At 31.5% G+C, this 130349-nt stretch overlaps 1 protein-coding gene across 5 annotated transcripts; it reads left to right on the top strand.

The window, feature by feature from the left end:
- The first annotated feature begins 51692 nt into the window (after positions 1-51692).
- LOC111003070 (collagen alpha-1(XVIII) chain) lies at positions 51693-116416 on the top strand. Of its 5 annotated transcripts, XM_045627936.1 has the most exons (28): positions 51693-51822; positions 83076-83125; positions 83455-83981; positions 99770-99832; positions 99908-99922; positions 100319-100351; positions 100964-100993; positions 101783-101816; positions 102108-102139; positions 103416-103478; positions 103575-103709; positions 103824-103988; positions 104093-104263; positions 104592-104709; positions 104957-105046; positions 106377-106438; positions 106517-106714; positions 106785-106919; positions 107252-107335; positions 107664-107874; positions 108412-108485; positions 108632-108724; positions 109035-109136; positions 110417-110565; positions 112390-112569; positions 113269-113412; positions 113697-113774; positions 115159-116416. In XM_045627936.1, the coding sequence occupies exons 1-28, from the start codon at positions 51809-51811 to the stop codon at positions 115211-115213; spliced, it is 3105 nt and encodes a 1034-aa protein (XP_045483892.1). In that variant the 5' UTR covers positions 51693-51808; the 3' UTR covers positions 115214-116416. The 5 variants fall into 5 exon arrangements, with proteins under 5 accessions (XP_045483892.1, XP_045483894.1, XP_045483893.1 ...); XM_045627938.1 differs by lacking the exon at positions 100964-100993; XM_045627937.1 differs by lacking the exon at positions 99908-99922.
- Positions 116417-130349: the final 13933 nt, after the last annotated feature.

A 130349-nucleotide genomic window follows, 5' to 3' on the forward strand; every position in this document is an offset into this window, starting at 1 on the left:
TTTAAAATATTTACGTGAATCAGGCCACTGAAATAGGATTTCCACGACGGTTTTTTCATAAGATGGTGTCAGATGGTGGGACTTTAGTTTTATTCTTGGTGAGCAGCTCTCCGATTACGTCAGGGATTAAGTTGAATAAAGAAGTGGGAATTGAAATGTTTTCTCATTCTTTTCATTTAATAAAGTAAAGTACGAGAGTTCTTTTACATTAAAAATATTAATGATAGTTCTATTTAAACTAAGCCGTGAAAATCCGATAAGGTTAAAAAATTAAAAAAAACATCATACAAGTTTTTATTTTAGTACTGTTTTGTAATTGTCGCAATATTTTTTAGATAAATCGATATCAGAACAGTTACTGAATGTATCGATTCGAAAACATTGACTTTAGGAATGTTATATTTCCTATTCTTCCTGAATCAAACTTAGACCTGAGTTACTATCAGGAGTATATTTAATCCAAATCTTTTAGATGTAGGCAGAATACAATTCTTACCTAAACCATCTAACAAATGCAGAAATGAGTCTGTACTATGTCTTGCATGTGTTAGTTAATATTATACTATTTAGGGGATATGCACACGAGCTTTTTTCATCTGACTTTGGAATGATAGAGATTATATAAAATCATGTACTAATGACACAACATGTAGAAAATTAGATTTTTTTTTGATCTATCTAAACATATGTAATACGACATATATTCACATAACCTAACTTGAAATTCTCCTAAACACAGTTATCTCGCAAATCTTCAAACTTCTAAGACGTCCCTCGAGAGTAGTTCACAAAAATATTCCCTGGATTCATAAACAGTTCTCAAACATTCCTCCTGTCTTCATAACTTACAACTGACAGGTATTCCATTCATCCGTTGCTGTACAAAGCCTCGAAAGTGTCAGGTGTTTCTTTCGACCTTTTATCATTTGGTGACATCGCGCTGTATAGATTACAATTTGGAAAATTTACAGTATGAAGGTAGATTCTTTGATTAGATTTAGGTTTAAAATCCTGACTAGAATTAGCTATGATGAATTTTAATTTTCAGTTTATTGAAATGAAGATTAACATAATATAGAAACTTATCTATATATATATATATAAATATATGCGTCTAAATTTACCAGTTCTCTTATCTTAATTCGCCCTTATACACAACGAGAAAAATTGGTAATAAACTTATCAGTTCATATTTTAAGACCAGTTAATTATGAAAACGAAAGATTAGTTGAAAAAATTACCATAAATAATACATCAGAACTCAATTGGCACGGTGAATCAGTATCATGCATTTACATGTGAATTTATACTTATATAATCATAAATACATGTAGATATCATATGGCATAGGTACGCCACATGCCCCACCAAAAAAAAAATTAAAGGTATACCCGTTTATCACAAATTCAACAAACCAGTTACCACAAATAGCAGCCGTTCATACGATGCAGCACCTCGCGACGTTTAAGCCGAGGTTCGAGTCTTAAGGGCTGGTACTAGTCGTGGGAAAAACGCCCATTCAGGCTGAGCTACGCTCGTCATAACAACTCAAGCTGAGCTGTAAAGGCCCTTAAAACCAACAGCGAGATTCCCTACAAAAATACTACGATACAGGGCCAGCCATTGGCGAGTTGGCCATATTGTAGGGTAAAAATAACCCATAAAAATTACTGAAATTATGAAGTAAAATTATTTCTATTTGGTGACCCCATCTGTATTTCACTTTGGCGTCTCACAATGTTTTTCTACTTTGTTATCTTCAAAGAGCACAATAAAGCTCGTGACGTTATTAACAGACCTTTCTGTCAAACACAAGAATATGGAGCAATCGTAGCTGAATGCCCTTTCCGCGCCTCTTTCTTTGAACTCACAATATTTGTGACGCGTTTTCTTAGCGTGATATTATTCACAAACGTATTGTATGGCTTTGCATTTTGGTAAGAGTTATACGTTTAATGGTTGGTTTTTTATGAAAAATATTATTTGAAGATGAAACGAGCGCATATAATACGTGTCTGTTATTGACGTGGTTTCCAAAGCTTGAGCGCCATTTTTAAGCTTACGTATTACATTCGTACTTGTGAATTGTTCAATGATAATAGTCACTTCATATTGTATCTTATTCCTATATTGAGTGGAATTAAAACTTCTTGAAGTTTAAGTACGAAATGTCACGGCAATAATTTTCCTCGAGTATTCACTTGTTGTAAATGTAACCTTTTAATTAAAAAAATATTGCTGCAAAGGGACGTACTCCATCCGTCAACCCCAAAAGTGTGTCCTACAAAAAAAGAGCAAGCATTTAGAATGAGGCCTTGCTGTGCCAAGATGCATCCCATATCATAAATGGCCGATGATAGCCTTAGCTGATCGCGTTGCGGGCTGCGGACAAGGCTACCTTGTCTCGTTTCGGGTGATTGCTGGCATTGCCTTAGTAGGTATGCACACTAACCATATAACCTCATCCATACAGTCGCTCCGCAGGAGGGTATGCCTAACGCATTTCCCCAATGGAAAAATAACCTTTAAGAAGATTTCACTGTTTACGAGTACCAATCAGTCTATCTATCAGTTTCATTGGACTCTTTTTTTAGTAAAGCACTGTTTCGTTCCATTATGTCAAATTGTGTTTGATCTGATTAAAGAGAGGCAGATCTTTAGTCAAATGGTGTGATTAGATTTAGATTAGATTTAGTTTTTTTTTAATAAAGGCTAATTAAATGTGTAGTGTTACCGTGTTTGATAATTCAATATATACCACATAAAGCTTGATACACTTAAGTTATTAGTATATATTTAAATTATTGCCCTTAACATATAGGGATGAAAAATAGATGATGTCCGATGATGTCCGAATGTCACGAAAACCAGTCGAGCCATTTCGTAGGAGATTATAACAAAATTAGGAATTACTAATACCGCAGTATGTTCATATAGACAATTAACATATGTAAATCTAGTATGTACTAGATAGTGATCCTATCAATTTATTTAATTATGAATTTTTCTCCCATGAGTGAACGATAAAGTGGTGAGCCTATAATGTTTTTTGCAATCTAGCTATGTACTAAATTTATAAAACACATCACCTTTACACATTATTATTAAGTGATATCGTGTAGTGTGTTAAGCCAAAAAAACCCGAGAAATTGATTTTTATACGGTTTTCAAAACTTAACGAAATTAATTAAAGCATAATTGTATGTATATAGCTTGAAAATAACGCCCAAACTGCAGGTGGTAGCTAAAAAATTTAGTACGTGATTGATACTCTGATGGGATATTGATATTCAAATTGCTCTCAGAAGTAGGTTGTTTAAAATTTATGCCACGTATACAAGGAGCATCGGAGTCCATTTCCACAAATATTGGCCTCCATTACTCTTGAGACTTCAATATCAAGTATTTTATACAAGAATCTGATAAAATGAATACAGACAAGAGTCATGGAATGGTTTATTTGTTAGGTGAGGGTCATTTTAATATGATGATATAAAAATATTTATCACTTACCGTTCTTGTGATTTAACCAACTGTTGCCCACGTGATTAATATAATGAAAAAGCTAATATTAATGCGAATGAGTATGTATAAACAATTTAGGCGAACGACGCAGAAATAAATATTTTATATAAAATAGAGATTATTATTGACCCTTTCAACCTATGTAAGACGGTACTATATACACGTAGATCTACTATGCGGTAAAATTTTTAACGATGTAGTTTTAGAGACTAGGAAGACAGAGTTTTTGAATTTAAACTTCTTTATCGGCGTTGGAAAAAAAATGATCACATTTTTACGTTACGCTTCTCATTTTTCTTGTCTACGGTTGATATCCATTAATACCAAAAATATATAATAACGATAACAATGATAGTAATAATTCTGTTACAATTAGTGAAATTCTGTAATAATCTTAGTAGTTATAAGATAAGATAAAATGAAATAATTGTATTATTTGTATTCATGTCTATGATAATAAAAGACTTTTGTTAAACTCTATCTAATTTTATTTTATTTAACTAATTTCTGAAAAGCAGCTTTAATTAGATTATTTTTCGAAAAACAAGGTCATAAAGGAGTTTCACTTCTTATGTGTGTACACAAGTACACGCATACAATTTTTTTTGATCACACCTGCAACGCCTGGGGCTAGCGAGTCTAAATAAGAATTTAATTTAATTTTTGTCAATTTTCGCGGTTATATATGATTTGATATAACCAAAGGTTACAAAAGGACGTATTCTCTGACCACAACTACTGTAAAACACTTGAAACGTCGAGTAGAAATAATGGAATTGACGTTTTTAATCCTTTGAAAGAGTCTCTATGAAGAAAAGTTTTAATTAATAAGACTACAAGTTCATAGTCGCAGCAACAATATTGATTTAAAGACGTTTTAGTAATGTTTCAGTGTTTTAAACGTTACACGATCAGCGACGTTGAAACGCACCAATGGGAGCGATTCATTGAACTGTCACTGATACCACCGTGTATTCAATTTTATACTTGATAATCATGCGATTGAATGAAAAATAAATTAAATTTATCACGTCTTTGACCAATTGTTTTGAATTATAAATAAAACCTTCCTCCTATTCCTTATTATTCGATTTTTAATTCAGCTCGCGCGAAACATCAAATAAACGTAATTCATTTGGACGAGGGAAAAATCAGCATTTGTAAATTCTTATACACAATTGAGCTAAATTGCATGACTCTCCTGTTAAAATTGTTGATGAGGGAAGTGAATGAGACAGAACAATAATAATTTTAATCAAAAACAATGAGATTGGGTCCGTCGCAAATTGGTATTCCGGCGTTAACATCATGACGAAGCGTTGAAGCCTAACTGGAAGCTCTTTATGCTGACACCCAGGAGAATATTTTGTTACAAACGAGAAAAATTGATTGTTTCAACATTTTGTTAGAGCATATCTATTTATGTAGTAATTTAGAGAATTTACTATTTTCGCTTCGAGCCAGTTTTAATTGTAAATAATTAATATATAAAATAATATAGAATGCTTTTCATCTCCTAGATGTACCCAATGTCAGTTTTCGTTGCAATAAAAACGCGATTAGCAACATTACATGATGTCAATAATTTTCTTTTATAATATAGTATTAAAGAACCAATTAACATCACAACTTTATTGAATGATGTATGTAAACATTCTGTCTAGTTTTAATAAATTATTAATCAAACAATGAAGAGATGACCTTATTAACAAAGGTTTACTAACTTTAAGGTAGTGAAGTATATTGTCAAACCCAAAAGGTACAAGAGATCTATTAAAAACTGCAAACTCATCAATCCAGTTCACCACTTAGTAGCCGAGGACACTTGAAGTTATAGAAGATTTTCAAAGAATTTTTGCTGATTCATAAAACTGAAAATTAAATCATGTTTTTGCATGAGAAATATTTCCTAATGTAGCATCCTAATTTTTAAGTAAAGACTGCTATTATTTGCCAAATGCATTTGATTTGTGAATCTCTATAAATTCGCAATAGAATAACGAAATATTTCAGTATGAACTAAATGAACGTACACGATGAAGCAGAAAAGTCGTTTCTATTTTAGGTTGAGACCAACATAAAGTGGAAATAACTCCCAACTAATTTTGTTCCTAACGTTATATTTCACTTACGTTCACGTCAGAAAATGTGACAGCGCGAAAAGTTTGCAAAAGAAAATCTGGGAAACCTTTTTTTTTCATTATACTCAAGAAACTTGACGTTTTAGAGTGTTGAAAGCGATTCATCGAACTGTGAAGTTAAGCCACAAAAGGATATTGAAATAGAAATTTAGCTTGATACCAGTATTTTATACTTTGTGAAACATATAATTATACATATATATTATAATAACAATTACAAGGAGTACATAACAAACCTCTTTGAATATAAATATAATAACATCCTCTTCATCGAACTAAGTGCAAGAAAGCTTGGATATCTTCTGTCGGTAATACCCGCTTTTACTGCTAATAACTTAAAAAATATAACTCAGCCCCCACTACCAAGCAAGCGAGAGACCGGCAATGTGCTATTTGCTACTACTATATTCCTTGGACTCTTACAAGTCGAGCGAGCCAGATGGCATCCCCCAAATAACCCCGCGTGCTTATGTTCTAAACGCGCCTTTTCAGTACCTCTACTGGCTTGACATTGTCCCGTTAATCCTTCAGTAACATTTGTTTGAATGGTCAAGGTAAAAATATTGAGTTAATATTTTTTTCTCGACCGTGAATAAAAAAAATGTATTCTGTTCATGCATAATTTGATATGATTGACGGAAACAGAATAAAACCGTTGAAATATTAAACAAAGGATAATGGAAAAAAACTGTGTTAACATTTTATCATTTATAAAGGTTAACACAGATTTTTTCCATTATTAGTTAGTCAGTCAATTATTAAATCAATTACCATCTACAATTCGCAATATTGGTGTGTCTCATGTAAATATTTTTTTTTTGTAATGAGAAATAAAGTTCTTTAAACATAGATAGCAAACGAATTTTAGTATATTGGGCAACAATTGTCACAATACATTGAACAGTAAATAAATTACTTTCCAGACATTGCTATAAAGGACGTGCCAGAAAGTTAATTCAAAAGACAGAAACACTTAAAGAAATAATTCTGAATTCATTTAAGATATTTGTACTTAAATTAAATGACTGTAAATAACTGGTGAGTTCTTCTTAACAGATGAACTGATACATTTTCATTCCTAGGTGTAAGATTTGGAAACCCTTGTAAAAAAATAAATACCTGTGTCAGGGTTCCCAGCTTTTCCATAAACAAACTTAATTCTAAAATCCTTAAAATAATTGCATTATTTACCCTTATTTTGTTTATTTTTTCAACTGTTATAAACCCGCCTGAGTGCATGAGTAAGTGTGTGGGTGCAAATGTGTGAGTGAGTGTATGAGTGAGTCAGTGAGTATATAAATAAAGTGTGTAATTTTAGTTAACTTGAAACTTTACGATTGGTTTGATAAGAATCAATGATACAAACATAAATCTCCAACGGTGTTTTGTGTTTTTTCATCAGTTCGCATGTTACTTCGATCATTTTGTTTTATAGGCCAATTATATTTTATACCTAAGACGTGTAAGTACGTGTAACATTAAGAAAAATTCATCGTTGCAAATGATTAACGCCACTCAGAGTTTGAGAATTACACAATAAAACCACTGGGCGTAAAGAAGTTGCTATAATTATACAATACAATATCGACTATATAATTCCACTAACATAATAACATGTTTTTATGCTCAAATATAACATAAAATCACGCTGGTTTATCATTAAAGAGTAAAATAATTGTAATTCAACATTTAATTTTGTCGTTTAAAGCAAACAATGAATTTATATCAAAAAATTATGTCCGTATTTTCTATTCAAGTCATTTTTGTTGACGCACCAAACGCTAGGTAGGCAGACAATTTATGAAAACGGAACGTGACGGGCATGTCCTTAGACAATACGCTTTTGGGAAATTAAAAATAATAATGTCCCACAATTTTTGTAAGGACATTTTTGCAGGATAAGCTAAATTAGCTTACTATCTTTTGGCGTTCAAGTTTTGTTTTCATCACAATTTATATAATATTATATATCTTGTATTTAGGTATTTTTTGCTACCTTATAGGGTTATCAGTTTTTATTAAGAACAGAATTATTAGTTTATCAGACTTCCTTGAAATTATATTAAAGAAGCAAGGTTTAATACATATAATTGTACTTACATATTTGTGTGGTAAAAACGAATGTATATATTGATGATATATATGCATTTGGTCCTCTTATTTTGACTTTCTTGTCACCCCTGTGATTTATAACACGAGAATTCTTGGGTTCCAAAGAAATTGTACATGCCTCTGTTACTGTGGCATCTTATACCATGCATTAGAGTAAAACAAGATTATTTGAAAATTCGGACTTAATTTCAATTAAAGTAATTGTCAACTTAAAAGTTGATAAGAGCAGTGTTGGCCTAGTGGCTTCAGCGTGTGACTCTCATACCTGAGGTCGTAAGTTCGATCCCCGGCTGTGCACCAATAGACTTTATTTCTATGTGCGCATTCAACATTTGCTCGAACGGTGAAGTAAAATTATCGTGAGGAAACCGACATGTCTTAGACTCAAAAAAAAAACAAAAAGTCGAAGACGTGTGTCAGGCACTGGAGGCTGATCATGAAACAGATTCAAAAATCTGAGACCAAGACCTGAAGAGGTTGTAGCGCCACTGATTTATTTTTTATTTGAAAGTTGATAAAAAAGAATTAAAGTGTGTGATTATTATTCTAATATATCGCGGTTATCATACTAAAACACGACCAAAAAAACTAAAAATTCCAATATCTACGAACATTCAATTTCGGAAAACGAACAAAAGAGAACTCCAATTATTTGGGTCGGGTTACAATTTAAAGCCGATTGTAGGTATATTTTTTCAGCGGAAGAGAAATTAGAGAATTCTGCCGCGGAGCAAAGTTTAAATGGTCTTAATGCTATTGGATTTCGACAAGAATTTTGCTAATGTTTAGCGGAATCTGCACAATCTGATTGCTTCAATAAGTTCCGGACAGTTTCCTTCCGTGCTTTAAATCTTTTGAAATTCCTCTCGGGAAGTGTTTATAAATTTTTATGCCACGAAAGTATTTTAGGCATTTAAATTTAAGTTTAAAATTGTATATGCTCCATAACGTTCTTGGCGGCGTTAAAAGACTTAGTATCAAGTCGGAATCTATATACTTAAATATTATATTATGTACGTCACTGGTTAATTTTTTAAGCATAATTTGAAACTTTATAGGGCAAGATAGACGATGTTATGGTATCTTTCGTATCTTCCAATTCTACAAGAATCAGGAATTGAACCAGTCCCTCAATTCCTGGAGGCGGCTCCAACTACTTTGTTTCTTTTTTTTACACGTATTCACTTTTACTAACTTCATATTAAGTAACCTTTTCCAACTGTATATTGATGTCAACAGTAGTTTAAATATGAAAGGCTTCCTAGTAGGAATAAAATCTTTATACTATCCTAAAAGTATTGAAGGTGAGGTCAGAGTGAATTCGCTTTAAAATGTAGACTAGAGGCAAACGTTCTGCATTTTCGTAAAATATTTTAAAACCAATGTTTTCTTTTAAATTTCACTGTTTCCGTTGAAACATATTTCTGTTGAATTTGTGGATTTTTATTATTTATACATATAATACTTTTAAATAATGATAGATATATAAAGATTTACTAACGATTAATTGTATTATTTAAATTTTACAGTATAATATCTTCTATATATTTCTCATTGATTATAACTGTAATAATTGACTCAAAAAGTGAAGTTTTTAGTGCAAATGTGACAACGTCAAATAATACATTGTCACATATGTTAATCTAGACTATACTTTTTATAAAGGTCGTAAGCGCCGCGACAGCAGTTATCAGCTAGCTACCAACACCTCTCTTTTCTACAATATAAAGTTTCCTGTAAAATACTTTATCAGCGGCTAAGTTAATATTCTAGAGTTTTAAAAACACATATTCGTTCATTAGCAGTTTCGTGCATTGGAAGCAAAAAATGTATTTACTTCAATGTATCTAAATCATTTCATCATTTTTACGGCAACGCACTCGCGAGCCCTCTGGCATCGAGTATCCATGGGAAACGGTATCACTTAACATCAGGTTAGCCTCCTTGCCGTTTGCCCCCTGTTCTATAAAAAAATCATACATTCAGACATATTTCGTAGATGCGATATATAGACCGACTTTTAGATATTACTTGTAATTTATGAATGTACTATATGTGTAGTTAGCTTGAATACAAACCAATAGGGATCATAGAAAGTTTCTATTTTTTTAAAAGGCTATGTAGTTCGATTTGTAGTTTAATCTCACAGACCCTTGCTGTTCTGGTCTACCTTTAATCTGTACTGTATTTGGAGAAAGTTTAGTTTTATTTTCGTTTTAAATAACTGTGATAGTCATCTAAAATTATAATAAATAATTCAAAACACATTGTTTCTTTTAATTATTGATTGATTGATTTGGCTTTAGTTAGGGTTTTATTGCCTGACACAAATTAGGAGAATTAAATTTATTGATTTTTGGTTTGGACATGTATGTATTCATTTCCTCACCGTTTCATCCTTCATATGTATGCGCATATAGAGAAACTTTCTATACTTGGGTTCAAATGTTCAAACCACCACAGAATTGAGAATTAGAGCAAAATAATCTAACGTTCTATCTCCAGATCTTTATTGTAATAGGCTATATATTATGTAGCCATATTTAAATACCCAGTTATATATTGTAAATGGGAATGTTATGATTATCAGAAAATGTTATCATCTATTGACTTTTATAGTTGATTTCGTTAATCATTAAGATTTCTCCTATTACTTTTACGAGTCATGTTTTTTTATTTAATTGATTTGATTTGCATTGATATTATTTAAACTTATTCATAGTTTGGAATTATAAGACATTAAGGATATTTCTCCGACATATATATTAAAAACCCTCAAGGAAAAAGTCTCTCTATGGGCCACCAAACCACCCACAAAACAAGGGGAATTTATCAATTTATTTGCTAAGAATACAGAAGATCGCTTATATTACTTTTTATTCGGAGTAAGCGAACCGTACAGAGTATCTTTTTATTACGTTCCCGATAATATAGGAAAATTGTTTATGATGAAATCAGGGCCCAGCCGCGGGCCAAACCACAGTACATGATAGCAGACTTGGTTCACTTGTTAACTAAACTGTGGTTGTATAATAATGTTTAACAGCTTTTTAAAGAGCTGTTTAGTTTTTGTTTATATTGTTTCCCTCTTCATCTCTTACCGCATTTATCATGCAGAAAAATTCTGAAGAATCGGGATTACTGAATTCTATAATCGCGACGCATGGCGTTCTACAACACATCGCTTTCTGCCATGAACAATTTCCTTGTGGAAAAAACTGCCAGGTTCTTGCGAACCGTTACGACTTCACGAAGAGCGTGACACTACCTGAAAGGTCGGTAACACACCCGCATAGGGCGTTATTGGTGTTTTATGCGGTGGTTAGCACTTAATTCAAAGTTACGCTTCGTTTGTGTCCCATAACCCGTTATTGGCTTATCAAAAACAAATATAATTTCTGATTATTTTCAGTCAACTTATATGGCGAAGCCCCGAAAGAACCCTAATTATTTTAGGGACACAGAATACCCTTACAATTTGATTACGGCATGTATTTTAATTTGAAATAAAACGACTTTGTGAATTGTTAAATAAATTGTGATTGGATTGTTTTTAATACTTCTTTAACGCGGAGCACATCTGCTAAAGAAGTTCTTTAAAGTGTGATATTTTACAATAATCAAAGACAATATAGATTATTGTATATCAAATAACCAAATATAAAAGCCTATTATAATTAAAAATACTAATATTTCGATGCTTATATTTGAAATATATTATAATGAAATCTTTTACCTGCTACAATTTTAGTTAGGAGCCCTTCTCAGAATGTATTGACTGTATTTTTTTAATAGTGTTTCCAAGCATAAGTCCCATTACACAATTAGTTTATTTATGTTTCAGCAATAAAAATAACATACATTAACTGTATAGCTTAGAATTTAAAAAAGTGGATACACTATTGACATGATTGTTTAAGATTTATAATACACTAATGATAATTATATTTGCAGTCTAGCAATACCAAGTTGCAATTTATTTGTAATATGAAAAGCGATTACCCCAGAGAAATGTCAAACCGCTCATACATTCAGACATAAATCAGATCGCTTTGACGAGGCAGCACATGATGTGCTGACTCTGAAACTGACATATCAGCAGAAACACGGTGTTAGTTTAAGCTAAGTCGGCTTGTAGGCATCAATGTGGCTCTTACATGTCGAATAGGCGAATCGCTTATACATGACTTAACACCTACAGCCAATTATAATATGAAATACTTTAGTACTTAATATTACACTATTAAATTGTTTATAAAGAAAAGGCACACGTAAATAGATTCTCTTTGACAATAAGTGCTATATTCTCGGATCCGAGTAGAGCGGCTCATAGTAGCGGTGCCGCCCACTCGTATCCTCCAATCCTCCAAACTTTGAATTGATACGGCTTGTAATGTGTTGAAACAAGGCAGGAGAGATAAAGCTAAACAACTCTTCAGAACACATACCAAAGTACCTACACTTTTAATGCGCATAGAGTCGCTAAATTTCTTTGTGTAGGGAGAGATAATAAATCTGACAGACAAGTACATCAGCCTTCTGGGCCTTACGCTATTGACGACTAAAGTTTGGATCTAAAGCCATCTGGTTTCCTCAGTATTAAGCGCGCACATACACAGAATATTCCTTGGTGAAGTCGATTTGATTCCACTTCATTATCTATAATTACAATCAAGTAAATAAACACCTAAGAACCGACTCAAATAAGCGTTTAGATAATTAATGAATACGAAATAGTATTAACAAAATTTTCCTTCTTAAACGTTATTAACAAAATTTGATCTTAATTTTAGACAGAATTATATTTAGAAAGGTAAATCTGATTTTGATTTCAGTCACAAAAGATAGCCAAAAGTCTATTAATTGGCAAGAACAATTTAGATATTATGAGAAGGTTATTCTTTATTAGGTTAGTATGGTAAATTAATTATTAATCGCAATATTTCAGACACGCACATGTTGAAATCTTTGTATAGCACAGTTATTCTGCATTAGAGGCATTTCTTATCATATATTCATTGATAACACGAGTATCCTGTCATATTAAGCCTAAAAATCTACGAAGCAAAGATTATCAAATTATAAAACCTTAGAAATACTGATTAAAGAAAATGTATCCTATACCCTGGGCAATTCTTCGTACAATAAATGTCCATTGAAAGCTGGTATATTGTGTATACGGTAAAAGGGAGTAAAACCTAGGCACAGCGAAACAAAGTAGATGAAGCGGTTGAGAGTCAGATAACGCGGCAATTATTTCAGCCGTCGCACTAATTACATTAACATTTGACTTTACAAGCAACGAACAGGGAACGTTAATTGCCGAGAGAATTTTCTAGAAGACTTCAATTCGCATCACGTCCCTCAATAAACTACTGAAAGCATTTAGTGGGACGCGGGCGGCCTCCTAACGGCACGATGTAAGATGCTACCACTTAGATTTATTTCAAATAATTGTACCCACCAACAATCGCTCCCTTTGCCTCGGTCGTACGCTTTTTGCTTTGTACATGGCAGCGTTTTACTTTTCCAGCGCAATTTCGTTTAGCTAAAGGAACGTATACCAAAGTGATACTTTTAATTTATTTTGTTGTAACATTTTGCAGAATTGAAATAAAATATTATATTTCACAGAGGATATTTTTTATTTAACGGCAGAGATGCTCTGTATTACTTTCGCTACTAACCCGTTGTTTTAATCAACATTAGTTGACTTATCTATATATAAGTAAACGGTTTTGGCAGATTAAAATCAATCCCAGATTTCCTACACATTTTACTATAAAGAGTAGGTAGATTTTTGGGTCCTAAACATTCGGATTTCCTCACAATTCCTTTGTGCTATGAGTAAGTATTGATTACGAGCTGGGCCACACTGCTCTTGGACTATACTAATTATACAGAATATCGTATTACCTCCATAAGGTTCTTAAGGACGGTGAAGCCTTTATTTGCTTTTCGCTATGGCTCAGAAGTTAATGCAATTTCATGTTATTACTGTTACTGAAATCAATTTAATTACACTTCTAACTATCACGGCGTGCACACCACCAAAAGACTACTCAAATTGTTATCTTAAAATTCAACATTATTTATTTATTTGGTTCACACAATGTACACTTATACTCAATAGAGAAATACAAAGTAAATGCTTCTAATTTTACATTTATTGTCAGTTGATAATGATGATGATAATGATAATATTTATTTGCAAGAATACAATAATGTTTTGGTGGTGCAATCTAATGTTCGCACATTCATATACACATACAATGGCGTGCAAATTTGTCTTAAATTGAATTTTACATAGATATTACATATGAGTCATAATATAGTCAATCTTTATACTATTTTATCACTTCATCATAAATTATTGAAATATATGCTTACGTTATCAAATTAATATTAATTATAATAATTCACAAGTCAATTTTTAAAAATTAATTCATTTTTTCTCAAAGAACTGGCAATAAATTATTATCAATTTGTTTTACATAATGTTTGTAGCTGCAACCTTTGCACCATGTATAAACGTATAATCGTTCGTAACATAAGGCATGAGTTTTATGCTATTGCATATATACCGTTATAAAACGAGGAAGATAACCTAACCTCCCAGGTACCGGGTTGAAGTAGGGGCCGTGACGTAATTACTCGAATGTAACCACAGAGGGCCGTAACCGTACACACAATTAACTCCACTTGGCCTACGAAAATGAAACGCTTATTTCACATGTATGTATGGGATTCGCATATATTGATTATAATCGCCTGTCGTTTAAAAGAGGCGATTACGACCAAAATTTATTAATATTTTTATCAGTTTTTAATTTACTGCTTTTGTAGACAGTTCTTTAATATTGCAGATTCACAAAAATATTTTATTAACAATTTTTAAATCAGGTAATGTATCGTTTATTAAAATCTTAGGCACCATAGCTTAGTGTTATGCATATGATCTGTCTTGTTCGTTCTTGTTCTTGTGAATTTATTCAGGGTTTTGAGAAGTCATTGATTGACGTCTCTATGAGACAAATGATGAAAAAGATCGCCGCATGTGTCTGTTGATATTTCTTTTGGTGGTTTGTTTCACACTTACTGCTTACACTAAGGTCAAAATATACTACTATATAGCTTTATACGGGTATTATAATAAATAATTTAGTACCTTTTTAGGATACCACATCAGAAAGCAGACACCTTCTGACATATATGGTGATTGGTTCAATAAAGACAAATACATTTTATATTTTATTAACATTTATTTATTTAATAAAAATTATAAATAAACTAAAAGTACACCGTGGTGCTTGAAGGCCTAAATCATAGTACAAATTCTAAATTCCACATAAACTAAGGTAAGGTAAGGTAATACAAACAAAACACATTTATTAATATTTTAATTACAACAGAGAGACTGAGAAACACATTTTTACGTTATACCTACCATCTTAAATTTAATGTATACCATTGTAATACTAATTAAAAAGCGGTATATTTTTAAACCATTAAATAAATAAGCCATATAGATCAGAATGATAAAACCATTTAATAATTCTCCCGAGTTTAACGTATTACCGAAAGCTTAAAATCGAAATCCGCAGAACTTCACAAGATCCGTGCACTAACGATACACGCCACTGAACTTGTACTAGGAATTAAGACCGACCTTCAGTTCTGCAAACAATGCACCCAACGTTATATTGTGAAAATACACCGAGTTTTACAACTATAAATAAATTGCTATACGAAATAAATGAGGCTGGAAGACATATTTTAATATATTTCTTATTATTTTTATTTATTTATAAAAACATCTCTGCCTTAACAGGAGACCCTAAATTGACACGAGTGAACAATAATAATACACTTTACAGATGAAACACAAAAAATAAAATCATATAAACTGAGATAATGTTTTATAGTGTTTTATAAAATCAAACTGTTTCACGCCCACATATATAACGTCACCTTCGTCTCCAGCTATCTTCTGGTAAGTGGTAAGTCATACAACCAAATTCTACCTTTTTTCTCGCCATAGATCATCCATTTAATACAAACTAGATTTAATATTCGGTTTCTCTAAACTATTTTAAAGACTAACCGCGTCGTTATTTATGTTAATACCTGAAAATTCAAAATTATTAATTAAGTTCAACATTTAACTGAATAAATTGACAATGTTTACATCCTGCGGTCAATTTGTTTATTCAAGTGTACCGTTAATGAGAGGTTGCCCAAAAGTTTTAGTATTCATACTACGTTGCGAATTTCCCTTGGACCTTATGAAAAACATCTGTGTATTTAATTTAATATATTCATGTTGGCATTTTTTATTAAACTCTATTTATTAAAGGGAAAACTCATATACATTGGTATAATTTTTACGTAAGCAATACTTCTGCAATATAATAATTAATAATCTAACTAAGCTTCATTAATTCTATATTATATTGTATAGCCCGCCCATGGCCACTTAAGTTTCTTGCAATGGGATAGAGAAAGACGAAGACAGGTTTTACACTACCAATAAGTTAGTGCATCAATAACTTATTGGTAGTGTAAAGCCTGATTAAGAAGGTTTCAGTCATTTTATCAAAACAATATTATTTGTAATATATTTTGCAATAAACATTTGAATTTTTATGTTACATTATTATTTAAAATTAAATTATGGGTCTCAGAGACATTCTATAGATGTAGGTATATAATTTGCTTTTAAGAACTATTCTTAATATTAATAATATATGCAACTTAATTATTAACACGAATGAGAATAATTAAGTTGCATATATATTGATATACTTTACAATAGATTTCCGATTTACATTAATCTTTTTTGTGCTCTTAATGATAATTTGGATTAAGTTTTAATATTGCGTTTTATACAGTTGTTACTATTATTTAATGTGTTCCTAGAATTTATTCATTTGCCCATAATTATATTTTAACGGCTTTTAATTCGGCTTTTTTTGGGATAGAACAATACGATAAAACCTACACCGATAATTATACAATTAAAATTGAATGAAAAAAATATTTACCTAGATCTTATGACTAATAATATATAAAGCAACTTTTGTGATGTCTTATTCATATAAGATATCTTCAATTTCTCTATTTCTTCAACTCAGTTTTTCATGTAATATGTAACTAGTGTGAATGTGTTTTATTTAAAATTATTAAATTTTACACCATGCAAATTATATCGTGACACAGTCTATCTACTAACTAACTTTCAGAGTTACCATTCTTTTTAACAAATTCGCGTTATATCCTATTTTGTATCTCCGTATGTACACTTGACCGATTTACACAACAATGACGACCCGGTGAATTAATTGTTTTACGTTATCTAATTATTCAAAGAGTTACGTAATTCGAAACTGCGGAAGGGAACGGACCAGAGTTCGTCGAAAACGGTGAAAATTTTAAGATCACAATCGATGAATATTAATGCCTCCAGAATTTATTTAAAGCGGTCCATGAAGTTTGAAACATAAACAGTTTTAAAGTGTTTCAATGAATAGTTTATGAGTTTGAGCGAGTGAGCCGCTTCTAGGAACGTGCAATTAACAAAGTATGACTTCTTAACATTGTTTCATGATAAGTCCTTTCACATGAATGGCTATTAGGTTTTATTTTTCATTAAATATTTACAGGAAATGGAGAGTATATAATTCAGTATTTTTTCGCTCAAATCTGTCAGTATTTCAAGGGCCTGGGTCTTCGGGACTCTAATCCTTCGGATTGATTTGCTCCAGTTCAAACAATTTCTATTAAAAACTTGGCGATTGAAAAGAGTGGCGGAAAGTTTCTTGCCAGTTCTTCTTGCCCGCTCTGCGCCCTTAACTTGCGAACTGGTAGTAAATGTAAGTTTACAATAAATTTATTATTTTTGACGTTCATAATGGTATTAGTTTACCTAGATGAATAAAGATATTTTGTTTGTTTGTTTGTTTCATAATTGGACATTTCCTAGGCGCTGTACGTATATGCTTTAAGCTGTGTCCTCAGGCCTAGCATCTATTCTGGTGCCTGATTAAATACCAAACCATTAGCAGTATCTAATTGCAGTATGTGATCCTATACCACAGTTGCCCATCTCGTACCAAACACCTGGAATACACATGAAAAAAATCAGCAGGCTCCTCCCTCCGACTTCTGAAATGAAATGATAGAAATATTTTTATAAATGGAATCTGCCACATAATCTATAATCTGCATATTTAGAAAAAAGAAGCTATTGAATACTCCCAAGCGCTAATGCATAATAATTATTTATTGTTAGCCCTAGTTCATATGTTTGTATTTTTTTGACCTCTACGATTAAGGATAATTTACTGTTTTTTTTTTGTCATAAAATTGCTGAGTTTAAATAATCTTAATAGATATTTTTTTAGCTGAATATGAATATTTTTCTGAAGTCTTAAATATAAACTATAAAAATAAATTGATCTAAAAATATTTTTTTGAAAACTACATAGAAAAGCAATTTGCATGCTAAAAACACAAATACTAAAATGTTTAACATAGTTCAGAGCTATATTCATAGTCACACTTTTAAAATTTAAATTCAAAACATATTTTGCAATCCTAGCGCCTAGCAAGATAAAAATAATTATGAAAGTTTTTTTTAGTTTCATAATGAGACCTTATGAATGGAGATGTTTTAACACCAAGACTTCTTTTGCTCCTATAATCGTATATTTGTCTAAGGATTTTATTTATTTGGTTATATCGTATGTTGTGTAATACAAAGACAAACTATTACTATTACTTTTTTGACTATAATATTCATACTAATTAAAAGAAACTGGTAATTAATCAACACATGAGCATGATAATCTATACCATTAACAGGTCCTTTTCTGTTATACCTGAACCTTACTAAAGTAATGAGAAGGATTACAATATATTATTATACAAAATATCTACAATTATAGGCTTCATTAAAATGAATAAAACGTCGAATATATATTGGAAAAATATCGTCACTCCATCGACATCATTATTAGCGGCTTTAGTAGGCGTCATATGGGTAAAGTGCGAGCACAAAGATTGGAATAATTATCGCAAAATATTTCATTTAGAGAGATTTCTTTTAACACTACAAATAACTTAATTTATAATGGTTGAAGGCACCGATCCCACTTTTTTTCTCTGCTCTGTACGTCGTAATATTATTCGTGGCTTTATTCCTTAAGTAATGAGCTGAAACAATTAAATAATATGTTAACAAATGGAATTAAATTATGCTTCTTTAAAGTAATATAAATCTCAATGAAAATCGAAGCGATAATAACAAGTGACGGTCAAATGTCTTGATAATAACATCATATAAATCTTAAAAGCACCGAAAATATTTTTTCTGAATACATAAATTCAAAAGAACAAATAACGTTGACAATATACCTAGATGTTACATTTAAAGAGCCACTTACGAATCGTCTCATGTACCAAGAATACATTGAAATAATTAGACTGAGAATGGAAAGCAGCTTTGTATAGTGAATTCATGGAACAAAAACACTTCAAGTTGGTTGCTGTGATACGCTTACTGCGTCTCAGATTTACAACATAGTACTCAAGGATTTACCAGGCAAGTACAATGTATATATAATAGATTCTAGGGAACGCTAAGGGAAATTGTAGTTTTCTTATGAGTATTCAAGAAATAAGTATCTGTATATTAAACATAGTCTTTTGTTTAAAACAAATATATCATTTTCTTTATTTTTTTTATAGAACAGGGGGCAGACGGGCAGGACGATCAACCTGATATTAAGTGATACCGCCGCCCATGGACACTCTCGATGCCAGAGGGCTCGCGAGTGCGTTGCCGGCCTAAATATTTATATTATAAATATATTTGTATCTTTATTATTAATATTAATTATCTTCTAATCCTAATCTCATATTAAAAAAACAAAAAATCTAAAACTACAGGAATAATTTAAAAATGCCTTCATCGTTAGAATGCTACATGAAATTTCTTACGAAAATCGTCATCGTATTATTAATAACTATTATTTAGTAATCAAATGATAAACAAGATTTTTTTCTATTATTAAGCTTATATAACATATGTAATCTAAATGTTTTATGGTACCCACACATTCGTGTTTTCACGTTAGCTAAAAACATTTTTTTAACCATTCATTTTGATTTTGGCTGGCGTTTATAAGATTTATATCGTTGCGGTGTTACGCGTTTGTGACTTTACAAATAATGGATTTTCAGGTCTGAAAGCCAATTTTATTCATGCCCAAATTGTATATAAAATTTTGATTGGGGTTTCAAACAGAATTGTTATTTTATTTTCATTAGATAGTACCTTCATGGACGTGATTCAATACTTTGTATTACTCATAAAATACGTTTTTGCATAAAAAGTTTTCTAGCTTATTACTGTGACTTGCTCAGATTAAAGAACTGTTAGATTCGTTATCTAACGTTTGACTCTTAACAAAAACTATGTATTCAGTAAAATTACTATGTTAGAGGTTTTTTATCAGTTCTAAAGATATACTCAGCAAAATAACAGAACATATTTGATTCACATGTAATCGACGCCATTTTATGTAAGTCCAACGATTTGATGTGTTTGACCAGAAAATTAGAACATTCCTTTGTTAAAGAAGAACAATTTTAGGCTAGGCAGCCTAAAATTGTGTTTAAATCCAGTAATGTGTAAGCAAACGCCTTTATATGTACAGGTAAAACTTGCATCAAAAGTTTTTAGGAATAGGGCTACTAGAAGAGAGCTAGTTCTTAAAGCATCAACTTTACAATATTTTAGTACCTAACCTACTGAAAGGCATGTCATCTCCTAAAACCTCAACACATCTATTTCTAAATTGAAACTGACATGGAGTGAAACTTTCAGACTCAGATCAATACGTTGGAGTGTTATCTTTTATCGTAACTTTGAGATTGAATACGCAAAACTCACACGCTGTAGGTTCTAATAGCATTGGTAATTTTGTTAATGTGTTTAGTTTTACGTATGATTTTCATTTACTTAGGTAATGAGTTTTTATATATTTTGCGATTAAATGCAAATTTTATGTTTATTCCCATAAATTAGTACCTATCTACTATTCATACGTACACCATTTTGCTAACCAAAAAAGTTGTTTAGCAACAAGCAGTCCTTCAGTGATTCCGTTACAAAGCTTCAAGGTATTTTTGCCACGGACCATTCATGTAACTGGTTGGCGACGTATTAACGAATCACCAAGAAGACTTTTGACAGTAATCTTCTAACCATGACTCAAATATGGTGACTTTTAACTTCTTATATTTAAGACATTTATAATACAGTGATAGGTTTAACAAAAAAAATTCGTATTTGAATAAAAAGCGCTTTTTATGTTTCTATAAAGATATTTTATAGAAAATAGATACAAATAAATAACGAAGCTACTATCTTGATTGTGGTCCAAGGATTTTAGGTGATATAAATTTATTCAAATCAAGAAACATTATTGTTTTAAGATTTTTTTAATTTTATTACTTAAAAAATTCAATAGACACAAAAGACCTATTTAGAAACGTGTCCTTAGAAAGAAAAGACTGTGTTTTTTCTTTCTTTTCGTTTGCAGCATGAAAATTTCATAGATTAAAAAGATACTGATAGAAATAAAAAAAATTACATAGGTAGAAATCCTTTTCAAGTGAAACAAACAAATTTGAAATGTTTACGGATGAAACGTCACGAAGATGTGCAGCGTTTTTGTAAAAGAAAAGAGAGAGAATGATTGTGACCGATTGAGAGAGAGTGAGAAAGGGAGAACGAGAAAAATTACACGCTATTGGTTGATGTATTCGGTTAGTAGTTACATTTTAGAGTCTCAAATGCCTTTTGTATAATTTAAAAAGTTTGTTCTAAGAGAATACGTAAAATCAATTATTTATCTCTTTTCATAATATTGAATGCAAATAGCGGCTTAATTATGATTACTTGCTTTAATAAAGAACTTTCTGAACGGACATTTAAAATGAAATCGTTGTTTAATTTTCATAAAACCTTACTCGTTATTCTCAATAAAAAACAATGGTTTTTCATTAAAATTTTCTTAACTGAAACGGATTTAGCGCGGATAAACTTATAGCGATGTAGTCCAAGCTTTTAACTGGGACGAGGCGGGCGGACGATATTGCGAAAATTTATGAAACTTTCCAAAGTTCCTAGCACTTTCATTGTTGTGTAGGTAATAATCATACAACAATGCGCATTCCAGTTTTTAATCGAACAATTTTTTAATTTGACCTAAAACCTTCATGTTCACTCTCGCATTTTAAAGTCATTGTGTATACAATGGATTTGTGCCGAAGCCATGAACTCCGATCAGGAATCGGGGCAGACGTGTTTCAGTTATCTTGTTTAACTGATAATGTTTTTTGCCAAGTAGGTAAATGAAAAACGGCTTAATGTAGAAAGTTGCCAATACATTTTTGTTATTCGATGTAATCTCCGTTTCTCTCTACACAGTTGCATTCGATGGAACACTGATAAAAGCAGTGGGTCCATGCTTCCTTTACGGTCTCATCTATGGCATGTTCGTACGCTTTCAGCACATTTTCAGGGCTCGTAAAGCTTATCTTTTTTCATTAGTTCTTGGGAATAAATTAAAGTCACAACAACCACAAGATGGAAAAAATAAAAGACGAAGACAGAGAAGAGATGGACAGACAATTTGGACAGGAAGAGCTTACATTAGAAAAAAGTGGAAGCAGCAGGAAGAGTCCTATACGTCACAGGACACGATGATCACCAAAACCGGCACATCTTCTGTATTGGATTATGTTAAATGTGTAAAAGACAAGTTTCAAAATATTATACTGGGTGACAGCAATAAAAGCTTATTACTACTATAATAATAATAATAAGGTTAAGGATTGGACTTATTACTAGATGTGGCATCCTAAACCTATGTTTTTGTTTCGAGTCTGTTGTGTCTACCTGCATTTTTGTTACTGTATTTGTTTTTGAATTTTTGTATAGGTACCTTCTGTGCGTTCTAGTAATAATTATTTAGTCTCTTGTAATGTTTTTTTCTCAGTAAGCGAATTTCTTTTTTAATTCCTATGAGAAATAAAGTTATTCGAACCGTAACCGTATAATAATAATAATGTCATAATTCCATGGATAACAGATTTTTGGTTTAATATGGTTTTCTTACAATTTTTTGCTAGTAGATAAGTTTCAAATTGTCTTCAAATGGAGTTGGGCTCCCCAGATCCCCAAATAAGCACTAAACTGCACTCCCCAAGATTGGGAAAATAATAAAGTATATTCATATCAAACAAATTACTTACAGTAATGGTGCTATAATTTTATTAATTTAAAGAAACTGTACATGTTCTTCTAATATACCTAATAACTAACCTTAAATTGTACTATTTTTGATGGCAGCTACCTCGCACAAAGAATTAGTCTAGCTATTCAAAGGGGGAACGCTGCCAGTATCTTCGGAACCTTGTCTAAAGGGCCTCCTTTCAATAATATATTTTAATTATCAAACAAATTTAAAACCATGAAGGTATAATATTTATTTATCGAAACCCTAAATGTGCTGTTACGCCTGAAGCAGGTGAAATTAAATTAGACACTAAGTTATTACAGTTCGATTTTATTGCTAACAAACTAGTAAATCAAGCTTAAATCTGACTGAACATCTCCAAAGACACGTATCGCACAATTTATGGCACAAATTAGCTAAGCGACGACTGCAATAAATTTACATATGAAACTCATAAGTTTCAACCCTTGGACCCTGTTTGTTACTAGAAATTGTGAATTTCTTACTCTAAGTTTGAAATTTACATTGAAATTTTATTCATAACTTAGAATTATTTCACTTAAGTCTTTAGTACCTGGATGACCGGCTTTGCTCGGTATTATTTTTTATAAATTGTTTATTTTTGGAAATTATATTTAAGTACGAATTACATACTAATAAAATGATGAAATATGAATATAATTATCAAATAAAGATAATTACATTCATATTTAAGTTTTTATTAGACTGACATCTTTAAACAAGAAATTCTATGTTTAAGTTGATAAAACACGAAAAAATGACATTTTCTAGGAATGATTCCTAGCTAGATCGATTATTCGACCCCGAAACGCCCCGTATACTAAATTTCATGAAAATCTTTGAAGTCGATTCCGAGATTCCAATTATATATATACTAGAATTGCTCGTTTAAAGATATAAGATATGTTTTTGCAAATTGTATGTTCACCGTTATTGTCATATATTTTCGAACAATAGATGACTTGATTTAATTGCACTATATGTGATCTGGTATTTAATAACAAAGGAATTAACAAAAATAAATTAATCGTAATACATATAAAGCAGTATGACAAAGAGAGAGTGCAAAGAATGTATAGCTATCCGTTCTACGCCCTTAATTGAAGAATAGCAGCGATTTAAATTTAGAATCTTTTAAATGTTTGACGTTAATAAAGGAACTTTGCGCTATCTGTATGAATAAGCGATTTCTTTCTTATAAATAAAGGAATCAACTGGAGCCTTTGTACATCATTTTGTATCGGGTGAATGTATTATATAACTATAGGTACTAACGGGCTGTTAGAATGCGTTTAAAATATTTTTCAACCGGCTATTTGAGTGTTGACGTTATATATTATCTGGGACTCAACTCTCACCTATGTGCTTTTTAGTTTGGGTTAACACAATTTCGAGCAGATATGGTGAGCCATCTCTGAAAGTATATAGAAGCCTTTGTTTCTTTTTTTCGGACAACATTATTATTTTATTTTTTCGTAGATTGTGTTTTTCTGCCACTTTTGCGTGTCCGTTTACCAGGTGGCAAAGGCCTCCTCCAATCTTCCCTCTCTCATCTCTGAAAGTACTGGATCGATACTGGACGTGGCGTCTTGGATTTTAGTGACTATAAGAGACTCACCCGTCCATTCGCGCCGCGATAACGTACAGTAAATGCAATGCATTACCCCCAGAAAAAAACAACTTGTACTCAATAATATTAAACTAAACACAAAAGTAATTGTCTATTAGAGTTTATTGCAACTAAGTCCTAAGCTTTACAGACACTTCTTAGTACCTATAATGAATCCACATTACTTCCAGTTCTCTTAATCTCTACGACGGAAGCAATGAGGTGCTTAGTGCGAGGTATATTGCAAATATAACCTATCTTATACGTGACGTATGGTAGTTGGACGACATATATACAATACAGATATACTTGTATACTTTTCTTTGTATCATTAAACTCAAGCTCAAATTATATATTCATACAGGTAAACAAGTAACAGTCAAATTAAATCAATTGTAAATTTACATTTACTACCAGTTCGCAAGTCAAGGGCGTTGAGCGGGCAAGTAGAACTGGCAAGAAACTTTCCGCCACTCTTTTTAATCGCTAAGTTTTGAGTCATACAAATTGTTTGAAATGGAGCAAATCAATCCCAATGATTAGGATTATTTAAGTATTCGTCTAATTTATAAAAAGCTATTGATTTTCTTTTAAGAAGGGCTTTGAATTTATTTAGTTATAATTTTTAATTTTTTTAACTACTACTAATGTTATAAAAAATGTGTCCGATACATTAAAAAAGTATAGCACTAATTTGAAAAATACTTTCAGCATAAAACTATTTCTATAGGAACATTCCCTGAACATTAATTCTCCTAACCTAAGACATCTGCTTTTATATATGTTTCAAGGTACTAAAGTATAATACGAAATACAAATTGTTCCACAATAAAAATAAACTTAACAAGAATGGCTTTGGGGATTTAAGTTGTAAAATTTTTGGGTCTTCAAGGTTGTATGAAAACAAGACTTCCCTCTTAAGTTCCGACCTCCTTCGAAAGTAAATGTGTAAACGTTTCACATTGTTTAGAGGAAATGCTTTAACAGCTCATAAAATTGTTGAGATAATGCTTTATTTGTATAGTAGAATGTGTACATAGTAAACACAAACTAAGTTTAATTGGTAATGTGTTTCCAATCAAAAGACAATTTAAAACCACATTTCAAAATTCAATCAAATAAAAGTAAAAATGTTTATTTGATCCAACTGTTTTAGCTGTTTTAAAATTATATTGTTCTCACAATATTTTAGTATCTAAAACTGGCAGATGCCGAAACTTCGCTAATAACCAATACGTCATGTATAAGTATCTGTATGTATCTCGCTTCAGTTGGTATTATTGCTCATGTCTGAACATCGTGGTCAGGAGAAAAACATCTGGAGCGACAAATTCTTTCCAGTGTAGTTTTTTTTACCCAAGTAGTTAGTTGATGACAAAATAATTGTAGAGTAAGTGAGGGCTAAAAATTCCAAACAAAAAAGTAACGTATACGTTTTGACATCTGTCATAAGTAGCAGTAGTAGTAGTAGTAGTATAGTAGTATGAATGTCTTTGAATCTTACACTAGATTAAGACATCAGGGCGATGTTGGCCTACTTGGTAGACTCAACTCTATCGCCGTAGCAAGGTTGTCACCAGTTGTATTTTTCTTTCCACGCAATTAAGACTTGCGCGTACATCTTAAAGCCAAAAATCAACAACACGTTTGTATAGAAGTCTATTTAGACGTGTTGCAATCGCACTATACAAATTTAGACAGCAAAAACTCAAAAAGGCACGTAAAAAAGTCTACGACGAACTGGCTCGATAGCACTGCGTTTCCTCACGCACTGTCACCCACTATTAATACTTAAGTACGATGGTGTTGTAAGGGGAGTCTTGTACTGAATGTATAATTTATTCCTTGCATATGTGAAAATTTATGCAGAAGTCGTTTCAAAAAATAATTAATTATAATATACTAAAAGATTTAAATATTATTCTGTATGTTTATTAAGATTATTAAAAACAAACAAAACCTACCAAACATTTTAAAACTATAAAGTATGGGTAATTATAATAATATACATAAACTAGCGGATCCGACAGACGTTGTCCTGTCTATACGTCTTTAATTTGAAAATTTCAAACTTTTTTTAATAAGCTTAAACATTCTGGACCATTTTGATGAAAATTATTATTCAAATGTTATGACAATATCTAACGATCCAGCACATGGTCTACAATAACACAATGATAACAAAACTTTCTTTTAATTTGATCGCAGCGCTAACTGTCGGGACAGACTAAAATTAAAATTCGAATATTATTTAAAATTTGACAGTGCGATGGTAGCGCCGTCTGTCGGATCCAATGTAAAACATTCCAAAATCAACAACTACTAATTAATTAAAAATAACATTGTCCAACGGACAAAATTGTGAATCTAAACCATTCTCGAATCTCTACGAACACACACAAAAAATTTCATCAAAATTGGTCCAGTCGTTTAGGAGGAGTTCAGTCACATACACACGCACACAAGAAATATATATATTAAGATGTATCCAGTATATAATCAAAGCTTCTACACGCTCTTTCTCTAAAATTGAGTAACAAAACTTATTTATAAATAAACAATTTCTTTTGTGCAAAAATAATTCTTAATAAACAAGTTTGAACAAAGATCCCATTCACTCATTGCAGCTCTGTTCTTGGTAGCCGGACTATTTAAACTTCAATTTATGTTGCCAACCGTAAATTAACTGTAAAAAGAAAATGCAGCGTAATGAAATTTATTAAGCGTACTTATTTTGCTCCATATAAGTGGCCTGTTTTTCTATGAATAGTTGACCAGCAACGTTTTTAATTACTGCAGTTGTATTTACTAAAATTATTTCATCTGCGATGTATTTGGAGTTTACCCAAGGCTTGTTTTAAGAGCAATACATATAATTTTTGTAGATCACCAGTGTACATAATATTGTAAAGGTTTTGAAAATTTGTTATAAGTGCTATTTGGTACACCACTATTAAAATGATATCACCTTAATGTCATATATTAAATTAATTCTAGTATAGAATATTTAATAATTATTATTTAATAATTAGTGACTAAAATGTTTTCTCCCTTCTTATTGTATTTGTAATATGTATTTTGCACTTCTTGCATACCTTATGTAATTTAATACATGTTTTTTTTCCTTTACTCACAGTGGTTGCCTGGAAGAAATCGCTCGAAAGGCCTCGTTAAGGCCGCCAGTTGCTTTTCATTAGATTATGTTCATTTTTTTTTCTCGTATGTAATGCAACGAAGTGTTAATAAATAAATAAAGAAAAAAAATATGCTAAACTGTATTTTTTATTATTTGAAATCTTTTACTTCCTAGATACATAAAGTATATCTACAGACTTTTGTAGAAACTACTTTACGTTCAAATGCAACGTTCCATTTTTAAATTATACTTTAAACATTTTCTAGACTTTCATGTCAACAAGACATGATGTACGCACATTGCTTTTTGCGCCAGTTAACTTCTATACATTTTAAAATGCAAGTGACTTATACTGCAAATATACATATGAAACATAAACCGATTAATATTAAATTATTCCAAACATCACACGGCTTTGGTATCCGTTAAATTATTTTGACAGGTCACGTAAAGTTATGTGGAATATGTAATTGAATTAACTCTTGTAGAGTGCAAAATGTAATTTTGATTTCACTTAAGTAAATTATACTAAATAATCTATGAAGTTTGAAATAATGTATTCAGTTTTAGCAGATTCTTAGCGAAAATATTGTCTGTATAGTATAACTATCGCCATTCGACATTAAGAATTATTTAGAAAGATTTTTTTAAATTATTTAGAAGAATTTATAAAAAAAATGAGTAGGTATTTTACATCCGGCTTAGGCGCCAATCAGAGACCGACTGAACTCAACGATCGATTTAATGCAAACTGACAAATTGACTTTCACACATTGACAATTTACAACCTGTCAGATGTCCATGATATTACGTGGTACTGCCATTCTAATAAAAAATAACATCGTGCTCTCTTATAAAATAATCTCTAGTAGTAAATATAAGATTTATTTGGGAAAACATATCGTTCAAAACTTACCTTTTCAATTTCAAATTAGAAATACTTATCAAAATCCACTAAAGCGTGAATAAAGTTTTAATTTTAAAAATATTGAATATTTATGACTTAGTTATTTACAAAAATGAATTTTTATTTATCTCTAAATAAGAACAAAATTGTTAAGGAGGTTTCATAGAATTCTTTAGAACTTTAAAGATAACGAAAGATCAAAGGAATATTTAACTGCCCACGCCCAGTATGGCAGTGTGAGTGTCCAAGTTAACATCATACGCCTTTCCAACTAAGGAGTCACAAAATTCTCTCATTTTAAAATACTATGGCTGATATATATTCCATGTACGAAAACTATTTTTTTTTTTAATACAATCATTAGCGTGACATTGCTTATTCGTAAATTATTGATATATAAATTGAAAATGCTTAAATAACAAAGTAATAAATATATGACTTTACTAGTGAACAGCAGTGCTATATATAAATCACAAAACTAATAATTTTAAGCCTTCATACAAGCGGTCTCGCTTAGTCTGGGGAAGATTAAGTGGACTATTGTGGTCTAGTTTAGGCGAGAAAATTAATAATTACAGGATTTCTTGTTTGTGAACTATTTTACGCAAAATGCAGTAAATTTGCGACTCTTATAAAGGATTTTATTAAATTTTCCAATAAATTTGAGCGTATTTTTTCGATAAAATTAATATAATAGCAAGGCACTGTTTTAGGAACAATCAATGTTTTTTTGTTTACAAATTAGAACACAATATACATATAATTAATTGTAAGTGCAGAAAATAAACAGGAATTACATTATTATTAAGGTTTTTGCTTTGAAAATATTTTACTTATTGTTTTGCGGTTTACGGGATATGGAACTACATTTAGCATTATCTGTCTTCCAGACAGTTGAAGGCGTATTATTCGTTTCTTATTTGTTGAAATTGTCTTGTATCTTTCATAATTAAGTTAGACCTAGATCGCTCGGGGCTCGTATGGAATTCAAATTAAACAGCTCGAATACAATATATAAATGCCTATAAAAATAACTATGTCTCGTTTGGGGACCACGATGCTGCGTTAAGCATGGATGCTCTTCAGCATCACCAAAACAGGTCTGATAAGGATAACCGCTAAAGAAGGATGCGAATAGGCATCCGATGATACCTTTTCCGGTTACAGTACCCAGCGGTGCCACCGCTTGTTGTCGATATTCTCACATAAATGTGCCGTACAAAGATGGTTTACTGTTCCGCCAGCCTATTGTGGAGGATCCTCGACCGATCCACTAACTGGCCGGCCTCAGTGGCTAAGATAGAGAAGTTCTACGTATCTTTTACGGCCAGTATAACTTCCTTAGCGCGTTTCAGGGTATGACGTCATCCAATTGTTTTGTAATCGCAGATTGTAGATGTCGCTACAACATTATTAGTTTGAATTATTTTTGTATCTGACTGAATACAAAATATCAAATGCGGACATTTGAAATACTGAATTCAGAATATTCTTATGAACAAAGCAGTATAGAGAAATTAAACAATACAGAGTACATTCGATCCTAATCTCTAATTACGTAATAAAGCTCGCGAAGTTCAAGCGACGCCTTTGTTCAAGGCACGTGGAAGTTTCAGCTCTCTACCCCGCGAGTGTGTGGTCAGTGTTAGACTTTCAACTTTGTTCCTACAAATGTATAAAAACAGTTCTTACTTGAATTTCCACTCCATCTGACGTATTGAAGTAAATTTTCCAACGAAAGCTAGTTAATGAAAAAAATTCCGAAGTTGAGACGATTTTCTTAAATAGGTTTTACATGGAATTGGGATCACAAATTATATGAAATTTGGTTAAAATTAGGCAATTCTAAGATACTAAATGGTTGATGAAATTTTTTTTGATGAATAAAAACTAGGAATATATACCTATGTAAATATCACTTAATTTCGTATTTGATCTATACTTTCTTGTATGTGAGGTAAACCGTAGTTAAGTGGTTGAGTCAAGGGCGTAGAGCGAGTAAGAAGAACTGGCAAGAAACTTTCCGGCACTCTTTTCAATCGCCAAGTTTTTAATACAAATTGTTTGAACTGGAGCAAAACAATCCCAAGGATTAGGATCATTTAAGTATTTGTCACATTTATAAAAGGCTTTATTAATTAATTTACTTTTAACAAGGGCTTTGAATTTATTTACTGATAGTTCTGTAATTTAGCTTGGCAGTTTGTTGTAAAAACGAATACATCATTGTTAGGAGACGTAGATTGTATACAGTTTTTATTATTCACAATTAACTGTTTTTTTGTAAATGAAAGTTAAATGAATGTAACTAGTTTCGATCAATCAATCAACATAACACTCCACCAATTTTCCAGAGCTGCCTGTCATGAAAGATACTGCCTATAATTAAATAGAGATATAAACATCTATTGATTACACCAATAGCTTGTTATCGTTTATAACTCGATTTCGTTTACTAAAATTATTCGCAATTTGTCTCGCAACAAGATAATTGAGCCAATTAAATAATTTGTCCAAATCAAGATTTTGTTTCTAATTGATGGTGTGTTTTATATATCAATTAAAAGTTATTTCGTTGATTCGAGGTTATAAATTTGTTTCGATATGTAGGGTAAAGATTATTGCATAATTGCAATAAGAATCCTTTGGGCCTCGTGCTTTCTCTTTAATCTTTTTTTTGATATTTTATATAAGTTTATGTATGGAATTATGTATTTTTTTAAATCTTGCTATATAATTAAACGTGTTTATGTGTAATTGTGATAAAATAAATAAAATATCAAGCTATAAATTGCAAAAAAGTACAAATAAAAATAATTACTAACAGTCGGATTATCTAACAGGTAAAAATTCAATTATTCACCTAAAATTAATGTTGTTAATTTGTCAAATATATACATATGTACTAAACACACTGGGTGCAGTACTTTGATTATAAGAAAACAAGGAGTCGTTTTGTGTAACATAATATGACATATAAGAATTGGCCTGAGCTGTAATTATTTTGACAACACCACGTAGGCTTATAAATAATCGGTGACTGTCGACTTTGGTGACGCGTGAAAGTTTTTTGAGACACAACATTGATTTTATAATACACGCTGACCTTCGATAGAAAGACGAGATTTAAATTAGAAAATTATCTGTGCCACTTAAACTAAATAATTAGTTATTGGATATTGATATTACTTACTTGTTGTGTATAAGCAGGAAATACAAGGATTGTGGGGAATTTTTGTACCCAAATATCAAAGATATGGTCCCATAAAGGGCTGCAACACTGGTTTCATATTATTCTCAAAGTGATTATTACAATAGCTAACATACACAGCTTCTTAAATTCATCTCGATAAGAGGAATTTATTAATAGTGCTCTAATTGTAACCTTGAACTCGACCTGATATAAATATCGCATTTTATTGAAATATATTTTTGTCCACAGTTGCTACGTTGCTATTTAAAACTATTGAGATGTTTAAAAAAGAACTGATTCACAATAAAGCGATTCTATTTGAGTTTCATTAAATTTACTTTTGTGATAAACCTAACCTAGACCAGCCATAATTACCTACTGTTACAAATGAAATGCATTTTTTAATGGAGTACTGTATTATTATTATAATGTATACCGACATATTTATTATACTCAAAAGATAAAAAAGGCTTATATTCGAGATGGCCACCTCTGGCTTATATACTTTAATCTGTTTGGCCACGAAACTATGTATTTTTTTCTAGTTTTCACAACGCTGTAGAATTTCGTCTGAAGTCTTCTTACATTTATTAAAACTAAGCAGTATTTGCATTTTTGATGCGACAACGTCTTATAATCCGATGAAGCCAGGTGTACGCATGAAAGAACATGCCGCATGCGGCGTTACCTCGCTCTGAGGAGTTCCATTAAAGGCTTGAAGTGCAAGCAAGAGCGCGGAAGGAGTAATAAATAGGCACAATCGGCATTTGTGTTAAGCAGCATTCGTTCGTTAAAAAAATTAAAATAGTTGTATTTATGCGTACAAATAAATGTAACTTGATCAATTCAATGGTGATTTCCATTTACCTTCTCTATATCCATACAAAATATCTAACAAACAAATCAAATTAAAATTTTCTTTTAAAAAATGCAACCATTCCATCAGTATTTTCTTATGACGTTGTGACGATCAACTATCGTCAGCAAACCGACTTTACAGACAACCGATTTTTTTACAGAAACATCAGACACTAAAAATTGATTGTCAACCCATGTATGTGTGTACCCCAGATTGTGCATAGTCGAGGCTTTATACATAATTATTCAGTCCAGCTCAAAGTAAATAACGTTTTAATGGGACCATGAGGCGTCTATGCGACTAATTTTAGTCAGTTAAATTCTCGGAAACCGGAACTGTGCGCTGCGGAAATGATAAAGCATTAATGGCGTCCGCTATTAGCGCCCAGCTGAGAAAATGATGCATCGCTTTGTATACAAAATTGAGGTTCTGCATATTCTGCAGAAATCAGCTGACGACACTAAATGCTTACGCCATAAACTATATAAGTCAGCCATCATTGATTTAAGAGATATATAAGAAGTATTTCTCCGAAATAAAAAAAAACTTTTTAATTCTGTGTACGCTATGCTAATAAGAGATCAATTGGAACCGTTCACTAGTATTGTCAAGACTGAATACATACCTCAAAAGTATCAATCAATAATGACAAAACTGAACGAGTAGGAGTTCCAAGAGCAGCATTAGCCATGGCATTTAAGCTTCTAACATTGACCATCTCTTTTTAACTTCTTCCGTTCGCACTCTTTATTCCTGAAGGTAGTTTAGTGGCGCGACACAACATCTTCCCTGTCTTTTGTAAGCCTCCGCGCCTGTGTGAGTACTTGAATTCAGCGAGTAGGTGATCGGCCTCATCCGGTGCCCTCTGCCCGTCACAATGACCTGTTCTAGACTTTCTGGATCTCTGCGTGTTACATCTCCAAAGTAATGTTATTTAATTGTAGTAAAGTATTTTATCCTTTTTTTTTTTTTCAGATTGTCATTTTTGAGTCACTATTTCTGTTTTTTTTTTATTGAATATGAATAAGCTTTGGCACTGTGAACCAGCGCTAAAAAGCGAAGCTGAGCAGATTTCCCTCTCCAAGGGTCAGATAAACTCTCGTGTGTGTATCTTTTATTGAAGTATACTTATATATACCGTAGATTAAAAGTTTTGTTTTATATATGACAATTTATATTAAACAAGTCAAAGGCTTTTCGATGAGGGCTATTGTCTAGAACGTTTTTCATGTAGAGCATACCAGCAGTATATTAAAGACATTCTATTAGAATTTTTCAATTAGAACAACGCACCTGAAATAATTTTGGTTTGTAAATATTTTGAAATTTGTTAGTTGTAAACTTACTTATGTTAATAGCATAATATTTATAAAAAAAATACTTTTAAAATTGTAAAAAATATACATAATTTCGTTCAATGCTGAAAGCGCAACAAAAAAATTTAAATGTTTATTTTATATTTAGATATAACTGCCCTGTCTTGATAATCTGCCAAGCCAATGTATATAGAAACTTATCTTTCACAGTTTTTGTTGGAAGTAATGAGAGATTTAAATTTTATAAGTTAATAATAATGAATGTGTTTAGAGTTCTTTTAAAGTCACAAACGTCTCATTATAATGGGTCAAAAATATATCGTATTGATAAATTTTTTGCTACAAATTGGCTCATTTTTGCTATAATCTATATATTATGAACTAACTGACCCTGCGATAAGCCTTTCCTAGGAATTCCTAGTTAATATGTCTTAATTAAAGTTAATAATTTGTTTGAATTTATTTCGACCGACTTAATTAAGTATATATTGGCAAAAGTTGATATCTAATCAATACATGTCTAGATTAAAATTTGAACAAATAAAGGTGGATATATACAATATTAGTTTTATTTACTCCGTTATTATTGGATTGTCTCATTTATAATTTATAACTTATTAAAAAAATATTTTCAAACATCTAAGTGCAGGTTCTCTACCTATATCTACTATCTTACAAGTAACCAGTACATATCATTATTAAATATAGAAACATATATTATAGTTATGTCAATTGTTATACCTACTTATTATTATTTTTTTCATATTCATGAAATGCAGAATCTCCATGGACTTATTTATTTTATTTTAAAAAGATTCATTTATTTCTTTATCGTATTTAAATCACTGACTCTGACTAATATATATTGATCAATTGATTCATATTTATTATACATCATCGTCTTCCTAATTTGTAAGTATAGAAACACTTTGGAAAATATTTTCTGCCCCAACCGTCAATGTCAGAACCCTTCCGATCTGCAGTCGAACATGAACAAGCATGCCGCATGTAAAGCACATAAGAAATTCCAAAGCAAATTAAAGGAAAAAGTCAATTTACATAAACGAACTACAATTTCCATCAGCCAGAACTATCTGTATGCACGAATGGCTTCGGAAAAAATAGGTGCAAGCAGAATTCCATTACCGGAAGCTGGGTCGCGTCGAACATTGTATAACTCTACTACGTGAGGCGTGACCAACTCGACAAGTTTTACGAAATATTTGGGAAATTCCAAACCAAACATTGTTACGGTAGTGGCTGATTGATAAATCATTTTAGATGTATCATATATGACTATTTGATTGCGCCTGAGATGACGTATATGCAGGGTGTATACCCGGAGATCCTGGGTTCAATTTCCTAGGTTTCAGGATTTTTAAAATAATAAAGGGTCATATGTCTGAAACATTTAAATTGTGGGACTTCAATCAATATATGATACATAACAGGAGATAAATAATTATTAAGCCTGCCTAAAATTTTTATGTCTTATGTCAATCTACAAAAGAAAATATTTATTCCATTTTCTTAACAGTTACTACTAATGCGATAGAACGACACAATTATCCACAATTAAAAATATAAAAAAATATATATTTACTAACTTTAATATATTTACTACTTTAATAATACGTTTAGAAATGGTCAACTCTTTTTATCATTTACGTGTTTAATTAACTATACTGTAAAAAAACTGATCACAATTGTAATAGCATATTTCAAAAATATAATTTTTCTTTTGTTGTGTTGCTAACCTGTAAACTTATATTACTTTTTAAATTATTTTTATATATTGCATAGTGTCTGTCAACGGACAGTCAACGGGACCGCTAGAAGTATTGATAGTCTACAGTTATATATAGTTATATTAAATTAAATAAAATTACATAATTAAAATTAATAAATAAAAATACATAGGAATAAGACGCAGAAAAAGACACGCGGGCTATATCAAATGCTTAAATTTCAACGTCAAAAATTATTAATTTTACTTACTAATAAATATCCATATCATAAATGTATTTACGACCTTGCCGCATACAATCAAAGTGTAGGTAGACTCGTTTAACCAGGAGTTTAAGCTGAGTTTAAAAGACAGGATCTAGAATCTAGATTGTCAATTATAATAGTTACATTTACATTCTCACCGCCTTGGCGGCTTAGTTGGCTAAGCAAGTCTCTAATCCACCTACGCGATGTTATCTTTAATAGTCTCAGAGTATTTTTAGTATAAACCCCGGGGACCTCGTTACAGAGATCAAACCCTATACCCCATTTGGAGGTAACGAGGTAACATTTCTGAGTCTGCTTTTAAGTCATCGATTTATGGGTCTAAATGGAGCCGGGCCAGATAAAACCGAATTTTTCACTTTTATTTATTAAACTAAAGAAATATACAGTCAAAACCGTTCACGACGACATCGTTTACGACATACTGGTTATATTGACTAAAATCAAAGGTCCCGGCGCGGGCGGGTAAAAGTATTAGGTACTTATTTATTTATTTATATATTTTATAAGTAATCTTAGAGCTTATACTTATAGATTTTATAAGACAATACAGAAAGCGACAACAGATTACATAGATTAACAATATATGTATATGAAAACAGACAGAAAACAAGCAAGTAGATTAATAGATAACGATACATTTAAAAAAAACTAAAGTAAACTGAAATTTAACATTTGAAATAACAAATAATTGTACTTAGAATTTAAAATTACTATTTACTTAAACAAAATCAGTCTTCCCGCTTCTTTAAGTATTCCTTGATATCTTTTTTTTGAGGTGGAAAAGATCAATGTTCTGATAATGGATGCAATAGTTCGATAAAACCCGAGTTGTACTTAATCACAACCTAATCGGCTGTAACGACTATCGGTTATTACGACCTAATATGAGTAGTCTCTTCAATATTCCTATTTTGACTGTATTTCAATTTTTTTAAAGAATAAACATGTGTATTAATTAATAGCAGGTTAGCTTCGGCCTAATGGCGGGCGACTCTCATCCGTGAGGTCGTAAGTTCGATCCCCGACTGTGCACCAATGGATTTTCTGTTTAATATTCGCTCGAACGGTGAAGGAAAACATCGTGAGGAAGCCTTGGACCCAAAAAGTCGAAGGTATGTGTCAGGCACAGGAGGCTGATCACCTACTTTATACTAAATTTACAAATGGTCAGAAATCTGCAGCCTAGACCTAAAAAGGTTGTAGTCGTCAATAGCGATGAATGCCGTTTTTTACTCTTTTTAAGTTTATGAAAATTAAACTTTTTGCAAAAGGTATACCGTCTCAAAAGCATAACAAAAGATTTCGGCATATTTGCATTAAACTGGAGATGTCTAGACTTTGATGCTTAAGATAACAAGTAAAGCTATTACGAACTTCTATAGTACTTTGATAACTTTCGTGAAGATATTTTTATAAAAAATTGCCGAAAATTAGTCCGAAAGTTGAAAATCTAAATACTTTTACGTTTACTATTGAAATAATATTCACTAATATTTTATGAAATTTCAGATTAATTATTTTGAAACTTTGGATCTGTTTCACAATGTCCGGATAAGCTATTTATTTCTTATTGGTAGGATAAAAACTATTGTTGCCTTTTACGACTGTTAGGTAGGGCGAAATTTCTTCGGAACTTTTATCTTCCGAATAATTTATGTGTTGCATAGCTATTTGCTACTTTATCCATACATTGTGAATAGGGATTGCAATCCGGAAAAACGGATCCGGTAATCCGGCGGATCCGGCATCATTTAACGGTTACCGGATCCGTTACCAATATACCGGATCCGAAGACCGGATCCGGTGCTAGCAGTTTGTGGGAAAATAATATAGCTGATAATTATTTATCGTAAGTTGATTAAACTAAAGAGTTCTAAACTCATTATTGTGATAATTTTTGCCATTCATTTGTTCGACAGATTCATCAAATCATGATGGTATCTGTCATAAACATAAATTCCTATAAGACTTGTTTGTTACTTAGCATTCTCAAATACTTTAATAATGATTTTGATCTCATTTCAGTTAATTACGTAAGGTTAATTGTATCTATTAGATATTATAGTTACTTGATAATAATTATTGTTACTTATAAATTGATCTATCCGTGAAAGTGAAATTTAGAAAGACTAAGCTACTCGTTACGTCGTAAAATTATTACTAGTTACCTACACTACTAAATTTTAATTGTTTTCTTGTTGTCTATTTGTCTTAACATTGGTTAAGAAATCAAGTCGATTTTATATATTTGTGATTTAATTTTTATTAACTACCAACATATAAGTGCAGTGACACTTGATTGACTCACTTATTTTTTTAGTAAAAAAGCGAAAATCATCTTGATTTAATCAATCCGGTCGGATCCGGCCGGACTGAAAATGACGCCGGATTGCAATAACTAATTGTGAAACAGACCCTTAATGTGATTGGGTTTAACGAATATAACAAAATAATACCTAAAAATTTTTTAAGTCGAATAAGGATAACGCTAATACAAAATAAATATTCAATATCGTAATGTATAATTGATAAATTAAATACAAGTACATTATATATCCAATTTGAGGCATTGGTAACTGAAACACAAGAAATATTCAAGTCAGGAATTATGTATTACAAAAAAAAATTTCATTGTGGTGATTAATTCAGGATATTTTAAGTTTTATTTTCTTATGTTGAAAATTTGTTTTAATTTTGTCTTTAATTAATTTTTAATTATTTTAATTATTAATATGGCTAAGTAAAATAATGTAAAGTAAAAAATAATTATACCATACAAAAAAAAATGTGTAAAAATATTTTGTATCAAAATCTCTAGGCTTTTTGTTCTACAATTAAAATAAAACACAGTAACAATACATGCTCTTAAGTATTTTTTCGCATTCAAATCCGTTTCTTTCGAAGGTAAAACGGAATACGCGCTGTGAAGTAGAGATTTTAGAGAGCCATTTAAATTGGTCTCATCACCTTCCAGAGTCATCAAACAACGTAGGGACGTGTTTCATTACTGTTGTTACATTGTCATATCCAAGTTTCAAGTTATTTGCAGTTGCAACGTTCTTGTATCTAAGAATTTTAAATAAGAAATAATAGAACCATTAAAATAATCATTTGTTATATCCAGCTGTAGCCCGCAGACCAGCCGACGCAAGTGGAATTCCAAAGATATTCCATTCATATCCCCAAGCCGGCGCTTGATTGGAACCCACAAAGAAAGTGGAAGCGTGGCCGTCCCAGGCAAACTGAGCGTCGTACAGATGAGGCAAAGAGAGCCGGAAAGACTTGGAGCGAAGTGAAATACGATTCTCAAGATCGAACCGATGGAGACTAACTGTGGACGCCTTCTGCCCCATCTAGGGGGCATTAAGTCAAGTAAGTCAATATGTAGCTATATTCTCTGCGGCATTGTTGTAAGCAAATATTATGACATATAAAACGGTTTATAATATTTCGAAATAAAAGGTCAATGAAGCAGTCGCGTATCTGTGTCAGCCTTATGCCTGTGGCTTTACAGGAGTTCATATTATTATAAAAAGAATACGTTTCGTACTAAACTTAAAACCTTACCTACTAAATAGGAAACTTTGAAGTTTTTTGGGGTATAGGGCGAAATATTTTTGCATCTATTTCATTGATAAATTTTCTTCTAGTAAAGATAAAACATTTACAATTTATCGAAAATTCTGTAATGTTTTCTAATGAGTAATAAATATGTAAATGACCTACATACAAACAGATTTTATATAAAATTTATCCTCATACATTATATTCTGTGATTCACCGGCCGTGGCGCCAGAGTTCAAGCCACAGATAATTTATCTAGTCTTACGTAATACGCTTATTAAAATACTTTTATAGTATATGACAATTTTTAAACATTATATGAAATTGTATAAATGTGTCAATCACAATATGTGCTGTAACGTGGGAAAAAATCTGTTACTTAGTCTGAACCAAAGCATTTTATATTTTTGAATATTTTTCGATATTAGTATAAAATCAAGAAAAAATCCGTAAGTCTGCCTATTAAGTGCATACATAATACATACACAAGTAATGTTTATTATAATTAAGTAAACGTTCAAACCTTTTTTGACACTGCAATATTTCTAAAATATGTTCTACAGTTGTACAAGAGATAAAAACGAAAACTAGTCATCCAAACCTTTATTTTGTTTTCCTGACATTTGCAGTCAAAACCAACATGTTAATCGCATTAAACTTGCGAAGTCAGAAGTATATAAATATGTAAATTTACATTTAACTGTTGAAATAACGTTGTTCTGCCATAATAAAACCTAAAATGGCTATTAAAACCATTTTATATCTCTATTTTGATTGGTACCAATTAACGAAACTATCATAAAGCCCTCGAAACTTCTGTATAATGTAAATAATATATTATTATATATATATAACTTGTAGCACTAGTTTGACGTAAGCGATAATTACCCGTTCCGTCCAAATATATCTAAAATCAATGGAGTCAAAATTCGGTATCAAATTCTTTAAATTTATTTATTTAATTAGTAGTAATCTAACAGCCTATACTTATACTATATATTATAAGACAAAACACTAAGACAAACCAGAAAGGCAAAACAGATTACATAGATAAACAATATATGTATGTAAAACAAAAAACCAGCAAGTACATTAATAGACAAAGATACATAAAAAACTAAACTAAATTGAAATTTAACATTTAAAACAACAAATAATACTTAGATTTAAAACTACTACTTAAACAAAAGTCAGTCTTCCCGCTTCTTCAAGTACTTGTAAAAGTACTTCAAAAACTACAACTTAGTGAACACCCTGTCTGTAGCTGACATATGCCATTGAATGGTGTAGTATTAGATTTTTCAATATATACTCACTTATATGCACGATTAATAGAATAATATCATACAAACGGTGTTGGATTAGAACGTACGAACACTGGGTTGAGAGAGCGCGCCTAAATGCTAGGTTGAACACAGCTTTTACAATTACACTTGGTTGAGATACAGACCTTTGAATTGAGATACGAAACATCTGTTAGTATCGTATAGATAGATAGAAATTGTATTTAGACCTCAGCTCAATCGAGGGAATCACTTTACTAATGGAACACAATTTGCTCTAGATACTGCAATGTATTGAACAATACTTTTGTTCTAACATATAACTTTAACCTATATAATTTGTTGTGTTTGATTGTTGTGGTGAATTTGATAATAAATTTATAAGATAGTGAAAATATATTAATTTTTGAATAGTAATATATAAAATTTGAATGAAAATTGTGATATCTTTTAAATCACATTTGATTTCTATATTAATATATTTTATAGAAAACCAACATTCGTCAGCCCTAATGTCAAGACTGAATCCCAGCTGGCTCCCATATGTATTTTTCCTATGGCCACAAAAGGGTAATTTACTCTTTGCCTTTAAAGAACAATTATCATAAAACAGAAGCAATGTGTTTTAAACAACTAAAATTGTTTTTGAATTTTGAAACGATTATACGAACTTTGTAATATTAACAGATTAAGTTTATATAATATGTTTCGATATAATCAAATATTAATCTATCTATCTATCTATCAAAGCAATGTTACGATCTCATCATAAAAATGTAACCTCAAACGTCCTTATTATTTAGAGTCTGATATATTGATAGAGAGTATGATGAAATTAAAATAATTACAGTCACATTTCACATCCGGATATTGGTTTTGACCTATTTTAAAAATCGAAGTAATCAGAGCGCAGCGGAAGTACTGCATCTACTTTATCCGTCAGCTTAGTATGCCTCATATCCGGTAAATAATCATCGTGATACATATTTTATAGCTACCATTAAACTTATTCTAGAATATAATATACATTTCCGTCATTTGATCTTAGCCAATAAATAGCGAAGAAGCGAATATAAATATATCGCGAATAAAAGCATATCGCAAAGGTTTACTTTTCTATTAACCACACAGTCAATTTTTAAAATATAATTAATTTAACTGTATCTCACGACGATTAACTACATAGAAGGAAGTATCTAGTCGTTCGTCGCTTATTATGATAAATATGTTAATCATAATTAATTTTGGATTTCAGAGTTTCCGTATAGTCAAGGATAACTATTATGATACGCAATCGCATCAACTGACCTAGTATATGAAATAGAAAATGATTTTTTACCAATATTTCATAATATTAATTATTTTCATTTTAGTTTTAGAATTCTTAAAACGTATGACATACGGACCGGCAATGCGCTCGTGAGCCCTCTGGCATTAAGAGTGTCCATGGGCAGATACTCATTTATCATGAGGTCCCTTTGCCCCTTATCTATATATAAAAAAATGATAAAAAGTTTCTGTGGCATCATATCATACATAAAAAAAATGTGTTGCTCACCTCATAATAATGTAAAATAATAAAAATAGCATTTATTTCGGAGTTGATTTTCTAACCTAAATGTAAGAAACAACTTAAGTCCGTTTGCCGATACCGACAAAGTCCTCCTGTAGAGCATTCCAATCTGCCCTTACTCGCCCCGCTCTTGAACAAAGTTTGCCTGCAACCAATTAAATTTTATCTTCCCATCTCCTATATCCTGTCAACTAGTCAACTTTTTGGGTACCCATTAAAGTTTTACTCCACTTCTCACCTCCATAAGGTGTGTCCTATCCAACTCCACTTTACGAATACTCTTTTTAATGCCCTTTAACCTTGCTCCTAAAAAGTATTTCTAACTCTCTTTCTATTGTTGCTCCCGCCCAGAAGTGAGATCAGTACTCAATATAGAGCTGTTTTTGCGCTTCGTAGAATTGCAAGCCGTGAAATACCATCTCGCCTTGCTGACCACACCTAGCTTCTTGAAGGCAAATTTAGCCTTCCCTTTTAAAGAAAAACACTTTTTAACGGATTATAGTTATGTATTATTGTATTTAAACTTATAATTATTTGTACATAATTTTAAATTTAAACCGACGTTTCGCGTGCTTTACAGCGTGCGTGGTCACGGTGACCACGCACGCTGTAAAGCACGTGTGTAAAAGTTGAAAAAATGAACATACCCTTCAAAATGAACGCTAAATTGAAAGTCATTTGACATGCCAACGTCCGGTATTCCAATGCTAGCTGAGATATTAAGAGTATCTCCTATTTCTAATAATATTCAACACTAATTCATATTATTTATTGCCAGAAAATAGATTATGTACATAATTTCTACCAACTACCATAATAACATACAAAGATGACATACTAACATATTTATTTTAGTCTTTAATACTCTCAGTATAAATTGTAAAGTTTATTAACGTTTTCTTGGAATCGTTCGGAATCGCTCAAAAGATTACATCATCAAATATCTCCAGTTGACACAAAAATAAGCACTGACATCATTTGCGAAATAACGCTATAGGTTTTACAAAATATTACTTACAGTAGGTATCATTTAAAAAAATATATGTATATTATTTTATTGGATATCGATTTTATTATAATGATTATTATTAAATGTATACAAAAGTAAAATTAAACTAGTTATAAGTCACTGTCAAAATAAAATTTTCGAAGAAAACTATATATTTTTATTCCCTATTCTCTTGCCACCCAACGCTTAAAAATCTTTCGAACTGTTTTTGAGAGACTGAGATAACGAAGTTGTTAAGTAAATAAATTCTCAAAATTGTTAATAAATCTCAAATTGTATTATAATAGTTAATAAATACTTTATTATTATAGTAAGCAATGTTTAATATTTATAAATGGAATTAGCGTGCTAACATCCGCCTAAATATGTATTTATTTTAATAATAGATATTGTGTTTACAGTTGACGTAATGGGAATCCCTAATATAATTTATAATATAGCATTTAATCAAAAGTTAACCACAAAGTTTCAATATTTAGTTACAATTATTTTCGATAAATTTAAGGAAATCTGGTAAATTCTGAACCTTGAAAACCCATCGAATTTTGATGCAGATAGGAGTATATAAACTAGTTTTCGTATTAGACAATAATTTAAATAAAATATCTTGTATTTCGTGTACGCAACTTCTACTAGTTAAATTAAAACTTCTCTTATATTTTATGAATTTAAAAAGTAGGAATACGTTTGTTGTTCTTTATGTTTACATATACTACAAAACTGAGTGCCATTAATTGTTGTTTCTTTATTATCTAACTGGAAAATAGTCCGTTCGAATCATTAATGTATACATTTTTCTGTGTATTCTTTTGTAGTTTATGAACTTGAAGTCCCAGCAGCAATAGCCGTTAGCACAAGCTCTCTCGAAAGCTGCTTTGACAAATAATTATTAATTTTTTCTAAAATATAGATAATACTTTATAGAATGTTTATTTAATTTATATTTTTGATAATATATAGATCGAGAGAACCACTAGACTGTGATACAGTAATTCGATAATTATACTATTGTCTGCTTTGAATCATTGTATTGGTATCAGTGATTCGCTGACGCGGTAAACATGATAATGACAGGGCGGAAATACGCATCATTACAGTTAGTACTTGAAATTAAAACCCCTTTGTGCCTATCATTAAATTAGGGATCGCATTCCGTTCATACATATTACTAATAGACCGATCTTGTTTTCAATTTAAATAATGCAAATGAGTCAGCACGTTTTTCCATACTTAGTTTTCGTTGGTCCCGGTTATTTCTTGCTTATACATGTACATGTACATTTTATTACATCATGTATAAACTTCGTTACATTAAAATATATATGAAACACAAATTATTAAGGATGCAATGGACGGCCTTAATGCTAACGAGCGATCTTTTCCAAGTTCCAGGTCATATAAGAAAAAATCCTAAGGGTAACATATACCTATAAACAAATCAAGAAAACCAAAAAAATAATAAAAAAAAACCTCATGGTTTATTAATTAGAATGAAATACGTAAATTAGATAGTAAAGAAGTGTTTGCTCAAAATTGTTCAGTGTGCTTCGTACGAATTACCTGCATAATTCGCCAATGTCGGGTTTTATCGGACTATGACATTTATTATCAGGACATTGATCTTTTCCACCTCAAAAAGAGAGATGTCAAGAAGTACTTGAAGAAGCGGGAAGACTCTGATTTTGTTTAAGTAGTATTTTTAAATTCTAAGTATTGTTTGTTGTTTTAGATGTTAAATTTCAGTTTACTTTAGTTTTGTTCTTTTGTTTTTTTAAATGTATCTTTATCTATTAATGCACTTGCATGTTTTCTATTTTTTATACATAAATTGTCTGTATCTATGTAATCAGTTTTGGCTTTCTATATTGTCTTAGTGTTTTGTATTATAATGTGTATAAGTATAAGTTGTTAGATTACTTATAATTAAATTAATAAATCATTATCATCTGCATAATAAAATGCGTTACTAATAGTATACTTTAAGATCTCATCAGACACCGATTCATGAAATCGATTTTATTTGCATCGTTCACCTCACCACAAGTTTGAACCCCGACGTCTGTCCGTATTTTTCTGTTGGTAGAACTAATATTTACTTATACAGTAAAGGAATACATTGCGAGGATACCAGCTGAAGGCTGGTACGAGAGAAAAATATATAGATATATGACGCAAGATCAAGAGTTGTAGCGCCACTGAATGTTTATTACATAAAACTCAACAATTTCCTTTACTGTTAGTTTTGCACCTAAATATGTCAAACTTTAATATTTTTTTATGAAATTCCATCGTGGAACGTGTCCAATGAATTATTTAAGATGTTAGTCGAGTGGCTTTGCGTGAACTTCGAGGGATCATGCATATTTAATGTAAGTATACAATCGCTACACAGTTATTGAAGCAATCGATATTTTAGTATTCACGTTTAAATATTAAAGGATTTTCCAAAGTTAATAATAAACATTTTTAAATTTTTAACAATTTAATTATGATATATTTTATATGAATATATCAGAATATATATAATATATTCTGTTTGGTTTCCCAATAAATAAATAAATAAATACTTGTGTAAAAAATACTATTTAATCATAGTTCGATACCTAGGCCTTTATTCTGTAGCAATGTTGAGTTTTTCTACCCAATTTCGGTGTAGTTCTTACGAAATCTGTAGCTATTATTTTGTAAAGTTCTGTCACGAAAATAAAATATTAGAGATCTCGAGTTACCGTGATTAGAAATTACTGATTACCGGCGCTGGTCGCGCAAACCACTAGCTGATACATTCCTTGTCTTTCCTGGGATGTGATGTCACCAACAAATGCTCATAGCGAGAGTATTCTTCATAGAGTACTTAAATGACGCGTCAGAGAAAAACGATGATACCTAAATTAACTACACGTCCCGTTCTGGATGCGACTGTCCCTTTTTCCAATTACGAGTCCTGGTGTCCCCGAAATGAACTGTCCCGTTTTCAGAAATCACGTGAATTTGAGCAGCGGAATCTAAAAAAACAAGAGTATCATTCTTATCTGAAATCGTCACCATATTAAAACATGTTTTTCTTCTAACTAAACATTTTTGGTTTAACAAAATTTTTAAATAAATAACAAATAAAAAAAGTGGTTTTTTTTTCATTGACTACTACTTAATTTAGGTCAAACAGACCTAAACTAAACCAATGTCCCGCTTTGAGTCAAAGAATAAATAGTCTTATAAATACTTACACCCGTATGCTTCTAAGATAGTTCGTGTTTATATCTATGTAACTTTCCACATACACTAACAGTACCTGCTTTGGACTCCTAGGGCACTGAAAATATTTTTAATATATATTTGTCTACAATTAGAAGTGAAACTATAAATAGAAACGAGACTCAAACCAATCTAATCTTATTAATGTAAGCTCGCAACTAAACTAAATATCAGATGACCTTCAAACAAAATAAGATAAATTAATCGAATACACAGCGTAAACTTAAACCCTCTACAGACAATTGTTTACTAAACATGACAGCTAAAAATAAATATAGGTCAAATGTCTGACTTGCATTGAGAGCAGTGATTAGTGTCATAGCAGTGTCAGCTCGTCAAGCTTTTGGACAGAAGTCAATTCGTCTAGGTTACTATCAAAGGCGCCGCAATCTTTTGATTTTTAGCGATCCTTATAATTTAAAATGTTAATATTATTAAGTATAAATGTTTCTTTCTATGTCATCTATTCTTAACACTTATTAAGATTAGATTTGAGTATTAAAATACGCAAAATTTTGTGTAAGCTCGGCTTAAATCCATATTTTTTACAAATACCTAATTTATTACTTTTTTCTGTTTATAATCCAGTTGGGCTAGAACCCTGTATTTGCACTGCTCCCTGCACTATGGTCTCACATTGCATCCGTTTCTTTGATCATTTTTATTTCATAGAAATTCGGTTGAGCCTTCTGTCAGATCACATATCGTCGATTTTTGGATTTGAGACTGCATATTTCTCTCGCGATGTTTTTGTACCGAACGAGACATAGATAATTGTGACATAGATAGGAAGCCCATTGGTGCACAGCCGGTAATGGAGCCTGTAATCTGTTTCCCAGGGATAACAGTCACACTCTAAAGATCGATCATGCTTTCTATACAGAAACAAAAATTATTTTCCGTTTTAAGTCAAAATTTGTGGTATATTAATATTTACCGACACCAAAAAAAATAAAATAAAAAATAAAAGTAAATAAATTAAAGAATAAAGCATAGAATCCTCAATTCTCTATACCAATAATTACTATTCGAAAAAAAAATAGCATTTTAATAAAAATTACGTTCATATATTTGATCGGAACCCAAACGCCCGCTTGACTAAAATTATTATTTTTTTGACATTCAACACGTTTGAAACAGATGTTGATTTAGCATTTCTTATAAATCGTAAGACGATAGCGACCCAGATTCATATTTATTAGACAGATACATCCTTTCATAATCCAAGCATAGACGAATTTGTTGGTTCAATAACAAAATTCGTCCAATAAAATGTATCGATGAAATGTAATGCGCATACCGTCTTAGCAGCAAATTCAATTCATTACGTGTGTGTTTTTAGGGCCCTATATATCTAACATAATATTTACTAATACACTAGCGGATCCAACAGACGTTGTCCTGTCTACACGTCTTTAATTTCAAAATTTAAATTTTTAATAAGCCATTTTGATGAAAATTATTATTCAAATGTTATGACAATATCTAACAATCCAGCACATGGTCACACACGATATAACACAATGATAACAAAACTTTTTTTAAATATCGGGACAGACTAAAATTAAAATTCGAATATTATTTAAAATTTGACACTGCGATGGTAGCGCCGTCTGTCGGATCCAATGTAAAACATTCCAAAATCAACAACAACTAATAAATTGAAAATTAATTAAAAAAACATTGTCCATCGGACAAAATTGTGAATCTAAACCATTCCCAGATCCCCTTGAACACACACAAAAAATTTCGTCTCAATCGGTCCAGTCGTTTAGGAGGAGTTCAGTCACATACACACGCACACAAGAAATATATATATTAAGATATTTACAGGCGAGTTAGAGCTCGCTGGCCTGCGGGACCCGCGTCATCACTTTGTGTTAGGGATTCGAGTTAGGTTGTTTTTATGAAACACACACATTTCTTATACATATTTTCAATCTTGTGTTAAATGAAACACAAGAGATCTATGTCAAAATAATTAACAAAATGTTGACGAATTGATTCAATTATCGAGTTCGTATTGAAAATGTTTTATTGTGTTCAATAATTAGTCGATTTGATTTATAATGAAATGAAAGTGAAATAAAAGAGATAGAAAAGGTGAGAGACAAATGGAAGAATTTGGAGGAGGCCTTCACTCCGTCGCGTTGGAGGCTGTGTACAAATATTAAATATAATTAACAAAAACTGGATGTAGTTGTGAGAAATAAGCGACTGTCTCGATTTGAATCTCTCTTCGTTAATTACGATTAAGTAACTAGGGCTAGTATTGGGGAGAACACGCTCAGAGGTGAGAAAAGTACTATATGGGGCTTAGTTGCCTGAAGTGATGTCCCTAAATGAATAACAGTCTCGCCTCTTATTTGTTTCTTCACAGCATAATTACAATAAAAGTATATTAGTCAAGTGGTGATTTTGCCTTGAGGTCAAAGGATTTTCTATCATAATATGCTCGTCGTCTCTAGCGGTGAAGGTTCTAGACCTTGGTGCTAAAATCGAAGAAGGGCAGGCATCAAGGTCTACTTGCGATTTTTTAATTACGTAAAATATTAGAAACTATACACCCAAAATTACTGACTGAATTTTATTATAAAATTTAAAAGATAAAATTCGCAGTTTAAACACGGATATGCAAGTCAATGCTCTATGATAAGCTGATAAGACACAAATATTTACTTGGTCCTAATTCTATACTATCAAGACTGGGTACTTTTTGATGTATACGTCTGCAAAACAGTTTAATTTTTACCTATAGACATATATCCATAACTTTATTTATAAGTACACTTATGAACATCAACACAAAAGATGTTAAAATTGATTCTAAATTTACATTTACTAGCAGTTCGTATGTCAACGGCTTCTATACCCGAAATTCATATGTTAATTATATAAAACTAAAAATCGAATGCCGAATTATAAATACCGAAGTAGTATTTTCTATACTTTATAAATATAAATTTTATTTATAGTGAGAACTATAAAAATCAAACCAAATTTCAATTCTATTATTTCGAAATAATAGCATTGTTTGTTTGTTGATGAAATGCTTGCATCAGATTCATATTTGAACTTCGTAAATTTGATCATAACTCGGTGTTCAGAAGCAAGCTTAATTGGCTACCCATTCGATTGCAGCGTAAGTTGCACATTTTAATACTTCTCTATAATGTTCTTTGAAATCCTAAAAACACTAGTTACTTAGAGCAAAATTTTATGTTCCTCTCTGGCAGTAGTTTTATTTGTTCGTTCGATTGATTTGACTCCTATTCATAAAACTGAATTCTATCACTCCTCCTTCACCATGCAAATTATCCTGATATGTAATTCCTTAGCAATTTATGACAGACATGCTCACTGCACAGTCTCTAAATTTATTTAAAAATTTGCTTTTTGATCATTTTTCTTCTGCCTAGTGATTAGCTACTACTCATATTAATTGGGAGTCAATTAACCTTTGGCAGAGCATTTACATGTCTGTTTATTTTAGATTAGATTTTATTTTATCTAATTTTAGTTATTATAGTATCCTTTTGTTAATTAATTATGCATTTCTTGTACTTTACCCTAACAATAAAAAAATAAACACCTCTGTAGGTGTATCTTTTTTTTATTGTTCCATATTAGGGTTGCCTGGAAGAAATTGCTCGTTAACGACAATGCCGCCAATTGCCTTATATTATGTTACCTACTTACTTTTTGTTTTTTTTATATATATGTATAATTATGTATATTATGTCAATGAAGTATAAATAAATAAAGAAAAATATTTTTATAAATTACGATGTGTTGTATATTCGAAAAATGATTTGTTTTAATAAACGTAAAGGATTCTTTCCTTAATAAAAATAAAATAATAAATTAGTTTAGTTATATTATTAGCATTAGTTTTGGCAGAGATAACTGAACAATATGGTAATACTAAAATATCAAACTGGTCTGCGGAATGTTGTTTCCATTTCTCATACAAATAATAATAACTAACTATATACTTATATGTCGAGTCTTGGCAGAAAATTTGATACTTTGTTTGTTATGTGACTAAAGATCCTCAGTTAAGCGATAGAGCACGAACATCGTACTTTATATGGCAAGAATATCATATGAAATTTTGGTAACAAATTTTAATAAACTGTATCAAAAGGCCAGCATAGTATCAAATATAATATTAAACCTGATACATAAATTGATGTTCTTACATATTTTATAGATAAACCTGTTTTGAAATATCCGCTTAGCGAAAAAGCCCTTTGATGATCAATACGCGAAATACTTAATACACATGAATATATGCGTCAAAATATACGGGAAAAATACGAGGCTTCTGTATGGGATTTTTTGGAAGTTTTTTGGAAGAATGGAAGATTTTGGAAGTCAATATTATATATATATATATAATAAAGAAACTTAACTTAATATAATAATAAAGAAACTTAACTTATCAAACAAAAAAAAGGGGGGAGAAACTTGAGAGTACTTACACGCGTTAGAAGTTATACTTCTTTGGTAACAAAAAAAAAATCTTTTCACACATGTTATTTTATGTTTGTAGAAACCGACCGAAAACGACACTATCAATAGTATTTTAATTATTTACGTTTCATATAATTACAATATGAAATTTTTTTTTTCAATTATTTGTTATTATTTGGCTTTCGTACAGTGCAACAATGTTTATAGTGCAAATCTCTTCTTTTTGCATAAATATTTTTTATATTCTTTTATTATTTACTGTTCAGAACATATTTTTTTTCTGATGAGCATTTGTCTTTTTGGCGGAAAATGTCCAAAGCCACGTCATTCGCAAGTATTAACAACCTCGTTCTGCGTGTGTATTTTATGTTCAGTCAAAAGTTTGCCGGTGAACCGACCGCGTGTGCGTGCGCAGTTTCACATGTGATAATCGATCTACAATGGAGGTGTGAATTGAAAATTCGTGAAATTTCTATTGTGTTGTGATTAGTGTGTGTATTTCAAGATGAAATTTTTTTTGTGAGTATTTTCAATTTTTTTATATTTTAACTTTAATTAAAACTGACGGCAAACTAGTTATTATTAAGTTATTTTTTAAATTATTAACACATAAGAAAGAGAGAAGAATTGAAAATACATAATAAATCATTATTGAAATATAAACATTAAAAATCCCGCTGCTTACAAAATTGAATATTAAGGGTCTGTTTCACAATGTCCGGATAAGTTCCAAATAAGCTATTATTTACTTATTGGTAGGATAAACAGTATTTTTGCGTTTCATGACTGTCAGATAGCGCTATTTGTCATGAAATGCGAAGTATCTTATTCGGATTTTTTATCTTTCGAATAATTTGTGTTGCATAGCTATTTGGTACTTTATCCGTACATTGTGAAACAGGCCCTAAATGATAATTATTTACATTTTAATTATTACAATGATTGTTTGTTGTCAGTTTAAAAAAAACTACGAAGAGTATATTGAAAGGAACATGGTATATGGCACAGTTTTTGAGTCCCATCTACATAATGCAAAGCAAGCTATGAAAGAAACAACACAGAAAAGATTTATGGCCTTTTAGCGCTTATGAGACTTTATTCATATCGCGTGTTTAAAAATCTTAAAATATATATAGAGAATCTTTGAACCGGTCTTAAACATAATTATATAATTTTAAGTAGAAAATTATTTATATGAATGCCCGGCGTCAGGAATGCACACGCAACTGCATTATTAAATTAACCGCCGTGTAAAAGGTGCGACGTTAAATAAATGCATATACTTGTACAATTTTAACTTTTCAACTTGCTTGTTTGTATGGACATAATAATTGGCTGTGAAATAAAGAAATCAAAAGTACTCTAAATGTCGATTTAGTATTGCAAAAACCTTGATGGTGATGCTTATAAAATATACATAATATTCATAAAATTTGTTTCCCGGCGCTATCTTACTAATGTCTGCGATAACCTTTCTAATAAAAATGTCATTTGATTCAAAAATTATGTAAACAAGATTGGTTTCATTAACACTTTTAGATAAATTTGAATTAGTAACTACTAAACTTACATTTCTCAAGTGTACCTATACAAAGTAAAATATTATTATTTAGTATAATGTGCAATAAGGAACAGTGTTGGCCCAGTGGCTTCAGAGTGCGATTCTTATCCCTGAGATCGTAGGTTCGATCCCCGGCTGTCCACCAATGGACTTTCTTTCTTTAACAGTCACTCGAATGGTGAAGGAAAACATCGTAAGGAAGCATGTCCCAAAAAGTCGAGGTCGTGCGTCAGGCACAGAAGGCTTATAACCTACTTGCCCATTAGATTAAAAAATGATCATGAAACAGATATAGAAATCTGAAGCTCAGACCTAAAAAGGTTGGAGCGCCATTGATTTTTTTATTTTTTTTATATAAATCATAGATAATACGGTCTGTAAGTCTATGTGCGGATTTTTATAACAATTGTATCTAATCGTACCGCTATCATAGCAAATAAATGATTTCATTCATTCATTTCATTTATATCTTTTAAAATTTACTTATTTTATAAAGATTGGAATTCGTCAAGATATTTGACAAAATTTGGATTATCAAAGTTTGATTTATTCACAAAAACTTGCAATCGCTTGGCACGAATACATTGGTATAAAGAAAAATATACTACTTTTAAAGAAACATATTATTAATGAAGTATAAAAAAACATTAAATACAAAATAATTATAACATCCAAAGGAATTCAGATGTGGAATCTGCTCTCAAAACTGTGGAATTTTAAATAATTGTATGACTCATACGTTTTTCGGATTAGGCCGAGTTTTTATTCATAGTTTTAATATTTCTTATATTTAACTCATTTATATATATTATTTTATTTATGTAATAATTCTGGGCTTCAAAATATGTTTAGCAAAACAGAACACACAAGATACCAGCTTCATATGGTGCCTGTTGTAAAGAACTTTTGAAGTGTTGGGCTTAGCTGAGAATAATCCTATATAGATTCTAAACCACTTACACAGAACCTCAAAATACTAATATCTTCATCTTTCATTCCTCTCACATGAAATTCGTTCCATAGGTTTTGTATATGCAAACATATACACACAGATTTATGCGGACTTTGTTTTATATGTAAGTAGTGGTTAATAGATAATTGACACTAAAACTAAAATCTGACTTCGCGATCAGATTTCAGTTTAAGTGCGTTTAGTAAGGTTAACCAATATTCATAATATAATTACGATTAAACTGTAGGTGTTTATGTAGGCAGTGTTGTACACATATAATAAATGCAATTGAGTGAATAATTAACATTATTATAGAGGTAGAGTGATATATGAAGCTTTGGCTTAGTGTCTTTATAAAAACACCGCCTTTGTAGTTCAGATTAATTAATGTCATAATATCTTAAGCAATTGGTAAAGTCAGTCACTCTTTCGCCTCTTTAATTAAAATTGTGTTTATGGTAAGATGGAAAAACACTGACGACGTATAGTTCAAATAGTGTAATTAGAATGAAATTAATGAACTAATTTTACATATGACTGATATTAAAGGGGTTATAAATTTTGCATTCATAAGCATAAATTATATAGGAACATAGACATCTTCGTTAACTATGACTCGGATTAAAGTATATACGTAGATATGATTGCGACAAACCTCAAATTTTGGATGTCTATTTGGAATACTATCGAGGAATATGGAATTAAACCTTCATCATAAATATAATAATCAGTGTATAACATGCTGAAGACCGCAATAAACTACGTGCAGTAGTTGTAGAGTTTAGCAAACAGATTGACGGACAGTCGCGGCATCGGACCATATACATATACATTATAATGTAAAAGTAGGACATATCGCTGACTGTTTTTTTTAAAAAAAAACGTTTTTCGTTAGACAGTTTTATCGCTGACATCCGACCACCAAGACAAAGTCATTTTTTGGGTTAACATATAGCATAAGACTTGCCAAATCCGTGGTTTTATATTGATTTTAGATGTTTTTATAACGATTTAGTAGATCTATCTCCAACAACCTCACAAAGTTAACCTCTGTAACGTGAGTGATGTTAAAATTATGTAGAAGGTCCACATTGGTAAACTTTATTGGCGTATATATAATGCCTTTGTGTTGTGAATGACATGACATTGACATTGGAAATGTCAAACGTCATTCAGAGTGGCCCTCGGATTGAGATAATGGTAGGTTAAAAAGTTTGATTCATACATAGCCGATATTCGGATTTATCGTAATAATAATAATTATATTTAATGATATAGCTATGTAAATTAATGTATGACATTATCAGCCTTGACATTCGAGTTGTATTGTTTATCATAAAGTAGGTTAATTATATGGTATAATTCATTTTATATCTATGAGCAAATAAACATTATACTTAATTGGTGAGTGTGGTTTTTGCTTAGTGTTATTTTTTCGATTATAATATTTAAGTTGTTATAATTGCGCGTTGCTCCTAGAAACATCTAGGACCCGCGTATAATTATGGTTTTAACGTTCTGATAATGTAGATATAATAATTATAAATTATGGCACATAATAATGGATGCCTTACAAAAAAATGCAGTTATGCCATATCAGCATGTAAATATCAAATATAATTGAAATCTATTAAATAATAATGTCATAATGTATAAGTATGTCACAACAATATAAGTAACAAATTCGAATTTCTATCCTTTAATTAAAAGTATTCATTAATCAAATATAAAACAGTAATATTGCCACGTTTAATTAAAAAAGAAGCATTTTTTTTAGTTAATAATATTCGAAGGTATAACTAACAAAACGGTTAAAACAGATATCGAGCCACATACATTTATGTAATTCACGAATTTCATGAAATTTTCTAATACACACATCGTGTTTCAGTCTGACACAATAGCTATTGGGGCCTTACGTGAGCTTACCTGCTTCGTGGAGCCAAAACAAACAATATAACACTTCACTTTCTAGCTTTCAATATTGGAAAGTATATTGCAGATGTTTAAAGTTGATATGAAATGCATTTTCATATGTATGAAATGAAATTACGTCGTAATTACTAGAACTGATTTTATGGCTAATAATAAATATTAACCCTTTCGGTGTAAAAAAAACCGCAAGGCATAAGATATTTTGGGGGACTTTCAAGGCGTTAAATTGAGATGAAGAAGTACAGATAATTCCTGGATATCTTTATATGCCCTCGTGGCGAAAACGTACACGGAACGTTTATTAAAATTTCACTAATACAAATTAAAATACGTAGCATACCATTGATTGACTTATGAGTCAATAAAGCAAACTTTCTATAATTTAATCTTACGAAATTGACAGAATTATGTTCAAGAGAAAGTGTAGAACTACATTTTAGATATAGGTAAATACGATACAGCCTTTGCTTGATTTTAGTATGCACATTTTGAATCAGCAATGGCGATTTGAGAAATTCTTTTCTTTGCCAGAAACATGCATGAAATTCCTATCCAATGTAATAATTATTTTACATAATTTTAATTTTTTTCCCAACATTCGCGTGCTTTACAGCGTGCATGGTCACGGACCAGAGACGGACCATCTACATAGCAGGGTTTTGAGCATACGTAATTTTATGCGGACTGGATTATCAAAAGGTCTCGGAGGTGGTCACAACTCACCATCACAGCTTGAGTAGTCTTTGCTTATAAAAACAAAAGTCCGGGTCGGATTAAGGAGAGGGCTTCCTAGGCTACAGAACCGGGGCCTCCACAACAGAGACTTCGAGAAAATAATGATTTAATTACCGATTACTAAATAACTTTTCTTTTGAGATATTTCTATTAAATACTGAAAGAATCTACTTGTTTTCACAAAAAAAAATATTGATTGAAAAACTCGACTAAAACAAATTGTTCATTTTATTTCGAAAATTATTTGGGCCCTTCATTTCTTTATTGCCCCAAATTGCGAACTCTAAATCCGGCCCTGTGAAAGTCGATATACACAGTTTAAACTAATTACTCATGTGTCTCTATTCATCACAGATTAAACACAATTCGTTAAAAAGAGACGGACTTCACTTAAAAGAGTGCAAAGCGACTTTGCTTAAATTAAAAAGTAAGATAGGTTTATAAAAGTACTCCAACCAACGAAATGACCGCAAACAGTACAGGACAAAGTGACTAACTTCCATTGTGTCGTAAGTTAGTTAACAAAGTTAGTATTCGAATAAACGAAACTGCAACTGCGACCAAGGCATACCTACAATAGATAAAGTTGAACAATCCAACTTGCTTGCATATTAAGCAGCGTACAACTTCAACCTAGCTATATTTATTCCATTCAGTGTAACGTTATTGTTTTATACTTGTAATTTCTTTTATACGTTGATGAAATCATTTTAAATTAAGAATTGTTTAAGAATCCAACACATTTTATGAAGTGCATCGTTTAAATTGATTGTTACAACCAAATTATTTACTTTATGTATTTTAATGAAATGTGTGTATTGTGGTTTAGATTTATAATAAGATTTTTTTTGTATTTAAGTGTGTAAAGGACTAGTTTCGAATATCTTTACAGTTGCATACAATGTAATACACGATAAATATTCGCAGAATCTATAGTCAATGCTAAATAACTGATATTTACAATACATGATAATGATACAATTTATTCGTTTCATAGATTTTCAATCAACTTCTAGAAAACCCAGTTTTCATTTTGATGTATTTTTTGTGTATATTCAAATAGAGCTTTAAATATTTTCGTGATTTTTGGAGTTGATTATAATTTTAGTTAAGAATTAATTTATATTAAATTTATTTAAATGAAATTTGAATAACTTGACATTTATATTTTCATTTTAATGCCAAAAAGATGTACTACTATCATAGTAAATAAAATATATCAAACGAACAGTCACATAATTCATAAAAAATATTATATTTAAGAGAACCGCATTGTGTATATACTCTACTCGAAATAACCATACATAAATATAAAGAAAATCTCAATATTATTTCAAAGCAATAAAATGTGAATTACACTAAGCTGCAGTTAAGTTTTATGTAACTTGACAGTAAATAATTTTGCAAGACGCATCAAGAAACTTGTTCGGACGATGTTACATGTTATTATGGTATTTAAACATGCAAATTGAATCCTGCTTGCAACTATGGAAACAACAATTTCAGATTAAATTATTATTTTAGCCGTATGTATATTCTTACTAATTAACGTAATACAAAACAGTAGCACTACAATCTTTGTTATGTGATTTAAAAAAAATCAGTGGCGCTACAACCTCTTTAGGTCTTGGCCTCAGATTTCTGAATCTGTATCATGATCATTTTAAAATCTAATAGGCAAGTAGGTGATCAGCATACAGTGCCTGACATACGTCGTCGACTTTTTGGGTCTAAGAAATGTCGGTTTCCTCACGATCTTTTCCTTCATCGTTTGAGCGAATTTTAAATGCGCATATAAAAGAGAAAGTCCATTGCTGCACTACCGGGGGTCGAATCCGCGACCTCAGGTATGAGAGTCGCACGCTGAAGCCTCTAGGAAAACACTGTTCTTTGTTTTGTGATTGGTTTTACCTAATAGGCCAGATCAGTCTTCTGTGTGTAACTCATGCCGGGTCCCTCTAATAATTGGGACATAATGACATCACATGGAAAAGACAAAAGAGTCGTTAGTAGTAGGGATTCACGGGTTCTGCCTCAAGAGGCAGAACCCGTGAATCCTCGCGTGGGTGGCCAATATCAGCGTCACGGTATGACACGAAACAAAAAAAAAAAAAAAAAAAAAAAAAGTTTGGTCTCTTTCCCCACTAAACAGACCGTGCTGAGTCGATAGCACTCACTCCCGAAGCGATATTTCTCTCTGTTTCGAAGTTAGGTTTTGCTATACGTTGCAAATTAATCGATTTACTAATCACCTCATAATAAGAATGTAACGTCTCGTCCAAATCCTCATTTACTAATCACCGAGTCAGTTTCGTATCCATAATTAGCAAATTACCATGCGCATTTACCTGCAAATGCACCAGGACAGATGAGAAAAGGATTTACTGAACATTAAAAATATGATTTCCGTGTTTTATGTGTTTATTTGCATTATGTTACAATACAACTTTACTAGTGTCATGTCATTTCTTGGCGAGTCATACGAAAAATTTCTGAGGTAATCTTCCAAGCTGAAACCCCAGAACTTGTAGTACAAATATACTACACAATACTCCCCACAAAAGGCAGAATAGATGTCCTGAACGCTAGCTGTATTATAGCTCCATACCCGACAATTTCTTCTTAAAAAATCCGCTATTACTCTAATAGACTTACGTCCAAATGAATCAAAATATTCTCCAACTTTTTCGTGGTTGATATGAATAGCTACCCAATGAGATCCTGGTTGTGAGTCAGGGTCGAGATTGCATATAATAAATGTGGGTAAGTGTACGTGCATTGGTAGGCGATTCGAGGGGTACACGCTATACTGGATGCTGGGATGTATTTTATGGAGACTCATTTGCAGGTTTAATGTATTCATTTTTACTCCAACGCGTTTGACCTTCTACTCTTTGTATTTAACAAAAACGGAAAGGACCCTTGAGAATCACGTTGTGCTTACTTAGCAATTTAATACTGTCTTCGAAAACTATCGGAAGTTTATCAGAGCGAATTCGCAAAAGCGACATTAAATCCATAACTGTTAGGATACTTGTATATTTAGAAATAAATAGATCTGCTTACGTTCAATATTTATTCATGATTTGACAAACTTACAATATTTAAAAAATTACACAAACACGGATAAAATCATTACATTACTTTTTGTACATACGTTATATGACTGTTGTATTATTAACAAGTTTGGTATAAAAAATAAAAACATTTTGATTACAATATACTATGATAAGAAATAACAATTATTTTAGTATTCAGAGAAACTTATTTTATATCAAAACATGACTTAAAATGAGTAGACATACTTTTATGATTGCATTAATTATGACAGATTCACATAATACTTTCTCTTTTCATAAAATACAAAAGTAGAAAAGTTGCAACGGAATATAACAAAAATGAGATTCTGTAGTTGAAATATTATTATATTATCCCATACATTTTGAGATAATGAATCAGTCATCATAAAAAATCATAATAAAAACTTACGAAATGTGATGTATCCTAACTTTAGTGACAAAAAATAGCATTTTTTCTTTTAAACATTATGTTTGGCGGTTAAATAGAAGCAACATTTACTAATAAAATGTATTAAAATAGACAGAAATTATAATAACATAGGGCAGGAGAAAGTAAATTAGATATTTAATTATAAACTATAAACTCTTGTTAAACAGTAAAAATATTAACAGGATTAATGAAGATCTAAAACAATAACAATACTTGTCTTTTTAGTAATAAAAAATCAAAATTGTTATACAATTATAAGAAGAAACTAAAAAAAAATTAAATACTATTACCTATTTTAACACCAACAATAAGATTTAAAATTTACATGTTGTCATTCATAAATATTTATCATCTCAGAAATAAATAACATAAAAAACCATTATTTATATGACGTAGTTAGCAAATATGAAGGTTATTAAATATAAATAATGGTTTTTTTATGTTATTTATTTCTGAAATAATAAAATTTGTTTTTTGTATTATGAAGCAAGAAAGGTGAAAATATTGATTCTCGAAAAGCTACCTCTAGACAATTACAAGATTTTAAAGTAATTTATGCAGTTTTTGTGGAAGGTATTTGTCTTTTTTTAATTTTACTATAACATATAAAAATAAATCGAGTCGTCCCTTACTGGACGTTCCGCAGGCTCGTTTGCTATATATTAAAAAAAAATGATGATTAATACTTGTGGCACTTCAAACCTAAATGAAATAATTGTTTGTATTACTTTGATTATTTTTAGATTGTTATACATATAATACATACACCTTTCAATAAAGTTAAAATAATTTGAAATATATACACTGAAGGATTTCACAAAAGAATTAGTATTATTTTTATATGCTTCAAAACATTAAGTTTTTTTACTACCTACAATACAAAGATTTCTTCTAAATATTTGGAAGAAATTTTATCAGTAAATAACGAATCCCTCAAAAAGTAAATTAAATGGACAAATTTCGTACATACTTCCAGCAAAAGTTTTGGAAAGCACTGAACAACTACTTATGAAATGCCACGAACATATACACACATTCTCATAGTTAAAAAAATCCTAGATTCAAATTGTTAAGTTTTATGTCCTACTAGAGATAATATTTATAGGTACAAGATCGTAGCTGCCTAAATAAGATGACAAGCAGCAACTTAGCTGTGGTCTTCGGGCCCAATTTACTATGGCCGCGGGATGGAAATGTTTCATTACAATCTATCGGACCAATAAACGCATTTACCGATTTTTTAATCACACACCAGGAACCCATATTTATTATTTAAAATGTATACGAATTGTGAGTAACCTATGAATCGGGCACATATCACAATCATTTGTTTGTTCTTTTATTTTTTGATTTACTTATTTATTGTTACGTGACCTGGTAAACTACCGTTGTGTTCCATTGTTATTATCGGCCAGTTATGTGAAAAAATAAATAACTTTTAATAAAATTAATATGTGACGTTGAAAGACTAAAACAAATAACCCACTTATATTTAACGTCACTGTATCAAAATTAAACGTAACTCATGTAATAATGCCAGTTTAATAGAACAGTTTATAAAACTAATATCTGTATTTACATTCGCGTATGTACCTTGTAGTTTGTGTAAGTTTTAATTTGGTGGATGGCATTAAAACACTATAAGAACTAATTAAGTGTATAAAACTATATTATTCCACTCTAAGAGGAACTCCAGATTATGTGATTATTTTTGTGTTAAGAAATCGTCAACATTTGCGTCTTATTTATTACTAGTAGACTGTTTGTTCACCTATTGCTATTATTTTTCTACTATTCACATTAAAGGTCTAAGAGGCTTATTCGAAATCAGTACCTACATAATTTAAACTCCAAAAAATTCAGATAAAATACTTTTGAATACGCACATGAGTTTTATCTACATACACTTTTCGATTTGTCTATGTTCTATGACATTTTAATTACTTATAGGATTTTGAGAGATCTATACAACACAACATAAATATATTTATGGTTAATAATTAATTACAGATTCCAATACTAGTATTATGGATTATTTAAGATTTATAATTGTATCATATATAAATGTATCATAATATTAATAAATAAGTAGTGTAATCAAAGTTATGGTCTTAGGGTAATTAGGAATTCAATGTATCATAAAAATTATAACCTGACAAATGACTAGTTTTAAATTGTAAAATAAGTAATTGTAAAGTTCTGAAAAAATTATAGTTAGGATGATAAATATTTATGAATGACAACATGTAAATTTTAAATCTTATTGTTGGTGTTAAAATAGGTAATAGTATTTAATTTTTTTTTAGTTTCTTCTTATAATTGTATAACAATTTTGATTTTTTATTACTAAAAAGACAAGTATTGTTATTGTTTTAGATCTTCATTAATCCTGTTAATATTTTTACTGTTTAACAAGAGTTTATAGTTTATAATTAAATATCTAATTTACTTTCTCCTGCCCTATGTTATTATAATTTCTGTCTATTTTAATACATTTTATTAGTAAATGTTGCTTCTATTTAACCGCCAAACATAATGTTTAAAAGAAAAAATGCTATTTTTTGTCACTAAAGTTAGGATACATCACATTTCGTAAGTTTTTATTATGATTTTTTATGATGACTGATTCATTATCTCAAAATGTATGGGATAATATAATAATATTTCAACTACAGAATCTCATTTTTGTTATATTCCGTTGCAACTTTTCTACTTTTGTATTTTATGAAAAGAGAAAGTATTATGTGAATCTGTCATAATTAATGCAATCATAAAAGTATGTCTACTCATTTTAAGTCATGTTTTGATATAAAATAAGTTTCTCTGAATACTAAAATAATTGTTATTTCTTATCATAGTATATTGTAATCAAAATGTTTTTATTTTTTATACCAAACTTGTTAATAATACAACAGTCATATAACGTATGTACAAAAAGTAATGTAATGATTTTATCCGTGTTTGTGTAATTTTTTAAATATTGTAAGTTTGTCAAATCATGAATAAATATTGAACGTAAGCAGATCTATTTATTTCTAAATATACAAGTATCCTAACAGTTATGGATTTAATGTCGCTTTTGCGAATTCGCTCTGATAAACTTCCGATAGTTTTCGAAGACAGTATTAAATTGCTAAGTAAGCACAACGTGATTCTCAAGGGTCCTTTCCGTTTTTGTTAAATACAAAGAGTAGAAGGTCAAACGCGTTGGAGTAAAAATGAATACATTAAACCTGCAAATGAGTCTCCATAAAATACATCCCAGCATCCAGTATAGCGTGTACCCCTCGAATCGCCTACCAATGCACGTACACTTACCCACATTTATTATATGCAATCTCGACCCTGACTCACAACCAGGATCTCATTGGGTAGCTATTCATATCAACCACGAAAAAGTTGGAGAATATTTTGATTCATTTGGACGTAAGTCTATTAGAGTAATAGCGGATTTTTTAAGAAGAAATTGTCGGGTATGGAGCTATAATACAGCTAGCGTTCAGGACATCTATTCTGCCTTTTGTGGGGAGTATTGTGTAGTATATTTGTACTACAAGTTCTGGGGTTTCAGCTTGGAAGATTACCTCAGAAATTTTTCGTATGACTCGCCAAGAAATGACATGACACTAGTAAAGTTGTATTGTAACATAATGCAAATAAACACATAAAACACGGAAATCATATTTTTAATGTTCAGTAAATCCTTTTCCCATCTGTCCTGGTGCATTTGCAGGTAAATGCGCATGGTAATTTGCTAATTATGGATACGAAACTGACTCGGTGATTAGTAAATGAGGATTTGGACGAGACGTTACATTCTTATTATGAGGTGATTAGTAAATCGATTAATTTGCAACGTATAGCAAAACCTAACTTCGAAACAGAGAGAAATATCGCTTCGGGAGTGAGTGCTATCGACTCAGCACGGTCTGTTTAGTGGGGAAAGAGACCAAACTTTTTTTTTTTTTTTTTTTTTTTTAGTTTCATGTCATACCGTGATGCTGATATTGGCCACCCACGCGGGGATTCACGGGTTCTGCCTCTTGTGGCAGAACCCGTGAATCCCTACTACTGTCGTTTGCTGAAGCTTCATGGCTCAAACTGGTTTTAATTACGTAGTAAGCTCAGTTATTTTATTTCGAATTGTTCACAAATTTCGTGAGGAATGTATAATATTTCACTCATCTGTTACTTATCTATATTCAATCCTTTTTAATCAGGTAAGGCTTAAATTAATTATTACTCTTAGTTAGGTTGGATCGTAATGTTAACTGATGTCTTAGTGAAGACACATGTATATTAAAAAAACTAGTATATTACATTTTTATACTTTTGCAAGATTGACAGCCGTTATCAAAGTTGTGCGTATTTATTTTATACTTTGGTTCTCAACGTGACTGAATTTTATTATTTCTGAAGACAAAATTCTGTCACGTTGTTATTATTTCTGAAGACTCTAAGCGCTATGTAATGACTAGTCTTCAGACCCTAAGGTGTAAGACTAGGAAAATCTAAATACATCTTTCGTTAGTTCATTTATTAAAGCGGCTTTACAATCAAACACTGCTTACATTTTGTGAATAAGCGACGTTTGCAATAGACTATAATTCTTCTATTTATTTTGTTTGAATCCACAAGTGGAAGATATTTGATGACACATTCAAATATGAGTCACACAAATATTTGCCTATGAATGGTGAAGCATTATACATAAGGCAAGAATCTATTTTGTCCTTAATCCGCTTGTTATTTTCTCTTAATTATTCTGGAAGATAGCGTGAACGAATCCAATTGACTTTTTACAACTGTGTGTACAAATCCCTACTCTACTTATGGATTCTTTATGAGAGTAAAAACTTATTGGAAATCTTGGTGGAGGTAAATGATCTTTAAAAATCGTAGTTTGTTATCTCATGCACTTAGTTTGCTTATAGCAAGATGCACATATGGGAGGATATATCTAATCAGATAATTGCTGTGAAAATAATTAACCAAACAAGCCACCATGAACAGAAGATGTTCCGGAAACCAATGCAGCATAGCTTAGAGGTTTTGTGACAATAGCAAAGAACTAACCAAATTATCTATACGCGAAGCAAGTTTATTTTGACTTTGACTTCTCACACCTAATATTTGTATTGGCTATAAATTGTGCGCAGCTGATTCAATATTATGATAATAAAAACGATTTCTTTATAAAATTGAAAATACGTCGTTTAAAGATCATCAAATATTAAAATATTCTAGATATCACTTTCAAATTCTAAATTGCTCCTTTATATTACATATATATCTTATATGTTCTTTTAAGAATTTTATTTACGGTACCATTAATTCGAATGCCTTTGAACATTTGCAATTAACTCAATGGATTTACGAGCGTATGATAAGCACACTTTAAGGAATTACGCCTTTTATCGTTGTAACATTCTTTTATCAATATGAGTCATAAAAGATTTATAAATATTTTAGTTAGGGAGCGTTCAAGTATTACGTCTCACTAACTAACACACTCTCGATGCTAGAGGGCTCGCGAGTGCGTTGCCGGCCTTTTAAGAATTTGTACGCTCTTTTCTTGAAGGACCCTAACTTATATACTTTACACCACATAAGTTGCCATCTATGTGGTGTAAAGTCTGAAAGTCGAAAATAGTATTAACAATAACGCAAATGCTCCATTAGACGAAAACTTATATTAACCATAAAATCCATTGGCCCCTCTGGATCTTTAAAAGGTTGATAATTCACATGAATTAGAAATTAAACACTGTTTTTAACTAAAGCAAATACATTTATTTTAATGAATTATCAATAGCAGACAAACTGTGACTAAACATTAACTTAGAATTAACATCACAAATACGAAATAATTTATTTTTATACATAGACATATCATTTATTACAAACAAAAACACAGATACATAAACGGTAAAAAGATGTGTAATATATATTTTTTTCGTTTTCCCTTTGGGTTCGTCTCAAGTATGTAATGCGTGTATGCTGTGGCTTTATTTGGACCTGGCTCAGCTTGATGCTGAGGTGCAGAATGTTCCACAGCGTTGGTCATTCTGCCAGAGACCACATCAGCTAGTTTACGCCTCAGTCGGTAAAAAGAATATAGTAACGCTTAGTTGAAAATAATAATAATAAAAATAGTAAAAATTTGCAATTGCAGTTATGAAGTCTTGTGTGATGTGGTGTGAAGTAAATAAGATTAAAGGTTAGAAATAAGAATAATACACACGAAACTTTGATTTAAAAGTTACAAAATTCAATTGTTTTATGAATTATTTAATCTGACAAACTTCTTTATACTTTTCAATTAGGAAGTGCTTCACTTAAACCAACTATTTGTAAATACGAGAATTCAAAGTCGACAAAGCAAAGTGTTGACAGAAATCAGTTAACAATCAGTTGACAGCTGACACAATCACAATTTACTAATATGACGGATCACAATCAGAATGTGTGACTGAAGTGCTTTATTTGTTCACATTGATTCTATGTAGTAGCTATAGAAACATTGTATGCATGTAACAAACACATATAACACTTTATATGTTTCGTAAAGCATTGCTAAAAACACAAAGGTTAAGGTTATCACGCTTAAGAAATTATAAGGCCAAAGTAAAACAATCTACGTATATCAGGTTTGGGCCGCATATTTCTGTATGATCATTTCCTTTTTTTTTTTCAATAGGCAAATAGGCTCATAGCCTTCTGTACCTGACACCCTTTTTCGATTTTTTGGCTTTAAGCCTTACGATGTTTTCATTCACTATACGAGGGAGTGTTAAATGTATACATACAAAACGTCCATTGGCACACAGTGGGATCGAAGCTTGAGGAAAAGAGATCATACTAGGCTAACACTGCTTAACACCAAATGGATTCATAGATACGCAATACGATCAAATTTGTAACCAAAATAACTCCAATATCAATGATACAATTTCTTCGTTAAATTGCTATCTAATAGAATAAATATTATATTTATTTCACGCGTTAAAATTGATACAAACAGTGGTAAAAATGCGGCTTTGAGTAATATTTATTTTTATTAAAAAATAAATGCATTCATCACCTATACAAAATGTTTTAGATAAAAGTTCCATTCAGTGCAGTCTAATCGGTGCCAATTTATTGACTAATATAAATAGATTTTGATTTCGTATTTATGGTATTTTGCTTAATAACGACTGTAAGACATAAATAACGGATACCAACAACATACAATTATTTACATAACTTGACGTCTTGAGTGCTTTTCATTTGGTCAGCGACAGACATGATCATGTTGACAGATAACTTTTGCTATAATTGAAGTATGAACGAAATCTTGCCTTATTAAGGCCAAATGTAGTTAATAAATCTAACCAGATTTCCAGTCTTTGACATAATCTATCAAAACAAACCGCTATAAATTTTATGAATCACTGTGGCAGTTAAGTTTATAATTAGAACTAGTTTGTTAACGACCTGTGAGTCGTTATACCAATGGTGCTTATAACCTACTTCTAACTTAATTAAGAGAACATAAAAACTATATAACTCCACGAAGATTTATCATAAATCGTGACATGGAGTCGATCAATCTTGTAAATCATTAAATATTTCAAAAATATAAGAACACCTTTACATTCTTTACCAATTTTAAATTAATAATTAAATCAATATTAATATGGTTTTTAAAAAGCCTTTATAAACAATACTAGCGGACCCGGCGTGTTACCTTTAGTAAAACTTAGAATTTTATTAAGGTAACATTAATACATCTTTTTTTGTGGTACCGAAATATTTTATGACTAGCCATTGCGAAAGAAGAATGGCAGTTTTATATATTAGGCCTCTTCTCTCTAGCGCCATTATTGCGATACTGGATGTTAAACCATTTTCAGATATACAACATTTTTTTAAGAGGCTTGGTTATGCATCTCCTCATTCACTTGAAGATCGAAATTTCTACACTACGGCACTACATGCTGATTGCATTAGTAAAATTAATTAATTTATTTATTGTTATTCGATAACTTATGCGATATTTTATTACTTATTCTGCTATTCGGAATGGAGAAGAATCCATCAAAAAAGAGATAACTAACATCGGTCCAGCCGATCTTTAATTAACACGACTTCATATATTTAGATTTGGACGTAAATACTTAAACTAAATCAGAAACAGTATCGGTTTCGTATCGAGAGCTCTCTGTAGTTACAATGTAGTTAATGGAGCGATGATTAACCAAGAGCACACCAACACCAACTATGCACCAATGAATTTTATTTCTATATGCAGAATGAAAACTTATTGTAAAGGAAAATATTATCTAATATATATAATATATAAACGACTGACCTGCGCTGTCCTGAAAAAATTTACTATGCATCACAAAATAATCTTTCGATTAAATAAGACGGTCCTTAGTAAAAACAAATAAACAAAATTCTATCTTTATAATATATATGTAATCGGGATCTGTTTTAAATACATTATTAAAGGGACTTTATCAATTGCTTTTGAATGGAGTTAAATTAATATTCCACAATCACTTTGCTGCAATTTTATCATCTGTTTATTCTCCGACGTAATTCAATACAATTGAATGCTTAATAAAAATATGTATTACTGTTACACGATTACATACATATCCGTATGAAAAATGATAAAAATTATTTGTTAGAATATTTTGTCAGTGTTTTTTGTTGTGGCATAAGTGTGTTAAACGATTCAATTAGTTGAGTTTATAAAGCGTAGTTTGAAAGTAGAATTAAAAAAAAAGAAATGATATCAGTCAGTTTGGGGCTGTTGACCAATCACAATTAAACGACACGTCCGTCTTTTGTTTCGCATTATCACCCCCCCGGAAAATATTTATAACACATTATTCATTATTCACTTGTGGACATATTTTATTTTTATAGCTTTTGTATAAATCTCAGACTAAGTATATTTCTGTAACTATATAATTCTACGCGATAAATCGTTAGCTTTAAAACGCGCAAGAGCGGATTGCTTGTCTCGGTCATTTATTATCATTCCGTTAATGAGCGGTTTAATGAATGAAAGATACGCTTAGTATGAACTATGGCATAAACAATGATGTCATATCATTTTATTTATTCTTAGTACATCGGCGGTTTGCTGACTAGAAAACATATTTCATCAAGGCGTCACTTCGCGGACATTTAACTTTGAACGTAAATATATTCAATGTATAGGGTTTTTACATTTTCTTATAAATTGTAAATCAAGTAATTCTTATTTATGATTTATCCAACAATGCTTATTCATGTACTATGGATGATGGAATTCGAACTAAAATTGCGGTACATTCTTTGGTATTATAGATTTAACAAAAAAAAAATTACAAACTTCGCCCTCGTAAACTTCGCTTCCTCTAAATATATTTTTATACTTAGGGCCTGTTTCACAATGTATGGATAAAGTACCAAATAGCTATGCCACACATAAATTGTTTGAAAGATAAAAGTTCCAAATAAGATTCTTCTTCTTCTCTCTCTAACTCAAACTTCTTTGAGTTTTGCGCTTAGATATATATCCAGGTTTATCTTTGATGTTTTAATATAAGGACAATTAGACATATAACCAAGGTATTTACCCAATATTTTTGATAACTTCTACACACGAAAAATTAAATTCCTTTTTTTCCAGATATTATAAAAGCCAGGTGTCACGAGAGACCCAAATACATATGTATATAACGGTTCATGATGACATGTACATCACGAGTTACAAATGTAAATAGTTGACCCATCTCTATTAACATAAAATTAGCATTAACTGGACGAATCGATAAACAACGGATGTTATGTTGTCTGTTTATAGATATTCTGCGACTGTTTCCCACGATTGTACTTTTCTAATATATTTTATACCGCGATACTACTAAGATTCATCAAGTATTACGAGGGTAACACTGAAAATGTTAAGAACGGGCCAGTTAGAAAAATTTCTAATGAAAACTTTTTTGTATTTCAATTTTAGAACTCTCTGGTAACCTAATGTAGAATATTGCATTCATTTGTCATTTGTTTTTGCGGTAAATTTAAAACTATTGGTTATATTGTGATAAGGAACCTAATGCGAGAAAATTTTCGGTCAAAGATTTTATTATAACTTTCGTTGTAGGCTTATTCATTTTCTAAAAATTTTCAGTGTTACCTAGGTACCACTAAGTATGACCTGTAAGTCAAATACACTATGATTTTGACATATGGAAGTATCAGTGCTTACAATTCCTTCATAAGTACTGCAAGTCCTGATTTTATGCTTTTAACTTTGCCAACATTTTATTGGTATACTGCAATATAGATTGATGAATTGTTTGCAACTTACATGATACTTGCATCAACAAAAATTTCATCCTCATAACCTAAATAGCTGGAATTTCCAAGGTCCTTCGTGCCCTTCTTTTTCAATTGGAGGAGGAACCTCCAATTGAAAGAGGAAGACCTCCTTTAGTCTAAAAAAGAGTATAATCCTTACTCAAATGCCGGCAGCGCATCCACTAAAAAAGGTACTGTATGTTGTCAATAGACTCAAATATTCCATTTCACGGCTTCTCCATCTTGAAACCGATCTTAATTGAGACAGGGAAATTATCAATGTTTTTTTACGGCTACTGTGAATATTCTAGCACAAAATAAAACACTACTATGTATTGGTGTTTTTTTATTTGGCTTATGCTTAAGGTAAAGGTAATCTTAACAGTAGCCTTGAAATACTATAATTTTTTTACTCTTAATATTATTATTATGAGAGTCTTGTAAGCGGTTTCTATATGAAGGCCAATTGTATATTATTCGATTTTCAAATAACTATACCTTGCTAATGAGATGAAGTGCTATTACAACAATTTACAAGACATTACAGAAATTAATAGGATAAAATATATAGATAAACGCTATCAAGAGGTCACCGACCCGTGATATCAGAGATTAAAGACCACCGTGAAAAAGATTCCATGTCAAATCTATGACTCCCAATTTATATATATTGTATTATAGATTCCCCAGAAGTAGGCACGTTGCCAAGAAAAACTAAAAGGGATATGTATAAGAGTCAATAAATTTAAAAGGTCGAATGTTATTTTGCGTTATAAAAATAACGTGAATTATTACTAATAAAAAAATATTAAATAATAATGGAAAATACATTTTATTAATACATTCATTCAAACTAAATCTTTTTGCACTATTCTACATTTACATCTTATTGTACTATTGTACATTAGCTAAAACATTATCTATATTTTGGATTATCGATCGATCGATTAAGAAATAAAGAATGTTCTTTTCACTCTATATTTACCACTATCATCATGTTAATTTCATATTAAATGGTATTAATTATGTGCAATAAACTAAAATTTGAAAATAGAATTGTTTAGTATTTCGCAATAAATGCGAATCTATAGTTTTACCATATCAACTTTCGTGTAAGAATTGGCAAATGTAAAGTTTAATTATGACATAACTTAAGGCTTAAATATAGAAATCTGCCATTTGCTTATCAGCTAAATTCAGTATATTTGTCAAGTTCATTCACCGTACTATCAATCTTGCAGTTTGTCATTATGTGCCAAATTTCTATGTCGTCTAGAATGAACCTTATTGCAATGCATTAAGGAGGTTAAAAGTGATGGCACTCTTCGGAGGCCGAGTGTCGTAAATGTTGACACGCTCTCTTTGGAGATTTCCCGACATCCCAATGACACTTTCTAAGCTGACCTAGATTCGGTCTCAAGAATACGAAGTTCTAATAATCTATTTTGAATCGAGACACCTTTGTATGGGGTTGACAGTTTCAGTGACATCTTTCTTACAAGTTCGTCCCGTAAGTAAAAATATTCGAATAACAAATTCTGAAATGAAAAATGTTAATTTGATATTTAAATGAGTTCCTTATCAGATAATCTACATAAAAATATACTAGATACAATTATTTGCCAAATGACTTAATTTATATGAAATTGTATTATTAAAAAAATGTAATACAGTCATTCATATATAAAAAGTCTATTCAGGGTGCGTGTATTTAGTTGATGATTATAATAAAAATTTTGGTTTAGTCCCTTATAATTTGTCTAGCCAATATTCTATTAGTCACACCTAACACTTGATGTTACAGATATGCATCTAATGGCGCTCAGTAATTGATAGTTTGCAGTGAATATTCGCGTATTTCTATATCTATCATAACTAATTTTTATAGGCAGATTTATGTGTCTTTTATGTATGTCAGTGTTAATTGCAGTGATACACTTTTATATTTTAATTATAGGTACATAGCCAAACTAAATGCTAAGTGATACTGCTTCAAATAATTCTCCTTCAGTTGTTATGTGAGAGTTCGTGCTTGTAAGGAAGTTTATATGAATTGAAAGCCAAGCGTCCATGAACTTATCAAGACATGTACCTGCAACATATAATAATTATTTTGAAAACCGGCTTAAAAGGTTAACTGATCTTTCTATTGAACACAAGTTCTTTACATTAGTCTCTCATCTGACGCCTAGTATATATTGTAGAACAAGTGTTGTAAGTTAAATAAGTTGTACCTAATAAGTTTTCAGTCAGAATTCAAAGTCAAATATCATTTATTCATATAGGTAACAAAATGTATACTTATGAACGTTAAAAAATAAATCAAACAATCAATCAATCAAAATTTATTTATTCAGTTTAGATGCGACTTAAGGCATGCTTATGAATGTCAAAAACGTCAAATATATATGAAATGCTTCTAATTTTACAATTAATTCCAGTTCTCAAATCAAGGGCGTCGAACGGAAGGGAAGAAATGGCAACAAACTCTCCGCCATACTTTTTAATCACAAAGTTTTATGTGTAACACAATGTTTGTAAGGAGCTCCAACCATTACACCATGTTCCTCAACGTCTTACGTAATTAATAATAATAAAATAAATTAACAAAGATTTGTCCTCTATCAGCAGGAGGCATGGTGTAATAGGAGTTCGCATTTATATTCTCGTGGCAACAACACGAAAATTATTGTCGAAATAACTAACATCACCGCATACACGAATTTAAGTTCGACAGTCACCACATCAACAAATAGCACCCGTTCACAAGTATGACGCATGGCCAGGCATCGGCCCCCTCGCCATATTTTAAAGGAGAGACAACCCGACGCATGGACGCCGCCACAAGCCATGACATTTAAGCAAGCATAGCGATCCTTGAAATGTGAACTTGGCTACAAAAGAAAACAATAAAAATACTTATGATACTAAATTAGACATCGCTTTTACAGGCATGCCCCTCATATTATGCAACTCGCTTAAAATCAGGTGGGTTTAGCCACAATCCCAACTGATGTTAAGCAAAATGTCTGTCCAGTTCTGTACAAAAAAAAAGATAAGCTGCCGTAGCCGTAGCCAGTGCTAGTATTGATTCGGCCGGGAGAACGCGCTTATTAAACAATAACGAGTTTAAAATACAAAAGTAACATAGGTTTTTCTCATGCAAAATTAAAATTGCGAACGTTTTCACAAACGACACAATCGTAAAGTGCATTTGTCACTGAACGCGTCTTGCTTGGCGTTATTCCAAAGATTCTGTATGCTCCCAATTTACTGCTGATATTTTTATCATGCGAAATTGACTTTATAAATTGTGTTTCATGAAACTTATGTTTTAAAAAAAAATCGATGTTAGTGTAATCAAATAATAATCCAGCATCTTCAACTACTCATGGTCCATTCAATAGCCATCGGTCTTCTGGCCCCGGTACATAACGTAAATTTTGTTAGATTTACGAGTAATTAATAATTGTTTTTCTAGAGAGCACCACCTAATAGCACAACTTGTGGCCAAACTAATTTATTTTCTATGGTAGATTGTATAATTAAACCTGTAAACAAATTAAACGTAACAATTATTTTAAAAGGAAACTTTGAGGTAATAATTAAAAACATACAATTCAATTTTATAAAAGACAAGATTTTTTCATCCAAAATAAGACAAAGATAATGAAAAATGATTTAAATCTACATTCGTTTTGCTTAAATCAATTAAAAATACTTAACAATTAGAGCGACCAACTCTCAAAGTCCCGAGATAAGAATAGCTAAACTTTACAAAAAGCTGTTGAATTATTCATTCAAAGTAAGCTCATTTTGTCGTTAATTCCATTCATTCATTAACCGAAGACAGTCAAAACGATTTAAGGATAACGAAACAAGATCTTTTCGTTATCGATTTATCTACAACTTATCATTTTTGTTAAACTGATAATTATAAATCAAAGAATAAAAATATATTAATATTATAATAGTATATATCTTTGTGAATAACCAGGATGATTTAAATACTTCTTTCACCAGCAGACTTTTTGTATGATTGCCTCAGTTCTGATTGAGCATTGATATATGTACAGAAATATTCATTGATTACACTTAAGTATACTGTATACTTGCAAAGAAAAAAAAATATATAAATTTTATTTATGGCAAGAGACGATGGCAAGCTAATGGGAAGTCGTTGAACCCTAGGAAGGTGGAACGGGCTTTAGTATGAGATCCTACTTGTGTGGACACGTTTGCCCCGTTTCACCTTTGGACAAACTTAAAACCTGGGGCGGCAGCAAAGCGGGCAGAAAATAATTAACGGCACAAACATAAGAGTCGTTGTTCCAACATCGATTTTGTTCCCTTTGGAGTAGAGACTCATGGGCCGTGGGGTTCAAGTGAAAAAGATTATTAAAAAATTACGTTAGCGTCTGGTACATAGTACCGGTGACCCTAGAGCTGGTACTTTCCTGTCTCCACGAATAAGTATCGCAACAAAGCAAGGAAATGCTGCCAGTATTGAAGGTACACTACCATTGGGACATAACTTTTTAAATTTGTTTTGATTTTCTTTATAATAATTTTTATTATTAGTTTATAGGTTAATAAAATTTTATTGAAATTATGATAAGTAATACAGTGTTAGTTGTGCCTGACGCGGGGTTTTTTCAACCAATGGTTAGTGATTATTAATGACTTCATTAGGGAAATATCGTCAATAGAAACGCATGTCACGTTGAACACATAAGCATGCTACGTATATTTAACGATTTTTAATTTGAGAAATACATAGTAGCTAGAGTTTCTTATCAAAAAACGTCAAAGCAAGCTTTGAAGTAAGGATTCATTTAATTAGTCATTATTTTAAATCGTCTATGGGTACGGTACACTTTTAACTTTTCGTTTTTCATGCTGGTTTAATGCGGAACCTGCGTTCTCAGTAACCCCACACTCACCTAGGTACTAGAGTAGAACTGTTCTAATAATAATATTAATATTAATACCTTTTATTAAGATACAGTCTATATGTACATTTAAACAAATTTCAATTTTAATCCTCTTCTAGTATATCTGTGTGCTCTGTTTTGGCAAAGGCCTCCTCCAAATCGCGCCATTCCTCTCTGCACTGTGACACTCTCTGCCATGTACCATCTGCTGTTTCTTTAATGTAGTCAATCCACCTTCTCAGTTGAATGCCTTAAAAAAACTTAAAAAGAACTGTTCTTATAAATCATTGAAATATATTAATCATGTTAATTGCAATGTAATTTTGGTAATATAAAGATTCGAATATTAGCTTAATGACATTTCTGTAATTATTTCCACGCTTATTTCATATAACTTCCTGGTTTGCACTCTCCTTGATTGCGTCTTTCATCCCTCATATTTATGAGGTAAAGGCTGATAGAGAAAAGGAAATATTATGAATAGAATAACAATAAATTTCTTGGCATTCTACTTTTCTTGAATATACAGTTCAAGAAGCAAAGCGAGTCAATACAGCGCACGTTGAAAGGCTCCATTGTTATCTCGATCTTAATGTTTCTTCATTATTTCAATTGCATTTTTCTGCATATTATTTGATATTTTTTTATATTAACTTTTATTATCTTTATATATATAAATCACGTGCCGCGTTGTTTGTCCGCGATGGACGCCAAAACTACCGAACCGATATCAATCAAATTTGTATACCGTGTGCAGTTTGATCTAACTTAAAAGATAGGATAGCTTACGTTTCAATCTATACCCGCAATATTATTTTATTGCAAATATTTTTTTATTATGTGATACAATTGTAACAGATGGCGCTGTGTTAAAAGTACGAACGTTTCACATAAGTTATCATACAGATTCCCTTGAATAGTTTACTACTATGTAATATAACAAAAACCTTAGCCACAGCAACGCTTGGCCGAGTCTGCTAGTAAGACGATATAAAGTCGAATCGAAATATATTAAAATAAAATTTTCAAATATGTTTTGAAATACAGAATTGTTTCACTGCGAAAGCCCTTAGAGACATCGCAACATTAGCATAACAATCCAGTTTTCATGGCAATATACTGAAGTGCACAAAGACATTATGGAAAAAACACATATCCAAATTCTAATCATCAATGCGATAACACAAATTCTACGAGATCTTTCTCTTAGCTGCAAATAATTAATTTAGAAAGGCGCAATACACATGTGCATTTTTTTTTGCTATAAGACTTCGCCATATACATTAATTACGCGTCACGTTGTTTGTCCGTTATGGACTCCCAAACTACTTAACCGATTTCAATCAAATTTGCACACCGTGTGCAACTTAATCTAACTTAAAAGCTTACACAATATATACTTAAACTTAAACGACTGGACTGATTTGAATGATTTTTTGCATGCGTTTGGGTGGACCCTTGGATGGTTTAGATTCACAAGTCAACCCAGAAAACGGCGCTGTAGTCCATGCTTTATAATCTATATATTATGTAGCTTTTGCGAACGTGTATGTAATCCACACTATTTTCTCATAAATGTAATTAGTATTCAGTACATTTTATCGGGTGAAATGAGCGTTTGAGTGTTCTATACATTGAATTTTTTGTAGGGAATATATAAAAGTATATTCCTATGCGCAATAACAAAATTTTGCCATAAAACTCATGAAAAATATTTTTTTAGTAAAAATCATTTCATGCGATAGCTCTTATTCTAAACTAGCCTTCATTGGGCTCGAAACCCTGATACAACCTTAGATAGATTTTCATCTGCTCTTGAAACCTTTGAAGAAACATTTTTATGAACAAATTGCCCACTCGGAGATCACAAAGGATCTTTAGATCTCTATATTTAGGTTATTATTACTCTGGATTTTTGTGTTATTAAAATATAACATATGAACGGTATAAACTGGTATAGAATAGATTATATCTATAGTTAGAAATTAACAAATAAAATTACTAAACATAACCAAATTAGATTACACAACGAATAACCACAAATTCAACAACAATAGTAACGTCCTATATCTAGTGCGAGCGTCGAAGAAGTGCGCCCGACCATACAGCGCGCCGTGCTTATATAGCCTGAAAACCAGTTTAGTCCAGTAAACCCCACTGCTACACGTCACTTGACTTTTTACAGCTTATTCGGCCTCTCCTGACGACGGTGCGTCCTCGCCCGTGTGATGATAGGCAGGTTGGCATGTTGAAACTTGACCTGCTGATGACTCTTGTATCACGTGCGGTGGTTGTGGTGAAGGACTATCGTCATCATCAGCGCCACCTAAAAATTACATCATTTTTGTTATTATAACGTTAAATTAACATAACTTCATCGAAAGTAAGAGCGCATCCATTACTTTCGACACAACATTAGTTCATTTTTTTTTTTTTTACATAGCAAGAGCGTCTCCATTGCTATCAACAGTAAGAGTGACTCCATTACTGTACATCACACTAAGCAAGAGCGACTCCATTGCTTTAACAGTAAGAGCGACTCCATTACTGTACATCACACTAAGCAAGAGCGAATCCATTGCTATTGATAGTAAGAGCGACTCCATTACTATCACACAAGACTCCCGCAGGTCTTTACCAAAATAGGTACTACCTATATGATAAGCAGTCCTAATAAAATTACAGTTCTCTCAAACATTTATCAACATACATAAGTTTTGAAAAGGCAAGTAAAAATTACTTACTCTCAAAGAATGCGGCACACACATCAGGGGTCCATTCCCCGCGCCAGGGCAACATGTATTCCGCGGCAGCTTTACCATAAGAACCAGCGACTAATTTTAGTTCATATCTGTCCTGCGACAACGTCGCTAAAACCACATATGGTCCGCGCATACAGGAGTCTAGCTTACCAACAGCTTGGCACAAATGCAAAATCGCCGCCATTGAAATGCACACCCTTGCGAGTCAACCTCGCAATGCACGATGTCTTCATATCTTGACCATAGTCTGAAAGTTACATTTTTTTTTTTTTTAAATTAATGGAAAAGCCTGCCTGGGTCCCTTACCCTTACCCCCATCTCTGACACATCATGTAATGTACCTAAACCCTCTTCTATTGTTTTACTAGGTAATAATACGTCATATACACAATTACAACACACAAGGGCTCTGCCTAATCTATGTAAAATCGTAACGTATTTGATATAATTCGTTGATATACAACCTGTGCATTACCTAATTCTTATGGCATCTTTATGTACTCATAATGACCCTCAGGTGTTACGAATCTCGGGAGTGGTGTCGATTTTTTTATTTAATTTTATCTGGTGAAAGCCAGTAGCCATATCAAGGCAAATATAATAGGTAGCTTTATCTAGCCAATCAATATGGTCCTCAATTAACGGAAGCGGGTATTCCAACTGCCTTTGAGTTTTAAGTTTAAAGTCGACACAAAGCCTATCTGAATCGCTTTTTTTCTTTACAAATCTCTATCTCTAATTATTTATTGATTCAACACATCTTTTATGATATCTCTAACGCGTAATTTTTCATCATACGACATTTCATAAGGGCGGTAAACTATAACTAATTTAGCCTACCGCTCGACTCGGAACGCTGTCGAACAAAACAGTCCTCCGTTTTATGTCCTACCTTCTTACAAAATGTGCAAATAATTTTGATATTAGAAAACTGCCTTTTTTCTAAACTTGAATTGTTTGTAGATTGAGTCTCTGGTGCGGTTTCATACTTAGTTTTTTTTTAGGACACAAAATTTGTATATGACCAATTTCCCTACATGAAACATGAACAGTTAATATTAGACTGAAAATTATCTCGTTTTCCGAAATTATCTCGCAAATTTGGCCTTTTAACGTGATTTTGTATTATAGAGCGCGGTTCTAGGGGCTTGGTATATAATGAGAGGAATTTAACTAAGCCTTCCGATGATAAATTAGTACAAGTCGCGGCGGCGCGAACTTGTGGGTCCTTAATACCCCGAATAACTACTGCGACAATTAAATTTTCACTCATTCCTCGTATAACACGCAATACATGAGATAACTATCAGAGTCTGTTGTCATTACGTCGAATAAAATATTTGCTAAGTCGCTACGGAAAAAGCTATTTAAATTCTCTCAACTAAGCCACTCATTTAGCCACACTTTAGCATCCCCTTTCAAACAGTATCCAATCAGAGATACACACTCACGGTCATCCCAATAATTAGACAACCGCGCAGTCTTCCTGCTCACACCATATATCGAAATATTTGAAAGACGGATCAAAATTAGAAATATAAATGGAGTTAGATCTTACCAGAATTGTGCTCAACGCACTTACTAGTTTGTCGGTCACCTGATTAAGTACCAGATCAGTGCTTGACTCGCATGCGCTGCTTGAACTTGGCACCGGAGCGTTCTCAGTACCATTGTGCGAACCGTCAGTACCAGGTGGTAACGAGTGTCACTTAAGGAAGAAAGCAGCAAATCCGATGGTGTTGCGCATGTCGGTGCAAAGGGCCGATCCCCTCGCGGTGGTGTTGCTGAGCACTGTTGTGGTGACACCACTGGTGGACATAGCTCAGTCGCTTGCGTCGGTTGACGGTTTAATATCGACTGTAACGTTTCTTCAAGCCCAGAGACGGGCACACCGTCATTTTTTACGTGTTCACCGCCTACCCTCCATTATTTTTATTAAACGTATAACACTCGCGTTTCAAACTGACTAAAATAAAACCACGTGGGCGTTAATTTAAACTAATCAGAAATGAGAACGAATCCCACTACTGAAGTTAGAAATTAACAAATAAAATTACTAAACATAACCAAATTAGATTACACAACGAATAACCACAAATTCAACAACAATAGTAACGTCCTATATCTAGTGCGAGCGTCGAAGAAGTGCGCCCGACCATACAGCGCGCCGTGCTTATATAGCCTGAAAACCAGTTTAGTCCAGTAAACCCCACTGCTACACGTCACTTGACTTTTTACAGCTTATTCTATTATAATACGAAAGATACACTAATAGTACATAGGGTTTCTTCACCTTCATGGCGAGTTGTAAATGCGACAGTGACGGGTCCGCTTAAGCCGGAAAGAAAACATTTAATCTTTAACAGATTTGACGCAGAGATTTTATAGTTTCATTAATTAATTTTACTGTTCATTAAGTATCGGTAATATCGAATTGTTTCTAACCGCAGATTGTAGATGTCGCTGTATAGAAAGACAACTTCTCTCCATCGTGTTTTATTTGTACTTACGAATAAAACATTGCGTACTATTTAAAATTCGGTCGAAAATATAATGTTAAAATGCTTAGTACGTAAATAAATCTTCTTTAAAAACACAATATACTAAAATTATCTTATTACACTCTATTTTATGAAAACGGCCCGAGATTTCCTTTTTTAAAGCAGGTTGACGATGTTATTACGAGAACCAGATTGGCGTAAGTGATATTAAAGACCCGTTACTTAGTAATAAGCCTATATTTTAGCGACGAAGCAGGTTTTATTCGTTTAACTTTATATCAACGAAGCTTGTTGCGTTCTATTAGTAGTTATTAAAGTATAATGTATTTTTATTTAATATATACAATGACATTTTATAATTATTATTTTCTTAACAGTGGTCAGCTTCTTTATTAAACCTAATTCTAATTGTTACTACATTTAACTATGCATTACAAAGATCACGTCCAGTACCATACTGATACCTGATCTGATACCATTTAAAAAGTTATTGGAATAATAGGACGCCGAATATTACAAAAAAACATGAAATTGTTATTGAATTTAACAATAGATCTAAATTGTATATTACAGATATTGCTAACATCGTAGGCATGGTGGAAGGGTATTTTTAGCCAAATCATTGGGAGCTCATTATATATTAATATCTTTAAACGAGCAAACGTATATAATATATATAATTGGAATTTCGGAATCGGCTCCAACGATTTTCATGAAATTTAGCATACGGGGGGTTTCGTGGGCGATAAATCTATCTAGGAATCATTTCTAGAAAATGTATTTTTTTCATCATTTTATTAGTATGTAATTCGTACTTAAATATAATTTCCAAAAACACAATTTATAAAAATAAAAAATACCGAGCAAAGCAGTCATCCAGGTACTATAATATTATATAAGTGTTTATAATAAGACTACATCAATTTAACAAGTCCTGTACATAATATGTAATCAAGGCACCTAAGGTAATTACGCGATAGAAGCGTTCATCAAACCTCATATGAATATCTAATTTAATATGTGTTAAATATCTACACTGTCATATTCAAGCGCTTTCCTGATGGGGCCAGGGAATATTCGACTCCAATAACATGTGATCTAGTAATGAAGAAACACACTAGTAGTCTATACTACTACTACTATATGGTTCACAGTGTCATCTAGAACAATAAGAAGAAGAAAGAACACTTATATAAACTGGCACCTTGGCATAAATAGATTTCCACATACATCAAAAATTACATTTTGATAGCACGATGGATGCTCGTAATTATATACTTCTAAGAAAATAATGTTATACATTTTAGTTTTAATGATATATATATACGCGTTTCGACTTATAAGCAAAGTTTAAAAATATCGAAAATATTAAGCTGTACAACACTATTCAGGTGAAAGATGCGTTGAAAAGATAGCCAATTTGCAATTTAAATAAAATTCAGGGTAGGTATTTCGATCTGTTTCTGGACCAATCATGATTATTGAGGTGTCAAAAGGTCTTCTCATGAAAGAGGACCTCATAGAATCACATAAGGGTCCGCAAAGGTGGTAAGCTTATTTAAAATGACTTCTACCAAACTGCAAATCTTATGCATTAGTTAATTTAGTATTTCTTCTTTCTTTCTTCTCTGATTTTTTTAAAGTAGTAGTTATAAATTCTTAGTATTATTTGTTCCTTTAAATGTCAAATTTCAGTTTTTTTAATTTTATTCCTTTGTTTTTTTTAATGTATCTTTGTCTTTTAATGCGCTTGCTTGTTTTTCTGTTTTTTATACATAAATTGTTTATCTATGTAATCTGTTTTGGCTTTCTGTATTGTCTTAGTATTTTGTAATATAATATGTATAAGTATAAGCTGTTAGATTACTTATAATTAAATAAATAAATAAATTATGAACTTCCGAGCCGCACCCATCTGTGAATAATAATAACATGATAATTGTGCATGATAATCATAACTAAAGATGTCTAACGAAGGTAAATTAGTACAACTTGAGAAATTTAACACAGTTATAGGATATGGAAATCATATGTTCAAATTCCTGTACCAGGTTTCTAAAGTTTAAAATTATTATTGAGATTAAATAGTGCGATTAAATATATTTTTTATAATGACTTTATTTATAACCATTTTTCATTTGGGTTTAAATAATAAAAGCTTTGATGTTAAAAACGTAATTCTATATATTAGTTATGTATAAATCTTCTGACCCGTGTTGGCCTAGTGGTTTCAGTAAATCTCATCTCTGAGGTCGTGGGTTCGATCCCCGGCTGTGCACCAATGGGCTTTCTTTCTATATGCGCATGTAACACTTGCTTGTACGGTGAAGAAAATCATCGTGAAAGAGCCGACGTGTCTAAAACCCAAAAAATCGATGGCCGCGGCGTGTGTCAGGCACTGGAGGCTTCTCACCTACTTATTAGATTGACAAATGATCATGAAATAGATTCAGAAATCTGAGGCCAAGACCTAAAGAGGTTGTAGCGCCATTGATTTTTTTATGTCTTATATATAATTATGATTTCGTTTTATAGGTACATAGTCATCTGCGGTTTGCTAAACGAATTAGTGAGTTCTTATGAAGGTAAGTGTCTATAATATTTATATAGAATTATATAAAACTTATAATATTTTTGAGTGTTAGATATATATTAAAATTATCGTACCCTATAGGTCACATATTCCAAACTATTTATGTTTCTTAAGATCTTGACATATGTGTATATATAATTTATATCTTAATATATGTCTTAGTAAATTTCAATATAATTATGTCCTAGCTAATTATTTTTAAAACAAGATAAGTTTCAACTAATTTATTAAATTAAAAATGATGTTTTTTTATAAAATTAATATAGCCTTATCGCGAAGTATAATTTATTATTAATTAGATTATGGTGTTATTTATTCCAGAGGAATTCAATATACTAAATAACTTTAGGAACCTTAAAAATTCAACCGATGTTTTTGACCTTGTAACCGGAAATGATGGCTTCGATGCAATTCAAATCAAGGCGAAAGAGACGATAGCGATAGCGGTGAAAGATTTTAATCCACCGCTGAAAACGCTTACAATACCATACAACTTCCAAGCGACCTTTAAATTGGACTTAGAGTATAAAGCGTGGTGTATTTTTTCCATTGTCACAAATGGTATCACCAACATAGCTCTATGCTTTGATATTTCTTCAGAAGGTACTATAAGAATATACATAGAAGGACAGGGTATAATCAATCAAGGACGGTTTGTAGACAACATGAACGATACCGATTGGATTGACGTTTTTATTCGAATCGAAATGAATAAAGTAATAATTTACGCGAAATGTGAGGAGTTGGAAGAAATATTTGAGGATGATTCTATACAAGATATCGAGTTTCAGGACGATTCGATTTTATATTTGGGTAAATATACCGAGCAGGATGAAAAGACTTATAAGGTTTGTATCCAATTTTTGCTTAAATTAATTAATAATGTGCAGTAATTGAAGTAGGTACTATTTTGTCTCTTTCTGCCAAATTGTGTCTAGAGTGTAATGAAAAGAGAAAGATGGGTTCCAGTAGAAACGATGCGCAATTAGACTATGTTATCTATATTAATAGAATAGATTTTTTTATTACTTAATCATTTCACATATATAAGAAATATGTGAAATGCTTGAAGTGTATATCTTATGAATTATACTTTATCTATATATAATCACCCCTAGTACATTACACCTTGATAAATTCACAATCAGATATTTACATTATCATGTTAGAAATCCCATAAATACATCTCTCGTTTTACAGATATATTTGTACCTTTTCTTCATCTGTAAATGTATCCTCTTATATATCTCGTTAATATCATGAGTATGAAGTTTGAAATAATCATGAGTTCATAAGTATACATGTTTACCTAAATGAATAAAGATATTTTGATTTGATTTGAATACATGGTAGATAACACCGAGTAAATATTGACTTAACCTTATTAGTCGTAAATTCTAAAGTGCTTTTTTGATAATTTCAAAAATAATGAAAATGGAAATTTAGCACTGGAATGTATTTCCTAAATGCTTGTAAAAGCTTTTAATTTAATACCGTTAATAGTTTCACGATGAAACATTCATATGTACGTACAATATAGTTATCACAAAATTTCCATATTGTGAATAGTTAATTAATAATGCAATCTGTGCGTATACAAGTGCAAATGATATTCGCTTGTAAATAACTAAATTCAATCTCATGTAAGGATCCGTTTACAATGCGATGTTTGTCAAAATACAAAAACTTAAGGTGTAAAACCATTCGTAGGCTTGTCTTAGCTAGTAGATGAAAAATCGTATAATATGTTTTTTTTATAGAACAGGGGCAAACGGGCTGGAGGCTCACCTGATGTTAAGTGATACCGCTGCTCATGGACACTCGATGCTAGAGGGCTCGAGAGTGCGTTGCCGGCCTTTTAATTGGCATCTTTCTATATATTAAGATGTGAGCAGTGTTGACCAATATTTTTGACTCTCACCCTAAGGTATCGATCCACGGCTGTGCACCAATTGACTTTCCATGTGCGCATTTAACGTACGTGTTGCAAAGGAAAACCTCGGAAGGAACTTGACATATCTCATACTCAAAATGTCGATGGCGTATCAGCCAGAGACGGCAGATAGGTGATCTGTGACTCACCTAGAAAAACAAATTACATAAATTTGTCATAATAATTATTATTATTATAGCAAAAATGGCATAAAACAGATACAGAAATCTGAGGCCCGGAAGGCTGCAGCGCCACTGGGTGTTTATCAATTTAATTTATAAAAGTTATCTTATCGATTCATTTAGGAATGTTTTTTAAATATTTTACCCCACAACTGGTTGGTGAGATTCCGTGAAAGCCTGAATTTTTAAAGTTAATAATGCAATGTTCCAAACAACGACAGAACGTCAAAATGTTACTGTCCTGAATACAAGGTCCTTATGGTTTACTATATAATACAATTGTAAATATATTCCTGCACTTCTTTTGTTACATTCGCCCATAGGCTGATCAAAGACCAAATCTCCTAATGATTATATTACGTTAACTGTTCCATGATACGAATAGTTAGTACTTTCACACCATGCTAGCTTAGTTAATTTCGATATCTGTAGTATAATAATAATATAATAAATTAAAATTCTGTTTTGAAATTGACATAATGTACACGCCCTTTATCGCTAATGTAGTTGAATGTCTGATATTAAATCAGCCGTTATGAGTTCATTAAGCTTTCCTTTTAGGTAACACGTGTTTTTGATTTATAGTATTGTGTAAATTAATTTTTGAGGGAAACTCTTCATAGTCTGTGAACATAAAATGTTCTTGTTGATTTTTTTGTATGATAATATATACAATCACGATGTATACATACTACACTATAGCATATTTGAGCTGATTGAATACTTGTTGTCAATACCTTCAGAGAAAATTTTACTTTGATATAACAAACAGTAGATTATGAGCAACAAATTATTATCTAACACAAAACGCCTATTCAGACGGTAATTGATCAGAAATTCAGGCGACAAATAATTATCAATCTTGTATTAATTATATCAATTAAATATATTTCTTATTTAAAAAAAAATTAGATGATCATGATCTTAAAACAAAGAATAAAAAGCGTTTGTGTACACACATATATACTCACATATACACGCGTTATAAGGTGTAATTCTATGCCGTAACTAGATCTTTGAAAGATAAGATAAGAATATGTTTTCATAAGATTTTTGAAATCTTTTCAAAAATTTTCTTTCGCCTTTCGTTGTAGAAAAAAAATATATATTTAAATATATAATGTATAATATTATACTATAATATATAACTTAAAAATTCAAAGTTTCAACAATACTTGTTATAATTTAGAATTTGTGTTCCAAATTAACCTCATCGACTTATACAACTTATAGATGAAGCACATGTAATTAAATAACACACAGGCAAAATTGCATTCTGCTTAAAATAAGTTCCGTATACCATCTAGTATTTAACAAGGCATTTTTCTGCGTCATTTTAAGTGTGTCCCATGAGTAGCCATTGCGTCTGACGTTCAACGATAAAAATGTCATTTAGCTGCGCTTGGAACAACTTTAAAAATTTCATTTCACTTTTGTTGTGATTGTCAGGTAAAATCAAATTTTACGTAATAAGTGCTTTAAAACTGCGGCGATTTATTTTACTTTGATTATCCCAGAAAGTACAATCTACGACGAGAATCTTTGGTTTCCCCGATTTAACAAATCAGCCTTAACGTAACAAAAATTAAATTTTAAATCAAATATTACCTTATAAATATTATTATTTATTATAATTTCCCTAAAATGAAGGAACCTTCTGAGTGGATGAGAAGCGTCATTAAAACCGTATATGGAGTTTGTAATGGAGCATTTATATGTATTTATGTTATTTAAATATAGTAAATAAATAAAAACCTAAAAAATTATGTCCCTAGCATAGGTTTAAATGTTGCTCCTTACAAGTCAAGTCAAACGATGTACATAGCATGTTAAGTTTTGAGCAATGTTGGCCTATTGGATAGAGGTGCTACTAAAGATCGCGCCTTTCTATGACTGTTCTGCTATGCTCAGACAAAATTTTCGAGAGAAAACTGGCACGAATAAGGCAAAGATTCAGAAAAAAATTTAGCTTATTTTTTTACATTTTGTTACGTAAATTTCTATTTTTATTAAAAATAAAATACGTTTATTATGGCACATACTAAACACAGGTATCACTTATTCCACGTCATTAAATTTGAACCTGTAGGCATCTCTACGCATCGACAAAGAAGACAGAGGGTGTAGGCCGAGAGTAAAAAACTCTCGGTAGTCATTTAAAAAAGCAAATCATCAAACAACACATATTTTAAAACTAATGTAGCAAATTGATTATTAATATCTAATTAATTAATCATTATTATTTGAATGTCATGTACCAAACTGTGTTTGCAAGTACAGCATATGCTTAATAACATTCATGACCAAATGCAAACTTGTGGATCAACTAGGTTTTTTTAAGTAGCATTTGTATGAAACTTTTAAATAGCCTAAGGACTTAATTTAAATTAATATTAGTAAAGCGGCCGTGAATAATTTATTAACTTCTTGGACGTACAGTTCTTCCCTACAGTTTAACAGAACATCAAATCATAAAGTTTTTAGCAAAATCTAAGAAAATTAAAGGAATATTTTTATGCCAGCAATGAGCACAATTTGCAAGCGTCTCAGCTCAAAGAAAATCCAATTTCTACTGCGTTTCTACGATTCCTTATTTGTGGCTTGCTTTGAATAGGACAATGTAAAATGTCTCATACAATCAATTGCATTTAGGTCTTTGTTATATGGGAAATTTAATTTAACGTGGTTCGTTGGGTTTAATTAAATTACGACAGTATCTATTTAAATTACGACTTTAAAAATGTAGTATGTATGTACAACAATACACAAATCCGTTCGAATGGGCCGTATTATTCGAAAATCGATTTTTCTAATTTTATGACTGTGCTAGTTATGCCCTTTAACTAAACAAATGTATAATGGTGGCTTCGTATATTTTTTTGGATATTTATATAAATACTGGCGAACTCGGACAAGCGTTGCTGTGGCTAAGGTTTTTGTTATATTACATAGTAGTAAACTATTCAAGGGAAACAGTAGGAGAACTTATGTGAAAGGTAGATTGAGTGAACGTTGGTAGTTTTAACACAGCGCCATCTGTTATCATTGTATCAAATAATAAACATATATTTGAAATAAAATAATATTGCGGGCATAAATTGAAATATAAGCTATTCTATCATTAAAATCAGATCAAACTGTACACCGTGTGCTTATTTGATATGGAACATAAGTATGTGATACCATGATGATCTTTATTCCAAAATAAACTTATTTTATTTTATTACAATTGACTTAAACAACACAATGGCAAATATATTAATTACTCTACAAAATGACCAAGTAATTCTCACCAATTGTGTATGCAGTACAGTATGCGGAGTTAGAGAAACTTTTTATAACCGAACTCAACGTCACCGTCAAGCCGTGTTCAGAACTTTTCGTGTCTATTGCATACTTAATTAAGCCTCTAAGTTATCTCAACAAATTGTAGCGACCAACTTCAGGAGATGTAGGTAGGGACTTCGTATCTATCCTAACAAAGTCTACATAGAAAGTTCGTAATTCTCGTCGCAAGGCATAAGACAAAGCGTGTAACGTAAAATATGTTTTATTTAGGGACCTAATTCAAATATAGAACACATTGAATGGCACTATGAGGTCTTTCTGCGTCAGGCATAGATCAACACATCGATTTTGATTGACACTGAGTTTAAATAAAATTTAGCAGTTCCAAAGGTAGTGGGTATTATTGATTAAAATATAATTGTGTACTTCGTATTTTATTTATTTAATTCAGATTTGTACATATGTAAGAATTTTGTGGTCAAATGAAACCACTCAGTTAACAGTACTCATATTTTACATAGTTGATGACATAAGGCGTACGTGATTGTATGCAATTCCGTCATCAGTATACCATATTATATTTTATTATGACCACCTACTTGTACGAGCCGAGATTGTAAATTTTTCATGCGATTACCTATATCTTAAAAATAAAGCTTCCAATTTATTAGATTTATTGAGCATTAAATTAATTTACATCAAATCGTTTATTTAAAGCAGGTTGTATTAAAATATTATTACAACGCACTTTTTCATCGAAAAACCCACGTATTATCAGAGTAAATATGATATTATTATTTTCTTGTTTGATATATCTTTGATGTATGGTTGTGAATTAAATAATTCTCATATACCTACTATATATAATAGTAATTATAGTAAAACGCGACTTAATTCTGCAATTATCGTTAATATGTTATACGTTTATATTATGTTTATATGTGTGTAAAAGCAAGATACATAATATATACAATACTTTCATTACAAAAAAAGGTTTTGGTAATTATCATAATTTTATCATATATTATTGAAATCACTATATTTCTTAGAATCTCTGAGTAAGAACAGATAATTATACATAATATCAGAGCAGATACGATAAGAAAGAAATTCCAAAAATAACTATACAATTTTTCAAACATATATTTTATAATACAGCAAAGGTGTTTTTGTGTTTAATACACAGTAGGTATGTTATCTATAAAAAAGTATATTCATTTTTGTCAAGTATTATCAAATTCATATAAATTGTTCATAAGGGGTCTCAACAACTGGTTACAATTAAGTTCAATGTGATTTCTATACTCTTTGTTAAAATTATTATTTATTAATTAAATGACGCTGACTGCCGCCCGTAACATAAACCTTTTTCATCTAAAATACCGAATGGCGGTTAGGGACTCTTTAAGGATTTGAGCGAGGTTCCTGAAGTCCGTTTCGTTTTTATAACAACTTCCTAAAGAGAAGCTTTAAAATTCTTTAACTCTTGTATCGGCGTACCTTCGGGAGGGAATTGGAAGTATATAAACAATTCCAATACTTTTCGTTCGTACGTTTCGAAATATTTTACAATTTGGAGGAGCTTAGTACAACTTAGTACTTGTTTGAACGAGGTTATATTGGAATTTAACTTTGGAAGCAATGAAGATTTTGTTTGATAATTATATTTTGTTTGAAATATGTTTAATATTTATACAAGTTTGTAACTACCTATGTCTCAGTATTTGGTATCTAGACTGTCTTTTGTTACTAGTACATCGTAACATGCTTAGACGAAAGAATAGTTTTAAAATTAGAACACTGTCTTTTCAATAATTGATAGTCAACCAGCATGCTTGAGAATTTTGCAAAATTGTTATAATTTTACATAAATCAACGCGTATTAATTCAGTACTGTATTTTGAAGTGAAACTTCTTTACCCACGCTTGACTTGGGGAGTAAGCTGGCGAACGCGTGACGTAAGCGTTACAAAAAGTGTGATCGGGCAAGGCAAACGGAAGTTGAGTGGGGGATATAAGCAAGATATTTTCTTTCTCTCTTCTTCTCATAGCCAAATACGTTCCGTATATCTAACACACTTCTGTTTTTTTTAATAAGCCTATTATCTCGGTTTTATAATCAATCACAGTAATACTGATTTATCCAATATTGAAAATAATGAATAAAAATAAAAGATCTATGCAAAAATATTAATTTACCAATGAAAACATGTCGTGTGGTAAGCACCCTCGTTTTTTTTATTTAGAACGTTATAGATAACCTGTAAACAGTCGCAGCTTCGATCTCCGGCTGTGCATCAACGGACTTTCAGTCTATGTACGCATTTAACATTTACTCGAACGGTGAAGGAAAGAAAACATAAGAAAACCGGCTTGTTCTACACTCAAAAAGTCCACAGTTTGTGTCAGGCACAGGAGGCTGATGAGATCTTTAAACAGATACAGAAATCTGAGGAAACCTGAAAAGGTTGTAAGGCCACTGATTTGTTTATTTATTTTAATTTTTGTTTTTCAAAAACAATTGAACTTTTACTCAGTCAGTGTTGAAATAAAACTATTTACCCTAATTTATTGGCAAAACATTATAATTCAACATACGTTCGCGAACGTGATCTCATTTTGTATCGAGTATTAAATAAATAATGGAAAAATTAAGCTCCTTTGAAGTCTTAGTAAATTGTATTTTCGTTAGCTATAGCAAGTTGAGCGTGTAAAAATTGAAAACTGATTACTTATTCATATATTCATATTGCGAAAACGATTGTAACTTTATTGAAAATTAATGAAATTTGTTGTAAATCTACTTGGTGGCGGGTACGTTATTTTTTTTTTTATAATAGGGGGAAAAACGAGCCTGCGGGACGCCCACAAAGGCAGTCCTCGCAGCCCTTAGACACCTATTTTTAGTGGGTCCGTTGCCGGCCTTTAAGGGAGGAGTACGCTCGAATTTTGAATTGTTAGAGGTCGTATCTCTCAGGGAAGACCCCCGCCGGTAGTCGATTCCGCAGTTCGCTTGTTCGCAAAAGAAAATGCCTTGAAAAAATGGACTGTGGAAGATTTCCAGCCAGGTAATGGTGGTGAAATTTAGTAATCATACGGAAAAATCTTTTCTTGCTTACCTACTAAAATTTTAAATTGGTAAATGTCCCAGGCAACTTTGGATAGTGTAACACGGTCGGATAGGCTTTGGTAGAATTTAGGCCTACTTCAGTAGGGACAGGTCAAAAGTACCGTGGTAAGTACGTTTATTTTGGAACATAAGATAATCATGGTATCACTTCACTCACAACTACAGTATACGTGGGATGTTTCATATATCAAAACAATTTAAATTAAACACATTTATTTAATATATATAATGCTCGTTGATTGTAATTAAACTTCTGTGAAATCGCTCTACCGGTTTTCGTAAAATTTTGTGAACATATCCGTTAGTTCTGCGAATTGGACACCTATTTTTCATCCCCATGGACCACCCTTGGTCCACCCCAAAATTATTATTTTTATGTTTTAGACCAAATTTTTTGATTTAATTTTTTTGTGATAAAGCATATACATAATATGCATATAACCCTTTATTTTTACCCCTCTACAACTAACCACATGTGTTATAGTACAAAGTTGTTTTTATTGAACTAAAAAAATGTTTTCTAGAAATACTATACATGGCAGAACAATGTTCGCCGGATCAGCTAAAAAAAAGAACTCGATGTTATTTGTGAGATTCGTACTCAATAGGCTATGTGGCGCAAATACACCATATTTATTCAAAAGCAACAGTTAGTATCAGTCGTAATGATATTCATATAAAATTTGCACAAGCAAATATGAGTTCAAAAAACTGCGCAATTGTTATTATCTTAGTATAATATGTGGTCTTGTAATACTTATTACGAGCAAAAAAACGGCATAAAGAGGATTCAAATTGAGATCCTTGAATTTGCCTCAGTTCTCTACCGTGAAATCCTATGATTTACTGAGCTAAAAGCCTTATCGTAATCTTCCACGTCCCTCATATTTCAACCCTAGCTCGCTATTTTCATCGTTTGAATGAGTGCAAAGTACTTGAAAGTTGAATTTTACTTTCGCTGATAGGAACTAAATGTTTAGGTCTACTTTAGAGGACCAAATCCATTTTTATTTTGTTATATAAGCAATTTTGCAATATTTTAAAAATTCTGTATCGTATTGTAAATTATATCATTTAATATTTTGTATCACTTATTTAGGACATAATGTCGCTTGTTGCTGTATGAATAAAGAATCGGTAAAACTCTTGCCATGACCATGCCCTTATATTCGTATCTCAATATGATTTTTTGTAAACAAGTTCTTCTGTGCCTAACAGATCCCATTTAGCGACATTTTATAGAACAAAATATAAAAAATAATAAAAGCTGGTATAATTTAATATTATCATATTTAATATAGTAATTTCTAGTCTTCAAAGTGTAAAATGCTTCACAAGGTAATAAAATAATACTTACGCGATCATAAAATGTTTTAAGCGTGATTTTTAGTGTGAATTTTTTTGATTACTAAATTATTTTATAACCTATTGTTTTAAATTTACAAATACGAACTTTACTTTTACGAATTCTATATTTATCAAATTTGCTAGGTGTTACAAATGTTGTGTATGTTTGTTCATTTACAATATTAATATAACAAACAAATTAAAATTTAACTAACCACGTGGTTAAAATACAATCATTAAACATATATAAAGGAGAAGAGTTATCAATAAACAGTATGCAAGAATTGCAAAATAATAATGCTTATATAACCCTCCATGTAAAAGGCTTACATGCATTAAATTTAATGTGTGATAGGAATACTACCTTTAACACCGTGTAACAAATACTAAAATGGCGTATAAGATATTTATACAGTTGGCACAACATTGTCCATTCTATTGAAATGTTTTAGCTTTGGCTTAAATCACGCACGAGTTAGTATGCATCGAGAACTTAGATGTTCGTATTGAGACTTTTAAAGTTTTAAATCTACTAATACTAAGGATGTGCTAAAAAAGAACTTGCAAACGCGTATATATATAATGACTATGTTTTTAAATGCAATAGCTTTAATACATCTGATCGGCTGAAATGAGTGAGTTAGGCCTATACTAACTTTTTTCTTATAGGGGGCAAATGCACAGGAAGATCACCTGATGTTCACTGATTCCGTCCATGGACACTGAATCTGTTTGATTTGATCTTTGATATTTGGCTGGAAATCTTCCACAGTCCGTTTCATAAAACATTTTCTTTTGCTAACCAGCGACACACGCAGATTCCACAGGAATCGACTCCCAGTGGGGCTCCCTGTGAGATACGACCTTCAAATATTCTAAATTCGAGCGTACTCGTCCCTCAAAGGTCGGCAACGCACCCACAAAATATGGGTGTATATGGGCTGCGATGACTGCTTTTTGGGCGTACCGCAGCCGTTTGCGAATTAAATTTAAAAAAAAATTCCAGAGGGCTCGCGCGTGCGTTAACAGCATTTAACTTTCGTGATTTAACAAGGCGTAAAATACAAGAAAGTTACAGCGGTGGTAACCCGTTAAACTAATTTTTACATTCCATTAAAACTATCCAAAAGAACTAAACCAAGGTCGCGCCTTTATATGGATATTGAGAGATCGAAATTCAATACAAAAACGTCGTGGTCGGTATCGCTATTGTAAGCACAGAGCCTTTTGAAATAAAAACAGTGTTTATCTCTTCTATCATCCTTTCCAAGCAATCCTAAGCAATGTTTTTAAAGAGACCATTTTAGACGCACATAAAGTAATAATAATAATAAAGTAGATAGTAGAAACGCCAATTTAATGGAAATAATTTTAAATTAATACTCGTAAAAGTTCAAATGTTTAAATTTCACAAAAGCAATGATATTAAAATTGAACTGTCGTTTCCAAGTAATATTTAACATGAAAAAAGCCTTTTTTTAAATAATCTAGTAAAATTTTAACAATGTCGCTTAATTACATCTCATATAGTAATTGATCAAAAACATTTTCTAATGAAAGCAAATTAAATTTGTCAAAGGTTAAAAGTCTAGACGTAGTCATAAATTAAAATATGTTTTGGTTTTATGATCTGACACCATTCGCTTATTAGCTCAAGGGGAAATTTTTGCTTTTTTATTGATTTTAACATCGAACATTTTATTCGACAGGATGCAATAAATTTTTGACATTAAAATAACAACCCACGGAGCAAATTAGATATACAAATGTATGCATTTTGACGCTGAATTGAGTACAAACGATTGTGATATTAAATTAGGTGGTGATTACAAAGTGCCCGATTATCTCTTCCAGTTAGTATGTATGTAGTAGTATGAAACATTTAAATTATTAAATTAAACATTTAAATATTTAAATTATTCTTTTATTCAAACAAAAATAAATAACACAAAAATATGCAGGTGTGTAATATAAAGGTATGTAGCGGGCGGCCTTATTACTAACAACCGATCTCTTCCAGGCAACCCTATTATGGGAAAATACTAAACAAAAGAACTATGAGGGGTAAGTGCAGGAAGTGTATAACCAAATCTTACAAAAAAATAATAGAATCTTAATCTAAAATTATACAAAAAAACAAACTAAAAAGCTAATCTCACGGATTTATATAATGGCTACAAAATAATAAGAAATACAAGAATTACAATTCACGATTTGAAGTTCTACGTACCGCCACTGGTTCTATAAAAAAAATGTTGCAAGAATAGTGTTTAAATACAATTAATAAACCGTACCTATTCATCTCTATGTAACTAAGATCTTATATTGCTTAAAATACTGGGCGTTAAAAAACAGAGAAATTTCCTAAATACCGTTTTTAAAGTGAGCAAGTAAAGTTAAATAGAAACAAAAATAAGACTCATACATTCTCAAAATTCATCACAAAGCTTGACATTTGAATACAAAGTGTTGCCATTTTAATTTTACTTCACGGCTTCGTGGAGATTTTATGGGTAGGTTCAGTGAAAAGTTTTTGTGACATGTCGGAAATTTATGTCTTAGTGGGAGTCTTAATTTATATGTTTTGTTGTGTGTACTTTTGAAATATATGAGTTTTATTTTACTCACACTTTTACATTGTATAATTCAATGCTATTTATAATTATCATACTTATATCATGGTTTGATACCCAAAAAATATGAATTTTGTAACAAAATTTACTGTATTTGATATTCCTAATATCATAAAAAAATAATTTCATTTCATTTTGGTATACACTGCTGTTGTATTAACAATAGTTCTAAAGCTTGAATTTAATAAAAGCTGTATCCAGTACGTCAATATTACTCATGAGACAATATCATCCGACTTATGTATGTATGGGACTATGTCAGAAGAAATCAAGTAAAACGATCAACGGGAGTAAAACCTTATACAAAAGACGTTAATTGACATGACGGATCATGTCGCGTGTTGCTGATTGGATTACCCTGTTGACCAATCACAATGAAACGAAATGCGTCATCGTTACGTCATATTCGTAGATAAATATAATATTTTATAAAATATTGGATTTTATGTAGTTTAGTTTTTACTTTGTTATAACTAAATCATTGCATTTTCTACATCCTTACGTACAACAACTGATGTGTGAGAATTGTATTAATACGTAGTTTATGTTAGGGAGCAACTCGCCTCAACTATAACGTGATTTGCTATCAAAACAAACGTCACAGTGCACCTGAGATATTGTCTACATCGCACAAAAGCCGCTTATAGGTAGCACTAAGAACAGTTTAATAGAAGCTAGTCCGACGAGAATCTGTATCAAAAAATAGATAAAGCGTATCAAAGCTAAGAATTAATAACATTTAATTTTCCATATATTGTATATATATGCCCTTTTTGGCTGATTTGTTGAACTAAGCACAGAAATAATGTATTATTTTATCTTATTTTGTTTTAGAACATAATATATTAAAAAAACTTTTTAATTCACGTTCTAAAAATTTTAACGGTATGAACAGTGAACAGGTGCATGACTTCCTCTCTCACGAGGTCGTGCATTCGCACCCCGGCTGCTAAAATTATTTTACTGTCCCTGCATTGGTTGCTCATGTGGTTAAAAAGACATCGTTAGGAACCCACCATCGTCTTAGACGACATCTGTCAGGCACCTACTGATCACCTATTTCTTCCGATTCCACCAATAAATTATTTCAAGGAAGGATTTTTATTGAAATCTCTTTAATAAAAATTATCACTACTGACAACTTCTTTATCCGTTGTACTTTACCGTAACTGTGCTAATAATGTTTCTCTACCAACTTTGGCATTGTTGAATAAGAATGTATAAAACATTGTTAAACTCCAAAGTTTCTCTTAGGTAATATCCCCTTACTTTATTTTATATTTAATAGTGATTCAACTTACTAAAGTCTTGAGTCCAGACTGTTATTAATGAAGTCGGCAATTATGTTTCATGATAAAAACACCGCTTATAATTCTTCCCCTATTTTTATCTCATTAACTGCTTCTAAAGAAGAAACGTAAATATTTTAGCGTTACACAAAAAGTTATTCAGTCCTGAATAATGTATATATAAACAAAATATTTAAAAATCCGGACACATCTAAGAACCGAACTTTTGTATTGCCAACGCCAAAACAAAGAACTGTGTTTGGCCAACGATTCTTTACTTTTAGCGGCCCCGTCCTTTATCATTAAATTTTCCAATCTACGGATTCTGTAATCAAAATATCCAGATATAAACACGAAAATCACATAACAAATACTTTGTTTTACCTAATTTTCGTATAATTAAATAATTAGTTCCAAAAAATATCATAGACACGATCATAACAATCCCAGTTATACTCTCAAATACATGCGTATACACACCGCTTCACTCATACTAATTTTCTTATAAGATAATGTGTGTAACACTGAAATTTAAAAAAAAATAATTAAAAACTTTTTTTTTAATATGGTACACCATGCACCACGGAATACTTGTTTTTTAGTTACCAACAACACAGGGCCTCTAGTGCGAGAACTAGCGATATATTAATGTTTTCACAAACCCTTGTTATAAATGAAGATTTAATTATTTGCAGGTAATTCATATTATTCGATGTTAGTGTATCGCCTTGTGTTGTATATATTTTGTATTTAGTTACGAGCGAAATCTATCCAATGTCTCATCTGCACAAATATGGTTTATATATGACCATTACATAAAATACCTACTGGTTTAAATTGATTTCGTTCATGTTCTTTAATAACACATGTCACGCACAAAATTTTGGCAATGAACAAATATATGGAGGATCATTTATGGAGAGTATCGTGATATGAATATTCTCCAAGTATTTGACCTCTTGTGTGCTACCGGAATTATGTAAGAAAAGAGAATCTAATAATAATACTACTACCAATATCAATGTGACGACTAACAATGTATTTCTTATTCTATTTTTGAAAAAAATTGTGAGATAGAAAAAGTCCCTGGACATGATGGCAAGAGTAGAGTAAATAATAATTTAAAAAAAATAACTATCGACAGAAATAAATAACCTATATATTTGAACCCTATGTCTAAAAAGCGAATACACAAAGCCGTCAAAATTATTAATCGATTTTCTGTATAACCCGATTAAAGTTTTTACAATAAATATGCCAGTTTGGTTTTTGGATCACTTTATTAGTCTGCGGTCACTTAATATACAAAGTATATAATGGCGCTACAACCTTTTAGGTCTGGGGCTCAGATTTCTGTGTCTGTTCCGATGACATTTCGAATATGCAAGTAGGTGATCAGCCATCTCCGACACACATTGCCGATTGTTTAAGTCATGCCGGTTTCCTAAAAATTCACCTTCCCGAACCAGAGAGTAAATTCGCACATATACATAAAGTCCATTGGATATTCGATATCCGAACCAAGGGCTCCAGTGATGACTCTCGCATATTGTACCCAGTCAAAAGTCGGTTCAAATATAAAGTATACCAACATTAATATTTTTATTAAAGATACTTTTAGTAAAACTCATATCTAATAACAAAGATAAATAAATCACTGTCACGCTGGGAAAAAATTGACGTGTAAAGCTGAGGAACTAATATGTAACGTTCCCGATCATATTGTGTTAAAAATGGCTTAGCGGTCAGATTATGTATCGAAGTATCGTTTTACAATATCGGTGATCACAGCTAAAGGGTTAAGGATGAATTTCGTGGAAAAAAAGATATTTGCTATATTAGGAAAGCTTTTCTACATTGGATTATACGTATCTATATTCGTAATTGACACTTTCTGAAGATAAACGTCGCCATGAAATCGGCGACATAAATCTATGCGTCTGGGTATAGATAGTATAAGTAGTAGAATATAGACTTCTCACTTGCCTATAAAAAAATAATTGTTTATATTGATATAACGCCATCTAGCGGAGAAACTATCAAATTCTTAAACACTGATTTATCAATAATAAAGAATTGAAATTGAATAATGGTTAAAGCTATGTATGAGTATAAGATACTAAAACCGGGTAATAGAAAAAGATTTACTTTCTAATTTACAGAGTAACCCTGGTAACCGCAGCCGCTAAACTAGTACAAAATATAGTTACTTTAATTTCCTTTAGTACCTCAGTATATTAAAGGGAACGGATATTGTATACGTTAACAATATTTTACGTCACTTCTGCAGCTCATAAAACACGTTGTGTATCAAATCTCTCCCGTAATATTGTAAAATATGCTATTTTTATTACATTTTCCATACTTGCTCCTAGAGTTTTATAGAATGGGAAACGTATTCAATCATTTTGATATTGCAAACGACTGTTCAAGTCTGAAATTGTACGCAGCACATATTTTCCCGGTATTTTAATAATCTACACTTGTGTATAAAGATATTTGATTGTTTCATGCATTGAATAAGCTGAAAACTAATTTGAAACATTATTTCACCATAATAATCTCTGATGTAGGCTATGGAATATTTGAAAAAAAATTTTACTCAACGTAAAAAAAAAACTCAACCAAAGTGGCCACAGTTTAATAAAAGACATTGATAGTGGCAAACAATCTCTGGCATACCAGGTCTAACTATAACATAACTTCGAAAAATTTTTCTCTCCTTGGTTATACAGATTTTGTGAAAGTGATCTTTGACTATAGCTTTATTAACAATTTACCAATGAAACAATGATACCATATACCATACCATTTTAATTTTTTTTTTATTGCAGGGTGCGATAGAGACTTTAAAAATTACCAATGGTGGGGACGGTATTTCTGAAGTCTGTTCAATTGTGAGTATATAGACGAAAAATATAAAATACTTTTTGATATAACATATTATATATTAACATTATTTTATTTTACAGGATTTACCGGCTAGCGTAAGTATTTTATTACTTAATGTTTGCTTTACGAAGCCTTATTGATTAACAATAATTACCTAAATGCAAATGCTAAGTTAACAACTGCAATCTTCAATGAATAATCCTATATTTTTAACAGCCAATGTGCATACAACTAACTACAATAAAGTCGTAAGAGCAGTTCCGATTATTATAAATACCGATTTTACCGAACAGTGTAACAGACTAGTTATAGCAACAATACTTGCTCATTGACAAATAAACTTTAATTAGCTATCGAAATAACAGCTAAACAATCTTATTTTTTGACCAAACTTTAGTCGTTATTAACCAAAATGTTTATTTGTTATACCTATATAACATTACCTTTCGAATCTCTACGCAACTCTTTTTAATAACAGTTTTCTTTCGTAGCCTCCAGGATCTTTGGAACTCATCACTAATAAAGTAAGTTTCATTTTAACCTTGTACAATTGTAATACTTAAAATCTTCCCTCTTCCTTTTCTTATGTAGGTTATATCGATGAAAATGTGGAAAAAAGTTTAATGAACGATGAATGCCAATCGGAGGGGTTTAAGAAGTTAGGGCTTGGAAAGATAGAAAGTCTTAGCAAGATTTAAAAAAAAAGAAACGTTTTTAAAAAATTCGACAAAACATAAAAATTAGTTAGTATATATTTACATAATTTTATGATGAGTTAAGTCAAGTATAAATTTATATATATACCAAGATTTTTAATTCAATTTTGGAATATTCCTACTCAGAGAGCACTTATCGTTTCATTAAATCACTTTAGTAGTCGCCATATACCCCCCCATGCATTTTTGGAGGAGACATGAAGTCGGCTTAATTATTCCCAATAACATTAATTATTTCCCTTTCGTCGGCTAAATACATTCAAAATATCAGTCGTAAAATTTTCTATAGAAGATGTATCTGTTAAATGAGCTTAGTATGAAAAAATCACGCGTAGCAGTAAAGACTGGTTTTTTGAATGCAGGTGATTGTAATTTTAAAAAGCATGTTAATACTTACTTTAATAGCAAAAATCCTTCTAGGACCATCCGACAGCTGAATACCTTAGAGCAGTATGTAGAAATTATATTAATTAACAGTCTGTTTGCTTAATATTGATGTTCTGCCTAATTTTATGCTTTATACTGTATTCGGCAAGTCTCAATAACTTTATAACATTCTAAAGTGCATGTAATGTCTTGTTTGTTTGGATTTTTTTTGGGTGTATTATGTATATGTCGCAGTAATGTAGTTAAATCAGAGAGTTCATTGAATCTCTAGAGAGTTAATTAAAGATCGATATTCAATTAAATCGCTTCGAAAACGTTTAACCTGCAGCCAGCGTGTTGATTATAATATAAAACAAGATGGCGATCACGACAACAGCTTTAGAGTCTTTCTTTTGGCAAACGTTAGATTGTTGTGTGAGTGGGTTTTTGTTTCAAAACTGTGGTCTTTCGTGAATTTGTAACATAATGAAATTGTAAACATAATTATTTCGGTGTAATCGTGAAGAACTGAGAGCTTGAAAGTTCCATGTTTTGTTTTATTGTAAATGGTTAGGATAGATTAGGTCAGTCTTGTTACCATGGAACTTTCTGAAACTCGTTAAACGTTTCGTTTTCTGACGGAACTTTAGCGATTTGTTTGAATATCGATCTTTAATTAACTGTCTAGAGACTCAATTAACTCTCTGATGTAACTACTTTACTGCGACATATACATTTAGGAGGCTAAATGAATCTGTAACGAGCTTGCTTTATAAGTTATTGAAATTGGCCACCATCGCTTACGCTTTGCAGTGTTGCATATTATATAGAGTGACATTTGGTCGGTATAAATAATACATAATTCATTTTCAGTTTAAGGATGACCTATATGCCGCCTCTGATTCTGGTTAGTATTATAAATATAGTATTTTTAGGTCATGTAGATTATATCTCACTAGCGGCCAGTCCCAACGAACGGTTGGGTTTTAATAAATATTTCAGATATATGTTACTTAGAGCAGTATTGGCATTGTTTAGATTATTTTTTTATGTAATAGGAGGCAAACGGGCAGGATTGTTACCTGATGTTAAGAGATACTTCTGCCCATTGTCACTTACATTGCCAGAAAGTGCTTATGTTATGTTATTAATAAAAAAAATTATGTTGTTATGTTACATTATTTAATATTTATTTCAGATTCGGAAGAAATAGGAGAAAAGGGCGAAAAGGTATTTTATTAATGTCTCTCGTAATCACAGTTTCACAGAGCTAAGAAAAAAAAATCAGTGGTGCTACAACCTCTTTAGGTCTTGGCCTCAGATTTCTGAATCTGGTAAGTAGGTGATCAGCCTCCATTGCCTGACACACGTCGTCGACTTTTTGGGTCTAAGACACGTCGGTTTCCTCACGATGTTTTCCTTCACCGTTCAAGGAAATGTGAAATGCGCTAAATGTTTCACAGAGCTATCTTTTCCAAAATTTTGCAATAACTTATCATTTATATCTCTCGCTTTTTATCACATACATTTATTTTTTGAAGGAATTCTGTAAGTTAGCAATAATTATTTAGTAGAAAGCGGTGTTTGACTGGTAAAGGGTGTACATTCTACAATCAGTTTATATTGCTATTTTTGTATTTAGTAGATGAAAGATTGTATTGTAATGCTACAAACTCATTAGTCTGATCCGATTTCTAAATCTGTTTTGTGATCAGTATTTTCAATCTAATAGGCAAGTAGGTGATTAGCCTCCAGTGCCTGAAACACGCTTTTAACTTTTTAGATTTAAGACATTTCGGTTGATGTTTCCTTCCCCGTTCTAGTGAATGTTAAAAGCGCACATAAGAAGAAAGTCCATTGGTGCAGAGCCGGGGATCGAACCTACAACCTCAGGGTTGAAAGTCGCGCACTAAAGTCACTAGGCCAACACTGCTCAGTAAAAAGTATTAATTTAACAAATACTTAATTAGAACAGTTTTGGCGTGGTGATTAAAGGTGTGACAAACAATCCTAAGGTTATCCTTTGAAACTCCGTTCGCAATTTTTTTATGTGCGCAAAAATCACCTGCCAGTTTACTTCTGATGATGTGAGAAAAGCTAATCACCCAAAAAATATCAAATATACACATGCAATATGACTCTAGACTCATTAATGTGGTAGCTTCTGGAAGAAATATATAATATGTCTGTATCATGTATGTAATGCCTGTCCAGTACCAATATATTTTACCCGATCCGATTTAACATTGAGTTTTCTATAGAAAAAGAGAAAAGTAGATGTAAACTGATATCGCCACTTATGGACATTTACACTGGCAGAAGGCAAGTCCGTAACCGTCTTTGTAGTAAATAGTACGCACCTACCCTTGTCCGTACAGCATTATCAATCTTATTTCTTAGCAACCTTTCTGGATTTCTATCCAAATAAAGAAGTCATAAATAATCTGTATGCTTAAGAATACAATATTAACATTACGTCTATATTAAAAAGGTATTGATGTTACAGGGAGATAAAGGAGATACTGTTATTGGACCAACAGGACCACAAGGACCGAAAGGAGACACAGGGGTAAGCATTTAACACTTTTCAATTTATTGAATTATAGAAAAATCTAATAGTATTTTGTTACCTTCTATGTGCCAATAAACAAAAACATTTTTACAGGCGTGTCATTGTACAGAAAACGATGTATCCAAGATACTTAGGAGTGTCGTAAGCAGTGTGCCAGAATTGCGTGGTCCCCCTGGAGAAGTCGGGCCACAAGGTAGAGATGGATCTATTGGAGAACCAGGAGCCCAGGTAATAAAAACGGTTTTAGGAAAATCCTTCAATCATATACCTACCTGTCTCGTGGTTGCGTTGCATCTCATCTTACGGCATCGGTACTAAGTTAAAATTCTCATTTTTGACTAGGGTGATACCGGTCCAGTTGGGCCTGCAGGCCCTAGGGGAGAAAGAGGCGAACCAGGTGATCCTGGAAGAGATGGACATAGTGGGCCTAAAGGTGACCCTGGAAAAGATGGCGCTAGAGGTCCTCCGGGTCCCCCTGGTCCAGAATGTCCCGCACGAGTCATAGAGGTGATTGTATAAATAATTGTAGAAACAGTGGACTTCAAGTAACAAAAACTTTGTCACATCTTAAGAAACACTAGAACAAATATTGTCAGGGATTATGTTGACAGAAAATAGAAGAGACAACAGTTCCTGTGAAGGGTGAGAAAGGTGATTTGGGACCAATCGGGCCGCCAGGAGATGCTGGCATTAGGGGGATCGATGGACAGAAAGGAGAGAAAGGAGAGCAGGGAATGAAAGGGGAGAAGGGGGATGAAGTTACAAAATACCTGACCTATAAGGTACGGATAGCCTTAATATGTAATCAAAAATAAATAATCTTGATTAAAAAGCTTACTGCTTACTGGTACATAATTAAAAACCAAGTATTAAAACTTATAAAATATTATAAACTTATAAATAAATTAATAATAAGATAACAGTCAAAATGTAAATCTGTTTAATGCACTATTTAAATGAAGTATTCCTTATTATTCCTTAGTACTTTTCTGTCTATCAAACTGTGTTTAGGCTTTAAAGAAATGAGACAGATACTTTAGTTAACAGTGTAGTTAGCTTGATTTAGCTTTAAGGGTTAATGTTTTACAAATCTTTGTATTTTTTTATCAGGGCTTGGATGGTAAACCAGGAGTTAAAGGTGATAAAGGTGCACCTGGTGAGCGGGGTTTGGATGGAGTTAAGGGTATTCAAGGAGAGAAAGGGAAACTTGGGAGCCACGGGAATAAAGGTAAAAATAATTAACTGTAACGTCTACACTTATATAATGTCCATAGGTATAATTTCATTTAATGCGTACTTTAAATCAAAAATGTTGACCATTTTGTCACATACACCCAGAAGTTAAAGCTGTTAATAAACTTTTTAATTAACCTTTAAATGCATTGTTTATTTGAGTATGCAGCTAAGTACTAATGTGTTTCCTTAAACCACTTTTTTCTATAAGATACAAAATATATTAAAATTTCAAATTGTAGGAGATAAGGGAGACAAAGGTGATGTTGGTGCACCAGGATCGCCGGCAAAATTGTCATCAATACTAGATGCAACAATAGATCCTGATGAAAGTAAGTGCTAAAATGCAGTTGGATTTATACAATATTTTCAGATCCAGTCTAGTACAAAACCATCGTCACTCGTAAAACTATCATTATTATTCCAACTTACACTGCGCTAATGCGCTAACTATTACGCCCAGATATATTTAAAAAAAAATACGGCTCATGTGTATTCCTTACATTTTAAATTAGTTGATTAATTAGCTATTGAATTTTGAAAGCAGGTGTTTAGGAATAAGTTTACGGGACAACTCTACTATAAACTTATGTGATTTAATTACGTTTGAAGTCGTGATTTCAATCAACAACCGACTTGACAACCAACAACAACAACCAACAACTTTACGGTTGTTTTATACTAACAGCAGTTTTTTGTAATTGTAAAATCGATTTAATATCAAATATTTTATTATATAAAAAGTTTATTAGAAAATCTATTGAAATACAAAATACACATGTACGAACAATATTTTAACAATTGATACACAAAAATATTTATCTACAAATAAACCTAAACAAATTTTAATATAACACAACTTCAGTCATGTAAAAATAACGTAAATATATTGTATCCCAAATATTTTGTAGCTACTATTTACCTCTATTAGCTTTGAACCCTATCCCGACCCGACCTATTGTCCCTACTTTATGTTTTGTCCTTATTTCTTATGTGCCGTAGACCGAGAGGCATTATCGGCGTTCAAAATCTCTGGCTAAGCAACCGTATATTGAATGCTGGTCATGTCATTTTTCGAACGGATGAACCATATCAAGGGTCCTTGAGATAACCCTTAAGGTTATGGCTGTTTATCATTTTATAAAAATATTTTATATTCTATCAATCATTTTCTACTGCATTATTCAAGACATTAGAGAATTAGCAATGTCGGAAAGTTTTGAACGAATTCGGCTTGCAATTCTACAAAATTTATACATTCAATCTACATTCGTGAATCGTGCCAAGCCACCACAAATGCCGTTGCATGAACGAAATTTTCATCCATCACATATTATTCCATTTGCTAGGCCAGCGATTAATTGTATGTGATGTAGAGTCCATTTGCATTTTTGCAATTGTAATGAGTTGACTTTTGTCGATTTCAATGTAACTATCAACTAACTAACAGATCAGTAAAGAAACTTTACATTACAACATTAAACGTAATGTATGGTCGCGGGCATATCCAAAATGGATACGCAAATTTGAAATTTAAATGCTGCTATAAATTAGAAAGTACTTGCTGACAAAAACTTTTAATAGCAGTACACATACCCCGTTAAATTTAATTAAATTCTGTGACTTTGATACGTACCTTTTTCAATGTCAAAACTTTTACAGATGCAGCTGTGGTTGAGAAGCTTCGGGGGCTTAAGGGTGATAACGGTGAGACAGGTCTTAAGGTAAAAAAAATGCAATAAATACCATTAAAGATATGTATAATGTAATCAGTTGAAGATGATTAAACACTTTGTTCACAGGGAGAAAAGGGTGATCAGGGGTTAATAGGACCCCAAGGGCCTCCAGGCAAAGATGGCGTTGACGGTTCCGATGGCGAACGAGGTCTGCCTGGTCGCCAAGGAGATTTGGGCCCTGAAGGTCCACGGGGAGCAAAGGGTGAACCAGGACATCCCGGTGCACCAGGAAATGTTCCTGAATCTGCCATTGCTTTATTAAAAGTAAAATTAAAATAAACTTTTTGAGTTTTAATGATTTAAATTTCTTAATTATGATCCATTACTTTTTCAGGGTTCCAAAGGAGACCGTGGTGCTCCAGGAAAAATGGGTGGTCGTGGACATACAGGGCATCCAGGAAAACATGGTTCGGTCGGACCAGCGGGTCCAAAGGGGATTAAAGGCGACAGAGGATCACAGGGTTTCAAGGTATAGCTGATTGTTGGTCGGAAATACTTCAAACACTCGCCATTTATATTCTAATTATTGATTTATATAAATCAAACTTAAACTCAAAATAACTTTATTCATAGGCATAGGTAACAAGTACACTTATGAACGTCAATAGAAAATATGTTAAATTGTTACTAAATTTACATTTAGACTCCTACTGTTTCCATTGAATAGTTTACTACTATGTGATATTACAAAAAACCTTAGCCACAGCAACGCTTGGCCGAGTCTGCTAGTATAATATATAATATGGTGTGTTTTTTTATTGATGTAATTTTATTAACTAATTGAAAATATACTTTTAAAAGGGTGAAAAAGGAGACAAAGGGCTCGACGGAACACATGGACCAAAAGGGGAAAAAGGTGAAACACCTTTTATAGACTACAAAAAGGTATTTTAAGCACACAATACTTTCAACAACCAGAAAATCTTAATCAATTATATATTAGTAATATTCGATAGTGTAAAAAATGCACAGTTGTATATTAAATGTTGACTATTACCTACTTACATCTCCTGTTAAAGAACACAGGTATAACACTTGCGTCATATACGAAGTACATTCGTGAATAGCTTTGATTATTATTTCAAGATAACTGAAAATATTATGAAAAACACTTAACATTGTAACGCAATTGCATGACACAATACACAGAATACATAAAAGTTTCACTCAACCTCGCCTGAAAATAATGTTAAAAAGGTATTAAATCTTTCAGGTCAAAGGTGAAAAAGGTGACACAGGTGAGCCTGGAATTGCCGGTGAAGCAGGGAAACCTGGTATACCTGGCACATGTGAAGCATCGGCCTGTCCATCTATCCCTGGTCCACCTGGACCGCCTGGTCCCCCGGGTTCACCAGGAATATCCCTCACTGGACCCAAAGGAGAACCTGGTGGTATTGTGCCCCAGAATAATTTTGTGCGATCAGGTAATTTGAAATGCCTCTTTGCCATACCAACTGTTGGTCTTCAATATAAAATTTTAATGATATGTGTATATTTTTTCGGGTTGTAAAGGAAACTAAAACTATAGATGTCTTAATGGATATTTAAGAGGACCTAATAATAAAGAAAACTCATGCTAACCAACAATCATTTGAATATTTGGAAGAAATACAATTCAAATAAGTCTTGGTATTCATTTAAAACTTTTTTTTTATACGGAGGAAGATCTAAGAATCCAGTTACAAATCTTTTAATTGCTCATTATTATCATAGTATGTGTCATTTATTCTAAAATCTGTATGATGCACCTTAATTGAGGGCGTTTCCGTACAAGCATAATGACATAACATTTATATGGCTTAGTTTGTTAGCAATTACTAGGCTCCCCTTAAAGGAACTAAAGAAAAATATTGTTTGGGCCGACGTCAGCTTGCTTGATTGAGTTGAGTGGATTGTTATGGAATCGAGACTATTCGTATTAAATTACGAATAATTAGTTAAATGAATGTATTTTTTTTCAGGTTCATTTGATGATGACGAAGATATGTACACAGCCGCAACAATCGTATTTAAGACTACTTCGATTCTTCTAAAGGTAATTTGTAATGTATTAAGTTCGCCCTTAATGATGTTTTTTTTGGATTTACTATTAACCTGATGTTAATATGTCCGTTGAAATCCTTACGGATTTCAACGGTTTTATTTATTTTTTAATATTCTAGCTGTACATTTTTTTTTTAGAAAACTACCGATATTCCAGTTGGCACGATAGCCTACGTAATACAAGAAAGAATTTTACTTGTACGCGTTGAAAGTGGTTGGCAAAATGTGGATGTAAGTTTCGATTTATATTTATTTATCAGTGAGATTTATATTAAGGATTTCTTTTCGTACGTTACAATAATCACTGAAAAAGTATTTAAGATAATGTCTGTCTCCTAGAAATCGGAACCTGACCAGAAATTAAATCACGCCACACGGAGCGTCTAATATTATAAAAAATGACCAGATGATAAAAATTACTTTCATCATATTATTAGGCTAGAACATCTAGTCAATTACTGGTATTGAAATAATATAAATTTACATGACTAACACGCGAACAAGAAGTTTCAATGTGAATTTTTGTTTTTTTTTTTTTTAGATGGGTTCGCTATTTTCAGCGCGAAGTACGTCTTATGGATACGCTGATATTCCCGAGTCAACTTTGCCTGCGAGGACTTTATCTAGCGATGAAAAGTCATTTGTAAGTATACTAGTAATAACAGGAAATGTACTCAACTTAACAAGTGTTTTTTTACCTCTTTCTTCCTTATGGCGTGCTTTCGTAAAGTTATTATATAGCTAAATTTATTATTATATTCTTGATTCTGACAATAATACAATACAGTAACTAAAAATGATTAAATACTAATGTTAATATTTTAGTAAAATTTATATTTATGTAGCAAATAAGTAAACTTAAAAAGGAACAATTTCAAAAAAACATTCACTATTTACCCCAGCTAAACAAGCTATTTTTTATTTTTATATTTATTATTTATATTCTGCATAGATGGCAGTTTAATTCAAAACACGATTCTATATGAACAAATTTAAATTTTTAAATTTCATGAATCGAACTTTTACAACAAAGTATTTCTATTCTATTCAATATAGTTCCAGTGACTTTAAAAATGTAAAGAATGAATGTTTGCAAAGTCATACAAGTTCAATATGCAAGCCCTGTCCAACATTTACGTTTCTAACACAAATATTTGTACATAGAAATTGAACCTGATTCCCGATATTGACCTTACAGATAGAATATTACTGCGAAATATATTGTCAATGGAAATATATTTATTTAGTAATGTTCAGCTAACATACATCTATATTTTAAACAAAAACACTTAGTCTATATACAAAGCCACAACAGATTACATAGATATACAATACATATGAAACAGATTAATATGCAAGATGTATACTTAATAATTTATTTAAAATTAAGTTATTTAAGTTTCAATATGTAACAATTCAGCCTTATTGCGCCTTACTGGTTGACTTAATACGTACGCCTTTTGTATTTTGAAACAACAGTTTCAAAATAGAAAAGGCCAAACTTGCCTTAAAAGTACTATTTTTAAGCCTCTATTGAATTTTCAAACTCACATTAATAACATAATTAAACAAAATTATTGGACGTCTATGTTAATTACACCACTGAATTCCGATAGGCTTCTCTTCTCTAAAAGAAGTATCAGTTTCCATAGTATTCCAAGGAAGGTGTGGGGATTTTTAACCATTTTTTTCAGAAAAATGATTGTGTGGTAATTACATTTCAATCAAATGTTTCTAAGAGCATTTTCAGTAGCCGGCCCTTTATTTTTTTAAGAATTGAGTATAAAATATAATCCATTGAATAAATCGCATTTGGCGATGGCGTGCGCATCGATTTTCTGTCAATATCTTTTATACAGTATTCAACTGTGTGTATGTAGTGTATGTATTGTGGTATTTCATTATACTTTTACTTTACCTAAGATCCGTCTCGTCGCCTTGAACGAGCCGTATCGAGGGAATATGTTGACATCCATGAACAGGACTGGAAGGAACGCAGTCAATCAAGAGTGTTATCGACAGGCATTCAGAGAATTCCGTGCGAATAATTTTGTCGCGTTCCTCACTAATAAGTAAGTATAAATATATTACAAATGGTTATTGAATTAACGTATGACAAAATATATCAATTGTAATACTACACTTGGATTACTAACAAAATACAGTGTGGATTTGAATAAAAATAGTTTGCAAATCATGTTTGTGTCTATAAAAGTTATCTGTTGTGAGTGTAAAATATTAGACTCGGAGATTTCATCAAAGTTTGTTGGCGTTGATTCAGAACTCTACAAATACTTGATAACAGTAAAGCGATTATTAAAATTGTTCAATCTTGAAAATATTTTGTTATTAAACTTGTAATAAAAATGTTTATAAGAATAGTTTGTAAAAACAATTACGTATATACATTTAGCGCTTGGAACATAGCCCTGGATGAACTAGGTTCTATGCCGGGAAAATAGTCATTGTTTCACAATGAAACTGAAGCCAAGGGCTTGTGGTAGTTCCAAGCTATATAAGGTTTTAAAATGAAAGACAAAATTTACGTGAATCAGCATACATTATAAAAGTTAAAAATAATGTATAATAGACTTCAACATTTAAATAAATAAAAATAAACAAAAGACTGTAAAAAAGAGTGTATATATACACGCGTTAGACGTTATACTTATTTGGCGTATAGAAAAAAAAACTAAAATGAAGTAGTGATTAACGATAAATATTAAAATTAATCAAAAAGATTTTATTTAAATAAATAAATTATTAGTATATACTATCACCGTTGTATTGTACAATGGATTTAAAAACACTAAAATAATAGTTACACTGTTTAATTGTACTGTTACGAAACACGTGATCTAAATATAAAAATACCAAAATATACAACTTGAACATAGTTATTGATTACCCTGCAACCTAGACCTAACTTTACGATGTCGAATTTAGGTTTTGGTGTGCGCGCATCGTAAAAATTCACTCTCATCATTTTTCTAAATCGCGCCAAAAGAAGTTTAACTTCAACAAAAAATATTTACCCGATATTAACATATTAATATGATAAAAAACTAATGTTATTGAAGGCTATACTTTTTCGATGACGTGTGTTATAATTTAAGTAAAAACCATGATATCAATTAGCATAACAAATTGGAACAATTTGTATAACGAACGATAATACCATAATAACATTGTAGTTGGAGCATTGATAACAGTGATTACAAAGTAATTGTATAATTAAACATGAGTCCGATATTAAAATTAGATTTATTATTCGATATCGATTATTTAATGTCAATTATAATTTGTCAGCTAACGCCCAAACCCAATAACCTATCTCAATCCATTTTTGACCATCTGAGATAAACATCTTAATACAAATGTTGATAAAAGTGTGCCAATAACCAATCGACAGATTGTAATAGCCATCTGTTGATTTAAGCTATCCAAGGAAGGTCGGATCGGTGTATGATCTTTGTATGAAAATTACAAGTATATTTTAATATTATTTAAATCGATCGACTTCCACAATCTCAGATTGTTTTCAATATGAGATTGTGAATTAGTTATTGGGTTCGGGCGTTAACCTAGTCAAGTGCAAGGAAAGTATTTTAAATCTTTGAGTCGAATTAGAACACGGGCTATACCTATAATTCTGAGGAAAAAATCAATGTTAAGTGTAACGAGAAATCGATTTGTAATGAAGGCATTCGGTTCCTCCAACCTAAGAAGAGGATATATATATATATAATCAGCCAGACGAAAGCCTATCAGCTTAATATATATTAACTCAGCGATCGGTATTACTTTCAACCGCGATTCGTCGTCTTACTCATTGTACCCCAGATGTCGCCACATTTATTTGTATGGTTAATTGCTAACAATATTTTTTTTTTTAGTGTGGAGGATCTGAAATCTCTAGTCAAAACAAGTGCGGATCGAGTCGTACCAATTGTCAATTTACATGGAGAAGTTCTTTTTGAATCCTGGCTGCATCTTTTCAATGGGTCTGGTGCACCACTACCAATGAATAAGCTGTATAGTTTCAACGGGCAAAAAGTTAGCAGTAATAAAAATTGGTAAGTTTAAAGGAATATAATAAAATATTAAATACTTTTTGTGAATATAAATTTCTGTTGAATAAAGAAAATCATATGTTTAAAATTTAGTTACAACAAATTTGAACATTATATAAGTGTTTATTAAATTAAATAATTAAAAAAATGTTTATTAAAATTAGGATTTTTTGAGGCTCATATGTCAGGATTTTTAAGCGTTGAGCCAAACCATCTGATAATTATTCATAACCTTGGTCCACATATCTAAAGTAATTCATAGAAAATTAATAAGAGCAATTGCATTGTTTTACGTACTGATCTCTTTTTATCACAGCATGAACACAATTGGTGAGAAAGAGACGAAAGGGATTCTCATCTAGTTCTTTTTATGAATTTATATAAATAAAAACAAAACACCATCGAATCATATAATTTTAAAAGATATTTGTTACATCCACATAGCGGACAACTCAGAAACGCCTAGTTGAAACATAGCTATATAAATATACGACAGGTATACGTCAGATGAGCGTCCTGCCCCCTTCTGGCACCTGTTTTATAAAAAAAATAACACTAGATTATATGAAAAACTCAAAAAAGAGTTGGTGTATCATTTCAGTTTTATACTTCAAGAAACATTCTAAAACTCAAGGCTGCAATGTGCCTTGTGGTGCCTTGTCTTGTTATACAATAATGTCGATGTTTATATGTTATTTTCAGGCCAGAAAAAGCGATATGGCACGGAAGTGATGCGTATGGTTATAGAACTTCAAGAGCGTTTTGCGAAGAATGGCAAAATGATAATCCACTGGATTTTGGAATGGCTTCTCCGTTTGAAGAAAGCAAGCTTTTATCCCAAACACTGTATGTAAAAACCAAATTTCGTTATAAGCTTCCATACATACCGTTAAATTTTCTTGTTCCTCTTGTTCTTGAAAAAGTCTTCCAAAAAGCTATTTTGATCGTAATTAAATAGTATCTGACTTTACTGACAATAATATGCCACGATCTATATCCACGAACACAAGTCTTAATGTAGAATTTGTAATCTTGCATGCTTTTGTTCCTTTAAAAATAATTTAAATATAATTAGACTGATAAAAGTCGAGCTTAATTTTCAAAATTGTTAAAGTAAATTTTTTTTTCAGTTATCCATGTGATAGTAAGCTGATTGTATTGTGTGTAGAAGCAACATCTAGAAAGCACACGAGTAGAAAAAGACTACAGTAAGTTTAGCGATTTAAATTAATAACATTGTCAATATGTTTATTAAAATGTTTTAAAACACAAAATTCTAAATTTAAACACTTTGTATTATGAAAATAGTTAGTGAAGCGTTAAAAACGTCCCGTAATCTAGTTCGTTACTATATTCCCATTGGGACTAGTACAATTACGGACGGAACGTGTGACAATTACGGAAGTACTAACATAAAGAGATCAAAGTTGCCAATATTAAAAAAACTATTGAACTAACAAATTCCTACAAACAAAGTGATTACGGATTGTCTGATTTATCATAGAGTCATATTATATTTCTCGATAAATTGAGAGTCAGATTAGATTCCTAGCTGTATTATTATATCTTTTTATTCTACTGTCAACATGATAGTACCATTTATGTACGTCTTTTATTGTTTGTCAATATTCGTCCAATAACTAAGAAAACATTTTAAATTAAGATTAAAAGACCATCTATTGAGTGATCCCAATCTACGGAAATGAAAATTCATCCAAGTTCTTTCTTTTTTTTTTTCAAATTGTAACGTTAGCATATAAGTGTTCTCATGTAAGTGACTAATGTCTATTATGAGAATAAAATGTCTTTATACCTAACGATTGGTATAGTGTGGTAGTGTTAAAATTCTAGCTGTTTAATATTAGTTCTCAGTTCCGATAATTTTTTGCTAATTACACACTATGCCTCACGCAGCACCAAACAACCCCTAATTAAATTACCGAACCACGATAACACTGTAATTGATAATGTTTAATACATTGTAACGGTGTATGTTAAGTAGCAATTATCTGATTTGTCGCTTCAATTCATAATGAGATTGTGGCTTTGACCACAAATACGTGTCCATTCGCTACCCCCATATAGATAATTTATAACAGCTGTGTGATTCACATTATATTTGGCAATGTGATCAATTTCATTAATTCGTATCCATAAAATAATGATTTGCATTATTATTTTAAGTATTCTAACTTCGCGAATAATTTTCCATTAATATATATATAAAAAAAATATTAATCTCTTGGACATAATTGGGAATTCATCTTTTTATCTTTTTAAATTGAAATCCTTTTAGGAGCAAGTGTCATATTTTATCGAAGAAGTTTATCAGAAATTGATGCTCGGAAACTCGGATAGCTTTTTTAACCTAAGGACTTTTGCAGTTTTTCAAAATCAAGTAGTATCTCAAATTTGGCCTTAAATTCGTGTCCTTTGTAAAATCGTAACCATAATGAAAAGGTTTTATTCCACGTTCCACGCTGTGAGGTGTACACGTAGCCACCGGGAAAAATTATGCGACCTAATAAACGCATGATTAGATGGTAATATATACACTTTCAACACAATGTTGATAAATTGTCTTAATTTCAGATCTACGCGAAGATCCCGACATACAAAGAAAGAAGATATAGACATAGAACCTTGAAAAGCAACAGTATTATAGTGTTACATGTTTGTAAATAAAGACATAATACATACATTTCGGAATAATTTTCTAATCATATTTAATTTGGAATAAGAACTCTTTAAATAACAAATTTTTGTACCTAATAGAGAAATAATTAAAATGGAGATTCTTATAATAGTGTAACCTACACTTACTGCCATATACAGATTACTATTATGTCTGAAGGTAGAGTAAAAATTATACTTGAATTGTATAACGACGTAATTTAGCGACGTTTAATGCCCCATTAGTTGACGAATGAATTTAATTTGTATGAACTTTTCACAATCTTTACAAATACCTAACGCCCAAACACAGTATAATTTAATATATTAGTAACCTTTAATATTATTATCGATCTAGTGTCGCGGTCTGAGATTGCGGACTAATTATTATTGGGTTCTGGGTGAAGTAATCGATCGTGAACGACTAGGCTTATTTATATGAGAACCAATGGAAGAAATTACTACAAATAACATAAATTGTTTCCATACAAGTTAATGAATCCTAATTAGCTAAATGATAAATTTATTTAATAGCGTAACTTTCAATCTACAAGCAAAACCGATGCCAGAATTTTTATATGCAAGTTCGATGTAGTTCTATCAATATCCGTAGCGCTGATGTTGCAACCTTCAGATCGTGCGGAACAAAAACTCATTTGGGATTGGGATCATTGTCGGTATCGCTATTCGAAGTTACAGAGGCTCAAGCCCCATTGTAATTCTATTGAAAGGCTTACGGGACTTTATATACTTATATACTTTATATACTTTACATATAAGATTTAATTTTAATTAATTCGTTTGTATCAAAATATATTCCAAATATTCGCCATTGTTGTTGACGCAAATTTGTTAATTAATATTAAAGGTTTTTAAATAGCTTTATACAACTCAAAATGATAATACTCTTAAGTTTCTAGTTATTAGTCATAAAATATGACAGTAAGTTACAACTGTGTAAGATGCATTTGTTCTATAACTTATTCGATAGGCTATGATTGTGGTTATAGTATTTTATACTTCGTGTGTGTAAGTCACTTTAAGGGACTGTTCCACCATGTACGGATAAGTTCCAAATAAGATATTTATTACTTATTTGTAGGTTAAATAGTATTGTTGCGTTTCACGACTGTCAGATAGCGCTATTCGTCATTAAACGCGATGTATCTTATTCGGAACTTTTATCTAATTAATAATTGATGTGTTGCATAGCTATTTGGTACTTTATCCATACATTGTGAAACAGGCCCTAAGTCAGATAATATAAGTTAGAAAATGTAATTGTAATAAATTGCTAGTTTTGTATTCATACAAACTCAATCGGACTAAAGAACTGCCTCTTTTCAAAATACCGTTACAACAATTGCATAACACGAAATGTACTTAGTAATATAACTATATTTTAAGGTATTTAATAACATTATAACTGGCAAAACTCCGAAATACGTATTATTGACTTGTATATATTGATTCACGAAGCATACAAATTATTTCTAACATTTTTTACAAGAATTCCGTCATGGCATTTCATACTTGACAGATGACATACAATGAAAATTGATATAATATTAGATTGTAATATTTTTACAATACGATGTTTGATGAACTCTGCGTATTAAATTTTAATTTTTATGTAAGCTATAGTGCCATTTTTTCAATTTATATTAAAATTTGATGTTATAAAATATTTTTTTTATCACCTCTAAGTAATATTGATTTAGAACTTATTTATAAAGTAGTTTTACATTATCAAGACGTTGCGTATGTAGTATTTATTACATACTTGGCCCTTATAGATAAATCTAATAATAATTGACAACATACTTGTGAAATCTAGCAACAGAAGAAATCCTTGTGCAACGAATTAATTTTTTTAATTTCTTGTAATTTTTTTTTTTTAAATTTTATTATTAACGAACCAACTCGGACAGAAAGTGGCTGTACCGTGAATGTTGCTGTCATTGATTAACAACTTACCATGGACAAATACTTGTCTTACCAAAACATATTTGTAACAAGCTTGATGAGGCTGTATAAAGTACGTAAGAAGTTTATAATTTTGGTTAGCGTCAAGTGGTTTTTGACATTCAGCACGTTAAATTCCTACCTACCGTTACCTATATATATATACTATATTTCTCTGACGGTATTTTGGTATTGTATATCCCAAATTGGGGCCTAGACATTTGATTACCTGTAGTAATCTAAGGTTCATTACAAAATATATAAAGGAACGGTACAGTATAATTACATTAACTGTAGAAGGCAACTGACCGCATATAGTTTAAAACTATTCTTTATTATTACGAACTAAATAATCGTTTGAGACTGGGATTATCGACGTATGCTTTAAATATCTTGGACATGTCGCATATGTAATACAACCGTGACAGAATGCAGAAAAACCAAGAAGTACGTATAACGATGAAGAAAATAAAACATGAGTATTTCACACACGTTTTACGTAACACCAAAATTATAAGCCCCCTCAACTAATCATACAAGGCAAAGTGGCAGGTAGAAGATGACTTGGTCGCAGAAAAACAGTCGCCTGTCTGTTTGCTTCTTATACTAAAAAAAACGTGTGTAAAATTATGTACAGGTTATACTTTTTTGGCGTAACGCGCCAAAAGAAGTTTTTTCTTTTATAGAACAGGGGGCAAACAGGCAGGAGTCTCACCTGATGTTAAGTGATACTACCGCCCATGGATACTCTCAATGCATGAGGGCTCGCGAGTGCATTGCCAGCCTTTTTTAAGTTCCTTCATATTCAAAACGTATGCAATTTATATGTGGTAGAAGTGAAACCTTTTACAAATTTGTTTCCAAGATAATGAGACGAAAGTAATTTTAACTTTTTAATTAATTATCAATCTTTAATTTTGATAAAATCTAAAACAAAGTTGCCAAGTCGATGAAACGAAAAAGCGACAATAAAAAGAGACAGATACTTAATTTCATAATATTTAACACACTAAAGTTTAGTTGTAACTAGTATAATCCTTCCCATCTCATTTTCTCCGACTCACATATCTTATGAATTATACTCTGTCTGTGTTTCCTTTCACCGACTTTCAAATCAACGATGCTAAAGAAGTTTTCACTTCAAAAAAGTAATGAAACTACGTAATGCCAAGCTAGGCGAGTATACCTATAATATCGTTTAAGCACTTTGGCTCGCTCATTTGGAATAAGACTGTCGTGAAAGTGGCTCCTCGAAATGCACTTACAGTGAAATTGCGATATCAACCTTTGATTTTTCCAGTCATTTTATGTGAATTCTAGATTTAGAAACTAGGTTTTTCTTATAAAGGCCAAGCCTTGACCCATATTGCGTTAGCGTAAGGAATTCTGAATAGAATGTGGTATTACGTTTCAGTACAATATCCAAAGGAATCTTCCAATTATTAAGATGATGCTGAAACTTTGAAGTATAAGAATTTTCGTAAAAATATTATATTTTTCTTTTTACTTAAGTACACTTTTGGACTTCTAGTCTTATTGGATTTAGAAAATAAAGATATTCGATAGATATTTGGTTGAAAATATGATTTTCTAGTAGTCCAAACATTTCACATCCTTCGACGGGAAATCGATACTTTTATTATGTAGGTTGAATTTTCCCTACTACTGTTATTGGTTTCTTAAAGGTGACGTGAAAACTTACGTAACAAGTAAAAGAAAATATTGATAGGAGTGGGTTAAATACTTAGGTAAAAGATCATTAAGTGTTCCGACTGAATTCATGTTAAATTTATTATCTTAATAAATGGCTTCAGCAGCAATTATGAGGATATTTCCGGAGTAGTTGTCGCCCGGGCCCACGGAAGACGCAAACCCTTTAAGCTAAGTTTTAGTTAAGTTTAAGTGTTGAAGTCTCCCCTTTTCTAAAAAACACTTCAACACTCCACTGCAGCTTCTCCTTCATATATCTAGCCTGATATGATGTAGAAAAAAAGCAATTAACTGTTTGTTAAACGTTTAAACAGAGTACGTTTAGTATATAGGACCAATTTTTAAAGTATACACTCATTTAAATAACCGAGACCCTTAGTCCGTGAGGTCCTAGCGCTATAAGGCTTTTTAGGAAAATATCAAAAAGGTTAGTCGACATCACAGAAGAAGAGTTGGCAGCTACCTCGCACAAAGAATTAGTCTAGCTATTCAAAGGGGGAACGCTGCTAGTATCTTCGGAACCTTGCAATAAAGGGACTACTTTTAATAATACATTTTAATGATTAAATTATAAGGTTAGTTATTAGATATATTGCATAAATGTTTTATTGTAGCATTATATATGATATGGTAAAGTTTAATTAGTAAATTAGAGTAAATAATGTTATAAAAAAGTAATACGTATAAATATTTAATATTACATTCAAAAAACTGAAAAACCTAGCTAGAATATCAGAGGGCAATAAAACGTACCAGAATGACGTTTCCGAATAGAAAAAGTGCCGCCATTCCTCTCCATATATTACGAATAATGGTTCCACTATCGTGTCTTTTAAGTTAAAACCGCAGAGTTCCAAGCTTGTTAACGATATAACAATTGTGCAACATTTTAACTTCACCGTAAACAGAAAGTATAAAACAGACTTAATGTTGTGTAAAAAATGACTGAAAAAACGTCGCCATTGAAGCCAGAATAAAATTTAAATGGCGTTTTATAGCTGCCGTAAAGAATGAAAAAGTTGTACGATCGGGCAATAGGAGAGGAAGTGATGTTTTCAGATTGCTAGTATTTATTTGCGAAGATTTTATTACTTTTGTTCTTTGCGAATCACTTTATTCGTCTAATGAAATGTCAGAGTTGCAATTTAACTTCACAAAGAGTTGAACAATTAGTGTGCTTTTCAAAAACATTTTAAGGAAGTTATCAACTCGATGTTACTTTTTGTGTATGTTCAAACACAGCACCGCCATCCGTACACCGCCACCAATGCTTCTAATAATTCGGATTTCAGAGAATATTTTTTTTCAGGATACAGATTCTGCCTTTTTTTATGTTACAGGAGGCAGACGAGCAGGAGGCTCACCTGATGTTAAGTGACACCGCCGCCCATGGACACTCGCACTGCCAGAAGGCTCACAAACGCGCTGCCGGCCTTTTAAGAATCGGTACGCTCTTTTCTTGAAGGACCCTAAGTCGAATTGGTTCGGAAATACTTCAGTGGGTAGCTGGTTCCACATCGTGGTGGTGCTTGGCAGAAATTTCCTTAAGAATCGCTTAGTTGTGGAACGACTTTTTCTATTTCATTTTATTTATTTTTTTAAATCTAAAATCGCATAAGTATGATACGACATTGCTAAATCATAATATTTTGATATTTGCCATTTGCTTACATGCTTTATTGTGTGTGTATTATGTAATAAATAAATACCTAAAGTTAAGAAAAAAAATGTTCAATTTAGTAACTAAAATTAAATGTGCGAAATAGTGAAGCATTCATTAGCATAGTCAAAACACATATAAAAATAATTTTAACATTGAGGTACATAGCTGAGACTTATCTGATTCATTCATTAAAAATATATCTTATTACATAGTAAGTACTAACACTAATTAAAGGACCATTATGCCTATTCGTAAATTAAACTTGGTCAGCGCTTCTTCAGCTGGAAATAACATTAAATTTTGACTGACATAATTAGACAATTAATTACCTAATTCAAAATTTGAGACTACTAAAACTTAAAGGCCGGCAACGCTCCTACTTAAAATGGGTGTCTATGGGCTGCGATGACTGCCTTTTTGGGCGTCCCGCAGGCTCGTTTGCCCCCTTATTATATAAAAACACAGGATATTATTAATTGAAGGCTTTGTTAAGTTGATAATTAATTGTTTAATATTTTATATACAATGTTAAAAATATCTGAAATACATTTTATTTTAACGAATATTTATTATTACATTTATATTTATTCTAGTTGTAATAATAATACAATCTTGACTATCTTTGGTCATAGTATTGTCTTTTATTAACATAACTTTTACATCAGTTAACATTATTGTATTTAAACTTATAATTATTAAGACATAATTTTAAATTTAAACCGACGTTTCGCGTGCTTTACAGCGTGCGTGCTCACGGTGACTCATACCTAGTACATACATAATACATAACTGTAATCCGTAAAAAAGTGTTTTCTGTAAATATCTTTGGTCAATTTTAAATTCACATTTTTGAGCATATACGAGATTGAACGATTAGATAAAGGCGTAAACGGAGCGACGATCTCGAAGTACAATTTTAATATCTATTACTTTACTTTACCTTATAAGTATCAAACCAGTGTTAACTTATAGGGTAAGCCTAATTATTAACCTTGAGTCATGCATTTTAACCCTAACTAGACAATGGATTTTTCAATTTGTATTTATTATGCGCTTGGGGTGTGGACCCAGTTTCGTACAAACGTCTCGACACTTCAAGAACTCCGTATTAAGCAGCGTCTGTTTTCAGCAGTAAAATCTCTGCCGACTAAAGAGAGAGATTATTGCTTTATATAACAAACTCAGATACTGTTCAAGCACCGTAATTAGTCACATAAGTCTAAATACGATTGGCCCACAACTGGATCCTCAATACAGCTAAATTCTAAACGTTGACAGAGCGGCAATTTGTGGGCTATTGATTTTAAGCAATTTGTGGCCTAATGTCTATGATATTGTGACTAACTTCTATAACAATAGAAAAGCTTGTTTTGTTTAAGCTAATTAAACTGCTTTTCACCTAAAACATACATCAAAAAGAATTCTTTATAAGATTTATTATAATTCCTCTGTTTCATTGATATATCTTATTACATGTGCCTGATACTTTGGGACTAAGAAATAAAAGTTATATGACTACGTTTTCCTTAAAAACTCTAGCAAGTTATTGCGCGCGACAAATAATACGTTGATGATCAGGACCGGTACCTTGAAACTCTAAATCTTAAAGCACCGTCCAATGGTTGCGATATCAGCTTGATGCCGAAGTACTGAGTTTGCCATTACGGCGGTATGAGAAAGAAAGAAAACATTTATTCCACGTGGACAGAGTTATGAAAACATTAATAAAAGTTATCACGAGACAAAGATACTCAGATATTGCTGCTTCATAACCAAATGGATATGATGGAACATCAGTTTACAACGCCTTATGAGTCAACTGGCGAAAACTCATACTACTATCAGTATATAATTCGTAGTCACAAAGGCACAATTGATATCGCTCGATTCGTCCGCAACAACTTAGGATATTAACTGTATTTTTCTATCTACGTATTTTATTTTTTCAATCTATTTTTATCTCCATTTCAAAGCCTTGTTTAGGTGTACGTTCGCGTTAAAGATCTTGGCTAGAATTCCGACTTCAAATATTCTCAAGTCCTGGCGTTATTCCAGCGCCAATCTATTAACAATCCTCTCAGTAACATTAGGAAACAAATAGGAACCCGGCTATTATCTGTTCGTTAACGCTTCGTTAAACCAACTGTTTGTACATTTCGCTACAACGATGCTACACGGATACAATTCACAAAGCATAAGCTTTGTTCTGTGATTTCGTTAATTAATGGACAAAAGATTACTTCCTTCCATTTTTTTACGATACAGTAGAAAATCATGTTTAAATATTATATGTGTTTACCATTATTTATGTTCGTATATTTCTTCTTCGTAGTCCCATCATAAGTGCACGTACATAGAGTTAAATGTATTTTAATAGACCTGTATTAAAATCTCTGCGAAACTAAACTGCGTTGATAACTTAACTTCCTTTAAATAGATAAAGTATACCAGGATAGACACGTCCTTTTTAGATGTATCGGTGTAATAATATGTGCAAATAACAAATTTTGCTTCCGAAAATTCCCATCAACGCGTGAAGCACCCTTTTCGCTGAGGGAAACCGTGACATTTTATTGATTGTAAGGAGATTGAACTCTATAAAATGTGAAAATATTTTACGTCTATGAACGAATGCTTAAAAAAATCCATTCAGACGTTTTATAATTTACTTTCCACAAATCGCAATAATTCACGATTTATTCTCTGCCGACTAATATTAAAATAAGATTGATGTGTATCTTGTTAATAGAGTATAATGAATTTGTCTACGGATATTACGCTTTGGAAAAAACTTTATAATTGTGGAATTGTCGCTTCTGCTGCAACTTTTTACACAAAGATTAGCATTATGGATTCGCACAGACTATGTGCAATACAAAAAAATAAAAGAAAAAATAAATAATAATATTAAATGAAATATAAAACTTAATTTATTATATTTTTGTGAACTTTTCTTGAATAAGTTGAAATAAAGGCTTTGACGTTGAAATTGAAATGACATATTTATTATATTGTAGAAAAGAAACGAGTGTTTTTTTTAACAGTTAACAGTTAACAGTAAACCTTTTAACAGTTAGAAGCGGTTTTGCACACTTGCTTATGTTAAATTACATTTATAGTAATTCAGGCTGCTCATAAATTATTTATAACTATAAGTTAGGTTAAGAATTATTAAGTATTTGTGCAGACGTACAGAATTATAATAATTAATGAAAAACACACATATATATTACAGCAGCTGACCTCTTTCATCCCAACAGTCAATACAATGAATGCAGATCCAAGATATTGAAAATTAGAAGTTTAATTTCAACAAACACATTGTTGTTTTGTGTATTATTCAAAACCATACACAACAATACGTGAGCTGTCAGTTGCGTTTTGTTTAACATTTATCACAAATCAACAGCTATACTATATATATGTTTAAACTGGTGTACTTTAAATATAAACATTTACCTATTGTATTTATTCTTTTTTTTACCTTGGGGAAAAAAAATAAAATGTATTTATTCTTAACCCAATAAACTTTATCCTATTACGAATCCAATAAACTAAAAATCATAAAAATCGGTCCAACCTTTCTCGAGATATAAATGGTGTATTTAAGTTTCGATGGAGTTAGAGAATATGTATATTATATATACATATTAATATTTCTATGCATCAATCATAGAGCGATTACACTCTGTTAATTTTTTTAATAATTTCAACTATGTTTAAAAATGTTTCACGTTCATGTTCCACTTTCATGTTACCACTGCCACTGAGTTTAATTCCTATGATAGTTTTTCTTCAAATACTTCATTCCGAAATAATGTATTAAGAAATGTTTAAGTTAAGTATATTATGTTGTAACCAGATCGTAGTACGACCTACGCTGAAGTACATATCAGCCCTTCTAAATTATGTACCAATTACAAAGTAGTCGAGCGTAAGTACTAAAGTATCTTGCCCGTAATAAACAGTATGTATAGCGTCTAGTTTAAGTTAAATAAGGGACAATTAACGGCTTCCTGATTAACAACTTTGATAACTAAGCCTGAGGTCAAGAATTAAACTATACTCAAGTAGTTTGTGCCCATTAAACTATCTTCGCTAATAGATAAACGTTATTATATAATATACTTTACATAATGTTCAGTTTAAGGAATGCGAACTCAAAACGGAAAAGAGCTTATACGAATGCAATGCAAATCTTATTTTCCAATATATTTTCTCTGCATTTATATATTTTCTTTGAATTTAATGTTTATTATCTCTGTATATATTAATAATATTTTTCAACAGTTCTAACATTCTTAGGATTTGGGAATTATTTGCATATGAGCACGTTTGTATGATTTTTTTTATAAATGATTCACGTCTGAAGTAAAGATAGTTGTTTGTTACTATTATTTAAAAAAATGCGTTCTGTTTCCTTTAAAGTGTTTTCGATTTAAAAATAAACTTTTACATAAATTGTTGAAATTCCTTTACATAAAATTGGATGAGTTTTTCCTGTTTTCTGAAGAATGTAACTTTAAATGGAGTGTGGAATTAAAGATGTCTACCTTCTCAGAGTTGACATGGATGAATCGAACGTTAGTGTTCTCACCTTCCTGTGGGATAAGAAGTATATTAAAAGACGACTCAGCTATTTTTCCTTTGAAATTAGATTGTATCATTACGAGGGAAATGTTTCTCGTACACACAATTTTCTGATTTAAATTTTATTGAGTTTGAAAAAGCAGTGATGCCAGTTGTTATAATTTTGGTTCATTGATATAAAATATTGTCATGTCAGATAATGTTATGATTGAATCTACTGACCGTTGATTTTCATAGTTGCTTTGGTTATTGAGATTAATTATTTTTAAGAATCTTAATTTGGTTTGTTATTATTTAATCGTTTCACAGTTTGGAATCATTACATAACGAATCTCTCTCCCTCTCTCTCTCTCTCTTTAGTTGGCAGCTCATGTCTGAGCGTCGTGGTCGGCAACGAAGCATCTAGAGCGGACTATCTGCTTCCATCGAACTAATCATCGATTTCTTTCTAATTTCTTGAATACTAAGTGTGAGTATAATAGTCAAATCGAATACCAAACGCATTTATTTTCTTAATATCGACATTCATTATAACACATCATATTGTTTTATATATAAAAAGTATATTACAGCAAAGTAATAAAAAATAGAAGTAAAATTTTAACACTGGAACTCTATAATTTTCTTTGTTTGTAGAGAAAGCGCGCTGTGAAAATAAAACCCTTTTTAAAATGTTTCGGAAATTTAAAACGATTTACAGACCACAGGAATAAGCTTAGATAAATACCCGCAATTTGTTCGTCGGGAGAAAACAAACGAGCTTTATTAGCTAAAATGTCGTAATAAAATTCTTATTGTATTTCTATAGTAAAAATATATTTTTTTTTAATCTTAAGATGCTTACGACATCGCCGAGATAGATTTAGAATTATTTACACTTGATTCTCAAGAATGCTTCTAATTTATGGAGATTACGTAATTTTTACGACTTTTATATTTATAATTAAAGAAACTAAAAAAACATCTAATATTGTTTACTAATAAACTTAGTAAGTAATAATGGTCTCAAATGTATCTGTTTTTAGGTTTTTATTTGATAAACAAATGTACATATATGATTGGATACGCTTCATACACGCCGTCGATTTAGTCTGGTGTAACTTTAGGCTGTGATTCAGGGAGATGATACTCAGAAAGGAGACTTAGTACTAAGGGTGACTCAAGTCAAAACGTTAGTTTTGACAGTCGCAAGTCATAGTTCGCGGTCAGTTTGATATCCGAATCTTAAACGATTAAAGATAAAGCTTAACAAAAATACAATAAAAAGCTTTGTATAACAGTAAATTACAAACTTTGCTAAAAAACAGATGAAAGCTTTCGTTGCATAAAAAAGTAATTCACTTCCTTGGTCGCTTTATTCTTCTCTATTAGTCGATTTTAAATTCTTTCCGCACATATCTAATACATTCTAAAAACTTCCAAATGGTCCCAACATGAGACCTCCCCATCAATCACTGTCAGAGTGGCTTATTAGACCAGTGGCCTTAAGTCTGCCTCACCTGCTCTAATGAATGAGAGAATATGATGTAGTGTTCAAAATTATGAATTCAAGAACAAAATAACAATACAAAAAAGTATATAACAAGGATTTAGCTTCAAACAAATTGGTATTTTTTCCCCTAATTTACGTGTTTAATTGATGATCAAAAATAAATTCAAATGAAGGCTAATCTTTTGCATTAGACGGGTAATTTAAACTTTTTAGAAGTTCGACATAACTTAAATATATTTCAACCTTTTAAAGGCTTCCTCGTAACTTAAAAAATATTTTTTGTTTTAATTAGGAATTTATTTCTAGAAATGCGAGAACTACACGACTTTGGTAACTCAGTTAATTTAATGTGCCTAATGCCATTCCTATATTATGGCTTATGTATAAGAAAGGGCTATAATATATATATATATTATTTAAGGTAAAAAAGGTTAATATATAAATAGTTAGGCGTGTGACCCTCATACCTGAGGTCGTAAGTTCGAGCCCGGGTTTTGCACCAATAGACTTTCCTTCTATGTGCGTATTTAACATTTGCTCTAACGGTGAAGGAAAACATCGTGAGGAAACCGACATGCTTAGACCCAACAAGTCGACGACGTATTCAGGCACTGGAGGCTGATCACCTACTTGCCTATTAGATTTAAAAATTATCATGAAACAGATTCAGACATCTGGGGCCAGGACCTAAAAAAGAGGTTGTAGCGCCACTGATTTTTTATTTTTAAAAAGGTTAAAGATTGGGGTATTCAGTTACAATAAAGTAAAGTCCTAGCTAACTAAGCCTAGCTACTTCCAGACATTGTGTGTGTATTCGTCACTTCAATTCTATATGAGCTCTATAAATGTTGCAAGAAGTAAGGTTACAAGAAACTACCTATGCCTCAAAACGGCAGTACAAAATTGATTTTTAAATATTTTATGCGTTTCAATTCGACTTAGTGTTCCATTTTTAAAAAGCTGGCAACGTACTAACGAGCCCTTAAGAAATAAAGATTTAGTAAAAACATTAAGACTTAAAAGGCCGGCAACGCACTCCCTTCAGACAATTAGATTTAGCATAAATCATTGAGACCATGGGCGGCGGTATCACTTAACATCGGGTGAGTAGGCTGCCATTTTACCCCATAGTCCATTAAACAAATGAAGTTTATTTTTAAGCTCCTCAGTGCTTCCTTGGCTGAGTGTGCGAACTCTAAAGCCGATTAACCCCGGCTGTGCACAATATGTAAATTAACACTTGCACGTACGATAAAAATCGCGAAGAACTTAGGGTAAGATTAAAAAATTGGCCGTAAGTCTGACTTCCGTACGTCACAAATTTAAAGTCTCAGTTCTGAATTTAAAGACGCAACATAAATTTATCTAAGACAATAATTATAAGAAAATCAGTGGCGCTACAACCTCTTCAGGTCTTGGCCTCAGATTTCTGAATCAGTTTCATGATCATTTTTAAATCTAATAGGCAAGTAGGTGACAGCCTCCAGAGCTTGACAGAAGTCGTCTACATTTTTGGATCTAAGACATGTCGGTTTCCTCATAATGTTTTCCTTTACCGTTCGAGTAAATTTTAAATGCGCACAAAGAAAGAAATTACATTAGTGCGGGGGATCGAACCTACGACCTCAGGTATGAGAGTCGCACGCCGATGTCTAACATCAGGTAAGCTTCCCGCTACTAATACAATACAAAAGTAATGCCTATAATATCTTTTATAAGGCAGAATAAATCTTAAACACCTAACAAATTACATCCATAATCATTACCTTAATAAATGTTCTGGTAGATTAATTTCAATCTGCTTGTTAATGTTTCGGTTTTTAGTTCGGGAGTGTTTTAATGACCGAAATTAGAATTTAGACCTTGTAATTTGCAAATGCCGCTTCGCTTTATCTAACAATGAAATGAGATTCTAATCGATTGTAGTACTCGGCTTTAGCGCCTCTAATAAATGGCTTTGAAACATGTGGATCAATAAATTGCTAATTATTCTCATTTATTTCGAATAAAGAGTACGACATGACAAAAACACGCTAATAATAATAATATTTTTTTATACATATAATGTCAAAATCAAAGGCAAATTAATTTATTCGTTAAGGTAAAAATGTACACTTATGAACGTCAATTAATAAAAACATATTAAATGCTAAATGCAGAATGCTTCTAATATTTACTGCCAGTTCTGAACTCAACGGCCTAGAACGGATAAAAAAGACTGGCAATAAACTCTCCGCCACTCTTTTCAGCCGCCATTTGTGTTTTGTTTTACACAATGTTTGTATGTTCGGCGACAGTCGGCCTAGGTACTGCTAGATCGACAGAGTGGAGGAGGACCTGCTGCACCTGAATACCAGCAATTGGTGGCACCAGCGGAGTGAATGAGTGCGCATTATGGTAATGGTTGAAACTCAATACGTTCTTTTTTTTTTAGAACATAGGATCATAATGGTATCACTTATTCCATGTCATTAAATTCGAGCCTGTTGGCATCCCTACTCATCGGAAAAAAGACAGAGGGTGTTGGCCGAGAGAGAAAGCCGTCGTAAATAACTCCCGGTACTCGGTTCGAATCATAGCTGTGTACTAATGAATTTTCCTTTGCAGATGCGCAATTTAGTTGCATTTGCGGTAAATGATAACATTATTCATTACCATTACCGTACCATTTTGCCTTATAAGGTAAGTATTTCTTAGGATAAAATCTAGTAGGAAAAAAGCACACATGTGAAAAGTGAAACTTCTTTGTAAATTATTTAATCAGATGATCAAGTACCAGTATAAGATCACCGCATGTATTTGTATATTTATATTCACACTGTTTACACACTGTGTGTGTGTTAATGATAGTGCTAATAATAAAAAAATAAAAAAAATGTGCCAAAAATGGCCAATAGCGTGTATTTTTCTCGATCTCTCTTTCTCACTCTCTCTCAATCGGTCTGAATCACTCCCTCCCTCACGAGACGTTTTTGTGGGTTTTCACCCACAAAAATGTTGCATATCTTCGTGACGTTCCAGCCGTAAAAAAATTACCCACATGCGCCTAAAGAAGTTTCACTTCAAAACATCCAAGTTAATAACTATTTTTCATTCAGTTAATATTATGCAAAAATATAAAAGCCTAATCAACTTTTTTACTGTTTCAATCAATCAAGGGTGGCTGGCTGACCGAAGATTTTCCGAAATTTGTTATTACACCCAAGCAGCCTTTGATTATCATATTTTTTGTTCCATCTTATTTTCCCCTAGTGATTTCTTTCGCTATTTGCATATTGAATTCCGATATAGTGTTCAAATTTATTGCACACTTTGAATATTGTATTGTGTTATTTTAGTGGTCTGTAGAGAATTTCTTATGTTCGAAGAAGAATTGATATTATTTTCGGAGTAGCATAAATGTGTTGGGGAATGGAAAAAAGTCATAAAAGTGTCTTAACAATTTTTATTGTTTGAGCTTTGTCGCTATCGGGACATTGTATCAACTATGTATAGAAAACGTAGTATTATATTTTTAGTAACCTATTTATACTTTAATGTATTAAATGTATGCAACTATTACGAGAATAATGAAACATAATATCGACCTATGAAATGCAGTCGGTTAGTACTTGCTTTTTTCGAAAGAGAAGAATTTATAAGAATTTAATTTTCATCGTCTTAAACAGCTCTTAATTTAAATAATGAAGA

Source organism: Pieris rapae, chromosome 4 (genome assembly GCF_905147795.1).
Source record: "Pieris rapae chromosome 4, ilPieRapa1.1, whole genome shotgun sequence".
Classification (NCBI taxonomy): domain Eukaryota; kingdom Metazoa; phylum Arthropoda; class Insecta; order Lepidoptera; family Pieridae; genus Pieris; species Pieris rapae.

What these genes read in the sequence shown, in the direction of transcription:
- LOC111003070 (XM_045627936.1), top strand. An exon ending in AGGATGAAAAGACTTATAAG is followed by an intron (nt 83,982 to 99,769) that starts GTTTGTATCCAA and finishes TTTTTATTGCAG; the next exon opens with GGTGCGATAGAGACTTTAAA. An exon ending in ACGAGTAGAAAAAGACTACA is followed by an intron (nt 113,775 to 115,158) that starts GTAAGTTTAGCG and finishes TCTTAATTTCAG; the next exon opens with ATCTACGCGAAGATCCCGAC.